Source organism: Myotis myotis, unplaced genomic scaffold, assembly GCF_014108235.1.
Source record: "Myotis myotis isolate mMyoMyo1 unplaced genomic scaffold, mMyoMyo1.p scaffold_m19_p_7, whole genome shotgun sequence".
Classification (NCBI taxonomy): Eukaryota; Metazoa; Chordata; class Mammalia; order Chiroptera; family Vespertilionidae; genus Myotis; species Myotis myotis.
Window position 1 is genome coordinate 90898924 of NW_023416379.1, and position 121896 is coordinate 91020819.

General features: G+C 48.5%; 2 protein-coding genes, 1 long non-coding RNA gene and 1 pseudogene across 4 annotated transcripts; 3 read left to right on the forward strand and 1 right to left on the reverse strand.

Annotated features, from left to right (window-relative positions):
- The first annotated feature begins 34630 nt into the window (after positions 1 to 34630).
- Positions 34631 to 54068, forward strand: CCDC167 (coiled-coil domain containing 167). The gene is made up of 4 exons (XM_036318279.1): positions 34631 to 34712; positions 52110 to 52204; positions 52372 to 52424; positions 53743 to 54068. The coding sequence occupies exons 1-4, from the start codon at positions 34671 to 34673 to the stop codon at positions 53844 to 53846; spliced, it is 294 nt and encodes a 97-aa protein (XP_036174172.1). The 5' UTR covers positions 34631 to 34670; the 3' UTR covers positions 53847 to 54068.
- A 1544-nt stretch (positions 54069 to 55612) lies between these two features.
- CMTR1 (cap methyltransferase 1) lies at positions 55613 to 120179 on the reverse strand. Of its 2 annotated transcripts, XM_036316610.1 has the most exons (24): positions 120021 to 120179; positions 117671 to 117808; positions 99807 to 99949; positions 88810 to 88968; positions 85957 to 86049; positions 83650 to 83721; positions 82212 to 82306; positions 82031 to 82103; positions 75553 to 75751; positions 74437 to 74555; positions 72379 to 72475; positions 71931 to 72063; positions 71078 to 71257; positions 66033 to 66089; positions 65243 to 65300; positions 64691 to 64759; positions 63630 to 63761; positions 62389 to 62511; positions 61667 to 61758; positions 60801 to 60869; positions 59369 to 59416; positions 58378 to 58490; positions 57700 to 57808; positions 55613 to 56989 (listed from the first exon to the last, which is right to left on the reverse strand). In XM_036316610.1, exons 2-24 carry the CDS (start codon positions 117801 to 117803, stop codon positions 56857 to 56859), a joined length of 2499 nt encoding a protein of 832 aa, XP_036172503.1. In that variant the 5' UTR covers positions 117804 to 117808; positions 120021 to 120179; the 3' UTR covers positions 55613 to 56856. The 2 variants fall into 2 exon arrangements, with proteins under 2 accessions (XP_036172503.1, XP_036172504.1); XM_036316611.1 differs by lacking the exon at positions 71078 to 71257.
- Positions 96805 to 96949, forward strand: LOC118660893 (annotated as a pseudogene).
- LOC118659924 lies at positions 119391 to 121067 on the forward strand. The gene is made up of 2 exons (XR_004968750.1): positions 119391 to 119782; positions 120463 to 121067. It is a non-coding gene; the product is annotated as an uncharacterized LOC118659924 (long non-coding RNA).
- The last annotated feature ends 829 nt before the right edge of the window (positions 121068 to 121896 follow it).

Consider the following 121896-nt stretch of genomic DNA (forward strand, 5'->3'; position numbering starts at 1 on the left):
GGCTGCCACAGAGGCCGGGCTGCCCTGGACTGACACCCCGCTGGTACTCCCCAACCCCTTCCCACCTCTGGTTGTTTCTCTGTAGCGGGGCAGCGAGCCTGAGAGCCAGCCGAGGTGCATTCTTACAGCAGAACATGCCAGCGCGGCAAGAACGAGGGAGGTTGATATGTGTGTGGAAAGATGTCTGGGGTACATTGTTCAACAGAAAAGCAAGTTGCAGCATAGCATGTAGAGAAGGGTCTCATTGTGTTGCATTTTAAATAAAGGCTATATATACTCACATGCTTCCATATGCATAGAAAATGTCTGGGAAGATTAAAATGACTGTTAACAGTGGCTGTCCCACGGGATAAGGAGAAAGGGACTTTAACCTCTCACGCTTACATGTTTGTACTGTTAAATTTTTCCAACAAACAATTGCATTATTTTCATAATTTAGACATAAATCTTTCCCCCCTCCAAAAAAAAAAGGAAAGGAAAACAAACCTTCCACTCCAATCCCTTCCTTTGAAACTGGGCCCAGAGAGGGAAAGGGACTCCCCGAGGTTGCACAGTGATCACAGCCTGTCCCTGGGCCCTGTCCCCATACCAGGCTCCTTCCCAGGCACACAGCTCTGCCAGCCAGGCAGCCAGGCCCCACAGGCCCACAAGGGCATCATGGGACCCCTTCTCATAGCACAAAGGGCTCCTGACAGGAGCGTGACCTGACTTGAGGGAGCAATCAGATGAAGGCAGGGGAATCAAAAACAAGAGGCGGAGACAAATTTGGACACCTGGCTGGGTGGCCTGCACTTGCCCATGACGCTGCCCTCACCCAGCGGACAGGCCCGGTCTCCTGATACAGCTGGCTTCTCTGGGTCCAGCCTCAGCAGGGGTGAGGATGAAGGGTCACGCCCAGGGTGACCAGCCATCTCGATTTGTCCAGAATGAGAAGGCTCCAAGGACGCGGGGCTTTCAGAGCTAACATTGGGACAGTCTTGGGCACAGTGGGACATGGCCGCTCCTGCCGCGCCGGCCACGCCTGCAGCAACCCACCGAGAGTCTGGCAAGGACATCCCTTGGCAACTCAAGGGTAAAAGCTCCAGAAGCTTGTCTCTGGGCAAAGACAGCCGGCCGCTGCTCTGGCTTTTCTGAGAAGTAAGAAGCTGCAAGAGTTAATTTATGTCTTGTCAGTTGTGATTTCCTCTGGATCCAAGCAGGAGCGCGCGCACACACACACACACACACACCCCTCCTTACCTCTGTCTAGATTGAGGCACGTCAGCGAGGGCCCAGATATACCACCCAGAGCTCCCTGTGCCCCTTTGAGCAACGTGATCCTCAAAAACTCCAAGCGTCTTTAATTACACATGGGGCACATCACCGTTCCTCATCTCTCCCTCCCCACCTCAGGAGACAAAAAGGAAATTTCACACCCTGGTGAGCCCAGCTCCTCTTTTCCTCTTTGATGCCAGCCTGGGGTTAAAAAGCAGGGACAGGCAGCACCCGCCTCCTTCGCCTCCTTCGCCTCCTTCGCCTCCTTCGAGTCCTGATTCCTTTGCTGATTTTGAGATTCAAAGCATGCATCTTAAAGATCATAATCTGATTTTGCCGAGCCCGCCTTCCCAGGCGATTAATGGCCCCCTGGCTTCCGCACTGCAGCACCCAGTGCTCTGCAGAAGGCCACGTCCCAACCCCCCACCCCCCCAACACAACACCTGCTCCGGCCCCACCTGAGGCTCGTAACCCAGAGAAGAAAAGCCTAAAATTAAGCCAGGTGGGAGGTGCATTGGGGGGTGGGGGTGAGGGTGTCAGAGATGGAATGGGCAATCCAAGTTCAAATTCTGGTTCTGTCGCTAGCTAGCTGTGTGACTTGGGACAAATTGCTTCCTCTCTCTGGACTTCAGTTTTCTCATCCACGAGTTGAAGGGATAGACCTCGTTCCCTTTAAACCCAATAAACTAGACTTCCTCAGCTTAAATCCTGGCTCCCCCTTCTAGCTGGGCGAACTTGGACAGGTTACTTAACCTTTCTGTGCCCCGGCGTCTTTATCTACCTCATTGGGCTGTAGTAAGGATTAAGTGAGTTAATATTTGTAAAGTGCTTAAATAGTGCCAAGCACACGCTAAAGCAGTTACAACAGAGATATTGGTGGCCCTGCCATATGCCCTCGGCACAAACTAGTCGCACGTGTGGCTCTTGGACTTCCTCTAGCTCCGAGCACCTGTGCTTCTCTGCCTGACAGTCTGTTGTTGTCTTTTAAATATATTTTTATTGATTTCAAAGAGGAAGGGAGAGGAAGAGAGAGATAGAAACATTCATGATGAGAGAGAATCATTGATTTAGCTGCCTGCTGCATGCCCCACACTGGGGATTGAGCCTGCAACCCAGGCATGTGCCCTGCCCAGGAGTCAAACTGTGACCTCCTGGTTCATAGGTCAAAGTTCAACTACTGAGCCACACCCAAAGGGCCGGACAGTCTGTTTGATGCCCCTGCCCCACCCCAGCCTGCTTGTCCTGAGCCCCAGACAGGCTGGAAGTACAGAGTTTAAGTGTCCAGAACAGCCCTTGACCAATGAGGGTTGGGAGTTGGCATATAAATACCCCAGCCCCCTTCACTGAGATAAATCCGAGGCTTGTTCAGAGGCTCCCAGAGGTCCATCCAGCAAGACTGAGCCCAGACCCAGGGTGGCTCCTGCTCTTCAACATGCCCTTTCCTGGCTCCCCTCTTTCCCTGTCCCCCTTGCCCGGTGCTTCCCACGGTCCCCTCCAAACAAAGGCCTGGCACTCAGGTCCTTGCCTCAGGTACCACCTGTGCCCATGCACTTTAAAGACATCACCTTCACTTGTTGCAACAGCCTTGTGACGGGAGTGTGGCTGTTCCATGTTACAGGTGCGGGAACAGCCCACCGAGCCCGGGGCCTTGCGCGAGGTCGCACCGGAGTAAGTGGCCCAGCTGGGATTTGAACCCCCGTGTGTCTGACTCCACAGGCTCTGTCTCTCCATCTGCCTCCCTCGTCTCCCTGCCTCGGGGACAGACACCTCATTCCTTCAGAGGCACAGCGGCAGCTCCTTGCTCCAGGCAGGGAAGAGGGGCGCAGGGCCAGGGCCATCTGTGAGACTTCCTGTCTGGCAGCCACTGACAGCCCCCCACAAGGATTCCTTTTCCAATCACACAGACACCCACAGAGCCCTCGGGTGGCGTAGTCCTGCAGAGCTATCAGGCTCTTGGTAGCACAGCCCCTGTTTAAGAGCTAACATATGGGGCCCCTTGTGGGAAAGTGGCCTCCCAAGGTGCCGGGCTGCTGCCTGCCCAAGGGGACACGGTGCTTTCTGCCCCCCAGCTGAGCACCCCCTCGGCCTCTGGAAGTGTGCGCTGACATCAAGAGCAGGGGCTGCTGCCTGAGGCTGAGGAGCCTCCCAGCCGCCTCCCGGAGAGGACCTCGCTTCACACTTGGGCTCATTACCGTTCCTGAAGTTTTGCCAGGCATTTAGTAATCAATAGCTTTTATACGCATGTGGTTGCAATTTCACAAAGCCTCCCTCCCTCCCTGTACCCACTTCCCCCACTGAACACAGCAGCCGCTGGTGCTGCTTTACTGTGAATCCTTCCAAGAGATCTTCTCCAGCGGAAAAGCCACAGATGGAGGCATTACAGCACACCCTTTCTTTCCACACACCCCCTCTTCCAGAACAACGGATCTTGCAGATCTTTCTATCTATATATATAAAAGCCTAATATGCAAAGTGTCCCCTTGGGAGTTTGACCGACCAGGAGTTTGATCGCTCGCTATGACATGTGCTGACCACCAGGGGGTGGTGTAGAACAAAGGGAGGCCCCGGCTGGTGCACAAATTTCGTGCACTGGGCCTCTAGTATGTCATAAAGAACTTTCTTGTCCTTTGTATGGCTGTCTAGTATTCCAGTGCATTTTTGTCCTGTAATTGGTTTAACCAATCCCCATTGGCTGGATATTTGAGTGATTTCCAAACTTTCCATAATACTAACCTTGTACAGTGTGATTTTTGTGCCTTGGAAGTGTATCTATGGAAAAAAATGGCTGGAGATGGAATTGCTGGGGCAAGAGGTATGTGCATCTGTAATTCGAAAGATGCTGCCAAACTGACCTTCGAAGATGGAGAATCATTTACACTGTCACCAGGCGTGTTCCCTGCTGACTTGGATCTCACAGCAGCTCTAGGAGGGTGGCATATTATTATCCTTGTTTGATGAGAACGTTGAGAGATTTAGCGTTGCCCAAGACAGCCCGATACACAAACCTTTTATTGAGCATTTAACTATAAGCCAGGCTCTGTGCTAAGTGCTTTACATTCATTATCTTATTGAACCCTCCCAAGCAATACTATGAGGCCAGCACACTTACCATCAGCATTCATTTTACAGATGAACCAGGTGTTGGAGCTCAGAGAGGTTAAGACGCTTTCCCAGCATCACACAGCTGGTAACTGCAGAGCCAGATTCAAAACTTCTCAGCGTGGCTCCTGGTCTGTAGCTTCGGCCAGGGGCTCTCACTGACTTTGTGCTTACTGTCTTATTGTGCACCCCCAAGTCCTCTAGTCTCTGTGGGGGGTACACAGGCAGACTCCCTTCAAGGCTTTTGACATATAATCGAGGAGCCAGAGACTGAGAGGAGGTCAGAGCTGGAAAGAACCACAGAAATGTTTTTTTTAAAGGGGTCTCTGTCTAAAGCAGGGAGGGAGGGGATGGAAATATGAGGGGATGGTTCTGGCTGCTTCCATGCCTTCATGCCTCGGGGCTCACTGGGGTGCTAAGCTGCCCCACCCAGCATGGGAGGGTCTCACAAAGAGCTATTCCCTGAAAATGCCCATAGCACCCCTACTGAGAATCTCTGGGATCTTTTGTTCTGCAGAGGAGGACATACAGGGAGGATCCTCCTGGGGCAGGGACAGGAATACAGCCGGTCCACTAGGAGGCAAAGCCAGGACTAGCAACTGCTCTGCTGACCCCCAGGCCAGGGCCCAGTGCTCTGAACGCTGCCTGCTGTTGCCTCCTGCACACACTTAAACCAAGAGAACCTGACCAAGCAGCTTAGTGTGTTTGGGCGGGGGGGGGGGGGGGGCGGCAGGGGGGTAATTACTCAGCACCTGCTGCACACACATAATCATTTGAGTTCCATGATAACTTTGTAATTTCACAGTCCCCGGCTGGAGAAGAAGGGTTCTGAGAGTTTGAGAGCATGGTGGTATCTAAGTGGAGAAGATTTGGGGAGAAGCCTGAAACCCAAGCAGAGGGCTTTACCTCGACTATGACTTGGACCCCGCTGAGCTAACAAGGTGATTGTAGGTTCTTGAGCCAGGACATGACTCGGTCAGATCTGTGTTTTAGGACACAAACACCGGTGGCAGTGCCTTGCACATGCCCTCCCTGCCTGGAACGCCTTCCCAGCCTGTGCCCCTGGAGAACTCCAGCTGAAAGCTCTCTGTGAAGCACTCCTTGACCCTCGGAATTTGACCTGGTGCATCCACACCTCGTTGTTAGGTGGGAAACCCCTGAAGGAAGTATCTGGGTCTTACCTTTGCACCCCCAGTGTCAGGTAAGCAATGGAAGCTCCATAAATGCTAATGGAATGAATGAATGAATGGATTGATTGAATGAATGAATGAAGGCCTGACTGAGATAGTGGCAGTAGGAAGAAAAAAGGAAACGTGAAGCCAAGTTGAAGGAAGATGGACAGGGCCTCTAGACTGGTTAGCTATAATAATAACAACAGTGTGCACTTATATAGCACTCACTGTATACCAGACCCCATAGGGAGGTACTATTATCGTTCCCACTTGACAGATGAGGAAACAAAGGCTCAGAGAAGTTACACACGTTACGCAATGAAGTCACACAGCTGGTAAGTGATAGAGCTGAGATCTGAACCAAGACATTCTGGCCCTGTTGTCTGTCATACAACTTACAGGGGCTGAAACTGGGATGATGATGCTCAGAGACTTAGGTCTTCCGACCTCTGATGTATTGCATTATTCTTGCCGTCGCCCCTCCTTCCCACTCATCACCTCCTTGAACCTTCTTACAGGACCCCAGCTCCGGTCCCTACAAAAGGCACAGCCTGGACAGAAGGGCAGAGCCTCTCCTTCTTGAGGCCCAGCGTGGTGGCTGGGGAGCCCCGAGAGTACTGACAGGAGTCAGAGCCCCACCGAGCGGCTTAGGGCCTGCCCCAGCGGGCTCTGGGCGGACAGCCAGTCCAGCGACGCTCTGTCTCTGCTGCACCTCCTCCCTCACCCAAGTCACACTCCACACGCTCAGGTTCCTTTGTGGTGGGTGTTTTGATTAATTTTATTCTAATTAATTCAGCAATCTCAAGCTGTTTGCAAAATCTGCACCGAGCGCGGCTCCGTGATGGATCTGCAGAAAGGGGCTGCAGACAAACACACGACTCGCTTCTCTGCTGGTGCTATATATATCTTACGGCTGGGAGCGGGTGGGCTGGGGAGGGGAGCCGAACGCTGCCTGCCTGCTGCCTCTCAATGTCATTTCCCAAATGCCCTCTGCTTGCCAAGGCCGGGCTTGCTGACTGTGGTTGGAGGACAGGCATCCCCAAGGCTTTCTTGCAGGCAGGGGGGCAGGCTCGGGGACAGGGATGTGAGTCCCACTTCTGCCTCTTCTTTTCTGTGGGGCCTCTGGTGGTTTGCTGAACCTCACCAACATCAGCACCCTCACCTAGGAAATGGAGATGAAGCGCCTGCCTGGCCACGTCATGGGCACTCAGAACCAGCTCGGGCCCTGGTCGGCAAACTGTGGCTCGTGAGCCACATGCGGCTCTTTGGCCCCTTGAGTGTGGCTCTTCCTAAGCCTGAGGAGCACCCTAATTAAGTTAATAACAATGTACCTACCTCTATAGTTTAAGTTTAAAAAATTTGGCTCTCAAAAGAAATTGCAATCGTTGTACTGTTGATATTTGGCTCTGTTGACTAATGAGTTTGCCGACCACTGACTAGGGAATGGGGCAGACTTGGGAAAATGCACCGAAGCTTAAAGTACTGCTGACGTCGTTATTGGAGAGAGTGGAATGAGATGGTTGGGATTCAGACTGGATGTCCTCCCTTAACCTCTTACTATCTGGGCACCTTGGAGAGGTTACTTCAAGTCTCTATACCTGTTTCCACATCTGTAAAATGGGGGTGAAAATAGCAACCACCTCATGGGGTTCTTGTAAGAATTCAATGAATATGAGCTTTTAGAACAGTGCTTGGCAAGGGGTCAAGCACTAAACAGAAAAGCTTTTATTGTGGTTTACCTTAGTCATCTTTGTCTCTAAAATCTTCCCAGGCAACACAAATTCCCAGCTATGCAGGGAGCCTTCCTTCCCTGGTGATCTGTAATGACACTTGCGCCTCTTTCCTCCAGCGCCTGTCCTTCCCTTGCTTCTCTGAATGTGTTGAAGTCTTCCTCCAGAATCTCTGTGTCCTCCTGGGTGGTCCATTTTTCTTCTTGCAAAATGAGACACCCCCGATTGCAAATCCTCTTGCCCTAAGCCTGTAGCTCCCACCACTGTAGGATTAAAGGGGCTCGGTTTATGGTTGTTCCGGAAGATCCATCCAAAGGGGCTGGAAGGCAGCAAAGTGATGACTCTAAGGGAACTCATCTTGAATCTGGGTTTGCTAAGCACACACAATGATTTTACTTAAAATCTAAATAAATATAAGAGAGATTTTTTAATTGAGACAATGTCAATTGTCTATATGAATGATGATTTTCTTTTATATGGGGCAACTTTGGGAGGAATATATGGAAGTGGTGGAGGAGAATCCCTTCCAATACACCTTTGGAATCTGTAAAGTGCCACGAGAAGGAAAACAAGCCAACCAGTCAACCAAGAAGGTAATGGGATGGGGAGGGAGGCCACGCTTTAGATGGGCACTCAGGGAAGGCCTCTCTGAGGGGGTGCTGTGTGAGTCAAGCCCTGAGAAGTGAGAGGAAGCCCATTATGTGGCCATCTGGGCAAGGAGCAGCCCAGAGAGAGGGCACAGTCATGCAAAGGCCTTAAGATGAGAATAAACTCAGGTGTTTGAAGACTGGCTGAGGAAGACAGCAGGGCTGTGAGGGCACCGGGTCCAGACCAAAGGGCCTTGTAAGGATCTGGGTTTCATCCTAAATGCTCTGGGAGCCTTTGGAGGATTTAAAGCAGGGGCTTATCTATGACGTTAAAGGTCATTTTAGCTGCCTCTCTAGAATTCATCCATGCCTCCTTCAATCCGTTCATAACAAGATTTACTGCAGACCTACACTTTCTGCCAGCTGTTGCAGGAACGGGGAGTTCAGAGTGGAGCAGGACATTACCCACCCCTCATGGAGCTTAGCACTGATGAGGAAAGAAACATAGAGACGCTTTGAAGGCAGGTGGCAGTGCCATGGTGGAGCTGTGCACAGGGTGTGACTGTGGCGGGAAAGACGGGAGCCCGGGTTGGGAACAGGGAGAGCTGTTGGTTAGAGCAGTGGTTCTTCAAACTGAGTGGCTTCAGAATCCCCTGGAGGCTTGTTAAAAACAAATTGCTGCTGCACATACTCTACGAACCTCCCCCCATTCTGACTCATTAAATCTGGGGCGGGGCCTGGGAATGTGCGTTTCCAACCAGTTTCCAGGCAGTGCTGATGCTACTGGTCCAGAGACTGCACTTTTGAGAACCCCTGGGTAGGAGATTGCCAGCTTCTATGGGCCAAGAAGAGCTATTTCCAGGACACCGTTTCAGCACTCCGGGCCCTGGACAGCTCCCAGCATCCCCCTTCAATGTTCATCTCCCAACCGAGAGCCCTCTGAGGACAGCCATTTCCCCACCATCGCCCCCCATCTGCTGCCCCTTGGATTCCACTCTCAATCCCTCCTTCCCCTCTCCTTCCCTGGGAGGCACATCTTCAAACTCTGTCCTGCAATCGAAGGAGCCATTTCACTCTCAGCCGCCTTCATTGATTCCTTTAGGATGCAGAAGACCTCAGTTACCCTGAACCTGGCTCCCAGCCAGCCAGCTGAGAGCCCTCATCCTCCCCTCCCCTTCTCAAAACTGTGACCTGGGCTAGAGCTTCCAAGTCCCTCACTCTTCACCTGCATGCTGCGGGTTTTAGTCATTTCACACCCCAGTGGTCAGCCATCTCCCCACACCTTCCTCTCTTCCTGTCCCCCCTTTCTCTGTGACCTGAATGTCCCCTGTTCTCCCCGTTATAGTTCCCCAGCCCCCTCCCATACTCACCCCTTTGTCCATTTCCTTTCTGCTAAATTGGGCAAGCTTTTTCATAAAAACCTGATTTACCCAGGGTCCCTCAATGAGACAGAGCGAAGATTTCCAACATCAACCAGAGCCCAAAATTTAACATTTATAATAAGTTCTCCAAGTTGGGGATTTCCTAACTACGCTTCAAGTGCAGAACTCTCCAAGGATTTTCAGTAGGCAGCTGATCCTGCTCCCCTAGCCTCCACCAGATCGTAAACTCACGGAGAGCAAGGACCTCGGCTACTCAACTCTGAGAATATGTGCTCAGCACAGCACCCAGCACCCGGTAAGTGCGAAGGAAGAGGCCCATATTGGTTACGATTATCAGGACTGCACTGTTGTTATTGATGATACTCCTCTCCTTATGCCTTGCCCAACGCTTGGCACAGAGGGTCCCGACACAGTCTTCAGGGAAACACACAACAGGGCGCAGAGTTGTGGCTCACACCTTCCTGGTCTCCCCGCTCATTGCCTCATTCGCCTGGAACTGCTTCTGTCTCATTTGCCTTTTTCTTTCTTTCTTAACTACGGCCGCGTTCTGAGCCGGTGCGTTCGAGCGATTTTTGTGCAATAACTCCCCACCCTGAACGCCCAGATTTTGGAGGCCTGGGAGATTAGTGTCAGGAGATTTGGTGGGTAATGGGTTCCGGGCAATAGAAAACGGCCCCTTTACAGAGACACAATTATGCAGGTTACACTTGCCTGGCTTCAGACACAGCCACAGACCTCAGGGAAGCTGCCGCCAGCACGGAGGGTGCACAGGGCCACATTATATAGAATATTCTCCACTTGCTGTAAAGCTGTTGACAAATATATAAGAAACGAGATGATTTTCTTTTCCTTCTTTCTTTCCCTTTAGCCAAACACTGCAGGCCCTCGTGAGTCACAAAAGTTTTGAGATATTACTCAGAAATATAGGAGGAAAACTCCATATTTCCCCCTGTCAAAGGTTTGGTTTTCTTATTTATTTACTAGCGTGCCACTGGGTAAATTGAACCCTGAACAACATTAAAGGGAAATAAACATATCTCTCAGCCGCTCACGAATCCAGGGCGCTCATGGGCCCAGCGCCTGCCAGGAGCTGCATTTCCAACCCGCCTCCCCAGCTGGGGACAGAGTTGCAGCCTGGGCGCGGGGGGCGGGGGGGGGGGGATCCAAGGGCTGCAAAGCAGGGAACCTTCAGCTCCCCACTCCAGAGCATCGGCGTTCCCTCCCCATCCGCCAGCCCCCAAGACCCACAACAGACACACCCCTGCCCTCGGTGTGCACAGCAACTCTGGGCAGATGCAGTAATTTCCTTTTTATCCCCACCTTTCACACACACACACACACACACACACACACACACACACACACACACACGCCAGCAATGACAAACAGACCGGAGCCACAGGAGGAATGCCGCCTCAGTCCTATCTGCATGGCCGCAATCAGAGGGTGGGATGCCTGAGAGCATCCTTATGGCCTGTTTACAGTCACAGAGAATCAATACTTACTTTTGAGAAAGAAAACACGCACTCGCCCAGAGACACACACACATATCTGTGGTGGATGGATGGACCTCTCTCACGCTGAAAACCATGACAGATGAGTTTTGTTCAGACCTTATGCATTTTAAAGGTGCATTTCAACTCACTAAATTAGAATCTGGGTCTGTGGTGGCACCCACCCAACCCTGACCTGGCCTCCTCTGTCCCTCGGCAGGGGGGGCAGCCAACCAGGGCCTCATTCAGGATTCAATCTCACCTAAACTGTGTGGCTGACTCTCTCTCTCTGCTCAGTTCCGGACGAGAAAAGCTGGGCCCTGTGCCCAGAGGGGCAGGCCTGGACGAGGTGGGTTTATAGGGTGAAGATAGATGCTCCTTTGCCCTGTGGTGTTCAGGTCTCAAGCCCACCATGGTTGTGACTCAAAGCTGATTGGGTTGATGGCAAGGAGTCACACAGGCTCCAGGAATACAAAACCCATTCAGAAACTCTCCTGCTCAAGAACCTGTGGTGGCTCCCACTTACCCACAGGAACTAAGTTTCCTCTCAGTTGCAAGTGCTGGCAGGAGCTTGGATTGAACAGGACTCTAGCCCGGCCAGTGTGGCTCAGTGGTTGAGCATTGACCTGTGAACCTGGAGGTCACAGTTCAATTCCTGGTCAGGGCACATGCCCGGGTTGTGGGCGAGATCCCCAGTAGGGGGATCATTGATGTTTCTATCTTTCTAGCCCTCTCCCTTCCTCTCTCTGAAATAAATAAAAACATATTTAAAAAGGAAAGGAAAGGAAAAGAAAAGAAAAGAAAAGAAAAGAAAAGAAAAGAAAAGAAAAGAAAAGAAAAGAAAAGGAAGGACTCTGAGGCTCCACGTGGCTCTGCGGGGAGAATGTAGTGGTTGATTAGTGGTGTCTCCCATGAAATAGGGGGACTGGAGGCACTGGTGCTGAAGAGCTGCCTTCCTTGGATTTCAGAATTAAGTTTAAATACGTCGGCTGTTCTTCCAAACCTCCCCAATGTCTGGCCCCTCTCCAGTGTCATTGCCTACTGTTCTCCAACAAGGCGGTCCCACCCACAGACTTGGCACGTGGCGCTTCGGAACAGCCCCTGTGCCTTTACTCAAGCTGGCACCCCTTACCCTCCTGCCATCTCTCCACCTTGGTGTATGAGTTTAATCCCTACTTCTTCTTAAAGCCCAGCTCAAATCCTGCTCTCCCATGAGGCTTTCTCCACTGCTGCAGCCCATACTGGCTCTCGGGGTGCTCAGGGGCCTCACCACGTGTGGAAATCATTAAGTTAGATGAGTGTCGTATTTCTAAGAGCTCATCTCCACAACCCAGTTGGCCCCCCTCCCCCACCATCACCTCCAAATGACAATCACATCTTAGTTTCTTTTGCACCCCCACAGCACTTCACCCAGTTCTTGCCAGACTCAGCCTGGCCACAGGCACTTGCTGATTACCAGGCCTTCCACGGGTTTAACCAGGGGCTTTGAGGTTTCTGGGGTCTTAGAAACCAAACCTATGGGGCCAAAGGTGGAGTCAGATGAGCCTGTTCAGGACCAGGAGACCGAAAGACCCAAATTCTATCCCTGACTCCCTGTGAAACCTGTGGCCTGGTCACAGCTTAACTAAATTTCTGGGCCTTGATGTGTCTGTCTGCAAAATGGGCACCTACTTTCTGCCCCCTTCTTCCCACCACGCAAGAGCCAGAGCTTCAATCTCTAGCCAGAAACACAGGGCCAGAGAGCAGACCTCCTTGAATCCCAGTGTCCTCACAATAAAATGTGGCATTCTTGCCCTAACAGAGGTGCTCAACCTGTGGGTCGCGACCCCTTTGGCAGTCGAACGACCCTTTCACAGGGGTCGCGTAAGACCATCCTGCATATCAGATATTTTTTTTTTTTAAATATATTTTATTGATTTTTTACAGATTTTTTACAGAGAGGAAGGGAGAGATATAGAGAGTTAGAAACATCGATGAGAGAGAAACATCGATCAGCTGCCTCCTGCACATCTCCTACTGGGGATGTGCCCGCAACCCAGGTACATGCCCTTGACCGGAATCGAACCTGGGACCTTTCAGTCCGCAAGCCGACGCTCTATCCACTGAGCCAAACCGGTTTCGGCCTGCATATCAGATATTTACATTACAATTCATAACAGTAGCAACATTACAGTTATGAAGTAGCAACGAAAATGATTTTATGATTGGGTCACAACATGAGGAACTGTATTTAAAGGGCCAGAGGGTTGAGAGCCACTGCCTAGCCCATTTGGCTCAGAAGGGTCGGGGGTTTGATTCCACTCAAGGGCACATACCTTGGTTGCAGGCTCAATCCCTGAAGCCCATCAGAGAGCTGGTTGGGGTGCATGGGGGAGGCAACCAACCGATGTGTCTCTTTCACGTGGATGTTTCTCTCTCTCTGTCTCTCCCCCTCCCTTCCACTCTCTCTAAAAACCAATGGAAAAAATATCCTCAGCTGAGGATTAACAACAACAAAAGTGTAGCATTCTCACGGGGAACAAGTGCTTGGGAAGGTTCCCTCCGTTCTCTTTGGTCCCACACCCTGAAGCACAGAAGGACAACTTGGGGAGAGGTGAAGTGGGGAGGTAGAGAGATGTGCGCCCCAGCATCGTATCTTTGGTACCACTTGCCTTCCTCCAGAGCCCTCTTACACCCCCCTCCCCCCGGGCCAGGAAAGGGTTTGAGAAGACAGATGTGCTCTGAGGAATAGAAAGCCAAGGTGACCCACGTCAGCAGGCCTCTCCCTGTCGGATGCGGATGCGCACGGGTCCTTCTTGACCCAAATTCTATCCCTGACTCATTGTGAAACCTGTGGCCTGGTTACAGCTTAACCCACACAGGGACCACCCCGTGCACAGGTAATAGACAGGCTAGGGACCACCCCGTGCATACCCCGTGCTGCTCCACCCGCCCACCCCGTGTGGCCACTACAAATGGTGGTTACAAACGTCACAAGAAAGTGTCTGTGGCACAGTTGTGTGCAGAAGGCCGGACACAGCACAGTCTGTGCAGTGAGGGTAGCAGTGTTGAAATGGTGAGAAGTGACATCCGGTAGAGGCTACGAGGACAGGCTCTGGAGCCAGACCACGTGGCCTAAATGCCAGCTCTCTCCTCACCGGAGTGACCTTGGCAAGTCACTTGCTCTTCCTGTGCTCAGCTTCCTCATCTGTAAAGCAGACATGACTACCATGGGCAAGTGACTCTTCAGAGAGAACTGAGCGCAGTGCTTCCTATCACTGTAGAAGCCACTGGGATGTGGGCTCAGAAGGGGGCAGACTTTGTCTATTTCAGCCACTGCTTTATCCGTGCACCTACAGTAACATTTGCATCCATAAATATTCTGAAATGAGTGAATGGGGGACACACAGACCCCTCAGAGGCTGCCACACACCTGTTCTGTCGGCGAGGCAAACACATACCTCGTGACGGTCTTCATGAGTCTGTCTGTGCGTCCAGAGATGTGCTAGGGCGGGTCGGGACACAGCACAGGGATGAAGGCACCAGGGCCCTAAGGCAGAGGTTGCTAGCTGTCTCCATTCCATTCTCCTGTTCGTCCCTAGTCCTGGAACTTCTGGAATTGCCGAGCCTCCCTTGCAGCTGGACATAGCCATGTGACTGAATTCTAACCAATAAAGGGTAAAGGGAAGTGTCAAACGATAGCTTCTGGAACTCTCCTTAAGAGATAGCTGGCACTCTTCCCCCAGCTGACAGGAAGACGGAGGTAATGGCTGGAACTGGAGCAGCTATGTTGGCCTGTGAGGGACCCTAGTCAGGAAGTCACCCACCACAGAGTGACATGAGTAGAAGCCTCGGTAGACTCCAGACTATCACGATAGAAAGAAATAAAATGACTAAAGGTACAAACTAACATTTGGGGGTTTGCTATGACCTGCAGCCCATTTCAATCCTAGCTGGGACTGACCACATCACTGGAAATCACAGTCAGCTGGAGGAGGCACACAGGAAAACCGACCAACTCTGCTGAGGGTGGTGGTAATAGACAGGCACAGGTAATAGACAGGTACAGGTAATAGACAGGTACAGGAAATAGACAGACACAGGTAATAGACAGGCACAGGTAATAGACAGGCACAGTTAATAGACAGGTACAGGTAATACACAGGCACAGGTAATAGACAGGCACAGGTAATAGACAGGCACCAGTAATAGACAGGCACCAGTAATAGACAGGCACAGGCAATAGACAGACACAGGTAATAGATAGGCACAGGCAATAGACAGGCGCAGGTAATAGATGTGCACAGGTAATAGACAGGCACAGGTAATAGACAGACACAGGTAATAGGCACAGGTAATAGACAGGCACAGGTAATAGACAGGCACAGGCAATAGACAGACACAGGTAATAGACAGGCGCAGGTAATAGATGTGCGCAGGTAATAGATGTGCACAGGCAATAGACAGACACCGGTAATAGACAGGCGCAGGTAATAGATGTGCACAGGTAATAGACAGACACAGGTAATAGACAGGCACAGGTAATAGACAGACACAGGTAATAGGCACAGGTAATAGACAGGCACAGGTAATAGACAGGCACAGGTAATAGACAGACACAGGTAATAGACAGGCGCAGGTAATAGATGTGCACAGGTAATAGACAGGCACAGGCAATAGACAGACACAGGTAATAGACAGGCACAGGTAATAGATGTGCACAGGTAATAGACAGGCACAGGCAATAGACAGACACAGGTAATAGACAGGCGCAGGTAATAGATGTGCGCAGGTAATAGATGTGCGCAGGTAATAGACAGGCACAGGTAATAGACAGGCACCGGTAATAGACAGGCACAGGCAATAGACAGACACAGGTAATAGACAGGCACAGGTAATAGACAGACACAGGTAATAGGCACAGGTAATAGACAGGCACAGGTAATAGACAGGCACAGGTAATAGACAGGCACAGGTAATAGACAGACACAGGTAATAGGCACAGGTAATAGACAGGCACCGGTAATAGACAGGCACAGGCAATAAACAGACACAGGTAATAGACAGGCACAGGTAATAAATGTGCAAGGAAAAGCAGAGAGGAGAAGAAACCAAAACCCAGTGGGGGCTGCAGGTGGGAGTTGGGGAGAGGGATCCAAGAAGGCTTCCCAGAGGGAGTGACACCCACACCTACATGAATCCCAAAGAATTGGGAGGAGTTTTCAGGATTGTGGGAGTAGAGAGCGGTGAATGTACTAAAACTGAGACATGTGAGAGTTTGGGGAACTCTGGAGAGAGAGAGAGAGAGAGAGAGAGAGAGAGAGAGAGAGAGAGATTTATTTTGTCCCGAGGAACCAAGAACTGATTAGCAGAATGGAGGAGGCAGCCTCTGATGAGAAGGGCTTTCACAGGCCAAGGTTGGGAGGAAGGGCATTCCTGGCTGAGGAACAGCAAGTGCAAAAGCACAGAGGCCGTGGCTGAGGGCAGGGTCTGAGCGCAGTGCGCCCTGGAATGTGGCAGGAATAACGAAGAGGAGCTGAGTGTGTAAAACCCATGCGGAGTAAGACCAGGATGGGGAGCAGGTGCCTCGTGGTTTAGGTGTGTAACGTGTATAAACTCGCTTAACTTCACAACAGCCCTCTGAGGCCAGCACTCACCCTCTCCTTCCGCAGATGCAGGAACCCGGCCCAGGGAGGTTAAACCCGGGGTCAGGCTGCACGGCAGGGAAAGGCGGGCTGGGGTTGGAGGCTGGGCAGGGGACTCCTCAGCCAGCGTGCTCCCCTGAGCCCGCCACTCTCACAGAGCCGTGGGCTTCTCGAAGGGCATGCTCAGCCCTTTCCTATGCCCACCGTGGACGCCCCTCCCCCCGCCTCCCCACTATACACACCTGGCAGCCTCTGAGGGCACAGGTGAGTGCAGGGATGACCTACAGGAAAGCCAGGAGATTTTTATGTTGGTCCCAAGGGGAAGGGAAGAGAAAGGGCTCCAGGGAGGCTCAGAGAAGCCCAGAGCAGCCAGAGAAAGGCACGTCTGAAAAGGGGGGCGCGGGGTGTATTCAGACAGGGTCTTCCTTCCATCTTAGGGGTGAGACTTCCGTCAGGAAACATCACGTCTCTAACCTTGTGTATGTGATAGGGAGGGAGCCACCACCTACATATTAGTGCACGTCTTACATTATCCCATTTACACCCTCACTTTCATTCTATGAGGCTGACATCTCACCCTCCTCTGAGAGCTGAGATGAGGCACAGAGGTGGTAAGTAACTTGCCTGAGGTTGCCCACCTCCTAAATGATGGAGCCAGGACCCGTCCAAACTTAGAGTTGCCTCCCTCTTACCAGGTCTCTGTCTGAGATCTTATATCCATGGCAGAATTCTGTTCAGAGGCGCTGCCTCCTTCTCACAGCCCTGCTGTCCCCTCCCCCTCCCATCCTGCTCCCACAATCTGTAGGCAACATATGCCTCCAAAAGGCAACAAGCCACAGACGTCCTCAGAGGTTTTTCAAAGCGTAGTGTCGTTATGCAAGAGCTGAGGAAATCATTGCTAGAAACACCCTCTGCCTTACTCAGTCCTGGCACGTTCGGCAGAGCCGTCCTACGCCATGAATCTGAGCACCTTCGGGCACCAAAGACCTTGGCCGTTCTCCATCCCCTGCCTCTGGGAGGGAGGCCCCTTCAGTGCGCTGAGCGGGAGAAGGATTCCTGGGGTGGAGATGAGCACGTCTGTCTCTCTCTCCGGCCACGGGTCTGTAATATCCTCTCCGCAGGGAGGGGCCCACTGGGAGTGCCACACCGCACAACAGACGGTGTGCCCTGGTCCCTGCAGCCCTGCTGCCGGCCACTTCCTCGCCCGCCTGGCCCCAGGCCTTCCGTGCCCCGCCGCCCTGCCCAGCTGCCCTTCTGGGGCTTTGCCCTGGCTCGAGGCCTGCCCACTCGAGGCCGTGTGGCATCTGAGGCCCAAACGAGTCTGACTGTTGGCTGGACGTTGGGCAAGCGGGCTGCACGACTGGAGTTCTTCCCAGGAGAGGCCCCAAGTCCAGCCCAGTAAATCAATAAACAAATTAATAAGCAAATGCTGCTGTCTGCCGAGCCGAACTGGGACTCCCGGGCAAACATTTCAAATCAACAACAGCCGCCACAGAGCATGCTGGGAGCCAGTGCACCTCTCTGGGTGGAATTTTCAAAGTCCCCGTCTCTCCCAGGACTAGAGACAAGGCTGGGCGGGCCCCACAGAGAGCAGCAGGGGGACCGGCTGCTGCAGAGGAAAAGGCCTTTGCACAGAGCGGCATCTGCCATCCTCCTGGCTCAGTCCTCTGGCTCCTGCTGAGAGCAGCTCGGTGCGCAGCGGAGGAGCTTTGATCTGGTCCTACCCGTGCGGATGTGGGTGACAAAGCAGCCTCAGTCACACGAGGCCCCAATTAAGGGAGCTGACTCTTTACTGCCGACTCGCAGTTACACAGCACTTCTCCGCGGGGCCTGCAAAGAGGGAGGCCAGGAGGATGCAAGGGACTGCGGCAGGGGACCGACCGCTGCGGAGGCCACCGCCATCACCCCATTTGTGAGAGAATGGGCCAGTGGGGAGCCTGGGCCAGGGAAGACCGTAACTCCAGCTCTGGGCTGCCACCCCCAAGTCTTTCAGGCAGGGGGGCCCTGGCAGAGACCTCCGCGCCAGCTCCCTCCCTCCAGGCCAGCAGGCGCCCACCCCTCGGTGCCCAGCAGCCAGGGGGGCAGATGCAAACAGAAATGCCTGGGCGGCTGAAATAGACTCACGCAGACCTCGGGAGACCAGCCGGGAGGCCTGCAGCGCCCTTTCTGAGAGCCTCCTGAATGCACGCATCTTCTCTTTTGTGCTCACAAATGCCACCCAATCGCAGAGGCCGCTGGGGCTGAATTATAAGCAGAGAGTGTCTGCCTGGGGCGCTGGCCTCTGGGCTGTCTGCCAGGGCTGTCAGGCCGCCCAGACTTCAATACCAACAGAGCGAAGGAACAAGAGAACAGCTCCAGGACCGGCTTGGAAGCTGGGGAGGGAAGTGACCTGTCTTGTGAGGCGGAGGAGCGCAGTCTGCCCGGGGCATTCTGACACGAGGCTGTCTGCAGGCCCGGGCGCGCTCTCCCGGGTGGGCACCGACGGTGCCCGCAGTCAGAGAAGCCGGCCTTGTAAGCGCTGCCCTGTCTGGCTGCCCGCGGCTCGTGCTGCTAATGAGCCTGGGCCCACGCTTCCTCCGCGGCCGTTGGAAGGGGTCTCGTCACTTCGCCACAGCTCCCAGCAAACTCTTCAGAAGGGAGGGGAGACGTCAGCCACACACCCCAGACACTTGGCATGTTCTGGTCATGAAATGCACATGTGAAAACCCTCTGGTGGCTCGCTGTTAGCCCACAGAACAAGGTCAAAGCTCATGAGCAGACCGGCATCTGAGGGGAGGCCCATGTCCACTTCCTAAGCCCGGGGAAGCTGCATGCGGTGGGTCAGAGCGCAGGCCTGGCCGGATCCTAGCTCCCCTCGCTAGCTGTGTGGCCTTGGGTGCCTCAGTTTCCCCATCTGTAAAAGGAAGGCAAAGAGTACCCGTGTTCACAGAGTTGTTGGGGATTAAATGCGTTAACGCACATTAAGTGCCCAGAACGACTCCCAGCAGGTAGTAAGAGAACATTATTATTATTCTGAGAGAACAAGGTGGCGGGCCTCCTGGGAGGGAGGTGTCCTGGCCCGCAGTCAGCAGTGTGGGGACAGCGGAACAGAGCGAGAGGGGGACAGGGAGAAGAGTAGCCCTGAAACAACAGGCAGCTCCGGCTGCCTGGGGGGACGATGGAAGAAAAATGGGAACCCGCTGGGCCCACACGTGAGGTTTACACACAGTCAAATGTGCTGATCCGAAGTGTGCGGCTTCATCGGTTTTTACGTGTGTGTACACTCTCCTAATCGGCACGCAGTTCGAGATGTTTCCCTCACCCCAGAATGTCCCCCCAGGGACATTGGCCTTTTACACTGTCCCCATCAGAGCAGGGAGCCCACACCTGAAGGGGCATGAAATAACCTATTGGGGTTATTTCCACTTTTATCTCATCCTTTCCATTTCTCTTCTTGTATGCACTATATAATATACATAATATATTAGCACATCTGTGCCTGTTTAGGATTTGTTAATAGACAAACATTCGCTGGAGATAAGCGCTGAATCTCTCCTGCTCATCCCCTGGACCCCACCCGCCCGCCCCCCGCCCTGTGGGTTCAGGTAGGATTTGGCTAATGGAAGGGCCTGTGAGGAGGAGGCGGTGCAATCAGGAAATTTATGCCGAGGGCTCCCTCCCTGCAGGGCCAGCTCAGGTGGCTGGGTGCCCTGCTGGGAAGCTCCCCACAGATTGGCCCTCTCCCTCCAGATGTAACCACTCCGATGCTGCCCTGTGGACTGAGGGCTGGTCACAGCCCCGCTTACTGCACTGCCCTTTGGCTCCTCCATACCCACCTGTATAAAGAGTCCTTTGTCAATAAGCGTCCTTAGTTTACCGCCCAGAGGGAACTAAAGAAATAAATTCCCTGTCCTCACTCCTCTCCCTTCCCCCAAACCCACCCGGAGCCCTGGAGAGGGCAGCCATCTAGGCCAGGGAGCGGGTGTTGGAAGCGGGGTGCGGATCTGGACGGGCAGAGGGAAGGTCCCCGGCACAGCACCGGAAACCACCGCTGCTCTGGGAAGGCCTTGCCTCTCCACGGGCCTCCCTGCCCCCAGGCCCTCAGTCCAGCTTCACACCCGGGGAAGTGGTGAGAAGTTGTGGCCCTGGAGGAGGGAGCTGCGGGGATCCAGGCACGTGAAATGTCAGAGGAAGAAGTCTGAGCTTCCCCCAGGCAGCAGGGTAGGCAGCTAAGCAATGCTCGGCTAACTCCAGGGGAATCCAGGAAGGAGGTGGGAAGGGGCGTGCTGGCTGTCTGATCCCTTCCAACCTCAAAGAGACGGGAGGGAGACTGGAGGCCACAGATAAAAACGCTGGTGCCTCCAGCAAGCCTGGTAGGAAGAGCTCCCGCGCCTTTGTTCGCTGCAAAATACACAGATCAGGTTCTGGCTTCCTCTCCAGAGCCGGGGGTTCTGGTGTTTATGATGCGCGGAGAGCGGGGAGGCTGGCGGAGAAGAGGGAAGGGAGTGCTCTCCCCCTCCTCCCTGGGAAAGCGCAGGCCCCCTCCCCCGCAGGCCCATCTCTGCATCTGTGTAACTGCGGCTCCAGGCAGCTTCCGGCATTTCTCTGGCCACAGTGTTCTCATCTGGAAAGTGGCAGTAATGGCACCCACTCAGCGGGTTCTTGGAAGAGTAAATGTGACAACGTGTGACAGTGTATGCTCCTCCCCAGAGAAACCACGGTGGCGGGCAAGTGCCATTTTATGGAATCCCTGAAAGGAAGACTTGTCTCTAAACCTGTCTCCTTGGAATAACAGGACCTTTCCCTATGGGGTTTCTGTGTTCCCCTGGCCCAGCCTTGTTTGGGGGCTGCCCCTGAGCCTGGGAGGGGATTGAGGCTGGCAGTTGGGTTGGAGATCAAACAAACAGGCAACAAGTGAAAACTCTGGAAGGGAAGCAGTTTCCGTGTATAGGCATTCTGAGAAGGGGACATTGGGCCCCAGGAGACAGGGTGCACGGCTGAGCAGCAAGGGTGAGTCAGAATTCCAGGTAGAAGGCAGAGTCTGGAACAGGAACATCACCCACCAGGCAGGCAGGGCAGAGCGCTCTCTGTGTGGGGGGACAGGCTGGCAGGAAGGGCCAGATCCAGGCCCTGCCCCCCATGCTCCACACAGAGTATCCTCATAACCACAGAAGCCCTTCCCAGCCCTTGTCTATCCCCTGCCCCCTAAGTCAGTCCAGCAGTTTGCTTTTATTCTTTAGGCTGCTGAGATCAGCAGGAGAAAAATGATGCCTTCCTGCCAGTCCTGGAGTCCCTACAAATTCATCATTCATTTATTCATTCATTCATTCATCCAACAAATATTTATTTATTTATTTATTTATATTTTTTTAATCCTCATCTGAGGATATTTTTACCATTGATTTTTAGGGAGAGTGGAAGGGAGAGGGAGAGACAGAAACACCAATGTGAGAGAGACACATCAATTGGTTGCCTCCCGTATGTCCCCAACTAGGGCCAGGAACCTGCAACCAAGGTACCTGCCCTTAACTGGAATTGAACAGGGGACCCTTCAGTCCGCAGGCCAACACTCTATCCACTAAGCCAAACCAGCTAGGGCCATCCAACAAATACATATTGAACATCTACCATTTATATTCACTACTCTAGGTCTTAGGGGATACATCAATGAATAAAATGGAGCTACATTCTGGTGAAGAGAGACAATAAACAAAATATACAGTAAAGGCTATGCAGGAAAATAAGGAGACTTGGGAGGGGGTTCAATCTGAAGAGAATAGCCAGAGAGGATCTCATCAAAAAGGTGACTTCGGAGTGAAGACCTGAAGGAGTGAGAGAGGACACACGTAGGCATCTGGAGGAGCACGTTCCAGGTACAAAGCCCCTGAGGTGGGCATGTGCCTGGCATGTTTGACCAACTGCCAAAGGCCGTGCAGCTGGGGTAGAGTGAGCAAGTGAGAGTAGTAAGAGGTGACAGCAGAGAATTAGTGGGGGATCCAGTGGGGGGACCGTGGAGGCCACTATAACATCCTCAGCCTCAACTGGGACCTCTACACTGTGCTCAGTTTCCCTCTTTTAGACACACCTTCATTTTTTCCCAAATCAAATCCCCTGTACCAATCAGGGTGCATGTGGTTGCAAGTAACAGGAAAAACAACTGGCAGTGGCTCGAATCATAAAGACATCCTATATAATAAAAGCCTAATATGCTAAGTGTCCGGTCATCCGGTCATCCATTCAACCAATCAAAGCGTAATATGCTAATGATATGCTAAGGCTGCTCAACTGCTCACTATGACATGCACTGACCACCAGGGGGAAGACACTCCAACCGGTAGGTTAGCTTGCTGCTGGGGTCGGGCCAATTGGGACTGAGCGAGCCAGACACACCCTGGAGCCCTCCTGCGGTCCCTCCTTGGCTGGCCAACCTCCCGAGTCCCTCCCTGGCCCGAATCATGCACCTGTGGGGTCCCTTGGCCTGGCCTGCACCCTCTCTCAGGACACCTCAGGGGATGTTGGAGAGACGGTTTCAGCCTGATCCTGCAGGCCAGGCCAAGGGACCCCACTGGTGCACGAATTCATGCACCAGGCCTCGTATATTTATTTTATTTTTATAAATATATTTTATTGATGTTTTACAGAGAGGAAGGGAGAGGGATAGAGAGTTAGAAACATCGATGAGAGAGAACATCGATCAGCCTCCTCCTGCACATCTCCCACTGGGGATGTGCCTGCAACCAAGGTACATGCCCTCAACCGGAATCAAACCTGGGACCTTTCAGTCCTCAGGCCAACACTCTATCCACTGAGCCAAACTGGCCAGGGCAGGGCCTCGTATATTTATACTGGACAAGTGCCTGAAGGGAGTAGGTGGAAAAGCTAGTTTAACAGCTCACAGGTGTCATCAAGGACCAAGGCTCTTCCTGTTCTTTCATTCTGCCGTCCTCAATGTGTCCTCATGGTGACTAGATAGCTGCTGCAGCTCCAGCATCACACCCTTCCCCACAGCTCCCCAGATAGAAATAAGGAGCAGGCAGAGAGGTCAAATAGAAATAAAGGGGTCACTGTGTGTGCAGTGAGAGGACAGGAAGCCGTTCTCCTCCCAAATGTCTCTCATCATGGAGGAAAACAGTTCCCCACAGACCCAGCAGGCTCTCCCTGTCTCATTGGCTATTGGGGTCACATGTCTTCTCCTGTGCCAATCAGTGGCAGAGGGGTGTAGACGGTCATAACTGATCTGTACCAATTATGACTTATCTCAGGCTGAGCACATTGACTCCTGGAGGAGACGAGTTAGTCCATCAAGGAAGGAGGAATCCTGTGGGGTATATGATGGGCAGTGTCTGCCGTGCCCACCCCAATCCCACTGCACCCCTTTTGTAGCACAAAGGAAACAAAGACCTTCAGGCTCCCTCAACCACCTACCTGCCGTCCCACCCCATCCATAACCCCTCCGGGGCTACCACTCCACTGAACTCACCATTGTTCTTCCCAAATCAGCCACTCTGCCTGGCTTTCCTGTCCCAGCCAATGGCAACACCATCCAATGGCCAAGGCAGAAAGGTGGGTGGCTTCCTGGACTCTCCCCCTCACCTACTCTCCACATTCTTTTTAAAATCATCTTCTTCATAGCTCTCCAAAATGTCCCCTCCTTTCCATCCTCACTGTGCCTGCTTTGGCTCAGCCCTGGACCATCCCGCAGCCTCTTACCCTGGTCCCTTTCAGACCAGGGCTGGGAGTAGAGTGAGGGGAGCGAGGCCCTTGAGGGGCAGAACTTAAGATGGTGCTCAGCCACAGGGTCGTGTTACAGCTCTGCTCCTTGCCATCTGCAGCCAGCCTGATGCTTCTAAATCGCAAATCTGATCAGCGTGCCATTGGACCTCAGAACTGCCCAATTACTCCTCTCTGCCTTGGTCAGAAACCAAACTTTTTAGAATAAGCTAGAGACTCCACCTGCCTCCCAGCCGCCTCTCCTTGTTTCCTCCTTTTCCATGCCTTTCATGCTTCAGTCATTCTAGTCTTCCTCACGCTGTCATCTTTGCCTCCTGGGTCCTGGGCCTAGAACACTCTTCACCCATCTTCTGTGCTCCCCTAACTCATTTTTTTTCTATTATGAAATATGTAGGACCTACTGAAAGCTGTAAGTAATCATGCAATTAATACCCTTGGACTGCCACCATCACTTAAGAGATAAAATATTACCAAACAGTGGAAGGCCCCTGGCACCTGTCCCCAGTCACATCCATCTTCCCAACTATTGGGATGATCATCATCCTGCTTTTGGTGTTTGCTGTTTACACAGCATAAGTTTGAATAGTTAAGCAATATATTGTATTGTTCTGAATATTTTGAATGTTTTTAAACATCAGGGTAGCTCAGTTGGTTAGAGCATCATCCCGATACACCAAGGTTGTGGGTTCAATCCCTGGTCAGGCACATATAAGAACCAACCAATGAATGCATAAATAAGTGGAACAACAAATTAATGTTTTTCTCTCTCTTTCTCTCTTCCTTCCTCTCTCTATTTTTTTTCCCCCACTGATTTTTAGGGAGAATGGAAGAAAGGGAAAGACAGAGAGAAACATCGATGTGAGAGAGACACATGGGTTGATTGTCTCCTGTGTGCGCCCCGACCAGGGCCAGGGTCAGAGAAGAGCCTGCAACCAAGGTATGTGCCCTTGACCGGAATTGAACCCGGGACCCTTTGGTCCACAGGCCAACCCTCTATCCACTGAGCCAAACTGGTTAGGGTGTTTCTTCCTCTCTCTAAAAATCAATAAATAAAATGTTTTTAAAAAGTAAAATAAACTTTAGGGAAATAGTTCATATGGTTTACATTCCTCTGCAATGTGTTTCTTCATACAACATTATGTTTGCGAGATTTATTCATGTTGATGTTTGTAGCTCTAGATCAGAGGTCAGCAAACTTTTCTGAAAGGGACAGATAATAAATATTTTAAATTTTGTGGGCACAAGAGTCTGTTGCAACTACTCAACTCTGCCATTATGGTGTGAAAGCAGGCACAGATAATATGCAAATGAGTAAACGTGACCGTGTTCCAATACAACTTTAATTACAAAAACAGGCAGCAAGCTGGAGAACATATCCCTGCCCCATTAACTTTGGGTTTGGCCTAACAGAATTTAACCCACAGAATGCTAGAGAATGTGATGCACACAAACAGAGGAATTGGTGTTTTTTGGGGTTTTTAAAAATGTATTTTTGCCGAAACCGGTTTGGCTCAGTGGATAGAGCGTCGGCTTGCGGACTGAAAGGTCCCAGGTTCGATTCCGGTCAAGGGCATGTACCTGGGTTGCGGGCACATCCCCCAGTGGGAGATGTGCAGGAGGCAGCTGATCGATGTTCCTCTCTCATCGATGTTTCTAACTCTCTATCTCTCTCCCTTCCTCTCTGTGAAAAATCAATAAAATATATTTTTAAAAAAAAAATAAAATAAAAATGTATTTTTATTGATTTCAGAGAGGAAGGGAGATGGAGAGAGAAATAGAAACATCAATGATGAGAGAGAATCATTGATTGGTTGCCTCCTGCACTCTCCCTACTGGGGATCGAGCCCACAACCCAGGCATGTGCCCTTGACCTTAATCGAACCCGGAACCCTTCAGTCTGCAGGGCGATGCTCTATCCACTGAGCAAAACCAGCCAGGGCTCAAACAGAGGTTTTGAACATACCTGTGTAACTTGGCCTGTTGCAGTCCTGCCATTTGCCCTGTGAAGAGCATGCCCCCAGCAAGCTGTTGTCTCTGGCCCAAGTCCCTAAGAGAGAGACACACGGAGCAGAGTGAACCTGAGCACAATCACCCCGGATGTCCTGAAATCCAGTAACAAGAAGTAAGTGTTATTATTCCATAAGTCACTGAGAGTTTTTTAAGGATTATTTGTTACACAGAACTATTGCCATAGTAGCTAATACAGTGGACATTTGAATTGTTTCCAATCTTTGGTATTGCAACAAAGCACATACTTGTAATATGTCAGCTGGTGCACCAATGCCTCTTCAACTCTTCTAGTTAATGCTGATTTGTTTTCCAAAGCTTTGTAGTAATCTACACTCCACCAGCAGTGCCTCAGAGTTTCCATGGCTCCATATCTTTGTCAACACTTGGTTTTGTCAGATGTCTGCTGATCTGATGGGTGTGAAATTGCATTGCTGTCTAACTCTTGTTCATTTTTCCTTTTCTCAGAACCTCCTTTCCTAACTCCCCAGTCTGAACTAGATTCACATTCTCAGCGCATCCATAGCTCCTTATGTCTGCCTCTCTGACAGTGCTGGTAACATGGCATTGTATTTATCTTTTAGTCTGTTGCCAAACACAGAGCCTCTGTACTCCAGCCACAGTATAGAGCTCAGCACATAGCAGGCGCTTAGTAAATAATTGTTGCATAAAGGTTTGATGAGAAACCTTAATCAAACTGGTCAGCTCCTGCCCCAGGGGAATGTACAAGCTGAGACAACTAACTCAGGTCCAAGACACACACCAAGGTGGCTGAAAGGTCAGAGGCTGATTGCTTTTCATGCGGGCATCTGATTTGGGCTTGAATGCTACTTGTTTTTATGCTAAGATGTAAGCACACCCAGGTGGGTCTCAGGAGATTAGCAGTAGCTGGAGAAGCGAGCAAAAACTAAACCCTAAGGGTCTGCGAATGTTTTGTGGGCAAATAAAATATAAACAAGCAGGCAACAGCAGTTGGCTAGCATTTGTTGCACACTGTTCTAAACACTTTGCACATAGCTAGAGCCTTCCAACAACCTATGGGGGTAAATAGCAGAGGAGGAAATGAAGAAAAGCAACGTGCCCAAGGAACACAGCTGGTGAGTAGAGGACCTGGACTGGCTTGAACTCGGGCAGTTTGGCTCTGCTGCTACTCACACCTCGAGGAACTTGGCACCTCCCAGAGATTTACTTTCCAAAGCGCTGAGAACCTCTTTGGATGGCATGGTTTTGTTTGGTATACCCAAGGTCACAGCCAAAGGTCAGAGCTCTGAGAGATCCTTGAGAAGGGCCTCTCTGCTGCCAGCCAGCATGATAGAAAGAAAACAGGTCTGGAGCCAAGAGACTTTGGTTTTAATCCAAGCTCAGCCACAGACTTAGTTTAGGTTATTTTTTGTTGCAAGAAAAAAAAAAACACACATTAATAACTTCAAATTTGCTCAAATGAAGAGAAAGGGATGGATGGTGCTGGTGGGACACCCAAGGATCAGACCAAGAATTGGACCATGGATAGTATTTGCATTCATTCTGTGACTTTTTCTCGGGGCTAAGACCAACATCTCATTCCAGGTTCAAATTCCTGGGAGATGAAACCTGATTGGCCCAGCTTCAGACCGCTGTTTTCCTCCAGTCCAATCGGCTGTGAAGAGGAAGGTGAGAGCACATAAACCTCAGGAAAAGGGGGCCATTGTGAACGAGGCGGTATCCCTAGAAAGTGTCCAGCAACATTACTAATTCTCTGCAGACCTCAGAGAAGCCATCTTCCTTCCTGGGATTCAGGTTTCTCCTTTGTGAAATGAGAGATCTGATCTGTGTCTTGTTCACCATTATGTCTACTATATGCCTGGCATATTAGATGCTTAACAAATGTTTGTTGAATTAATGAATGGACTAGAGCAGTGGTTCTCAACCTTGGCTGCACATTAGAATCACCTGGGAATCTTTTTAAAATCCTGATTTCTGGGCCTCGTCCTCCGGAAATTCTGTTTCTTTGTTACTCATCTTGTGACCCCACCCCATAACAAAGAAACAGAATTTCCGGAGGATGAGGCCCAGAAATCAGGATTTTAAAAAGATTCCCAAGTGATTCTAATGTGCAGCCAAGGTTGAGAACCACTGGACTAGAGCTGTCTCTATATTACATTCTGATTCTGATAGTCTGTCTTCTAGAGTTATTATATGTGAGAAGTGTGGGTGCTGGGAGCTGCCAGGGAGGGAGGGGAGGGTGCACAGACACTGGCTGCAGGTGCCCAGGAAGCCAATTTAAGCAGCTTTTCTCTGGGCATCTTTCTATGCCCATCCCCTGTCCTCACCACACATCCTTCTGGATGGGCTTCTCTAATGGACTCTGTCCCTAGAGAGACAGTGACCTTTGCAAGCTGTCTGGCTGGTTTGCTGACAATAGCCAGCACGGTGCCCTATGTAAACGTGGTCCAGAGGAGAGGACCCTGGATTTGAATCCAATGTCTAGAATCCAGACTCTTGCACTTACTATGTGACCTGGGTGGGCCCCTTAACCTCCCCTGAACACCAGAGTCTTCACTGGCCAAACAGACATGAGCATATTTGTTCTGCCTTTCATAGCAGTGCTTGAGGAAGACTGATGGTTAAATAAATTAAACTACAGTTATGGTATGCTAACTAAGGTTTTTATTTTGTACTAGAGGCCCAGTGCACAAAATTCATGTACTCGGTGGGGGGAGTGGGGTGGGATCCCTCAGCCTGGATTGCCAGAGGGCACAGGCCAGGCTGAGGGACCCCACTGGTGCATGATCAGGGCCAGGGAGGGAGGCGGAAGGTTGGCCAGCCAGGGAGGGACCGCGGGAGGGCTCCAAGGCATGTCCACCTGTCTCGCTCAGTCCCAATTGGCCGGACCCAGCAGCAAGCTAACCTACCAGTCAGAGCATCTGCCCCATGGTGGTCAGTGCATGTCATAGTGACTGGGCAACCAGTCGACTGTCTGCCCCCTGGTGGTCAGTGAATGTCATAGCGAGCGGTTGAGCAGCCTTAGCACATCATTAGCATATTTCACTTTGATTGGTCGAATGGATGACTGGACAACTGGACACTTAGCATATTAGGCTTTTATTATATAGGATAATCCACACAAGAGTTTTTTGAGGTACCTACTATTATTATCCCCATTTTACAGGTGGTGAAACTGAGACTTGGAGGTTAAGTACTGGCCTGAGATCACACAGTTGATGAGCAACGGAGTCAGGGCCACATTCTAAACCACTAGCTCCACTGCCTTTGTTTATGCCCCAGCTATAAAGAGATGCATGAAGATGGGGTGGTAGTTATTATTGTTGCTTCACAGGACATAGGCCCCCTGGGATAAGCTAAACATTGAGGTTCAAGATCCATGGCCTTATGAGACCCAAACTTAGATTCCGGGGAAGCAGAATTTTGGGGTTTATTCCTTTTGGGTGAAAAATCAGTCTAAAAACCACATGAATTAAGACATCTTTGAGCTCTCAGTGAAAGAAACCCAACTCAATCTAGCTTACTCAAAACAGGGGATTTTTTGGCCTTCCTCCTGGGAGAGGCAAGAGTTGGGCTCCTGCAACCTGAGCTCCAAACATCAGTAGGACACCCCCTCTCATCTCCCAGCTGCTGCCCATGAGTGTCGCCTGCCTCTCTCACGACCCACGGGAGCACCTCCCTCAGGGAAGGCAGCACGGCTGCCGGCTGCTCCAGGATCACATCCCAACAGCCCTGCGACCAGAGCTCCATTTCCCAGCTAGAGATTAAAAATCTCAGTGAAGAACTCCTATTGGCCCAGCTCACGCCCTGGCCTCTGAGTGTGGCTCTGCGATTGGCTGCCCAGCTTGGATCACATGCCACCCACCCATGTGACCAGTGAGAGGGGTTAGAAAAGACGGATGGCAGGCAGAGATGGCAACTCAGATATGGATTCTGAAGGAATCTCTGAAGCCAGTGGTCACCCCAATTTACGTCCTCTCTAACTGGTGACCCCAACCTTGGCTTCCTCCTTGTCAGTCTACCTCTACTAATAAAAAGACACCTAATGGGCTGTTAGTTTCATGTTCCTGTCTCCTTCTTCAGAGGGGTTCAGGCAGTCTTCTATGCAGATGGAGGAGTGGGTCTCTCCTCCTCTGTAAGCCACTTCATGCTCGGAGGTACCTCAGCTTCCTTGTCTGTAAAATGGGGGTGATTGGGTCTGCCTGACTCCCCTTGCAGAGCTGTGTGAGGACCCACAGCGCTAGTGGATGCGAAGATCGCTCTGGAAAGAACAAAGGGCCATATTTACAAACACAGGATGTACTTATTGATTTATTATGCTCCCGTGTGTTCCAAAAAAAGGATTTGAGGTCGTTCACCAAAATGCACACAATACAGTGAGATAAAAATAAAGCGATAGAGCAAAGGGAAAACAAGGGTAGAAAAACAAAATAAAGCCAGGGACAATGCTAGCACATGGAAGCCTACGCCCAAAATTCCAGAAGTTCCGATCTGAGCTTCCTCATGAATAAAGAAGTGGGAGGCGTGATCAGTTACAAAAGGCACTGTAGCCATAAGGTAAAAACGTACCAGCAGAGCTTGTCTAGTTGAGTAAATGTTTAATAAAACTAATGTTTAATAAAAATCTCTTCTCATCAAAGAAGACAGTATGGATACCAAGATATTATGAATATTCCTATTCAACACTCTTTAGAATCCTGTCCTTTTGTTTTCATGATGTCATCTGACATGTACTCCAGGGTCGCATGTGGTTTCATCATCTATTTATGATTTGATTTAATTTAGCTAAAAACTGGATACCAATTAAGTGTCAAGCAAGAACATCCCTGTCATCTCTTCTGCTTTCTTTTCTTTTCATGGAAACAGGAGCTGGAGTTCCAGGAGTGGCACCCGAGTTCCCCACTGAGGCATGGGACAAAAAGCTCCAGCACCTTGGCGACGCTGAAACATAAAAATCACCGAGACATAAAACTGATCCAAGCCAGCCGTGAAGACACTGCCTTTGCCTCAGAACTTGCACTATAATCTGCTGCCCTGGAACAAAATTCAGACATAAATCAGCCTCCACTATATTTTAACCACCTACGAAGTTCTTCACTTCTTGCACGAAATGCTTCTGGCAGTGAATGATCCCACTCTCCCCCACTCCTGCTCTGAGAAGGAGCCCTCAGGGTGGCCGTGGGGGTCAAGGTCTGGATCCCACCGGTCAGGCAGGCCCAGGATGGCCAAGGGATGGAATAACTGACCCAAGGGTCTTCATGACGGGTACGCCAGGGCTGCGGCTAGCCTGCACGGTGCTGTAGTTGAAAAGGGAGACTCCTGTAGGCATGGGAAACCCTCTGGGTTCCCACCTGGGATGCTCTCCCCCCCCCCGTCTGCACCTGATCCAATCTCGATTATCCTTCAGGCCTCAACAAAACCCGCAGCATTCTCTTTTTCCTGAGCTCCTAATTCATCCACAGTAAGTACAGACAGCTGGCATTTAATTATATGATGTCTGGTATTCACTATTTCATGTTGTCAGTCTGTCTCTCTAACTAGATTGAAGATATCTTGAGAGTAATGATTGTTCTTATTTTATATGTTTACCTTATAGCCAACAAGGGTGCTTTATGTCTGGGCACTTCAAAAATAACAAAGTCATCAAAAACAGAATTTGAGGGTGTCGAAGCCGACGAGTTCTGCCCCCATGCGTCCATTTCACAGACAAGGAAATGGAGAGCCAAAGAGACTTGACCTGCCCAAGGTCATACAGTGAGAACCTGGCCCACCCAGGAATAAACCCAGTTCTGTCTGCTAATGTAGTGTTGGCTCTACTTCCCATAAACACTTCACCCTAAAACTCCTAAATAGAAAGTTCAGAACCACAGCTCACTAAAGAACAAAGACAGACAGACAAACAGACAGCTGGGCCACAGTAATCCATCTGTGCGTGGGCAGAATTTCCAGCACAAAGCCAGGCCGAGCTGCAGCAGGCTCAGCAAACAGTCCCCGTGGAAATCAAAGCGGTCACTGTATGTACTGGGATGAAAGGACCTCTGCAGGTTACCTGGGCTTTCAGCTTCCCCCGGCACCACAGGGGTCAGCACCGTCCGCCACGTCTGGGCACAGGAAACCCATGATTGATGGTCTCAGCAGGAGGGACCAGTAGAGGTGGAAAGGGCATCTCCTTTCTAGGGAGAGACACTGTGTATGTTGGGGGCTGCCTTTTGCCGTGAACTAAGAGCCCTTGATAGCAGGAAACAACCCAAGCATTTGTCCCTAACTCCTAACAACAGCTACTGTACCGTAGTGTCAAAGCCGATAGAAACCAATATCAAAACAATAATCAAAATAAGAATGACGACAATTGCCAAGCGAAACCCTATCATGAAAAACTGGCAACGGGCCCATCAGTCCTGCTGAATCTCCCCTGGTGACTCACAAGCCACAGCACTGGCCGTTTAGTGGTTCTCACAGCAGCCCACAAGCCTGGCCCCTCAGCTTTGCTCTACAGACCTGGGAGCTGAGGCTCAGCCAACTTAAGCACCTGGCCCCCAATCCACCACTGCAAGTGGTAGAGCTGGGGTTGGAATCCAGGTCAGACTCATTCCACAGCCCCCCCCCCGCCCCCCCCCCTTTCACACAACCCACTAGGGCTCTCATTCCAGTCCCATTTCAAGTATTGGTCCCATTATGAGAACCAGGGAACGAGTCTGATTTGGAAAACTGAGGCTCTTGAGGGAGAAGGATGACAGCTCACCCGCTATTTCACGGGGAACGGGGGAGAAAGACAAAGCACTGACAGGAAGCTCACCACACCGCCGTGGCTTTTTTGTGGTGCCAAACACATGCGGAAGGAACCACTTCTAAAAGAACACAGTGTTTTCCCTCCTCTTCTCGCCTCCCCTGGGCCCGAGCCTGTGATAATTGGGAAGCACAGAGTCTGGTTTTTCTGGGGTTGGAACCAATGCTGTGAAGAGTGTTCCGACAATAAATGCTGTTGATTGACAGTTGATAGACAACGATCTTGAGGAAGTTTCTCCTGTGCTGGATGTTAAGCTAAGCTCTGCACTAAACAACTGCTCAGCAGCCTGCTGACTGTTCAGAGAGAATTTACTATGATTTTCCTCTGTGGGCCTCAGGCAGGCGGCCAGCGGAGATGAGATCTCAGGTCGCCTCCAGCACCATCACTCAACAACTATATCATGAGAACGCAGAACTGGACGCATTCACACACCGAACCCACAGGCTCACCCAGAAAGATAACTGGTCAGAAAATAAGGAGCTTCGATTCCGGCCTCATATTCTTTGACCCAATAATTCCACTTCTACACATTTATCTTAAAAATTTCAGAAAGACAGAGCTATGTGTGCAAAGATGCTTCCTTAGCATTATTGGGAGGTGATGTCCAACGCAAGAATGGCGGCATTCTCTTGGTGGCATTTGCCACCCTCACAAATAGTGATTTCGAGGACAGAGGGAAATGACAGTGTTTTACAAACTGCAGCTCAATATCCATTAATGGGTCATGAAATAAACTTAATAGGTCTCCTGCCACCAACTTTAAAAAAAATATATATATATATATATATATATATATATATATATATATATATATATATATAAAATAGGCTAGAATAGAACATGTGAGCGTGCATTGCGGGTGGTAAAGGTGTTTGTTTATTGCAGCGGTTCTCAACCTGTGGGTTGCGACCCCTTTGGGGGTTGAAGGACCCTTTCACAGGGGTCGCCTAAGACCATCGGAAAACACATATATAATTACATATTGTTTTTGTGATTCATCACTATGCTTTAATTATGTTCAATTTGTAACAATGAAATTGGGGGTCACCACAACATGAGGAACTGTATTAAAGGGTCGGCATTAGGAAGGTTGAGAACCACTGGCTTATCGGGAACGTTGGTGGCAGTTTCAGGGGTAGCTGGGCCGAGGGACAGAAGCGCATTTGTACCAGGGGGCAGTCAGAACATTGCAAAGCGCTGGGTCTGCAGTGTCTGTGCAAGAAGGTGACAACAGAATAGAACACCCGGCCGACAGGAAGCCTGGGGGGATGCACAGAAACGTGGTGTTAGGAGGGGCAGGACGAAGATTTTCCGTGATGTGTGTGAGCAAAATAACACCAGACAAAAAGGAGGAATAACAACAGGAGGTCGTGATCAGATCCCAAGAGCCAAGGAACTCAAGAGAGGGCTTCTGGAGCAGCGGTGCCTCAGGATGGGCTGTGAAGGTTGCACAGGATTTAAATGGGGGGTGGGGGGGGGTGCAGGCTGGCCTCAAAGTGTGCAGGGTGGTCACTAAGGGGATGACGAGCAGGAAGAAGAGGTGGGAAAAGCCTCTCGGTGCCCTAAAGGGGCTTTGAATGTGGAAGGCCAGGGGCAGCTCTGCCTGCGGCAATTGCCCCCACGCCATCTACCCGCCCCCCGGCCCCAGGCTAAGGCCAAACTAGAGGTTGCCCCGCACAAACATGGCGGCGGCGCGCTGGCCACGCCCCTCAACAAGATGGCTCCCGCCCGGAGCCCCACCTCCCGCCGCCTTGGTGGCCAATGAGGGGGGAGCACGAGTGCTTGCGCATGCGTGGTGCTGCGACTGGGCGCGTCCAATGACTGGGGGATCCCGGCGAGCAACATGACTAAAAAGAAGCGGGAGAACCTGGGTGTCGCTCTGGAGGTGAGGGGAGGACGCTGGTTGAAGCGGGGTGGGCCACGTCCTTCGTTGTCTCTCCCCGCGGCGGGTGGTGGGTCGGCCCGGTGCAGGTTGGAGGAGGGGCTTAGGGAGGCGTGAGGGTAAGGGCGCCGCGAGCTTGGGAGACGCAAGGGTCTTGGGAGGCCCCTGTGGGTACCGGGCGCTGAGGGGCCTGAGGAAGGAACCGGGTGCTGGAGAGCCGGGTAGGGGGTGGGGGGCAGCAGAGATGGGAGCCGGGGGAGGGGATTCCGGAGGGAAGAGACGCGGAGGGAACCGGGGCCCCGAAGGGGGCGGGACAGGGAATGAGGTCCTGCAGGGAGACCTTCATTGAGGACCCAGAGGGGCGGGCACAGAGGGGGCGCACAGAGGGGTCGACGCCTGCAGGTGAGGAACCCCTGCAGGTTAGGGAGCCCACACGGTCTCGTGTGTCAGGAGTGGCTTAACTTTGCTGCGATGGGACATTTTCCCTCTGGGGCCTGAAGCCTGTAATGAAACTTGCCTTGGAAACCTGCGGGAACTTGTAGAGGATCGTGGAGTGGCAGTGTCCCCAAATGGCTTACAAATAACTTGCTGCGCCCTGGCGGGTCGTTCAGTTGCCGGGAGAGCCCTCTCCTACAACAGAAGGTGTGGGTTCTGTCAGGGCGTGTCATGGGAGGCGCTCTCTCTTTCTCTCTCTCTCTGTCTCTCTCTCTCTCATTCTCAAATAAGTTTTTAAAATCCTCAGGTGAGGATTTAAAAAATAAAAATAGATGCATATGGATATAGCAGCAGCTTCGTTTGCATCCTCAGTTCATCCTCAGGACAAGCCTGTGAGATTTTTAAAGACGAGGAAACTGAGGGTTTGAGGAGAGCCTAGTTGAAGCGTTGGAGGAGCTGAGAATCAGGTGATTTCTCTTCTAGTGCATCTTGTTGCTGATGCGTTACAGTCCCTAAGGTCACCTCCCAGAGGCTACAGTCCCTCAGGTCACCTCCCAGAGGCTACAGTCCCTCAGGTCACCTCCCAGAGGCTACAGTCCCGCAGGTCACCTCCCACAGGCTACAGTCCCACAGGTCACCTCCCAGAGGCTACAGTCCCTCAGGTCACCTCCCAGAGGCTACAGTCCCTCAGGTCACCTCCCAGAGGCTACAGTCCCGCAGGTCACCTCCCAGCGGTTACAGTCCCTCAGGTCACCTCCCAGCGGTTACAGTCCCCTCAGGTCACCTCCCAGAGGCTACAGTCCCTCAGGTCACCTCCCACAGGCTACAGTCCCTCAGGTCACCTCCCAGAGGCTACAGTCCCTCAGGTCACCTCCCAGAGGCTACAGTCCCTCAGGTCACCTCCCAGAGGCTACAGTCCCGCAGGTCACCTCCCAGAGGCTACAGTCCCGCAGGTCACCTCCCAGCGGTTACAGTCCCTCAGGTCACCTCCCAGCGGTTACAGTCCCCTCAGGTCACCTCCCAGAGGCTACAGTCCCGCAGGTCACCTCCCAGAGGCTACAGTCCCGCAGGTCACCTCCCAGAGGCTACAGTCCCGCAGGTCACCTCCCACAGGCTACAGTCCCTCAGGTCACCTCCCAGAGGCTACAGTCCCGCAGGTCACCTCCCACAGGCTACAGTCCCTCAGGTCACCTCCCAGCGGTTACAGTCCCCTCAGGTCACCTCCCACAGGCTACAGTCCCTCAGGTCACCTCCCAGTGGTTACAGTCCCTCAGGTCACCTCCCAGCGGTTACAGTCCCTCAGGTCACCTCCCAGCGGTTACAGTCCCTCAGGTCACCTCCCACAGGCTACAGTCCCTCAGGTCACCTCCCACAGGCTACAGTCCCGCAGGTCACCTCCCACAGGCTACAGTCCCTCAGGTCACCTCCCAGAGGTTACAGTCCCTCAGGTCACCTCCCAGCGGTTACAGTCCCCTCAGGTCACCTCCCACAGGCTACAGTCCCTCAGGTCACCTCCCAGTGGTTACAGTCCCTCAGGTCACCTCCCAGAGGTTACAGTCCCTCAGGTCACCTCCCAGCGGTTACAGTCCCTCAGGTCACCTCCCACAGGCTACAGTCCCTCAGGTCACCTCCCAGAGGCTACAGTCCCGCAGGTCACCTCCCACAGGCTACAGTCCCTCAGGTCACCTCCCAGTGGTTACAGTCCCTCAGGTCACCTCCCAGCGGTTACAGTCCCTCAGGTCACCTCCCAGCGGTTACAGTCCCTCAGGTCACCTCCCAGAGGCTACAGTCCCCTCTGGTCACCTCCCACAGGTTACAGTCCCTCAGGTCACCTCCCAGAGGCTAGAGTCCCTCAGGTCACCTCCCAGCGGTTCCATCCTTGATTGGGCACCTTGGGAAGCAACCAGTCGATGTTCCTGTCTCACAGCTTTCTCTCTCTCTCTCTCTCTCTCTCTCTCTCTCTCTCTCTCTCTCTCTCTTTCTCTTTCTCTTCTCTTCTCTTCTTTCTCTCTCTCTCTCTCTCTCTCTCTCTCTCTCTCTCTCTCTCTCTCTCTCTCTCTCTCTCTCGTCTCTCAGAATCAATTAAGAAAACATGTTCTCCAGTTAGGATTAAAAAACAGAGAGGGTAATAGTGTTCTTGAGCTTCCTATCAGTTCAGTGCTTCTCACAGTTAAGGCTGCATTAAGAATCATTTGTAGAGCTTTTTACGATGGAGGGTTGAATTCTCCCCTGCCTGGAGTAATTCAGTAGGACGTGTGTGTATGTGTGTATGTGTGTGTGTTTTGGGGGGTTGGGGAGTGGTATTTTTAACAAACAATTTGATTTTTTCTATTGATTGAGAGAGAGAGAAACATTGATTTGTTGTTCCACTTATTTATACAATCATTGGTCGATTGTTGTGTGTACCCGGACTGGGGGAACACACAACCTTGGAATATTGGGACGATGCTCTAACTAAATGAGCTACCCAGCCAGGGCCAAGTCAGATGCTTTCAACAAGCTACACGCACCATGCTGAAGCAGGAGGTTTTAGTACCACCTCTTGAGAAACATCAGCCTACTTGGTAGGAAAAAAAAGGTTGATGGAAATAGGTATCTCCTTCTGAAAGAGAGTAATAGATGGTCAAATGAGAAGGCACTGTGTAGTGGGACGAGAATAGACTTTATAGTCTGTGTTAGGACATGGTAAGCTGCTATAACAGGAACCCCCAAAATCAGTGGTTTTAAGAACAAGAAAAGTTTTTTTTCTAACATGCTAGAGCAGGGATGGGCAGACATTGTTTCTAAGGTTCAGATAGTAAATATTTTAGGCTTTGTGGGCCATATGGTCTCTGTTGCAACTACAGTTGATCCTCATTATTCATGGAGTCTGTATTTGTGAATTTGCCTACTTGTTAAAAAGTATTTGTAACCCCCAAATCAATACTTAGAGTGCTTTTGCAGTAAGTCACAGACAAACAAAGCAGTAAAAAAAGTTGAGCACTGGCTGGTGGTGTTCAGTGGTTACAGCATCCATCCATGCACCAAAGGGTCACGGGTTCATTTTCTGGTCAAGGGCATACACCAGCCCCAGTCAGGTCACGTGCTGAAAGCAACCAATCAATGTGTCTCTCACATCGATGTTTCTCTTCCTCCCTTCCACTCTCCCATGCTGTTCCTCCCACTCTCTCTAAAAACAGTGGAAAAAGTATCCTCAGGTGAGGATTAACAATAAAAAATTGTGGTCACTGGAGGCCTACAGATCCCACTAAGTTTGAACAAAGTAGTATTCTGCCTTCTTATTTTTAGTTATTTTTTTTTTTAATTAAATCTTTATTGTTCAGATTATTACATTTGTTCCTCTTTTTTTCCCCCCATAACTCCCCTCTTCCCAGTTCCCGCCCCACCCTCCGCCCTCACTCCCCACCCACTGTCCTCATCCATAGGTGCACGATTTTTGTCCAGTCTCTTCCCGCATCTCCCACACCCCTTTCCCCCCCAGGAATAGTCAGTCCATTCCCTTTCTATGTCCCTGATTCTATTATAATCAACAGTTCATTCTGTTCATCAGATTATTTATTCACTTGATTCTTAGATTCACTTGTTGATAGATGCATGTTTGTTGTTCATAATTTGTATCTTTACCTTTTTCTTCCTCTTCCTCTTCTTAAAGGATACCTTTCAGCATTTCATATAATCCTGGTTTGGTGGTGATGAACTCCTTTAGCTTTTCCTTATCTGTGAAGCTCTTTATCTGACCTTCAATTCTGAATGATAGCTTTGCTGGATAAAGTAATCTTGGTTGTAGGTTCTTGGTATTCATCACTTTGAATATTTCTTGCCACTCCCTTCTGGCCTGCAAAGTTTCTGTTGAGAAATCAGCTGACAGTCGTATGGGTATTCCCTTGTAGGTAACTGAGTTTCTTTCTCTTGCTGTTTTTAAGATTCTCTCTTTATCTTTTGCTCTTGGCATTTTAATTATGATGTGTCTTGGTGTGGTCCTCTTTGGATTCCTTTTGTTTGAGGTTCTCCACGCTTCTTGGACCTGTAAGTCCATTTCTTTCACCAGGTGGGGGAAGTTTTCTGTCATTATTTCTTCAAATAGGTTTTCAATATCTTGCTCTCTCTCATCTTCTGGCACCCCTATAATTCTGATGTTGGTACGCTTGAAGCTGTCCCAGAGGCTCCTTACACTATCCTCGCATTTTTGGATTCTTTTTTCATTTTGCTTTTCCGGTTGGGTGTTTTTTGCTTCCTCGCATTTCAAATCATTGACTTGATTCTTGCGCTCCTCTGGTCTGCTGTCGGGAGTCTGTATAATATTCGTTATTTCAGTCCGTGTATGCTTAATTTCTAGTTGGTTCCCCAATATAAGATCGAGGGTCTCATTAGTTTTCTTGTAGATCTCATTAAGTTTATCGGCGGCTTCTAAACAGTTCTTGAGAGACCTTAAAAGTGTGGTTCTGAACTCTATATCTTCCATTGACAATTTTGTCCTGTTTCTTTGTCTCCGCATTTTGTTATGCTTCCTTGGTGCACCCCCTAGTGGTCTTTGTTCGCAGTCTTATAGTTAAATCTTGATTGTTGTAGCTAATTCCAGGGAGGGTTTGACCTCCAGGCCAAGTGGCTATGAGAATCAGCTGTGTCAGCAGTGAGAGAACTTCTGTCCTCTAGGGAGGTGCTAATCTAGCCTTTGCCTGAGGCTATCCGGCAAATGCCTGTGTGCAGGGCTTGGGCGGGGCGGGTCGCACAGGATCAACAGGGTGGGCCGGAGAGAGCAGTTATGGCGGCTCTCAGTCCTGTCCCCAGGGGCTCTGCCTCTCTGAGTCCCAGCACCCGCTGCAAAGCTCAGAGAGAAAGCTGCACTCGCTCTGACCGAAGCCAGACAGACCCGCTTCTCCCGTTTGAGTCTGGGTCCCTAAAGACTCGCCCGGATCTGGAGCTCAGATTCTGCGACTCCCTCCCGATTGAAAACGCCGATTGAAAACGCCAACCGCGCCCTCCGCCACCAGCCCGCTCGCGCACTCCGCACCTCAGAATTTGACTTCAGCACTGCGCCTCCTCTGAGTGTCCGTATGCGTTTCTCTTTCCTCCTAGTTGTAGGACTTCCACTCAGCCAGCGTTCCTGTGGTTCTGGGTGATGTCCCTTCCGTTTTTTGGTTTCACTTTTGAAGTAGTTGTTCAAAGCAGCAAACTCCGGCATTAACCTATGCCGCCATCTTGGTTCTCCCCTATTTTTCTTTTTAAAAAATATTTTTTTATTGATTTCAGAGAGGAAGGGAGAGAGAGATAGAAACATCACTGATGAGAGAGATCCCACACTGGGAATTAAGCCCACAGCCCAGGCATGTGCCTTGATTGGGAATCAAACCATGACCTCCTGGTTCATAGGTCGATGCTCAACCTCTGAACAACACCAGCCAGGCCTTATTTCAGTTCTTATATAGTAAACAAGTGTCCTTTTTTTGGTCTATTTAGTGCCACATTTTTTATAATTTTGTGCTTCTTGCTGGTGATTTTGCTGTTTAAAATGCCCTCAAGTGTAGTGCTGTCTAGTTTTCCAATGTGCAAGAAGGCTTCATGTGCCTTACAGATAACATGTGTGTGTTATTTTGTTCAGGTCTGAGTTACAGTATTATTGACTGTGTGTTCAATGTTAATGAATCAAGAATATATATGACAGTAGGCCTTTTTAAACAGAAATACACACAAAACAAGGTTTTTTATTGATCCATTGATAATAATGATGTGACCAGAGGCTCACAGGGACCTAACCTGGTTCAGTATTTGCTTATTCATTTTTGGTAGCAGCTTTATAGAACGTAACTACCACAAATAACATGCATCAACTACACTCAGATAGGCTGTCTTAGCACAAAACCAGCCATAGACAGTATATAAATTAATGGGTGTGACTATGTTCCAATAAAACTTTATTTACAGAACAGGTCCACAGGCTATAGTTGGCCAACCCCCGGTACAGAGTTCTAGGACAGTAGTGGTTCCGCTGTATTCCTTCCATCTTGTGGCTCTGCCTTCCCCTAGGTCCTTGTTGTAACCTCATGAATGAAACCAGGCCACACCCACTGTCTGGGAAAGAGAGAATGGAGAAGCACACCCGCTATCTTAAGAGTCCTGGGCCTAAAGTGCCCATTTTCCATTGGCCAAAATGCAAGCTAAGAAGCGAGGCCTCACCTAACTGCAGGGGCAGGCTGGGAAATACATTCATCAGTTAGGAGGCCACATGCCCAACTACAGCCTGATTGCAATGGAAGAAGGAGCTAGTGTGTTTTAGTGCAGCGGTCACTAACCTTTCGGACCTCACGGACCACCAGTGGTCCACGGACCACCAGTTGGCGACCACTGTTTTAGTGGACATTCCACAGTCTACACCAGGGGTGGGCAAACTTTTTGACTCGAGGGCCACAATGGGTTCTTAAACTGGACCGGAGGGCTGGAACAAAAGCATGGATGGAGTGTTTGTATGAACTAATATAAATTCAAAGTAAACATCATTACATAAAAGGGTACGGTCTTTTTTTTTTTTAGTTTTATTCATTTCAAATGGGCCGGATCTGGCCTGCGGGCCGTAGTTTGCCCATGGCTGGTCTACACAGATTGCAACTTACCTCACAGTGTGGTTTTGTGGATTAAATGAGGAAATCTATTTAAAGTGCCTAATAGATGCCTGGCAGTGTTATCCTATATAATAAAAGGCTAATATGCAAATCAACTGAACAGTGGAACAACCGGTTGCTATGATGCGAACTGACCAACAGGTGGCAGACTCTCAATGCAGGAGCTGCCCCCTGGTGGTCAGTGTGCTCCCACAGTGGGGAGCACTACTCAGCCAGAAGCCGGGCTCACAGCTGGCAAGCGCAGCAGCGATGATGGGAGCCTCTTCCGCCTTCGTGGCAGTTGGACATCCCCTGAGGGCTCCCGGACTGCGAGAGGGCACAGGCAGGGCTGAGGTCCGCCCCCCCCCCCCCGCCCCCCAGTGCATGAATTTCGTGCACCAGGCCTCTAGTTATCAATAAGCAGTGTTCTGTATTAGCAGCCTTTGTGGTTCTTGTGGGTGTTTTTTATCATGACTAAGTCAACCCCCTTGTTTGGACTTTAGTTTTCTCATCTGTAACTTCACCAGGGTTTACAGCCTCACTATGGTCAAATACAGATGACAGATGTCTTTTGTTTGGCTGACATGGTTTTAAAAATGCTTTGAATTTGGGGTGGGTGGGGGGAGATCTAATACCACCTTATACCAGTCACATTTGCCAATATTTTTTTTTTTACCTGTCAATACCAATATACTAGTAGATATTTACATTTGCCACCTTGATCTCTAAGGTTACTTTTTGCTTGGATATTCTAACATTTGAGATCTGTAACTGTGCACCTTAGATAAAGCTTGGCATCTGACTGTCTCCTCACCTCATTCGTCCATTGCCCGCAGCGGGTCTGAGTATTGAATGTGCACTGATGCTCAGTAGCAGTAGATATTGTCCTCATTAAAAGTTGTGTGCTTAGAGCCAATGAAGTGGTGATTTAATCAGAAATGTTTGTTAATCTGACCAGGGCAATAAAAGCCCCACAAGTGAGTGATCTCAGCACCTGCAAACAGTCACCACTTGTTGTAATGAAGCAATTACTGAGGGGGCAGCACTCACCCCGAGGGCTGGCTCGGGCCAACTGTATGGGGCAGTCACCTTGCAGGACAACCAAGGCACCTCCTAGCCTCCCCCACTCATGGCTACTCATGAGACCCTTTTATCCAACTCATTTGCCACCTTGTGAGATTTCAGAGTTGGAAAAAACTGGCTATGTGTTTTAACTTCTGAGAGTTCATTGTGAAGAGCAAGAAAGAATTACAGTTCAGATGAGAAATCACCATTCTCTGGTACTGATTTTAATGCTGTGTGGGAGGAGGGGGGACTTGTATTTCAGTCAAAACTGATAGGCGGGTTCTGGCTGAGGGAAAGGTTGCATTTCAGTATAAAGTGATAGGACTTTGGCTGGTGTCAAACCTGTTTGTTTTTAAACCTCTGGTAGAGATGAGCTGTTACTTGGTCCTTGTGCTTTTCTTTCAAAACTGGACCCTTCAACTTAATGTCTGTAGATGTTTTAGCAGGCAGCTGTCTTAACAGATGTGCAGTGTCTTAGTTGACATCTTAAAGGAGATACTTGGTTGGATCTGTTCCCTAATACAAAAACATATCAGTTTGTAAAGCTTTTGGCTACAGGTTACAGAAAACTGACCTCAAGTGACCAAACCAGGACGGGAATGTCCGACCTGAGGGCGGGATGAGGCCCATGAAATCATTTGGTCTGGTCCGGCCAAGGCATTAGGGGTGAGTTAATTAAATGTTTGACCAAATAAAGCAGGCTAATTTTTAAGTTGATAATTTTGAATGACCCACAAATGATGTTTATATATCCAGTGACCCTTGGCCTAAACAAATAGGAGTATACTTCTCCCCCCACCCCCCCAAAACAGAAAATTTGGAGAGTGGTGGCATTGCTTCTAAAGCGCAGCTATGTCAGGGCTGGTATTTCTGCTTTCTCTTAGCTGTTTCTTCGTAGTCACAAGATAGCTGCCCAAATTCCATTCATCATATCCAGCTTCAAATAAGGAAGAAGGAGAAAGGAACTACAACACTCTTTGTGCCTTTTATAAGCAAAGCGTAAGCCCTCCCCAGAGTCTCTTAGCAGACTCTGGAACATCTTATTGGCCAGAACTGGGTCAGGACCACTCCTAGCTGCAGTGAGGCTGGTAAACATCTGTTGATCTTTTCTCACTTCTGTAATGGAGTCAGACAAAGAAGGGGGTTGGTAATCGATGCTGTGTTGGCCAACTAATAGTATCTGCTGTAGGGAATAAAAGTTAATGGTAGTCGTTTAGAATTTACTGGAATCCTTATCAGAAAAAGAGGCCCAGATCAGTGACAATTAAGCTGAGGTGGTAGGTTGAGAGGAGAAAATGGCCTAGACAGGATGAGCGCCAGCGGAAAGGAGCCTTGACACTTACAATTATCTGTTTCATGTCAGTCCCGCTGTAAGCTCCCTGAGGGGAGGAGGGGCGGAAGCACTGAGAGTGGATGAAGGCAGCCTCGGCTCTGGAGCTGACGGAGCCAACCAGTTTTCTGAGACAAGGGCTACAAGCAATAAATATCTACCCAATTGGCTTGAGTGGCTGGAGGAGGCACTTGAACCCTTGTCTCTGATACCTGGGCCTATCTGAGTGGTTTGCTGGTCAGAGGTTAGGAGGCCACAGTGCAGCAGGCAGTTGGGTACTGCCCAGCCAGGGGCTGAAAGGCTGGCAACATGTGGAGACTGTTCAAGGGCCGCTGCCCATTAAATGAGCCTCACCTGCTGCCAGGCACAAGCGACAGGTCAGCAGCGAGCAGGTGATTTCTCTCGGCAGCCTGTGTCTGGCTCCGCTCCACTTGACGGGGGTCAGGAGACTAAAACCTCATTACCTAACACGGCTGGATGTCAGCATGTGTGGAGTGGCTGTTTGCCAGCATCTTAATTAATGAATTCATAAGGCGCGGGGTAGATGCCAGTTCTTGAAAAATGCTTTCAGCCTTTCAGCGATGAAGAAGCTTTTGCTAATTTATCAAAAAATATATTTTGGGAAAGAAGAGAAAACAAACTCCAAACAACGTTCTGGCCAGGGACAGATGAAGGCTGCAGGCAGAGAGTGGCATCTCTCCTGGCAACTGCTCGGCACACGAAGGTCTCGGGGTGTCTCGGGGCTGCGTGGGCTTCAGCAGGGACCCTCGCGTTCCTGACCCAGGGCCAGGGTGACTCTCGAGAGAAACAAGCCCCTGGGCACTCTGCTTCTCCTGAAAATTGTTCATTGATTAAAATTTGGAAAGGTTACCTGTCTTCATTGACTCAGCCCCGGAGAGGAGCTTCTCACAGGGCCTGATCTTTGGGGAGCCATGGGTGGAGGATTTTCTGCCCCCACAGAGCCCTAGGAGCCTCCTCCACAGAAAAACACCCCTTAAGTAATGCCAGAGTAATCAGCCCTTTGAGGGTTGAAGCCATTCACCGGAAAAACTAAGGCCTGTGTCCCCCATGTGGCTTGGCTGTGTGGCCTGAGGCCCCAGATGGAAAGCCCAGGGCTCTTGCCAGAGACCATCTGGGCAGGTGGTGCGGCTCCTTTGCCGGATATAATAAACACCCGGGGCCTCCGGACTGAAATGGGTGGATCTCCAGAACCCAGTTCCCAGGCTGCGGGGCTGGAGCTGGGACAGCTCACACCACTCAGCTGTGAATTAACTCGTGAAAAGAAAGACTTGGATGCCTATGGGGAAGGAAGGGCACATCAGGCCCACTAGCCCACCTTTTCCTTCTCCAAACGGGGTCTGTTTTTTTTGTTTTTAAGTTGAATTTATTGGGGTGACATTGGTTAAGAAAACCATACAGGTTTCAAGTGTACAACTCGGTAAAACATCATCTGCACACTGGACGGGGTGGGAGAGGTGGAAGTGGGCACACTGGGTCTGTTTTTGTGGATTTGGGAAGGCGCTTGGGCAGTTTACACAGTTTCGGGGAGGGTGCCTGGGGTGCTGCAGCCGGCGGGTGGAGGGTAATTGCCTTCATGAGGGCAGATGCTCGGCTCCCATCTCAGTGTCTCCCAGCAAATGGATCTCAGTCAGGTTCTTCCCTCATGGAACGTAGCTGTTATGTGGATAGAGATCAGCAAAGCCCTGGACACGTTTACTCAGAGAATCTGTGGAGGCCAGATCGCAAGCTTGGGTGGACTTGGACCAGGACCTGGAATGGTTTCCACAGAGCCCTTCTTTGTCATGAATGTTTTCACGAGGGGTTTTAAAGGAACATGAGTTCTGGAGCAGGAAAACTCAGATTCCTGACCCCAATTCTGCCACTTCCCAATCACATATCCTTGGGCTGGTTGCTTAAAATCTCTGTGCCGGGTATTAGCTTCTCTCTAAAATGGGGGCAGTCCCTTCCTTGTAGAGTTGATGTTGACCTTGGGTAGCATATATGAAGCGCCCTCAAACTGTCTGGCCCAGGGTGTAAGGAGTGGAGGCTGCACCCAGGAGCTAAGAGTGGCTCAGGGCTGGTGGCTCAGGGCTTTCTTGATGTAGGCTGGTAGCTAGCAGCCCAGACTCAGACTGCCTGGCTCTCCGTGGACTGGCTGTGTGAGCCTGGCAGATTCCTTCATCTCCATGGCCTGAGTTTCCTCAGCTGCAAATGTGGATACAAATAACACTGCTCATTCAGGGTTATTGCGAGCATCCCACAAGGGGATCGAGAGGCGCGCAGAAGTGCCTGCACATGGCGCCTGCTGCAGTGGTGCCTCTCCGGGGCTGTGTGGTTTAGTTTGTGCGTACCGTTGGCCTCCATGAGGCAGCTTTGACTCCTTCTGTGCCGTCTAGACACACAGACACACCCCAAGTTGGTGATTTGAGTTGGGCTCAGATACCCCAGCACCGTGCTTTTTAGTAGATCTTGGTGCCCAGCAAGGACCTGGCCAGGCAGGTGCAGGATGTGCCCTGTAACCACTGCCTGGCTCCTGGGGTGAGCTCATTCCCAGCCACTTTTCTCGCTCACCGGTTGGGAGCTCCCAAGAGCAAGGCCAGCAAGACCGGAAATGACTTCCTGAACTAGAAAGCAGTGGCCAGTGCCAAGCCCTGAGGGTGCCTCTGCCCTTTCCCAGAAGAAAGCTGGGCCCTAAACAGTGGCAACTTAGGGAGCGGGCAGGGAGCCCCTCCCAGAGTGTCAAGATGATCAGGGGAGCACCAGTTAGCCACCTTCAAGAGGGGAAGCTTCCATAATGGTGCCACAGCCTCTGGCTCATTCTTGTCAGCAGAATAAAAGCTGCATGCCAGGCCCTGGTGGCAGCCAGGCCTGGAGCTGGCCCCGTGGGGCCTGACCCGACCAGTGTGCTGGGCAGTTTGTGTGTGAGCTGGCACTCATGTTTCTTGCCCCCAAAAAGGTCTCATTGAGGACTTTAATTCCAGGAGGCTCCATACTCCTGAAAAGATGCCTCACGGGGATTTGAGACGAATTTTACAGTTTCTCTTAACACAGTGGTTTTATGGCATATAGGACCCCAGGGAGACTTCCCTAAAGCTCTGAGAATAAGGTGTTATTCCCCAAGTCAGGTGGCAGAGGGGATTTTGCTTAGCTGCTGGGGGTTACTAAGCTGTCATCAGAGCGCCTTGGAGCTGCATCTGAAGGAGGGGCCTCGAAGGCCACCTGGAGCGTCCCTGCCCCTGAGGACTGAAAATGAACAGCCCTTTCTTTCCTTGGCATCTGCCAGCAGGAGCAATGGCCGCACTTGCCTGGGGTCATGGCCCATGGTGACCTTGACTGCTGGACTGACTTCAGATCTTAACATTCTTCTGCAGGAAGCATCCCTGCGTCTGTGGAGGATCCTTGACCTCATACTTCTCGCTGAGCCTGCCCCTCTGCTCACTCTCAAAGCCACCCATCAGGCACCCAGTCCTCAGTCTGTGCTTGGATAGGAAGGCAGTGGTTCTGTGGCAGAATTACTCGTGGGCCTTCCCCATACAGTACAGACTTCCTGGATCCTGGCTCCAGGCCTCCTCTAGATGGTCAGCTCCCTCCTCCTTGAGGAATGCTCCTTCCCACTTCCTACCTTATAGACCTCGTTTTCCCTCAAATTACAGACTTACCCACCAGGACACCCTGCATACTCACCACTGACTGCTTGGTCCTTTAACTGCTTGCATATGAGTTTCCACAACACCTACCGGGCACAGTTTGCGAACTTATAGGGAGCTCACACCACTGCCTCTTTTACTTCCTTGGGTTCCTTTGCAGCCATGCTGCACCTGCTGTCATCTTAGTGACTTAAAGTGTTCATTTTCCTGTATAAAAACGGGCACTTGGTCTTCTGAATATAAACGTAATGTATGGACACTTCTTAATGTTATTGTACATTGGGGGCCCCCCGTGCTGTCTGAATGAGTTCCCTGTCTCAGTTCCTTCCTTGGCTGTAACCACTTTGCCTGTGACAGTCATAGCCAGCATTGCTACCCACCTACAGCGCCAGGAAAATCCCAGCACTGGAGCCAGTCTTGGGCCGCCACACTCCTCCTGCTAATTATCCTGCTATCCAGCATGTGTCCTGGGAGTCTCCATGGCCTCCAGAGTGTAACTCTCCCCACTAGTGTTGGTTGGATCTCTTATGATGGGGCCTCTTTCTGCCTTAGTCCTGGGGCTTCGCATTCCTGCTCCCAGCTTAGCTGGGTGCCAGGACCCATAGAGCCATGGTGTGGGTGAACCGAGGCTCCCCAGAGTGCCCAGACCATATGAGTCTGTTTTGCCCTTAGCACTGCTGTAGGCCTGTCATCCTTGGGTTCCACCAGGCCCAGCCTCTACAACCTGGTGCTGGCTCCAGGGCCCCAGCCCACTTCTCCCCAGGCCAGTCACGAAGTTCTGAGTATGCATGTCCTGAGCCAGCTGGATGGGCTGGCCTGTGGAGGCCTTGCTGTCCTGATGGCCTACCCTGCAGTCTCCACCCTGACTCAGAGGATGGCCATATCCAGCCAGAGGGGTTCCTCTTCCCACTGCTACTGGCCAGTGGCCAGGGCAGATTTGTCCATCAGCCCCACACACATCCAGCTCCTTCTCTTACTCTTGCCACAAATTAACTTTTCTTTTTATTCCCCAAAGATCCAGTGAAAACTTCTCTGATGATAATGGTAGCAAATACTTCCTGAACTATGTGCGTTGAGTACTGTTCAAGCACCTTACATGTATTGCCTCACATCGTCCTCACATCCTTGGGAATATGAAACATGATCTTTGTTCTACAAAGATAGGATTAAAGAATATGGCATGTGAGTGACAAGCTGAGGCACCTGGGTGACCACACTTTTCAGGAGCCACAATTTCAGGTTTCTAGGCACTTGGGCTTCCAACTGCTTGCCCAGCTTTGACTCTTATGTTTCTAGAATCTTCTTGCCATTTGTCTCCTTATTCTGGTTCTAACCCCTGTGTCTTCTCTCCTGAGCCTTGCTATCTTCTCTGTTGCCTTCAGCCTGCCGGCAGATTGAAAGCTAAGGACTGCAGATTTGCAGGGACTCTGCAAAGAGCATAATCCAGGTGCATGTCATTGAGAGTTGACTGAAAATCTAACTAGGGTCTTCTTTAAGGCCCACTTTCTGAGTCTTCTCCCCCATTTCTGGGCCCATCTTGTCAGCTCTACTCTGTAGCCACCATTCCTGACCCCAGTCACAACTAAATTATGCATCCTGACCCTCCCTCCCAGCCTTCTCTGCAGCCAGAGGTCATGTGGAATCTCTGCACCCATTATTACAGCTGCTCGAGAGCCAGCTTCTGCTTCAGCAAGTGCTGCAGGGGTTTGCCAGCAGAGTCACCTTCTGCGGATGGGTTAGCGGCCTTCTAAGAGCCAGCCAGCTGCCTGACAGCCTCAGCCTCCCCCACTCAGCCCACATCCAGCAGCTGGGTTACAAAGAAGGGGAACTTGCTATTTAGAAGGGAGTCAGAAAGAGCTGTCAGCAGGACATAAATATTCATAGAGGGAGGTTAGAACTTGAGTCCCTAAAACCTTGATTTGTGTTAGTCTGTTTAAGCCTCATTAAAAAGTAGTAAATGAAAGTGGGGATATTCAGTGGAACTGCAGAGAAATTGGGCTTTTTCAGATAAAGGCCTCCAACTGCCAGCTCCACGGGCCCTGCCCGGAGCACAGCGGCAGATTGGCTTGGCCACTTGCAGCTTGCCAACCTCAATTTAAAGATTTTGCTTAGCATGAGTTCCTGGCCTTGCCCCGGGCCAGTTAGTGCTTGTTTGGATACCTGATAGCCTTCTAGAAGTGTTTAGGGATGGAAATCCCCAAACTTTTCCTTCCCAGAATGACATGCAAACCACGGCCTGGCCCAAGGGGTGGCAGGGAGAAATCTAACCAAGGACTAATACTGCACCAGGTGATCCACAAAGGCCATATCTGTGTGCATGACAGTTGCTTCTCCTAACTTCTCCCAGCTTCTTTGGGCACAAGTGGAGGCTTTCAGTGACCATTGCTACATGAGGCCTAAATCCATCCCAGCTCCTGGGCCCCAGCCATGCCCAACCCTACTCCATGGCTACAAAGACTGCAGTGGGCCAGGCCTGTGGTCACAAAGGAGACAAATGGCCAACATGCTTCTAGGGCAGGAGCTACAAAGTCAGCCCTAGGGGCCAAGCAGGCACATATATGAGTGCAATGGGTCCATCTGGGCCAGACTTGAACCCCAAACTCCAAGTTTACACCCTCTGCCCTCGGGGGTCCCAGCATTTGGGAAGATGAGGTTTGTACACATGAAGTTGGAATGACAGTACATGCTCAGCCTCATGAGAGGACTATTTGCTGGGGGCAGGAGGCAGTACCCCTCCAGCAGAGGCCTCATGGAAGAGGTAGAGCTTCAGGAATTAAGCTTTGTGTAGGACCCCAGCATGGAACTTGGTGTTCTGATTGAGGTTTCTACACCATGGAATGAAAACAGCAAATCTCAGGGTCCTGAGGGGCTGGGCTCTGTGTGTTGGGGGTGCTGCTATCAAGACCAGGCCTCCAGCTCTGGTTCCACTGACCATCGGCACCAGCCGTGGCTGTTCCTGGAGCCTGGCTCCCCAGAGCTCATCTCCCTACAGCGCCTATTCTAGGATGGCCTTTGGCCTTCCCAGGCACAGGCCCTGTCTCCTGGTTGGGGCTGTTTCCCAGGACAACCGTCCCTTTGGTGCCCATTAGCAGAGAAATGACACAATTAACCAGGCAATTAACTCAACCCGATGCAGTCGCTCCCTCCCACAGGACCCTGTTTCCGGAGGCAGAGTTGGCAGCAGGCTGGGCTGAAGGAAAGGGGATAGATGGTGCATCGTCTGTGCCAGGCACTGGGATGAGGGAAATGGCTGACCCAGGATGGGTGCTGGCCAGGGAGAGGGGCAGAAGGCCTAGGGACTTAAGTGCAACTCTGACACTGGCCTGACCACGGGCCTGGGACTTGGATTCGTACTTGTGATCATTGGTCCCGCCTCTTCAGGGGCCACTCTAAAAGGGACTGGAGCAGGGAATTGACTAAGACCGCTAAGAGGGGAGGAGTGTTTCGCTCTGGCTCCTCAGAGAATTCTGTTTGGGGGCCCTTTCTCCCATTTGTGAAATAGAGGTCATAGTTGCTATCCTTCCCAGGGATGTGGTGAGAATGAGTTAAGTCAGATGGAAAAGTGAGCATTCCCGGGCCCTCTGAACCTTCCCATCTAGGCTCCTGTCAGCAGGGCATTGGTTCACGACGAGCAAGCAGGTCCCAGGCCCAGAGAGGTGGCCATTTAGACAGACATCTGGGGACAGATGGACACGGATGAGCTTTCAAGGCCAAATGCATACCAGGACCCAGGGTTTATTTTATCAAGTGTACATCTCTGAAATTATAACCAAAACAAATAGGAAAACTGATAACTTTGGCAACCAACCTTTCAGAAGCAATTTTGCCCCACAGGTTACAGCTACCTTGATGATGGGCAATACTTTGCCTCAAGAACCCAATCAGAAAGAAATAGAAGTTTTTGAGCTGCATTTTTTTACACTCACTACTTTGTGTTGGTTCTCATGGTAAAATATATATTCTTACAACTTAGACTAGCTGAACATCAGTGGGAAAATACCTCTGGTTCTGCCCCTCGGTTTCTACCACCCACCCCTCACGTGCGTGGGGTGCTTTGGAGAGGCCGAGCCTTCCCAGAGCATCTCGTTTCATTCCAGGATACCCTTGCGTGGCTGGCATCTGCCATGTTCAGGGCGGCTGTGAGGCCCTGAGCAACACCCCCAGCCATTTCCAGTGGGGCTCAGGCTGTACCACACGGAGGCCGAGGACAGCATAATAGAAATGTTAGGGATGACAGGGCTTCCTCCTCCCCATCCCAGAACCCTGCCTATTTTGGAAGTTGGAAGGCTCTGCTGCCCTCTCCAGCGGCTGGTGTGCTGTGTTTCAGATTGATGGGCTGGAGGAGAAGCTGTTGCAATGTCGGAGGGACCTGGAGGCGGTGAACTCCAGGCTCTATGGGGCGGAGCTGAGCCCAGAGGCCAGGTAATGCTCCTGCCCCACCTCCCGCCCTTCTTCAGCCCCTCATATCTAACCTGGGCCCCGCCACCTGCCACAGAGACCTTGGCCCTTGTCCAACTTGCCCAGGAATGCCAGCTGCCCCTAGGGTGGGAAGGAAAAGGCTTGAGCCACAAAACTCCTTCTCCTCACAGGAAGTCTCTGGAGAAGGAGAAAAACAGCCTGATGAACAAAGCCTCCAACTATGGTAAGAAAGTCCCCTTTCGTTACCAGCCCCACCCTCCAGTCCCAGGGTCAGGAGGGACAGACAGCCCAGGGAGCCCATGAGGTGACAGGGATCCAGGGGGCTCTTCAGGGGGGGTCAGCCCCCAGGAGGCTATAGGAACCCACTATCAGCCCAGCAGCCTGGGAGAAGAGCAGGTCTGTTCCTATGTTCCAAGGGAGATATAGAGGCCTGTGGGTCTGTTCTTCCTGGGACGAAGGGGTATGACAGTAGCCAGGCCCAGAAAACATTCTCACATCCACCCAGACTTGGGAGGGCTGTTTTCTCTGTCCCCCAGCCCCCACCCCCACCCCCTTACCTCCCCCCCCCGCCCCCCCCAGGAAAACCCTGTGATGGGAGTCAGGGCCTTGGGGACCTTGAAGGAGGATGAACTTGGGTGCCCTGAAGGGCTACTGGAGTGGAGCAATGCTGCCACCTTCTGGGTGCTGGGGGCACAGCTGGGTAGAACCCTGGCAGGGCACTGAGCTAGAGGGAGGGCAGCTGCTGGGCCCACCACCACCCCTTCCGCCCTCCTGCCCCTGCCTGCTGATCCGCAGAGGCTCATCCAACTTATCTGTTCTGTTCTCCCTGAGGGGCCAAACCTGGCCTAGAACCAGCTCAGAACAGGACACATGGCAGGGACCTTCCAAAGGGACCGATTTTGAAGAAACAGTGTGCGCAGTGCATGTGCACACACCCCTGCCTGAGCCTGGGCTCAGTCTGGCCTGCCCAGAGCTGGTCTGCAGGATCTCCCTGCTCCCTCTCACAGGCAGAGGCGGGACATCAGTGCCCCCCACCCTAGCAATTTTCACACAAAATCACAGCATCCCCACTGAGACGGTGTGGCTGCAGAGGACTGGCTTCTGCCAGAAGTGAGCCCGACTACCTCACGGCACAAACTGCCTCCTCTTAGTGTCCCTCGTTTGTTGGCTGGGCGCCCAGCAGAGGGCACAGAGCCCACCCAGTGACAAGTGGAGGGACTCACCTGGTGACGCCATGCCACCACATAGCTTGGCTTTCACATGTGGCCTTTTGGTGACCCCTCACACATTCCATCCTCAACTTCAACTGCATGTGAAGAGAAATGGTTGAGGAGCATTGTGTTGGGGCTTTTGGAGGCTGGGTGGGATCTGTAGCCAAACGATGGGAGGATCAAGGACAGAGTCCTTTCCATGGATAAGGAAGTGGCTGGCAGGGAACAGCTCGGCCGTCAGCAGTGTGTGTACCCACTTGTGGGAGAGGCAGAGGCAGCTGAGAATAGCAGATGGGCCTAAACGACCTGTCCAACACCGTTTCCTCCCAGAGAAGGAGCTCAAGTTGCTTCGGCAGGAGAACCGGAAGAACATGCTGCTCTCCTTGGCCATCTTCATCCTCCTGAGCCTCATCTACGCCTACTGGCCTATGTGAGCCTGCGGTTTCTCCAGTCAACAGCCCAGTCACAGCCAAGCAGGCCCTTTAGGACTCAAGAGGACCAAGGTACAAGGGGCATTTCTACCCCACCAGACACTGAGCAGGGCTTCCTGCTGGCTCAGCCCCTCCTGCTTCCGCTCCTGGTCTCCAGGACTGTGCAGGCTCCTCCCTTAGCCCAAGGGAGAGGCAATAAAGAACACCCAGGCGGCTGTGTGCTGAGCAAATGTCACGTCTGACTGCGGCTGGGGGGGCGGGGGAGGGGGCGGCGGCACTCAGGAACCAAGGAAGAAGAGATGTTCAAGGCAAAGCTCTTGGCTTAGAACTCAGAAGGGGGGTTGTGAATGTGAGCCCTCAACTTAAGTAGGGAATAAAGACAGCGGGAAGCACTCCCCAAGCCTGAACTACACTGAGAGCCATTTCCAGGGCTTGGGCATCGTGCCACGTGCCCACCACCCCCACCAAACACGTTGTCATGCCCTGCCTGCACTTATGGCAGGAAAAAGGTAGCCTGTGCAGCGAAGGGCAACTGGGGACTTGAAGTGGTCGCTTGGCAGTCCTACGGATGCAAGGAGTTAATCCGTCTTGAAGAGGCAGCCAGGCTGGCGAGGTCTGGCGGAGTGAGTGGGCTACAAGAGCCATGGTAATGACCAGACTGACTTATGGTGACAGTGGGCAGTAAATCAGGCGGGGTCTGCTGGGAGAAGCGGTAGAGGTGGGGCCGACAGGATGGGGAGGCAGGAGCCGCCAACACAGACATCACACGCTGCCTCTGAGCTCATCCCCCAACCCTAGTCCCAGCACAGGGCCCAGGATGCCGTGCGGGAGGCTGGAGCAAGGTAGACAGAACAGGGCAACCAAAAGGGTGAAGGGCTTAGGAGCTGAGATTGCCCCAATTAGGTAAGTAAAACATGGAAAGGAGCTGCCCTGGGAGCTCAGGAAAGGACCATGAGGCTAGGGAGAAGGAGCCAGGTAAAGTGCAGGCAGGCTCTAGAGCAGCTGTTCTCAACCTGTAGGTCGCAACCCCTTTGGCGGTCGAACGACCCTTTCACAGGGGTCGCCTAAGACCATCCTGCATATCAGATATTTACATTACGATTCATAACAGTAGCAACATTACAGTTATGAAGTAGCAACAAAAATTATAGTTGGGTCACAACATGAGGAACTGTATTTAAAGAGCCAGAAGGTTGAGAACCACTGGTCTAGAGGAAACCAGCAGTGATGGGACTGGGGAAGGAACTAGCCTGGACCGGAGTGGGAGGAGCCCTCAGCACCTGCGTGTCTCCCACCCCAAGTACAGCCCCCAGTGCAGGCACATGAAGGAGGGATGCTGGCTGGGGGTTGGCACAATCATCTCTCCCTCCCTCCTTCCTCTGGTCTAGTGGTACTAATTGGTCTGACACCTCTGTTATTTCAGTCACAGACTGATCCTGGATTGTCACAGTATCACTAGAGTGAGCTGTGTGATTTATGTAAGGGGGAAAGTGCCTCCCTACCCTGCTGGGCTGTAGGTTCATTCATCCTCCCATCCTGGCTTCTAACAGAAGCTGCATAATTTGCTGACTTCCTTGGGCCCCTCTCTGGCAGCAAGTAGCAGCTCTGAGAGCCCTGAGCTTGGACAAGGCTCTGATTAAACAAACCCTCTCTTCTTCCAGCACAACTTCCTCCCCTTCACCTTCAGCCCAAGCTGTTTTATCTAAGCCAGTCCCAGACCAAACACGGAGGACAACCAGCAGCAGCCCCAGCACAGAGCCACACAGGCATTAAAAATATGTTTATCTTTAATGATCCAAGATTTTGCAAGACACACATATACCCACAACTGGGTGGAAATACAACATTTTAGCAGTGCTGCTGCCAACCTGGGGGTCGGGGAAGGGGGGGGAAGCACGAGAGCTGGGTACTGGCTGGAGACACACCCTCACCGCAGGGTGGAGCCAATTCCAACCTGACAGGGAGCCTCAGTGCCCTATCTCCATGGAAACCAGTCTAGCACTGGGAGGGGGCCCTCGGGAGCCTGTATGAACGTCTCTGGCGGGTATTTCCCATTAAAAACCACCACCAGTGCCATCCCTACCCAAAGCTACTGCCCAGCTTCCCCCCTTCCCCCTCAGCCAACACCACAGAATGGCAAAAGTGACTGTACCCCCTATGGGTAAGAAGGGAAGGGTAGCAAGGTGGCTGAGGCAAATGAAGTACCCTCTGTTGCAGTGGGGCCACTGCTGCTGGGGCACAGAAAAAGGCAGGGCTTCGAGGGTGCTTCCTCCCCTTCTAGAGCTGCCCAAGATTTGGGTCAAAAGGGGATGGGGCCCAGGAAGGCTCTACCACCCCAGGAGGCAGTCACATCCACTACCAGACAGTGCGACCTGCATCCTGGTGTGGTGTCCCGGCCTGCGGGACTGTCAGAGGTCTAGGCTGAGAGCTCCAGGGAAGACCAAGACAGTGGGGGGACAAGACAAGAAAATCTTCTCCAACTTGGCATCAAAACAGAGCAAGTTCAGAGAAACACAACCTTGATTTGTACAGCAGGTGCTCCTGGCCAGCCCCCGACAGTGGCCTCACCCACTAAGGGTTGGCCCAGTAAAAAGTTGGGCAAAGCTGGGGCAGGGCCACCCTCAGGGCAGTCACAGAACTCAGAAAAGTGAGTCTACAGGACACAGGAGAGAACAGAGCCAAAGCCCTGCTGCTCTGACACGTCCTCCGCAGCCCCACGTGCCCTGGGCCCTGACCGCACACCACGTAGGAGCAGCGTCTTTCAGGCCGAGTCCTCGCAGGGGAGACAGTTCCCAGGCAGGTCTCCGGGGAGGAAAGTCTGAAAGGTGTCCCAGAAGGAACATGTGAGTGTCCTCTGATGGCCCCCGACTGAGCTCTTCAGGGGAGATGGAGAGGAGACCATCCACCCCTCATGGCCAGGCTGTGCTCTCCTGTCCCTTTCGAGAGGGGCCCAGGTAGAGCACCCTAACTCTGAACAGCAGGGCGGTCAGTAGGAGTGGGCGTCCCCGGGTCCTCAGGCGCTGTGCGTCTGGATGAAGGAGAGGACATCCTCCTTGGATAGCTTGTCCGGGTCCTGGGGCTTCTGGGAGTCATGTACACGGATGCCATCCCCCCACTCCCAGAAGAGCCGGCCATAGTAGCAGATGCTGGGAAGGAAGGAAATCAGAGGGCTGTAGCCAGAGAGCAGGACCAAGAGATTACCACCCACCCCTGGCAACTGGTTTAGGGGATGAACTTAAGTGGGGAGGCCCCCACCCAGGACCCCAACCATCACAGCAGGTCCTGGCATCACTATTAACGATGCCACTTGAGGGTCTTCCTTCTGGCAGCCAAAACCCCAGAAAGCTCCCGCTCCTCCTCACTTCCTAGGAAACCACATTTTCCCAATAAACAACTGCTGCTGCTGTTAGCATCCATCGGAATGGCTGATTAAACCTACAATCAACAACCTGGCAAATGGACACTGGGTCCCGACAAGGACAGTTGGGACCCGGAGTTACGAGAGGCAGGGCTGTGGGCACTCAGCGTGTTCGCACCACCAGGACAGTGTCAGCAAGTCAGGGAAGCAGTAGCTGCTCCATGGGGCAGGTGCCCTAAGTGGGATCCTTCCCGGAACCCAGGACCCCCAACCATCCAGCAGGTCCTGGCATCCCTCTCCTCTCTCTGAGCTTACTGCCCAAGCCCAGCCACGCCCTGGAGAGGCCGCCCTCCACACCCCTGTAGAGAGGAGTCTGGTCCTTGCTCAGAGGAGCCCCTGCATTGGCAGCAGTTGGTCCTAGTACCTGGGCTGTGCCCCAAAGGACTGGCTGGCATCCTGGCAGCAGTGCGGGGGACTGCTGAGGGGCAGGCTACTCACTGAAATGGGGCAATGGCGTCTGCAGGGAGCTCAAAGGTAGAGCTCTTGGTTTTCTTGTTGTAGAAGAACTTCCTCTTAAAGCTTTTGCTGAATGCCATTGTCCACGGCTCTGAGGAGGAGAAGAGCCCAGGAAGGACACAGTAACCAAGGGGACAGGGCGGCCAATGCAGGGTGTGCCCTCCTTCACTCTGTTCTTCCTTCCCTCCCCAAAGTGCAGGCAGAGACCAGCCTGTGAGGACGCAGCCCTCGTCTCCAGCCTAACGGGGCTCCAGAGGACGACTAAGAGGCTTAACCGGCCCACCCAGGCCTGCTAACCTGCACCAGGGCAACATCTGTGGGACCCCAGCAGAGGGCCCTGAAGACGGGGGTTCTACAGGGCATGCAAATGGCCAAGCCGGACTTTCTGGATCTGCCAGAACACCCCCTTTCTGCCATGAGGACACCACATGCATATACAAGTTGGGCTCCTCTCTTCCCAGCCCAAACCTAACCCCAGGACCCACCACAGAACAGAAGAGGCTCAGGGCACACAATCCCCCGCCCGTCCCCATGTACCTCAAAGAAATGCCAGGCTGGCTGCTACCCACATTCATAGGGAACCCCTAGCTCTGGCATAGGCAGGACCTGGCCAATCACCCTGAGGGAGGCGGGGACAGAAAACAGTCACTCATCACCCACCGTTCACTGTCCTGACGATGTAGAGACCAGTGGGCACGAAGTGCCTGTCGTCCCGCCCTGTGTAGCTGAGCTTTGGGGTGCCGCTGGAGCCCTTGATGATCTTCATCTCCAACCTGGTTCCCAAGCAGGCATGCGGGCAGGAAATGGAGTGTGTGCATGAGAGAGAGGAAGCCCTAGCCATAGTTTCTTGCTATCGTCAAAATCACACCAACCACAATAGTTTATCTTAGTTCAACTAGGAAACTGAGGCAGAGACATGAGTGAATTGCTCCAAGCCACACAAGTGAGTCCAGTGCTGGGTTCGGAGCTCAGGCTTAGGCGCTGAACTCCCAACTAAGCAAAGGCAGGTGGGAAGGGACAGATGCCCCCGACAGATTGCTGTTGCTGGAGTTTCAGGGTGACACCACTAAGGACAAGATCTGACACCACGGTTGCCACTGGTCTACTGACTACCACCCATAACATCACTGAGGCCAGTACAGAGTTAACGCGAGAGCACTGAGAGCTGAGGCTAGAGCAGGTGCACATCCAGGATGTGGCCCACAGGTCTGAGCTATCCTTCCCACCTCCCCCCGCCACCCCCTCCCCACCTTCCACAACTAAAAATCCAAGGAAGCAGTTATGCCTCCCTCCCCTCCAGGCTCAATCTCTCTGTCAGCACCAGGAGCTGGGATTTATGGTGTTTCAAGCAGCTTGCTGCTCTGCCCTCACAGGGACAATCGTAACTATTACAGCAGCAATGAGCCCGTATTTCTGCCTGACACACACCCACCTGCTCCCCTCCTGACAGGGTGCTGAATCAGCTCTCAGCCGGGCTCCTGGCTGCAGTGCAGCCACGCTGCCCAGAGGCAAGGCAGGCAGGGGTAAAGGCAGGCTGCCAGGGCCAACTCACCACCCACCCCGATCTCCACAAAAGACAGCAAATCCTGGCCACTGCCATGCGCCCACCTCAACTCCCCAAATCCTCAGCTACCCTGCTGGAGTCACTCACCGGACAAAAATCTTCTCCATTTCCTCCAGCCTGTACACCTCCTTCACCCTGAGGGTAGAGGGATGGAGAGAGGACAAAGGTTTCCAAGGGGGTCATTCTTGTCCAGCAGCAGCTGATAGGCAGGAGGCTGTGCCTGTCCTTGCCCTCTGCCTCAGGCCCTGCACCACCAACCCTTCAAAAACATGCCCCCCCCACCCCCCCAGCGTGGCACACTGCTATCCTACACAGACAAACACTAGCTTTCAGAGCTGCCCAGCATCCTCTCGGGCCCACCCCAGGGCAACTGGGGAGTGCAACTATGGTTATGGAAGGCGGGAGAGAGTGGAAGGGGCTGGCAGGACAAAAGGTCTCTGCCCGCATCCCACCCCAGTTCGTCATTACCATTACAGAGGCTAGACACCAAGGTGCCGGCGCTAGCCCACATCTGACCACATGGGATTTAGGCCTTCCTGGAGCAGTTACTCCCCAATAGTCCTCACAGGCCCGTTACACAGGGGGCAGGGGGGCTCCTACCCAGGGTGCACGACTCCTGTTTGATGCCCAGCTCTCCACCTCTGGGGACCCTTGAACGCACCCTGGGAACTGCCCCTGGGGAAGGTCCCCAGAGACCCAGCAGCCAGGCCGCAAGCAGCAGAGGCAGGGTCCCTGGGAGCTGCCCCTCAGGACCAGGCAGATAGGACAGGGCGAGCACAGGAAGAAACCGCTTTTAGACTTTCTGAGGACATCTATAAAGTGCATTCTCAGTCCTGGATTTAATTTTAAGTGAATTCATATTAAAAATAATGATTTTGATAAAGTATAAACAGACATCTCAGTCTCTAATCAGATGAAGTCCCAGAGGAAACAACTTCAGACCCTGGCCCAGCAATGGAAAGCTGGTCTCCATCGTCTGCTCCCTCAGGACCCTGGGGCTCTCACACGGCCTAACAAGGCAGCGCACCCTGGCCTTGTTCCCAAGCAGTAAGGGTCCCACTCCTTCAAACCATCCTTCTCTTTTTCACGTTCAAAACTCCCATTCTTTCTGGGCCCTTTTCTCACTGGAAAAGAATGAAAAGGCCAGGTGATATGCTAATGCTACCCGTGTGAATGAAAGCGTGGCTCTCAGAGGTGTGAGCTCGCAGAAGCACGAGTGTCGAGTGTCGACATACATGAGGACAGAGCATCATCGTAAATGAGGACATCTCAGCCCTCGGCCGGAATCTTGTGGAGGTTCACTCACTGTGACCGGCAGGATGGGGAGTTACTCTCGAGTGAAGGAGCCACCTATCTAGCACCCCCAAACAAAGCATTCATCAAGGGCAGTCTGATCGCTAACACCAACCTCGTCTGGTCCCGACACTGGGCCCACCCATCCCCTTCAGGACAGGGAAGGAGGCAATGGCCAGAAAGAAGCAGTAAGGAAAGGGTTTGGGGAGGAGGGAGATATGCTTACCTGATGGGATTCATGTCAGGCCGACTAGGCTTGGAAACAGCTTTCACAAACTTCTCAGCAAGCTGAATTCTACAATCCAAACACTCACTCAGACCCAAGCCCGGTGCCTCCAGCCGGACCCCACCCCAGGGCACTTTCAAGGCTCCAGGCTCCAATGGACAACACTCCTGAATCTGCAGCAAACTGCTCCAAGAGGCAGCTCTCATGTCCCCTGGGAACTCACCCTGCCCCTGTCCACTGACGTCTGTCTGCACGCCCTCTCCCTCTCTCTGGATTCTGATCTCTAATCTCACTACATCTTGGTTGGTTCCCTGAAGTGTGTCTTCAGCTGCGCCCAGGCACTGCCTCCAGAACTTCTATGTCATCTGTACTGGACATGTCCGTTCTATCACCCCAACCACAGGTGCCAGATGAACCAACTCAGAGTGACATCAGCATCCTGGTGCAAGACGTCGCTGCTTTTTGTCCCTCCTTTCAACAAAAGTGCTTCTGGAGTGGTGGGCTCCAGATGAACTGGCTTCAGTGGGACCACCACACATAAGACATGTTCTTAGAGAAGATCCTTCTCCCCATAAGGTTACCCTCTTATTCAACCTGAACACAAATCTCTCCTGTGATCTGAACAGCTGTAGCAAAACAGGAGTGTGCGTATCTACGAGCAGCAAGGCCCAAGCCCTAGCAAACTCTGAAGTGCCAGCACCAATTCTCACCCTGCCCTTGGAACCAGCCCATGGGTGGAGGAAGGGAACTCTAAGGATGCCCTTAAGCAGAGAAGGCCTGGTGAAGGGCCAAGGCCTGGAGACTGCTGCCACAGAGGACCCCTGGCCCACCCCTCCTCCTCCCCTCCCCCAGGGCCCAGGTCAGACCGCTGGTTAAAGTGCTGCTCCCGCACGTCACTGCCATTCAGCACGAGGACATCGAGGATGTGGATGGCACTGATCTTCCGTTGGGCCTTCCCCTAGAAGGACAAGTACACTGCCCACCTTGCCAGGCATCGGCCAAGGGGCCCACTCCGCCCACCACTGTACCTACAGCCGGGGAAGGATAGGGCTCTAAACACAGGGTATTTCTTTTGCCTCCCTCCCAGCTGATTCTCAGCCCGGACTGGTGAGGCTCCTGAGCACAGAGAGCTGAGGCTCTGGGTGATGACGCCCATGCATCTCAAACCGGTGAGGCTGCCACCATGGTGCTCCAGCCAAGGGCCTGCCTTCCCACCCTTGTCAACTGTTCCCACGGACTGTTCTGGAAGTCACTCATCTGCTGTAACATCCAAAGCTCGTGGGAAAGTTGCTTCTTTCCCAAGGATTCCCTGGTTAAAAACTAAATCAGCAGCTAAAAAATACCCAGCAGGCCCACCAGGCCTCGATGCAGAGATGACCAAGGTTTCCTCCTTCGCACACGGAGACTGTGGTCCTTCCTACCTGAACATACCATGCCAACTGCTTCAGGGGAAGGAGTAATCAGCAGGCCTTCCCCGGCCCTGGGTGGGACAGTCAAGCACAACATACACTATAACCCCGCTAACTTGGGAGAAAGGCCAGGCTCAGCTGTGCCAGGGCCAGGACACATGAGCAGAACCACCTCTGACCTCCCCTTTCAGCTCATGGACAATCTCCACAGAGAGCAGGGTGTCCCGGGGCAGCTCTGTCTTCAGGTCCAGCTTGACCCAGCGGTCTGACTGGCGGCCGTCCCACGTGTAGATCTGTGACTTCTACGGGTAGAGAGAAAGGGCTGGGTCAGGCAACCATGGAGATTGAAGGATGAGAGGATCGGTTCTAAAAGGGCTTTTAGTTGGTGGCTACAGCTGATGTCAGAAGAAAATGTCTAGATCAGTGGGTTGTACTTCAGTGATAAGACACTGTGTCATCCTCCACAGCCTCAGTACTGGTGTAGGGAACAGACCCAGGGCACCATTCAAAAGGCCTAAGTCCATGATTAGTGACCCTCAAGAAAGATCTGGCTTAGTGTATATGTCTGAGGTGGGTTTGGTAAAGGATCCAGACAGCAGAGGGGAGAAAAGAAAGTAACAGAAAAAAAGGTAAAGTGTGAGAGGACATAGAGAAAGTAAGTGAGGAAGGAGAGAGAAAATTATATAGAAAGGTAAGTCGGAGTGGAAAGAAAGCAAGGATGACTTGACCCATCAAGTAACATACAGAACTGCCAAAGATTTCCCTCAGCTCACCATAGATTTCCCTGCTCACACCTGAGGGAAATCCAAGGCCCCAGGTAAGTCCAGGTAGTGTCTTTGCAAGAAGAGATGACATGGGGTGGTGGTGGTGTTGCAAAGAAACGACTACATAGCCCTGGCCAGTTTGGCTCAATGGATAGAGCATCGGCCCGTGGACTGAAGGGTCCTGGGTACGATTCCGGTCAAGGGCACATACCCTGGTCAGGGTTTGTAGAAGGCAAACAATTGATGTGTCTCTCTCATGGATGTTTCTGTCTTTCCTCCTCCCTCCCACTCTCTCTAAAAATCAATGGAAAAATATCCTCAGGTGAAGATAAACACAAAAAAAGTAAGAATTACATAGGCTCAAGCCAGATGGGCTGCTGACCATCCCACTAGCTCAGGAAGCTCCATATGACAAGGCAAGAGGCAGTGTTCCCATTAGCAGTGCAGAGATGAATAAGCAAACACATACATAAATGAAAGAATGAACGAAAACAGCTAACTCAGGAAAAAGGAAGTGAAGTTTCATGAACTAGCTTCCCTGGGTTAAAGCCCAAGTTCCTTGGTACCAAGAGAACATGCACTGAGTGGCAGGCAGCTGTCCAGATTCCCAGAGGCAAGTCCCTGCCCTCGCTGGGCAGGAAGCCCGCTGCACTTACCCCCAGGCCCAGGAGGAACTTCTGCTCACTGCCAGACACCATGCAGCGGTAGTCGAGCACTGGGCGGATCTTCTCCAAGGTTTTGGAGGTGAGCAGCGTGGGCTTATAGCTGAAGATGTCGATCTCAGTGCCCTGCAGCCCCGGGTCAGAGAAAACACGGCTGGGTTGGGGGAAGGGACAGGCGCTCAGTACGGGTGTGGGTGCCTGTACAGGAGTGGGGCAGGCTGGGAAGGTGAGGGGCAGGAAGCACATGCTCTCTGAAACATCCCTTCCACCCCAGCTCTCCCTAACCAAGCACTAACTGCGATTCCATCTGCCTGGAGTGTTCCTTTAGGACCGGTTAGGGGAGGCTGGGAAAGGAAACCACACCAAGTCTCCAAGTACAGATGGGTTTACCTGAGCTATAAGGAAACGTCACCAGAATATAAGTCACCCTTTCAATAAAGCTGAAGGCAAGGACTTGCCAGCATTCAATTTGAGAGCAAATAAGTGATCTCTCTGGCCCATTCAGAAAAACGGACACATGCTATTCTTTTGAGGCCATCTTCAACCTCATTCTCGAAACCAGCGCAATGGCCCATGACCTGGGCCAGATTCAGATGAAACCCAGGGAAGAGCCGGAAGGCAGGTGGTAGAAAAAAAGGCAGAATTCCAAGGACCAGGTCATCAGAAACAGAACAGGGAGCCTAGGGCTAGGCCAGACCCATTACAGAGCTCTCCTGGCAGCCCCTCAGCCCTCTGCCCAGCTCCCCTGCCCCAGTTCAACCCATAATTCATTTCTCCTCTACAGGCAAATCTCACGGGACCCTATATTTGCCAACACCATCGCCTGGTCGGCAGGAATGCTGAGCACAACATATCTCAGGACAAGAATCTTCAAGGAGCCTGATGGGTTTTCGGGGACTCAACACACTACACCCCAGGTTCCCACTCATCCCAGCCCCCGGAGCCAGTGGTGCCTGCACAGCCCTCTGGAAGCCAGGCATCTGGGGTCTCAGTGAGATCTCCCACATCTAGAGTCAGGCCTCTCTGACTTTATTTTCATCAGACACCAAACTTACCTGGATCAGCTCAAAGAACTTAGACTTCGGGTCCGAGGAGGAAGGAGCCACACGAGCCTGGTCCGGGATCTGAAAACAGGCAGCAGAGAGCCTTGGTTTTCAAATGGACTTTTGACCAAGCCTGTGTTAGTCTACGTGAGTGAGGGGGTAGGTCAGACTGGGGAAGAGCAGACGGCATGTAGCACAGGAGGCTAGAAAGAAGGGGCGGAGGTGGGTAATGCAGTCACCGCTCCCTTTCAGGCCCTGTGGTAGCACACCCCATGTGCCACTTCCCTTTCTCTGGGACTATGGTCACGGTTGCTACACAGAGCCACCAGTGGCAAAATGAGGCCTGTTCACAAACCACCTTTGTCCTTTATGACCCAGCTGTAGGGCCCAACTGGCAGTGAAAGGCCCAAGGAGGTAACACCCAGCAATGCTGAGACTGCCAGCTCTGGAATGCTGTGCGGGTAGGCAGACATTTTCATGGGGCGATTGGGAATCAAACCTATTCTTCTTTATAGCTTCCCTGTCCTGGAGCACCCCCCTGGGGACTGGGGTCAAGATGCTCACCCCCCAAAGACGGAGGCACTGTTTCCGGATCTCTGCCTGCCGAGGCTCACTCAGGGTCCTGGGAAAATGAAGCCAGCAAGTGATTGGAACTGCGTGAGGTACAGGTGTGCCTCCTGTGCGCCCATCAGAAGCCCAGAGAGGAGCCCATGAACGAACGTGTGCACACGCACGGAGGCCACGCTGCCGTCAGCCCAGATGCCTGTCACACTCACGTGGCTCTGCCTCTTGCAGATGGGAGCTCAGATGTACAACATGGACGACCTCCCCTTAACACCACGAAGGGAAAGGAGGAGGCCACCCTCCTGACCTCTGGCTGCCAGGGTCCCTCACACCCTTCCTCCAGTGACCAGCGCTCCATTCTGGCTCCTCCTCTGCTCACACAGGCCAGTGAGTCCATCCCAGTGGACATCACTAGGCCTCAGAAAGCTGAATCAGCTTATGCTTGCCCCTGCCAGAGGTCTTCCCTAACCAGCCCACCTTTCCTCTCTGACCACTCTTTATTCTGGGTCTCCTGAGTTATGTATTCTACATCCGCTGATACACTGTTAACTTCTGCATCCTTTTCCTAGGACACTCCCACCTTCCCAAAGACGTCAAAAAGTCTCTGAGGACAAGTTCATGCCAGATGCTTCTCTAGCATCCTCCACAGGCCACAGCCGAGTAGGAGATAAAAGAGCACATATTTTTAAACTTTTGTTGAAATGAAATAAACAAAGAGCTCAGGGGGAGGAGCAAAACCGAGAGCGCTTCCCTTGGAGTAGATGAATCCTGTAAAGGGGGCAGGACTCACGTGTCTTGAACAAAGGCATGGATTTTGGCCAGAGCTTTGATCTGCAGACTACAGTGGCTAGAAGAAAAAAAAAATCTTGATCTCAGAGGATTACCAAGAGATAGCCAAAAGACATCAGGACAGAGACGTTTAGCAGGAACATTAACCATCTATATTTGGGGGAGAGGCTAGAGAGTTAAAGAGAAACCCCTCAACCGCACGCCAAAATACAGTTACATGGGAGAAATGAGTTCAACCCTTCATACAATCAAACCCCAAGTCCTGCTAAAAGCAAGGTTTTGATCCCATCCTTACCAACGTGAAAGTGGTGAACTGATTCTAAATAAGCAACAACAAAGCCCAGGCCCAGTTCACAGACTGACTGACTCAACCCACCTACACTAACAGCTGCCCTTTCTACTCTAGTCTCCACTGTTCTTTTACATACACTTTCTGACATTTAAAAAAAAAGTACGAGACGTGATAAAGCCAGAAAGTCTGACCCATTGGCAAGAGGGAAAACAGTTCAATAGAACAAGACCCAGAGATGGTTCAGATGTTGAAATTACCAGACAGGGCCTTTAAAATAACTGAAAACCATGTCAAAAAGATCTACTGGGAAAGGTATATAACATTAATAAGAAGATGGAGAATATCAGCAGAAATATAGAAACTATATTTTTAAAAAGGAAATAAGGACTGGCCAGGTCTTTCAGTTGGCTGAAGCGTTGTCCCGTACATCAAAAGGTTGCGGGTTTAATTCCAGGTCAGGGCACATTCAATCCCTCAGTTGTGGAGCATACAGGAGGCAACTAATTGATGTTTCTCTCTCTTTTTCTTTCTCTCTCTCTCTCTTTCCCCCTTCCTCTCTCTAAATCAATAAACATATCCTTGAGTGAGGATATAAAGAAAAGCAAAAAAAAAATAATAATAACAGACATGAAATATATATTAGAGATAAAGAATGATTTTGATGGGCTCATCAGCAGACTGAACACTGTAGAGGAAAGAATCAGTGAACATGAGGGAAGACAGAAACTCAAACTGAAACATAAAAAGATAGAAAAGTGAAAACTATAATAGCTCTGTGGACAATAACAAGCAGTTTAACATAAATATTAACTGAAATCTCAGAGGAGAGGAAAGAATAGGACAAAAATATTAAGTTAATAGCTAAGAATTTCTCCAAATTGATAAATGAAATCAATCTATAGACCCAAGGTAAAAACCCTAAGCAGAATCCATACAAAAAACACACAACACATATAATCACATCATGGTCAACATGCTGGAAACAAAGTTCATCCTGAATGCGATCAGAAGACAACGGACACTGACATACAGGCAAACAATGGTAAGAAAAATGGCTGACTTCTCATCAGAAGACAAGGAAAGCAGAGAACAGTATCTTTAAAGCGCTGGGGGGGAAACATTGCCAACTTTGAAATCTGTATCTAATGAAAATATCCTCAAAAAGTGAAAGGGAAATCAAACATCAAAAGACAAAAGCTGAAGGAATTAGTCTCCAGCAGACCCATTCTACAAAAACAGACTAAAAGGCTCCTCTCCAGCCCGGCCTGGGACCTGGTCGGGGCGCATGCAGGAGACAACCAATCGATGTGTTTCTCTCACACTGATGTTTCTCTCTGTCTTTCTCTCTCTCTTCCACTCTCTAAAAAATAAATGGAAAAATATCTGCGGGTGAGGATTAATAACAACAATACAAAAAAAAAAAATAGACTGAAAGAACTTCTTTAGGGTGAAAAAAAAAACGATTCCAAATAGAAACCTGGTTCTGCAGGAAGGAATGAAGAACACCAGAATGGGTAAATATGTTAGTAAATATCAAGGAACCTTTAAAAATAATTAGATGTATAAATATAAGAGCCGTGTTATCTTTAAATCTCTTTAAAAGATTATATACTGTTTAAAAAAATAATGGCAATGTAAAATATGGTTTTCTACAAAACCAAAGCACAAAGGAAGGAAAACTGTAAATGCATGTTTACTGTGGTATGGTTCTTACATTGTTCATGAAGCAGAATACTTTTTGAAGATAAACTATGATAAATTAAAGATGCACACTATGATCTCTAGAGTTAACAACTAAAACATTACACACAAAAGGCATAAAAAGAAAAAATCCAAGGAGATAAAAAGAATTACTACAAAAAAAATACTGAATTCACTCCCCCAAAAAGGAAGGAAGGAACAGAGAAACAAGTAAAAGGCAGGATAAACCGGAATCAAACAACCAAGACAGAGGGTTTAAACCCAAACAAAGCAACGACTACTGTCCCTGAAATGTACTAAACACCCTTTAAAAGGTAGAAACTGTCACAATGGACAAAAAAGTAAGACTCAACCATATGTTATTTACAAACACAAAGACAAGCTGAAAATAAAAGAACATAAAAAGATGAACCATGTAAATACTGAGCAAAAGAAAGCTGATGTGGCTCTACTGATATCACAAAGTAGACTTCAAAACAAAGAGTATACTACAAATAAAGAAGGACATTTCATAACGACAAGAGGTTAATTTATTAAGACAGAATAATCTTAAGTGTGCATGTGCCTACTAATAACAAAGATCCCAAATATATGAAGCAAAAACTAGCAAAACTAAAGAAATAGACAAATCAGCCCTAACCGGTTTGGCTCAGTGGATAGAGCGTCGGCCTGCGGACTGAAGGGTGCCCAGGTTCGATTCCAGTCAAGGGCATGTACCTTGGTTGCAGGCACATCCCCAATAGGGAGTGTGCAAGAGGCAGCCAAAACGATGTTTCTCTCTTATCGATGTTTCTAACTCTCTATTCCTCTCCCTATCCCTTCCTCTCTGTAAAAAATCAATAAAATATATATTTAAAAAAAAAAGAAATAGACAAATCATAATTGAACAATCATAACTGAAGACTTTAACAGCCCTCTTTAAGCTACTGACAGAATAAGAAGTGAAATATCAGTTTAAGATGTAGAAGATTTGAAAATCACTATGAACCAACTTGACCAAATTAACATTCAAAAAACACTATACTCAACAACAGCAGATGGAATATTCACCAAGACAGATAATATGATAGGCCATAAAAAAAGCCTCAATAAATTTCAAAGGATGAAAACCATATTGAGTATATTCTGAGTACAATGGGACAAAATCTAATAGGTATCTTGGAAATCCCAAAATATCTATAGATATTAAATTTCACGTATCTCATAATCCATATATCAAATAACAAATAAGGGAAATTTTAAAAATATTTTGAACTATACAATGATGAAAAAAGATAACATACCAAAATGTGGGAGCTAAGCAGTCCTTAAAAGAAATTTTAATATGGTTACATTTAAATGCTATACATAAGTGATTAATTAAATAGAATAAATAAAAGAAAATTATTAATTCCTTTATTCTTCTTACTTTTGGGGCTTAATTTGCTCTTCTTTTTCTAGCTACTTTGATTTTAGACTCTTTTTCTTTTACTATATTTATGTATTAATATATATATAAATATACATTTATACTATTAATAATAGTAGTAAAGAGAAATTTATTTCATTTAAATATACATATATATTTAAACCACTTAAGAACGTCAAAAGAATACAGATTTAGAGACTGATATCCTTTATAAACATAGACACAAAAATCATTAATAAAAAAATTAGTAAATCAAATGTAGCATTATATGACCAACTCGAGTTTATGCAAAAATGCAAGAATTGGTGCGGCCAGCGTGGCTCAGTGGTTGAGCGTCAACCTATGAAGCAGGAAGTCATGGTTCGATTCCCAGTCAGGCCATTTGCTCGGGTTGCGGGCTCGATCCCCAGTGTGGGGCGTGCAGGAGGCAGCTGATCAATGATTCTCTCTCATCATTGATGCTTCCATCTCTCTCCCCCTCTCCTTTCCTCTCTGAAATTAATAAGAATATGTTTTAAAAATAAAATAAAATAAATGCAACATTTGTTTGCCATCTGAAAATCACCAATGTAATTCACTGTAAATGAAAGAAAAAATAATTTCTATAAATACATAAAAAATATCTGACAAACATCTATTCATGATAAAAACTTCAACAGACAAAGAATAGAAGAAAACTTGGACAATCTGATCAAAGGCAACTACAAAAAACCTAAGCTAACATCATACTTAATGGTTAAACATTTTACACTTAAAATCAAGAACAAGGGTAGGATATCTGTTCTCATCACTTCATCATCATACTGGAGGAGCCAGTAAGTGCAATGAGGCAAGAAAAGAACAGAATTACCATTAAGATCCAGCAATTCCACTTTTGGTATTTCTCCAAAAGAATTGAAACCAGGATACTGAAAAGGTATCAGCACCCCATGTTCACCATAGCACTATTCACAACAGCCAAGATGTGGAAACAATCTAAATGTCCATTAACAGATAAATGGATAAAATTACCCTATTTGCCCTCCCCCCAAGAAACTCCTACTGACTCATTGCTGCTATATAACTCTCCAAGCTACTTCAAAAAACTTTTTTCTAATGCTTGCCACCTAGAAAACTGAGCCAACTGTCACAACTTTACAGTATTACCACTAATGAGATGGAGGAAAATAATTAAACAAGGTTAAAAACAAAAAACACCAGCATTCAGATCACCCATCTGGGGAACTCATGAACTGGCAAAAACTTTGGTACCAGAACCTCCAAAGCATGTTGTATCTTACGTTCCAGCCTCCTCCTGCCTCCAACAAGGCAGTAACCATGATGGCCTTTTACAATCAGAAGCAATTAAAGGGAAATGACTGCTGCCTCAGGGACACAGAGCTGTTAGATTTCACTACCATACCATCAGGCTCCCATGGGCATGGCTATGGCAGCCAGGCTCCCACCAGCCACCCTTCTGACAGGGCACGGGAGCAGGATGAGGGTCCCCAAGGTATTCTTAAGTCCTAGGGAGCCCTAGAACAAGCAGACCAATCCCAGTTATCCATTTTTCAGGGTTGACACATGATACCAAGAGCCAATCATTTTAGTCCTTCATTCTCTGATCTTCCTGGTGGTACCAGCAAAAAACACCTGGTTTGCTTACCTTTCATTGGACCGTATCATGTAGTCGGTAAATTCATGGTCTCCCTTGATCACCTCCAAGGGAACCACAAGGTTGACATCGGAATCGGTGTTCCGCAGCTGGTTGAGTTTAATATTGACTGAGAAGAGGTACTCGCGCACGTCATCTATGCCCACCTTCAGGCCCTTGCACACCACATACCTGGCAGGAGAAACCCTGTCACTCCACAGAGCAAGCGCCTCCCTGCCAATCTTCCTCCTCTCCAAGCCCCTTGCTGAGTCATGAAGCTCAACAGCCTTAAGTCTATTGCACAAAGAACAGCACAGACTCTGTGCTGCACAAGTTCACCTCAAGTTCTTCCTTTTTCTGTTGGGCTGTATTTCCTACTCTTTACGACACTGGTTCCCAACTGCCCTCTGCCAGGCTGGAGGGGTCGAACTTAACAGACTCATCCATTAGACTCTAATTGATGTTTAACAAGCCACCAACAATTCAGATTGGCCACATCTCTCATATTGTGCATGGGCACTGTGTCCCACCTGGGATGCCAACAGTGCTCCTGGCTGGTGACCCCCCTGCCCTGACCCAACCCATGTCTCTCCAGGTTTCCTTCTACTGACCACCTTCTCCCTCCTGGGCAAGCCAAGGATCCCCCACATAAGGTTGGTGAACAGGCTGTGGAGAAGGAGGCAGAGGCTGACTGGCATATCACAGGGCCGGTAAGATCCAAATCCTGACCGCCCTTGACTCTAATCACTTCTTTAAAGCCAAGGCTTTTAATGTAGCTTGAGTGGCCATGCCAGAGAGATGTACCAGGTCTTGTGTTCTGACATTTAGCCAACTAGTCTGATGAAAATGGAGAGGAAAACCTCACCTCTCTGAGTTGGCAGGACGGCTGGTAATCGGCTTAAAGAGACATACTCGTTCAAAGCAGCAGTACAGCAGGTAGATAAGCCCCACGCTGAATGGTGTGAACAGGTCGAAGGTTTTACAGATGAAGTGACCTCCTGGATTACAGAGGAAACAAGAGCAGTCAGTGGTTCTAGTCCAGGAGGTGGGTGAGGTAATCTCAGGGAGTAAATATGACCAAGTCAGGGACTTGGAACCTGGGTCCATTAAAAGTCAGAGGCAACTTAAGGGTGAGACTGAGCTTTAGAGGGGACTTGGAGGATTCTATAGCACTTTCTTCCCTAAATTCCTCATTCAGCTACCTGTCACCTGACATAGACTTTTTTTAACTTCCAAGCCAACTCTTATGCATGCTCTTATCCAGCAGGGCCTCTAGTGGGTCCCGGGGTGGGGAGACAGCAGAGGAGTGTCACCTGTCCGGACAACAGAAAGCGCCATGAGGAACTGGCAGAGCAGCAGCTGCTTGCTGAGGATCTCCTGCAGGTTCTCCTGGCCCTCCACGGAGAAGCCCTGAAATGGAGCACAAGGATCGGGGTGGGAACCAGAGTGATGAAGACTGAAAGGCATCCCTACCTCATCTTCATGATTTCTTCAAGTGTTTCATTGCTCTCCACCACCTGACTGATAGAGACACAGCTCGGCATTTGAATTACTTTGGCCCGGTCACATGGCTCATTACAAATAGGACCCAGGCCTGATGACTGGACCAGTGCCATTTCCAGGGGGTGGAACCAACTCTACTTTTCCAAGAAGATGGGCCAAAAAATTATAAAACTCGTTTAAGAATCCAAGGGAAGAGTAAGAGAGAACAAAGGCAAAACACTGGCTAGTCACAGGCCAACTGCAGGACAGGAAACAGAAAGCTCGGTGAGTCTGACGAGGCCTGGGAAGCACATACGGCATGAATGCTCTGCCTGGGCTCACTCAGCCTCTGTACTGACCGCTGGACAGGCCCATTGGTGACAGGAGAAAAGTCAGCAAAACTCTGACAGACAGTGAGCTCTCTTTCTCTGCTGATGAAGGATTTTCTTACAAAACCCATTCTCCTGTCCCAAGACCATGAAGCCTCTACTTCTAGCTGGCAGGATCTCTGGCCAGGGTGTTTGTTTAAAGAATGCAAGTACTTTGCTATTCCTGGAGTGGTTTCCCTCCCTGTGAGAGCCCAGCAGGGAGCAGAGAGCCAAGCTCAGAGCAAGGAAAGGAGGCCAGGGGCTGGGGGCCTGGGATAGGGCAGATCTTTAAATGGGCACAGTTTCAATTCTGCAAAATGAAAACACTCTGAAGATCTGTTTCAGGACAATGTTAATTTATTTAACCCTACTGAACTGTACACTTAAGAATGGCTGAGCTGTTCAATTTAAGTTAGGTGTTTTTTACAATAATAATAATAATAATAAGTAAATGAGGCTGTCATCTGTTAAGTTGGCCCCAGCAAGGCCAGGTCTCCCTGACTCAGTCCTAGGAAGGTAATAGCTAAGTGACCCAAAATAAAAAATGTTGAGCAATCTATTCCAAATTTATAGATGCTCCTCAAAATGCATGCCTGTTTATGGGGTAAATAAAAAAAAGAAAACAAACAAAAACCCAGCCCAGGTCACCAGCCTACAGTGCCAAAGCAGAAAGACAATCCCTGAGTTGCCCCTCTAGCTGCCAGAGAGCAACGGCTGCCTCCCACGCACTATCAGACCCCTGCAGCTGCTCACCCGGAGCGGCCCCCCCGCCCCCGCCCCCGCCCCCGCCCCGCCTGTCTATGTCGTTCCCTGCTGTGCACAGTGCTCTCAGGCCCTACGCTGACCCCCTGCACACTCCTTCACCTTCCCACAGCCAATACTTGAAAGGCCACCCAACTTGCTCCAGAGCTTTCTCTCAACTCTAGCCTTGTGACCTGGAGCAACTGCCACATTCTCTGTCCTTCCTCTAGGCCAAGCGGCGGCTCACTCAGGAAAGACTATCTGCCACGTCACCCACTAGGTGGGAACGCTGCAGTGGGCTCCCCTCAGTGCCTCCAGCAGCTGCCCAAGGAACAAGGCTCCTTGAATATTCACTTTAGCACAGCCACTGGCAGCCTCCGGTGGGTCCCCCGAGCTGCTGCCTTTGTTAATGTGTTCATCTATCGCCCATCCCCAGGCCTCTGCCAGGAGCAGCGCCCAGGTGACAAATGATGGAAATGTGCTTCCCAGTTAGTTCTGCGTAGTTCGTCTCCTTTGCTGTGTCTCACAGCCGACCGAGACCCTTTGAAGAAATGAGCTGAGAAGGGCCACCTCCTCCACGTAAACATCCCGCCTTGGCAAAGTCGTCATTGAAAATATGTACAAAAAAATAAAACTTACATCATAAATCCCCTACTACCTGAACAGTGAGCTAGCACCTCCGAGGGCAGCTAAAAGGCGAATAAAACAAAACAAATGCAATTCTCAAGCCTCTAAGGAGACAAACCCCTAAAGCACAGCCTTTGGAAAACGGTCACCTACCCCATCGGCCATCAGGAAGTGGACACCCTTTCGATCTGTGTTATCCAGGACAAAATTCCGAAAAGCAGTGATGTTCTCTGGGCGGGTGATGTCTCCATCTCCATCGATCCCACCCTCGCCTGCAGGACACAAGATCCAATTAACCTCATCGGGCCTGTGCCTCCCAAGAGCAGGGACTTGAGCTCTCTGCGGCTTTGAAAAAGGTACCAAGTGGGCCTTGAGTTCCAGGAGAAAAGCCCCTGTGAGGAGCAGCTCCCCGCAGGACCCCCCTGCAAAGCTGCCTTACAGTGATGGACAGGAGGCAGACACGGGGCCCTGCTGCATGGAATAAAGCAGAGATGACAAGGAGTTAACCAGCCAAAAGTCATCAACTGAACAGAGAGCCTTCCTCCTCAAGCCCAAAGTTGTGTTTAAAGCACCTACATTTCAGAAACAATTTTGACTTTTTTTTGGCTAATCCTCACCTGAAGGTATCTTTTCCCATTGATTTTCAGAGAGTGGGAAGGAGTGGGGGAGAGAAACATGGTCAAGAGAGACACACATTCAATTGGCTGCCTCCTGTATGCGCCCCAACCAGGGCCGGTGATTGAACCTGCAACCCAGGTACGTCCCCTTGACTGGGAATCGAACCCAAGACCCTTTGGTCCGCAGGTCGACGCTCTAACCATTTAGCTACACAGGCCAGGGCCCAATATTGTCCTTTTACTAAGGACTGTTAAAAAAGGACTTGGGATCTGGTGCCAATCACAACAATCAAGCCAGGGTGGGAGAGGGACTGCTGAAGGGCAGCTGAGCTGTCTGTTATCAGTACTTTTCACACCCCCACACAAGGCTGGTATGTCAATGACCCTGACAGTTCTGGGCCAGAGATCAGGCAATTTCATTATCTCCTGTCATCAGAGAAGAAAGGAGGAATGCATATGGCCTGGATGCAAGTGTAACCTGTACCCCACAGGCCTAGGCACAAAGGGACAGACTAGGGGGAACCAAGACCTTCATGACATGGACTGGGAGACCTGGGAAAGAAAACATGGCAAGTGGATAATAGCTGCTTCTGACCTACGTCTCCACAGAGGGCTGTCCCATAGCCCCGAGTGCCCTCCTCTGTGTCCCTACCGTAATAAGGTTCAAAGAGTTCACTGGAGGCCGAGTAGAAGTCCTCCAGCTTAAAGTCATTCGGGCCCTTCAGAGTCATGCCAAAGCCCTTCGCGTGCCACTTCTTCCTCCACAGCACATACTCCGAGAAGCCACCAGGGCCTGCACAGACGTCAGCAAAGTACAGAAGCTCCGCTTCCCGGTCCTTCACCAGTGGTCTCTGCAAAGGCCAGGGGAGGACAGGAGAAGGGGAAAAAGATGGCTCAATGGCAGGAAGGAGAAGGCGGGGAGTGAAATCAGCCTTTCCCCAAGCACAACGCAGAGTCCCCGCCAGGCCACACACCCAGCAAGTGTGTCTGGGACCATCACCCCACCCCAAAATACCCGGATGCCTTGCACACCACCAGGCCTAGCTCAGACTCGTAATGAAAACATCTTAATGGGCACCTGGGTGTGCACTTTTTGTTTCTCATCATCTTCACCATATCCTGCCTTACACGAATCCTTGAGCAGAATAGACGCTACATCCCCCCATTACAGACAGGGGGAAAAGTCACAAAGCGTGCTGCTCCCAGCCATCTGCAACAAAGCTAATCAGAGTCCAGTCAGCCTGACTGCTAGACTCAGGTCTTCCTGTCCAACCCAGCGTGGGGAGCCCTGCCGCCCCCCATCTCAGCCACAGCGCCCATCTCTCCAGACCACTGTGTCCACTTCCCTGCTCCCTCCCCATCCTCCTCGGCACTCCCTTTTTTTCAATTAACTTTTTATTTTGGAATATTTTTAGATTTACAGAAAAGTTGCAAAGACAGAATTCTCATATACCCTTCACCCAGTTTCCAGTTTTACTAATACCTTACATTGTCAAAACTAAGAAGCCAACACGTACACTGCTATTCACTAAGCTCCAGGCAGGATTCCGATTTCACTAGAGTCCTTGTTCTGTTCCAGGATCCAATGCAAAATACCACAGTGCATTTAGTCTACACCCCTTTCTCCTTCTCTACATCCCTTTCTTCTCCTGCCTTTGCTCCTCTGCTAGCCAGAGGCCTGGGACAATGCACAGCTGGGAGTTGACAAAAGAGAGAAAAGGAGACACCAGAGTGCAGCTTCCAGGCAGCCCTCGGAGCACCCACCCACCTCAGGAATAACTGTATTACAATAATCATTTGAATTTGTATTGGATTATAATTTTGGCCACCTGAGTAGCTTTAACTCTTATTAATATAAAATTCATCCTGAGCCCTAGCTGGTTTCAGTGAGTGGATAGAGCATTGGCCTGCGGACCGAAGGGTCCCAGGTTGTGGGCTCTATCCCCAGTTGGGGGCATGGAGGAGGCAGCCAATCAATGATTCTCTCTCAGCATTGATGTTTCTATCTCTCTCTCCCTCTCCCTTACTCCCTGAAATCAATAAAAATATAGTAAGAAAATTAATAAATAAAATTCATGCTGAACGAAGCATGGACATGTATTGTGTGTTTACACTTCCTTTTAGACACCTGGGCCCTAGATGGTGAATTCTACTTGCCCAGACCCTCCACAGCAGAGAGGAGGTACCATCTACACCAGTGACAAGAGGCTGAGCTCTAGAGTGGGTGGCAGGAGGACACTGATGGCCATCAGCAGGGAGGGGCTCAGGCAGCTCAGCCTTTGCTCTCTACAAGCTGCCATAGCTGGGTGCTTGTCCAGAGCTCTGCAACTGCTAGATCCAGACCAGAAAGCTTTAGGGGAAAGTTATAAGAGAGAAATGGAAAACTAATGTGCACAACCCAGTCCATTTCTAGGTGACCAGGGCCTTCCCTCTGAGGATGGCTATCTAGCTTTATCAAAACAGTGAAAAAAAGTTTTTGGAAAAAATAGCTTGAGCTAAAAATAAACATTGTCACAAGCCCAGGCAGGCATGCTGGGATGCATCAATTCTTTCTCTCCTCCCCCACCACTCTACCCCAGCATTCTTTGTTCCTGAGCTATCAATTGTTTATATATTTGGATTTTATTTATTTACACACAAAAAAAGGCCAAATGGCATTTGCCAAGAACATTATTTTAGCACTTTCCTGACAGCGAGGTAGTAATGAGGCAGGGGTCACAAGTTGAAGGCCTGCACGGATGGAAAATGGGAAACTAAGGTTCCTCACTGCGGGGTGTTGCCCTAGCCCCCAGCCCAGGCTCCAGCCTCTCCAATGAGCCACTGGCCCAAAGGAAAACTAGGGGAAGGAAGAGGAATGAATCAATAAAAGCATCTCACCTTTAACGAGGACATAAATATGATCTCATTTTGTGATTTCAAGACATGTGGCCCTCACAGGCCACAGCCAGATCTTTCCATAGAAAGGACAGCTGGGGTTCTCACCTCTTCCACCTACTGGCTGTGCAGTCAATGGCAAGCACACAATTTATGTCTTTAAGCTCAAGCTTCCTCAACTATAAACTGGAACTAATATAGGTTATTTCTCCCTTTTTTTTTTTTTAATCCTCATCCAAGGATGTTTTTATTGATTTGAGAAAGAGAGCGAGAGAGAGAGAAACACAGATGAAAGAAACACTGATCGGCTGCCTACTGTACATGTCCTAATTGGAGATTGAACCCGCAACGTAGGTATGTGCCCTGACTAGGAATCAAATCCGCAACCTTTTGGTGTATGGGACGATGCTCCAACTAACTGAGCCACCAGGCCAGGGCTGTAGGTTATTTCCTAAGAGCGTTGCAGGGTTAAATAAATTACCACCCATCAAAAACCTTATAAACTGTAAAATACTAAACAAACCTAAGTTATCAATTCAGCTAGATCAACTATCATGGAGTCAGAACTTTGTCCTTTTCCATCTTTTTCTCTTCCCAACGCCTCAGTGGGCACTCTGTACATGCTAATTTCCTCTAAGACAGCACAGAAACTTAAGGATCTACATTCAGTTTTTGTCTCTTGTTACACTTCAAAACATGTTTTCTTACTTCAACAATATCCCCAGGCACACAAATTCCTAACATAAAGATAGATATATATATAAGAGCCAGGGGCCGCCACATCCGAAACAACCAAATGGAGGACCGAACAGGCCGAGTGGGGTGACCAGGCTGGCAGAGGGGTTAGTGAGGGACAACCAAACGACTGAACAGCAGACTGCATGGGGTGACCACGACGGCAGGGGGGTTAGTGAGAGACGCCCAAACGACTGAACAAGTAGGCTGTGTGGGGCGACTAGGCCAGCAGGGAGGTTAGTAAGGGATGACCAAATGACTAAACAGCAGGCAGTGTGGGGCGACCAGGCCGGCAGGGGGGACAGTAAGGGGCAACCAGGCTGGCGGGGTAGCAGTTAGGGGTAACCAGGCTGGCGGGGGGGGGGGGGTGGCCAGTAAGGGAGGACCATGCTGGCGGGGGGAGGGGGAGCAATTAGGAGCAACCAGGCCAAAGGGGGGGGGGCAGTTAGGGGCGATCAGGTTGGCAGGCAGAGGTGGTTAGGGGTGATCAGGCTGGCAGGGGGGCCAGTAAGGGGCAACCAGGCAGGCAGGCGAGCAGTTAGGAGCCAGCTGTCCTGGATTGTGAGAGGGATGTCCAACTGCCGGTTTAGGCCCGATCCCCAGGATCGATCGGGCCTAAACCAGCAGTCAGACATCCCACAAGAGGTCCTGGATTGGAGAGGGTGCAGGCTGGGCTGAGGGACGCCCTGCCCCCGCCGTGCACAAATTTCGTGCACCAGGCCTCTAGTCCTATATAATAAAAGGCTAATATGCAAATTGACCAAAAGGTGGAATGACCAGTCGCTATGATACGCACTGACCACCAGGGGACAGATGCTCAGCCTGAAGCCAGGCTTACAGCTGGGGAGCACAGCAGCGGTGGCGGGAACCTCTCCCGCCTCCGCGGCAGTCGGACATCCCGTGAGGGCTCCCGGACTGGGAGAGGACGCAGGCTGGGCTTAGATATTCCCCACCCCCCGCCCCAGGGCACGAATTTCATGCACCAGACCTCTAATGGTTTATAATAAGACTTCCAGATACCCAAAGAATCTAAATTCCCTTCTTTCCCTAGTCTCTTCCAATTCTTGCTTACAATTTCTTGATTTCCCTACCCTAGTCTCTTTTCAACTTTTACCATGACCTGAAGAACCAGAAGCACATGGGAAAACCTGAGTCGTGTTCCCCTCCCACTTTCCACCTCTAACCTCTCCACCCCACCCCAAGCTTCAAGTTCTGCATCCACGCTCGTATTCTACAGCCAGCCGGATCCAAGAGCCAGAGACCCTAGCAAACCTGGTGTGTGCCCAGGGCTTCAGCCACTCCCATCTCTCCTGGGAGCTGCTCTAGCACATTTCTGCTCACCTGAAAAACATGCTAAGCCTGCTGGCCCTGGCTGTCACTTTGGTCCTCAGGGGAAAACAGAGAGCAAAAGAGAGAAAACTCTAGAGGCTAGAGAGAAATCACCTTTTATAGTGGAATGCAGAGAAACATCTCAGAAAGGGGAATTCTCCATGGCCACTAACAATCAATTCAGGTCAAGAAGCTGCCTCAAGCGTTACAGACTCGGCTGCCTTTTCCTATGTAACTAACATCTCCACCCTCCACCTGAATGGTACAACCTGGTGCCTTCTTCATTTGCCTGACAGCAAAAGACAACAACCAGACACTAGCTGCTGGAGGCGTTTTCATTCAAAAGCCCCAAATGATGCTGTGACTTCCCATCAACTTGACAGAGCTCTTCTGCTAGGCAGGGGTTTAAAATCATTTGGAGCTCAGAAAATTAAATCAACATTATATCAACCTAATTTTCTCAAGATACTAATTCCAAGAGCCCCTTTGTGCTGCCTGCTGGTACTAGGAAATGGGGAGGGAGACAGGGGAGAGAGAAATGACTAAAGGCTGGAGGGGTCTAAATGCCAGTTTGCCAGCAGAGAGAGCAGTGATGTAGGTGGAGCTGAAACATTAAGAACTTGGAAAGGAAGTTTTTTCGGTGACTGGATAGTCAGAAGGCCTAATGGAAGGAGGGTGAGTGAAGCAGAAACAGGCAAAGAGAATTAACTTTCTAGAACTGAGTAAAAATGCTTTGAAACCCTGACAGTAACGCTAAAATGAAATTTCCTTTATTTTTTCTCTGTCATCATGGAGGGTCTGTGTTCAGAGAAATGAGATGCAGCAGAGTAGAAAATCATCTTGCTTTACCATTTCTTGAGAAGGGCCAAAGCCTGATAAGTATGATCCCACACAAAGCTTGTTCCAAGAGGCAGGAAGGGAAAGTGGCCACATCAGAACTCACAAATCTGAGAGCTGGAACAACTCTTTTTTAAAAAATATGTATTTTACTGATTTTTTTACAGAGAGAAAGGGAGAGGGATAGAGAGTTAGAAACATCAATGAGAGAGAAACACCGATCAGCTGCCTCCTGTACACCCCCCTACTGGGGATGTGCCTGCAACCAAGGTACATGCCCTTGACCGGAATCGAACCTGGGACCCCTTAGTCCGCAGACCGATGCTCTACCCACTGAGCCAAACCGGGTAGGGCTGGCACAACTCTTAAGAGCCATTTGGTCCTACCCTGGCCCTCTTGCAGGTTAGCAGGGCTAATTTCAGAGATGAGGCAGCTGAGACCCAAAGAAGGCGTGTATTTAAGTGACAACTCCTGCAATGGAAGTGGTACACTCCCTGCCGGCCTCACTGAACAACACAGCCATGACATGCTGATTTTAAATGGACCAGTGGAAGGATAGGATGCCCACATGTCATTCAACTCTCAAATATTTCCCAGAGTACTCTCCTCTCATACCAGAAACACCACCCAAATCAGATGATGTCACAATTCCAAATTGGGAAATAAACTCACTGTTCTGTACACTCACCCTTCTACTCTACCTCATCCATGGTAAAAAGGCAGGCTAAAGCCCCTGGTGGCAACTGGTCTCCACACGTCAATGAGCACAGAAAGGCTTTATAAAATCCCAGCCCTACACCCCTACCAGCTCTCAACTCCACCAGAATGTCCAGAACCTAAAAGCGCCATGGGGAAAGGGATCACATCTATCTCATTCAAAATTATATTCCTAGTGCCTAGCACTGTGCCTGGCACAAATAGGGGCTGGATAAATACATGCTTACCGAAAGCAGTAGGGGCCCATGCTCTAACTCATGGCCTCATCTCCCTGTTCTCCAGGCCTTTAGATGCGACAGCTGCTGATTTGGCCCAGGAATGTCCCTTCTCCACTGCTTCCAGCCCTGCCCACCTTCTCTGGGAGTGCACAACAGGACCTGCAGCATCGGGGGCTGGGCCTTTGGGCCTGCAGCCCTAGAGACAATGCTTTTTGGGACACTCTTAGGACCACAGGGACACACTGTGGGGCCCTTTCTCAGGGGCTCAAAGCAAAATATCTAACATAAGATGCATCTCTAACATAAATGCAACTCTAACACATAGCAGCTATAATTACATTGCACAAATGGCAATTTCTGAGCCACTGAAGCTTAAGCCCATTTAACACTATGAATTCAGAAGCAGAAACTTGTTCTCACCCCATAAGAGTCCCGTGGATTTGTAAAAATGCGATCAAACACAAAATCCATATTGGCCATCTTCATTGCCGCCCTGCAACAAAGACAGACAGAGCTCAACTCAGTACCAGACACGGAAAGCTGAAGTTCAAAGAAAAGGCAGAGGGTCATGTCAGGGGAGGGGAGGGAAAAGTCAGCAAACCTGTTCAGGAAGAAGACTCCTCGGATCATCTCGTAGGGATTGGCGCGGGTCCGAGCTCGCCGCATCTCCTCCCCATCCAGGACATCAAACACACTCTGCCCAGAGAGAATCAGAGCCTCGAGGTGAGCATCATCCGCTGGCAAGGGGCAGGGCTCTTCAGAGCCTGAGGAGCCCAACAAACAGCGTCCAAAGAGAAGGCTCCTGCTGTATCCCAGCTCTAAAATGACCGGCTGTGTGACCCTAGACAAGTTGCTCAATCACTCTGACCCTCAACTATATCACCTGTAAAATGGTACACAATAAATGTAAGCACGTCCCTGACACATGGTCAGTGGTTAATAAATGACCGCCATGGTTAAGCACAGGGCCACCTCCTGGCATTGCTAATCCTCATAGCAAATCTCTTTGTCCACTCCAGCAGCGACTTCCCAAGGGACTGGAGTCTGATACCAAGGCTCTCTCGACAGGGGCTCATTGAGAGAGGGCAAACAAGCCAAGACCAGGCCTCCTGATGGCAGCTACCACATAGTAGGGATCCCTGCTCCCTTCTCCAAATTCCTCTCTGATTTAAAAAAACAAACAGCCTCACTTCACAAGAGCACCAGTCACTATAAAGATATTCCCAACCCTCTGCCTGTCAAAAAGGTAAGCTCTGAGGCCAGGTGGCTCAGTTGGTTGGAGAGTCATCCGTACACCATAAGGTTGCGGGTTTAATTCCCGGTCAGAGCACATGCAGGAAGCGGCCAATCAATGTTCCTCTCCATATCGCTGTGTCTCTCTCTCTCTCTCTCTCTGTCTCTCTCAAATCAATTTTTAAAAATCAATAAAAATAAGTAAGCTCTGAGGCCTTGCTGCTTCTCCAACCCATGTCTTCCTCAGTTTCCTTGGCTCTTTCTGTCCCGAGCAATACACTTCCTGGCCCAAAACTCAGGCCTCAAGGTATCAAGGGAAGGCTACTCATCCAGCACGTTAGGAGCCTCCCCCCAGCATTTCATTTAATTCTCACAGCAACCCTACAAAGTATTTTCTCCCTATCTTATAGATGAGGACACTCAACTCAGCGAACCTAAAGCAACAGGCCCAAGGTCACACAGCAAAAAAAGTTGCAAAACTAGGATTTGAATTCAGGTCTATCTAATGCTAAAGAATGATTTCAAACCTTTCATTATATCAGCCAACCCCCCAGGATTATAATGAACCAACCCACTGAGGTTAAGTGGATCCTTTCCTGGCTACTGACCACAGGGACACCACAACACTACAAAGCAGAGCAGTCACCAGGAAAAAGGACACCTTGGGGAAATGTACAAGCTGCACATCGGACCACCAGGAAAATAACAGCTAAACTTCAGCCCCCACAAGTGACTCACAGAACTGGAAAAGCCCAGACAGCCCTTTACACACAGTTTTCAACTCCAGCTCTAGCCACAGGCCTTACCTTACAGTGCAGCACGCTGTGAAGCAGGTCTTCCCCACAAAACTCTGTTTCATCTTCAATAATCATCTTCCTCTACAGGGAGAAGAAAATAGTCAGTAATGACCATGTGTGACTGCACTTGGGGGGATGAATGGAGAAACTAGGGTTCCAAATGAGTAGCGAAGGGGCTTGAGTTCCTGCCAAAAAACACCAATCTCTGAGGAGCAGGAACTTGTGAGAAAATCCTAAATCCTCTGGCGAAACCCCAGGTGGCTATGAGACGAAGCAGCCCCTTGGGTACTCTGACTAGAGCACCATATGGATACAAGACTCGTGAATGCCGAGGCTGAGAAAAGCAAACAGGAGGAGACATTCAAGCTCTGTCCCTAGGGCATGGAGGCAGAAGGATGGGGACTACCCCAAGTGACAGAAGCCTGTCCTTCAACGGGTAAGCCTCTTGCTCTGTGATGAGTATGAATGCACGACACTAGGCACTGACCTGGCAGCGCCACAGAAAACAAGGGCTCAAGAGAGCCTCCCAGCAATCCTGTGATGGTGGCTGTCAAGTCCAACATCATGTCTGAGTGAGGCCACTTCTACACCATCGGTGCTCAAGCTTAGTGTTCTCAGGTTTTACACTTTTCAAAACCACTGAGGACCTCAAAGAGCTTTTATTTATGTGGGAGACATATAGATATATACATCGAGGTTTATTATTAAAACTAAAAAAATTTAAAAATATTAATTGAATATAAAAAAACAATGTTAATAAAAATAACGCATTTTTATGAAAAATAACTATATTTCCAAAAATAATTTAGTGAGAAAAATGGCACTGTTTTCCAGTTTTGCAAATTTCCTAATATTTGGCCAAGCCTGTGTAGCTCAGTGGTTGAGCATTGACAAGGAGGTCACAGTTCAATTCCTGGTCGGGGCATATACCTGGGTTATGGGTTCAATCTCCAATGGGGGGTGTGGGGGGTTTGCATCATTGATGTTTTTATCTCTCTGAAATCAATAAATATATATATTTTTAAAAACTTTCTAAATAGCTGGCTTAAAGAGACTACACCAAGATTCTCCTTTATATTCAATTGGTTGTGAAATTATCTCATAGGCTCTGGAAAACTCTACTGGGCACTTTGTGGAAGAATGAGAGTGAAAAAACTTTCAGTATCATTACAAAAATAACTAACTTTGTAGACCCCCTGGAAGTGTCTTGGAGATCCCTGGGAGCCCCTATACTTTGAGAACTACTCTCTAGATCAGTGGTCGCCAACCGGTGGTCCGCGACCACTGGTGGTCTGTGAGGTCCAAAAGGTTGGTGACTGCTACTCTAGACCACACTGATTTAGTAGCTATCTACTTTATTCTTACAATTTTCCAGGGGATATTAGACAAATTCCCTCTGTAACAACTCCCTCATTACTTTCTGAGGACAGGTACAGTGTCTTTTCATCTACCTGGAACAATGCCCAGCTGTAACCAGTGAGGAAGATAAAAGTTGTGCATTTTGTGTTGTCTTGCAAGCTAAATGACTAGGGGAAAAAAACCTCTCTGCCATATGTCCCAGGGGCATATCTATAAAGCCATTAACACACAGTTTTATTCCTGCCAGAATGGTCAGATTCACATTTTTCACATCTATACTAATAAAAGAGTAATATGCTAATTAGACCGGATAGACCGGACATCCTTCCAGATAAAGCCGCAGGGCTGCGAGGGCCGAGGGCCAACAGCGCAGGAGAGGCAGCGGCCGCAGCTCCTTTCGCAGAGGTGTCTACATGGTTCCGGTCCCAGTGCTGCCCCTTCCACAGAGGCAGCCACAGAGATAGCAGCGCAGGCCTGGTCCCGGTGCCACGCCTCCGCAGAGGCTGGACGGGGTGCAACCTGTTGTGCCTCAACCTCCCACAGACCCTCCCCCAGCTGGCCTGGCCCCAGATCGCCCCCCACCCACCAGTGGGCAGGGGGCGGGGCCAGTGCTAAGAAGCAAGGACCAAGGGCCAGCACTGCGGCAGCCAGCAGTGGCAGCAGCAGCAGGGTAATCAGGGAGGCGCCTTCCCCTGATCGGCCCAGTCGCCTCCCACAGAAGGAGGCCAGACTTTGGCTTAGGCCTGCTCCCCAGGGGGCTTAAGCTGTCAATAGGACATCCCCTGAGGGCTCCCGAACTGTGAGAGGGGGCAGGCCAGGCTGAGAGACCACCCCCAGTGCAGGAATTTTCATGAACCAGGCCTCTAGTGTATAAACACATACATACCAACTCGAAGAAGAGGAAAAGTCAGGAGATAAGTGCCAACAATTTTAGGGTACATTTTCCTGAAATCCTACCTTTCCCACAACCATCCAATCGCTCATTTCCTCAGTGTCGGGAATTTCAGTGGTACATTCTGGGAACCATGACACCTGCTCACAGGCACTAGGCTACAAACAAAAGAGAGGCAATTAAGTCAGGTAAGACAGGCCCTCAGAGCTATGCCCCATCTCACCAGGGCTTCCCCAAAACAATAAGAAGGACTCAGACAGAGTGGAAAGAGTCCGGGAAGCTGAGGCCAAAGGCAGCTGTTAGACATGAAAATTGAGAGCTGGAATTCTCAAGTTTAACTTCTGAAGGCCAGGTCCAATTCTGGTTTCAGTCCCTAGAAACTTCCCAAACCTTCATTTGTTTCAATATTTTTTATGAATACCATTATGGACACTGAGTTAAAAAAGACATAGTCCTTGTCCCAAGAGGCAGTGGGGATACAGAGCAGTGGGGATAAGAGATGTGTCTCTGATAGGTAATCACATCAGGAAGACACTAAGCAATGAATCTCACCTCCTGATGCCTTTCAAAGTGTTACAAAATAAATAGGATTTCCCACCCATTCATTCAAGATAGGGCAGAAACTAGCACCTCTAATGAACTACTTCCTCATAATTTCCTTATCAAGCCCAAACAGTGGTTTTCACCCTGCTATCCATTAGGGTCATCTGCAGTCCTTTTAAAAAGTTCTGGTGCCTGGGGCCTACCCACAGAATATATGATTCTGTTGATCTGAGGTGGGAACTGGGTATAATTGCATTGTTAGAAGTCCCCAAATGATTCTAATGTGCAGCCAGGGCTACGTTCACTGGGCTAGAGAGACATGGATTATGAAACTTTAACAGGTGGCTAACCTGCATGGCAGCTTTACACATTCCCTCCTGAGCAAGTGTGGAGAAGAGACTCACCATTGCAAATTGAAGCAATGTGGTTAAAGGTAATATTACATGCTCTGAAAGGCATAAAATGGTATCACAATGCAAGGTCTGAAGGGCAAGCCAACCACCATCAACAGAGAAAAGATTAAAAGAAAAATTACTGAAGCCTTTTGTCAATGAATCAGGCAGTGAATCATGACTTCTCTCCTTGGTCAAATCCATCACCTTTAAGCATACTTGGTTGTGATTTATATTAAAACTCTTTTTTAAAAAAAGCAACTTATGCCCAGCCAGTGTGGCTCAATAGTTGAGCGTTGATCTAGGAACCAGGTGGTCACGGTTTGATTCCTGGTCAGGGCACATGCCCAGGTTGTGGGCTCAATCCCCAGTAGGGGATGTGCAGGAGGCAGCCAGTCAATGATTCTTATCATTGATGTTTCCATCTCTCTCTCCCTCTCCCTTCCTCTCTGAAATCAATAAAAATATATATTTTTTAAAAAAGCAACTCATATATACTTTGGATACTCCTATAGAGATAAAAAGAATATTCAATCTCCCCATGGAAGTCTAAATATAATAAGGCTACCTGCAAAGTGGACTTTGTCTGAAGCTTCCAACTTTGCACTCTCCCTCCATCCTGGCTACAGAAGTCACTAAGCACCTTCCTGTAGTGACTCTAGGAACGGGAGTCACCTCAGGCCACCCAGACTCATCTGCCTTAAAGAGGTGACCACCATCTAACAGTTAAGCCACATTCTTAACCAAAAGATACGGCATCTTTTGTAAGAGAAAAACTGAATTATGGTAGATGATAATTAGAACACCCTTGTCTCAAAAAGGAATTTCAATGGCCTGTCTCCATTAAAAGCAGAAATTTTATGGGCAAATTTCGTATCTCAAGTTTAGCAGTTAGTTCTAATTCTGTTTCACTGAGAGAATTGGGGCTTTTTACTTGTTTTCACACAAATGAGGACACAGAAAGCACCAAGAATTTCTGAGGTAAAAACCTACATCTAGCACCCAATTACAAATATTTACCCTATTCTGCACTGTCTCATCTGCTATTCTGCTGGTCTCGTCTCCTTCCAACTACAAGGCAACACAGCAGGACCACATCAGAACCCATTAGCTCTTGGCTTGTCAGCTTCTTATGCTGAAGCCTTATTAGGCTTTTATCATGCACAGGTTGATGGGAGATTTTCCTGAACTGAAGCATCAGAGAGACAAATAAAATATCAATTTTCCAGAGCTCAGAACCACATCTGAAGCTAAATTACAGCAACTATGTAGAAGATTAGACATTTGTTTTCTATTTCCTCTAGTTTCAACTCCATAATGGTAATATTACATCATTATTTTTAGGGGCTTTTATTATACCTACTTCAAATCCTTTGTGGAATAAGGTAGGACATAAATAAATGAATAAAAATAAAATCACAACATTATCTGTACCATGAAAAGGAATGAGTCTCTTTGGGTATTCAGGGTAAAACAAACAGGTACCCAAGTAGGTAAGCAAACTAAATCCACAATGAAAAAGCCATGGCATAAACAAACACCTGCTTAGAGGTTCAAGGACCTTACATGGCACCTAATCCAATCACTCATACAATGGGAAAGTGGGTCCTCAATTGGCCACTTGAACCGTTTCAGCAGAGGAGGCTCACTACCTTGTGGGGTATCTTAGTCACTAGTGAAAAGCTGTATTAAGGTTCTTTGTGGAGGCAAACCGTGCCTTCCAGTATCTTCCACCCATTGGTCTTAGATAGTCCTATACGAAGCAACAGGAAACAAATCCACATCCTATCATTCCCCCTCCCCCAGACTTGTTTTCCATTTTGGACATCCCCAGAACCTTCCATGTAAGAAACTAGTTCAACCCTCACTAACCACCCTGATCAAACTGCCTCTGGAGACTTCTAGTGTGTCAATATGACAACTTATAGGCATGCACCCAAAAACTCAAGTGGCTTTCTGCCTTCTCCTCCCCACACCAGTTACCTCGGGCTCATCTCGCCAGTCCACATTCAACTCCTGTTCAAAGCCTTGCAACGTCAGACCCAAGCCTCTTCGACCTTTCTGATTAGAGGCCTCAACGATGTCCTTCCGACCCTGGCTGTATTTACCCAATCCTTCACCTTCCCTGAAGCCCATCTTGGCCTGAAAGAGAGAAATGATGGTGCATTTATATAAACAAATAGATAAAATGGAGCATTTTATACAGACATTTATGTAGCCCTTATCATGTGCCAGACATTCTGCTAGACCCTAAGAAATATAAAAAAGTAAGGCCTCGCCCAGCTAGTAAGGCTCAGTGGTAGAGTGTCAACCCATGAACCAGGAGATCAATGGTTCAAATCCTGGTCAAGGCACATGCCCAGGTTGTGGGCTCAATCCCCAGTAGGGGACATAAAGGAGGCAGCCAACCCATGATTCTCTCTCACCACTGATGTTTCTATCTCTCTCTTCCTCTCAATTCCTCTTTCTAAAGTCAATTAAAAAAAAAAAAGATTTTTAAAAGTAAGGCCTAAAGTTTTCCTTCTAGCCTAATAAAGAAAAGAAGCATAAATAAAAAACAAACTGCAGTTTAACTGTGGGTCCAATGGCTATCTTTTGGAGGTGAAAGTCTAGGGCAGCCAGAAGTTGGATAAATAAGAAGGGACCTCACAGCTGTACTTAAAAGTACCAAGGGTACCTAATGAATGTCATTGGACATTTGTACAACTTACCCTTCCAGCTAATGTGTCTGATTAAGTGAGATCTACAGTAGAGTTGATAAAAGAGAACATAATTTAAAATGAAACTTCTTCAGATTCTTGCTAAAAGATATAGCTGTTTAGAAGTTTTTGGTTTGGTCTTGTTTTGACTTGTTTTGTTCTGTCAGCACCTGTGTAACAATTGGCATGATGTGGTCAGGGTTGAGCCTCACAGTCAGCAAGCCTGAGGACTGAGCCCTCCCATGAAAAGGTCACCAGTAATCAAGACCCAAATATAACAAAAGAACCCACACAACACACACAAGGGACATTCCTGAAGCAACCTGCTCAGAAGATGAAGGAAACTACACAACTGGGTTCCACATGATGCCAACTACAAAAAGGACACCTCACCAAGACTGGGAGTCATAGCAGTCCCATCCAATACACAAAACAAACACACACAAAAAACAGCAAAAATGGGGAAACCAAGAAACAATAAAAATAGGGAAACAAGAAACAGGCCCCAAATGAAAGAACAGGAACAATTTGCAGAAAAAAGAGCTAAATGAAATGGAGGCAAGAAATACATCAGAAACAGAGTTCAAAGTAATGGTTTTAAGACTGCTCAACAGCCCTGGCTGGTGTGGCTCAGTTGGAGTATCATCCTGTACACTGAAAGGCTGTGGGTTTGATTCCTGGTCAGGGCATATACCCAGGTTGTGGGTCAATCAACGTTTCTCCCTCACTCTCTCCCTCTCCCTTCCTCTCTCTCTAAAATCAATATAAACATACCTTCAGGTGAGGATTTAAGAGAGAGAGAGAGAGAGAGAATGCTCAATAGCAGGACATAGAAACCCTGAAAAACAACCAGTCAAAAATGAAGGATGGCATATCCCTAACTGATTTGGCTCAGTGGGTAGAGCATCGGACCACAGACTGAAGGGTCATGAGTTCAATTTTGGTCAAAGGCACGTACCTCGGTTGCAGGCTCAATCCACAGCCCTGGTCAAGGCACATGTGGTAGGCAACCAATCAATGTGTCTCTCTCACATCGATGTTTCTCTCTCCCTGTCTCTCCCCCTACCTTCCACTCTCTCTAAAAATCAATAGAAAAGAAATGTCCTCCGATGAGACTAAAACAATAATAAAAAGACATAGCTGAAATAAAGAACATACTGGAAGGAATAAACAGTACATTAGAGGAAGTGGAGGATCTAATCAGTAAATTAGAAGACAAGGTAGAAAAAAAATTACTCAATCAGAGCAGCAAAAGCAAAAAATTTAAGCAAAAAAAAGAATTTAAAAGCACGAGGATATATCCGGGACTGGCCTCCGCGGTGGCAGCGCGTGGCCTGGGCTTGCGCTTGCCTCCGCGCGCCCCCCACCCTCCTCTATGAGGCAGATGCCCCAGCCTGGCTCAGCTCTGGCCCCGGCCTTTGGCTGGACTCCTACACAATTTATTTGATGTTTTATTTTGGTTTCCTCCACCCCCTCAATCTGTTGGGGAGCCCCTGCCCTTTACCCTGCTCCCTTGGCCAGCAGTGAGTGAGCCATAGCCTTGGTGAAGCTGCCTTCCTCTTCTCCCCTCACACTACAGCCCTTGTGGGGGAGATGGGGTGGGTGCTGCCTGTGGTTTAGGTTTTTGTTTTTGTTTTTTTTAAATTCTGGAATCAGCCGTGGATTCTGGCAAATGGTCCGTGTGCCCTCCCCCTGACTCATCCCTGGTCTGGTCCCTGTTCCTATAGCCCTTTATCCCAAACACCACCCCCACAGACTGGGGACCAGCTCCTTCCCCATGCCTATGTCTCTCCCCAAATCCCTTTAGCAGGAGAGGGAAGAGGAGGAGAGGAAAGGGGACCTGCCCACCCCCTCAGGCATCTGGGAGGGCCCTGCCACCATGGACTTCACCCTTTCCTGTGGGCTCTCACCCTGAGACATTTGTTAAAATCAAACCTGAATAAAAAAATGGAAAAAAAAATAAAAGCACGAGGATAGTTTAAGGGAACTTTGGGACAACATGAAATGTAACAACATTCATATCACCGGGGAACCAGAGGGAGAAGAAAGTGAGCAAGGGATAGAGAACCTGTTTGAAGAAATAATGACAGAAAAATTCCCTAATCTGGTAAAGGAAAAAGTCACACAGTTTCAGGAAGCACAAAGAGCCCCAATCAAGATGAACACAAAGAGACCCACACTAAGACAACATCATAATTAAAATGGCAAACATTAAAGATAAAGAGATAAAACAACAATGAGTTATCAACTCACACCTGTCAAAATGGCTACCAACAAAAAATGACAAGTGCTGGTGAGGATGTGGAGAAAAGGAACCTTAGAATACTGCTGGTGGAAACTCAGACTGGTGCAGCCATTGTGGAAAACAGTATGAAGTTTCCTCAAAAAATTAAATGTGGCCCTGGCTGGTTTGGCTCAGTGGATAGAGCGTCAGCCTGGGGATTGAAGGATTCTGTGGGGAGCCGCTATAGGGTTAAACCTTGGACTGACCTGTTGGCAAAGTCACAAACAAGTCCCAGCTTAGAGGGCACAGTCCTCTTAAGCATAATTAGGCTTGACTGTATGAGCTCCCTAGATCTTATCTGGGAAGCTAATGGGCTGAGGGAAGTGCAGCAAGAACAAGAACAAAAACAAGTGAAACTCACAAGAACAGTGTAAACAAGTGAAACTCACAAGAACAGTGTAACTTTCCTAACCACTGCCTTGTTTACCTCTGACTATAAAATAAAGGCTCAGCTTGCCTCAGGATCTTTCTCTGTGGCCTCAGCCAGGCACAGGAAGATCCACGGAGACTAAAGAGAGCTAGAGAGTTCTGAATGCTGTCTCCGTGTAAAACATTCTTTGCCGACTCCGTCCACACCTTTGGGAACCCTGGACCCCCGGGGCTGGACCCCGGCATGATTCCAGGTTCGATTCCGGTCAAGGGCACATGCCTGGGTTGTGGGCTCGATCCCCAGTCGGGGGCATGCAGGAGGCAGCCAATCAATGATTCTCATCATTGATGTTTCTCTCTCTCTCCCTCTCCCTTCCTCTCTGAAAACAATTAAAAAAAATACATTAAAAAATTAAATATGGAACTTCCATTTGACCTAGTGATCCCACTTCTAAGAATATATCCTAAGAAATTCAAAACACCAATCATAAAGAACGTATGCACCCCTATATTCATAGCAGCACAATTTACAATAGCTAAAATCTGGAAACAGCCCAAGTGCCCATCCATAGATGAGTGTATAAAAAAGTTGTGGTATATTTACACCAATGAATACTATGCAGCAGTAAAAAAGAAGGATCTCTTACCCTTGGAGACAGCATGGAGGGACCTGAAGTGTATTATGCTAAGTGAAATAAGCCAGTCAGAGAAAGACAAGTATCACATGATCTCACTCATATGTGGAATCTAATGAAAAAAATAAACTGATGATAGAACCAGAGACACAGAAACATGGAACAGACTATCGAATCTCAGAGGGAACTTGGAGGGTAGGTGGGCGGGAAGAGATCATCCAAAGATATTGTATGCATATATGCATAACCCATGGACACAGACAATAGGGTGCTGAAGACCTAGGGTAGGGAATGGGGCAGGCTGGAAGTGGTCAAAGGGGGGATATATATGTAATACTTTCAACAATAAAGATTTAATTTAAAAAAATAAATAAAGACAGAGATAATCTTATGGCAGCAAGAGAGAGACAGTCAGTTATCTACAAGGGAGCTCCCATAAGGCTGTCAGAAGATTTCTCAACAGAATCACAACAGGCCAGAAGGGAACAGCATGAAGTACTCAAAGTAATGAAAAGCAAGGATCTGAAACCAAGACTACTCTATTCAGCAAGGCTATCATTCAAAACTGAAAATGAGCCCAGCCAGTATGGCTATGTGGTTGAGCGTCAACACATGAACCAGGAGATTACAGTTCAACTCCCTGTCAGGGCACATGCCCGGATTGCAGGCGCAATCCCCAGTAGGAGTGTGCAGAAGGCAGCAGATTCTCTCTCATCATTGATGCTTCTCTCTCTCTCACTCTCCCTTCCGCTCTCTGAAATCAATAAAAACATATACGAAATGTATTTTTAAAGAAATGAAGAAATTGAAGGTGAAATAAAGAACTTCCCCAAAAATAAAAAGGCAAAAGGATTTTATTACCACCAAACCAGAACTGTAAGAAATGTTAAAAAGAGTGCTGTAAGAAGAAGAAATAGAGAGATAGAGGAGTAAAGAATAAAAATAGTAATAAATAAGTACCTATTAATAACAACATTACATGCAAATGGATTAAATGCTCCAATCAAAAGACATAGGTAGCTCAAAGAGTAAGAAAACATGACCCATACATGTGCTGTCTACAAATAACCCACCTCACAACAAAAGACTCACACAGGATAAAAGTGAAGGGACAGAGCCGAAACCGGTTTGGCTCAGTGGATAGAGCGTCGGCTTGCGGACTGAAAGGTCCCAGGTTCGATTCCGGTCAAGGGCATGTACCTGGGCTGCGGGCACATCCCCAGTAGGGGATGTGCAGGAGGCAGCTGATCGATGTTTCTCTCTCATCGATGTTTCTAACTCTCTATCTCTCTCCCTTCCTCTCTGTAAAAAATCAATAAAAAATAAAAAAAAAAAAAAGTGAAGGGACAGAAAAGAAATTTCCAAGAGACAAAGAAGGTCACTACATAATACTAAAGGGATCTAACCAATAAGAGAATATAACCCTGGTAAATACATATGTACCTAATAAAGGAGCACCTAAATATATATAAAAAAATAAACTACTGGAAGACTTTAAGGGAGAGATTGACAGCAATACAGCCATAGTAGGGGATTTTAACACCCACTATTATCACTGGATAGATCTTTCAGACAAAAAAAAAAAATCACAAGGAAACAGCGACCTTAAACAACACATTAGACAAAATGGATTTAATTGATATTTACAGAACATTTCACCCCAAAGCAGCAGAATATACATTCTTTTTAATATGCATGGAACATTCTCAAAGATAGACAACATGTCAGGACACAAAATAAGTCTTACAAGTTCAAGAAAACTGAAACTGTATCAAGCATCTTCTAGATCACAGTAGCATGAAACTAGAAATTAAATACAATAAAAGCACTCAAAAGCATTCAAACACATGGAGGCTAAATGTCTGTTATTAAATAATGAATGAGTTACCAATGAGATCAATGAAGAAATAAAAAGACTTCCTGGAAATAAATGATAATGAACACCCAAAATCTATGGGACATAGCAAAAGCAGTCCTAAGAGGAAAAGTTCATAGTATTACAGGCCTACCTAAAAAGAAACAAGAAACAATCTCAAATAAACAATCTAACCCTATAACTAAAATAATTAGAAAAAGAACAATAAGAAAAGCCCAGAGTGCCTGGCCATCGTGGCTCAGTTGGTTGAGCATCATCCCATGCACCAAGAGACTGTCAGTTTGATTCCTGGCTAGGGCACATGCCTGCATTGTGGGCTTGATACCCAGTAGGGGGCATGCAGGAGGCAGCCAACAAATCATTCTCTCTCATCAATGTTTCTCTCTCTCATTCTCCCTTCCTCTCTCTATAAAATCAATAAAAACTTACCTTTTTTTAAAAAAAGCCCAGACCTAAAAGAAGGAAGGATAATAATAATAATAATAATAATAATAAAGATTAGAGTGGAAATAAATGACAGAAACAAAGAAACAATACAACCAACCAATGAAACCAAAAGCTGATTCTTTGAAAATATAAACAAGGTTGATTAACCTTTAGCCAGACTCATTAAGAAACAAAGACAAAGAACCCAAATAAATAAAATCAGAAATGAAGGAGGCAAAGTAAAAACTAACATCACATAAATACAAAGGACTGTAAGAACATACTATGAACAACTATATGTCAACAAATTGGACAACCTGGGTGAAATGGACAAATTCCTACAAACATACAATCTCCCAAAACTCAATCAGGAATAACCAAAAAACCTGAATAGACCAATAACAACTACTGAAATTAAAGCAGTAATAAAAAAAACTTCAGTGGTTAGAGTGTCGTCCTGGCTGGGCACTGAAGGGTCTCAGGTTCGATTCCAGGGTAAAAGCACGTACCTGGTTGCAGGTTCCATCCCCATCCCCAGTTAGGGTAGGTGCAGGAGGCAACCAATCAATGTGTTTCTCTTCTAGATTGATGTCTGTCTCTGTCTGTCTCTCTCTCTCTCTCTACACACACACACACACACACACACACACACTGTCCCTCCCTAAAAATCTATGGAAAATATATCCTCAGGTGAGGATTTAAAAAAAAAAAGAAAAACTCCCAGCAAACAAATGCCCTGAACTGGATAGTTTTACAGGAGAATTTTACCAAACACTCAAAGAACTAACACCTATCCTCCTCAAACTATTCCAAAAAATTCAAGAGGAAGAAAGACTTCCAAGCTCTTTTTACAAGGCCAGCATTATCCTAATTCCAAAACCAGATGAAGACACTCCAAAGAAAGAAAATTACAGGCCAATATCCCTGACGAACATAGATACTAAAATCCTCAACAAAATATTAGCAAATAGGATCCAGCAGTACATTAAAAGATCATACACCACGACCAAGTGGGGTTTATTCCAGGGATACAAGGCTGATATAAACATTCACAAATCAATAAATGTGATACATCACATAAACAAAATGAAGGATAAAAATCGTGTGATCATATCAATAGACACAGAAAAGGCAAATGACAAAATCCAGCACCCATTTATGATAAAAACTCTCAGCAAAGAGGGAATAAAGGGATCATACCTCAACATAATAAAGGCCATATATGAAAAACCTGCAGCCAACGTCATACTCAATGGGCAAAAACTAAAAGCATTTCCTTTAAGATCAGGAACAAGACAAGGATGTCCGCTTTCATGACTCTTATTCAACACAGTACTGGAAGTCCTAGCCACAGAGAAAAGACAAGAAGAAAAAGTAAAAGGCTTCCAAATAGGAAAGGAGGAAGTAAAACCATCATTCTTCACAGATGATGTGATACTGGACATAAAAAACCCTAAAGACTCCACCAAAAAACTACTAGATTTAATAAATGAATTTGGCAACATAGAAAGATACAACATTAACATCCAGAAATTAATGGTACTCTTACACATCAATAATAAACTCTCAGAAAGAGAAACTAAAAACAACACCCCTATTTATCACTGCAACAACGATAACAAAATAAGATACCTAGGAATAAACTTGACCAAGGAGGTAAAAGACCTTTACTCATAAAACTGTAGGATAACCCACTGGCAATGGGCAAGGAGACATCTGATGGGTGGTGTTGCTCTTATATCAATCAGGGGCAAATCAGATATGCAGTCCTTAGTTAATCCTAGCTTGATGCCTGTCTTGCTGGCCAGAGCTGTTTCATGCCTGAGGCACATTAAGAAAAACAAAAAACAAAAAACAAAAAGAACAAACAAACCCTGTAGGACACTGGTAAAACAAATACAGGAAGATACAAAGTAGTGGAAGCCTATACTGTGTTCATGGATAGGAAGAATTAACATCATTAAAATGTCATACTACCCAAAGCAATCTATAGATTCAACACAATCCCTATTAAAATACCTACGGCAGACCCCGAATAGCTGCAGCGATCCTGAGAAAAAAGAACAAAGTAGGTGGGATCTCAATACCAGATATCAAGCTGTATTACAAAGCCACTCTTCTCAAAACTGCCAGGTACTGGCACAAGAACAGACATATAGACCAATGGAATAGAATAGAGAACCCAGATATCGACCCAAACCACTATGCTCAATTAATATTCGACAAAGGAGGCATGAACATACAATGGAATCAAGACAGCCTCTTCAATAAATAGTGTTGGGGCCGAAACCGGTTTGGCTCAGTGAATAGAGCGTCAGCCTGTGGACCAAAAGGTCCCAGGTTCGATTCCGGTCAAGGGCATGTACCTGGGTTGCGGCATGTCCCCAGCAGGAGATGTGCAGGAGGCAGCTGATCGATGTTTCTCTCTCATCGATGTTTCTAACTCTCTATCTCTCTCCCTTCCTCTCTGTAAAGAATCAATAAAATATATTTAAAAAAATAAATAAATAAATAAATAAATAGTGTTGGGAAATTTATATTTGGACAGATACATGCAAAAAAATTAAACTAGACCACCAACTTATACCATACACAAAAATAAACTAAAAATGGATAAAGGACTTAAACATAAGACAGGAAACCATAAAAATACCAGAGGAATCCATAGGCAGCAAAATCTCAGACATATGCCGAAGCAATTTTTTCACTGATACTGCTCCTAGGGCAATGGAAACTAAAGAGAAAATAAACAAATGGGACTACATCAAAATAAAAAGCTTTTGCGAGCAAAGGAAACGATCAACAAAACAACAAGAAAGCCCACTGCATGGGAGAACATATTTGCCAATGTTTTCACTGATAAGAGTTTAATCTCCAACATTTACAGGGAACTCATACAACTTGACAAATGGAAGATAAACAACCCAATCAAAAAATGGGCAATGGACCTAAATAGATACTTTTCGAAAGAAGACAGAAGAAAGGCCAAAAGACATATGAAAACATGTTCAAAGTCACTAATCATCTGAGAGATGCAAATCAAAATGACAATGAGATACCATCTCACACCTGTCAGAATGGCTATCATCAACAAATCAACAAACGACAAGTGCTGGGGAGAATGTGGAGAAAAATGAACCCTCGTGCACTGCTGGTGGGATTGCAGACTGGTGCAGCCACTGTGGAGAACAGTATGGTGTTTCCTCAAAAAACTAAAAATGTAACTCCCATTTGACCCAGTGATCCCTCTTCTAGCAATATATCCCAATAAACTAGAAACACCAATTAGAAAGGATATATGCACCCCTATGTTCATAGCAGCACAATTCACCATAGCTAAGATTTGGAAACAGCCTAAGTGCCCATCAGCAGATGAGTGGATTAAAAAACTGTGGTACATCTACACCAGGGGTCCTCAAACTACGGCCCACAGGCCACAAGCAAATACAAATATTGTATTTGTTCCCATTTTGTTTTTTTACTTCAAAATAAGATATGTGCAGTGTGCATAGGAATTTGTTCATAGTTTTTTTTTAAAACTATAGTCCGGCCCTCCAACGGTCTGAGGGACAGTGAATTGGTCCCCTGTTTAAAAAGTTTGAGGACCCCTGATCTACACAATGGAATACTATGCTGCGGTAAAAAGGGAGTTCTTACCATTTGCAACAGCATGTATGAACTGGAGAGCATTATGCTAAGTGAAATAAGCCAGTCAGAGAAAGACAAATACCACATGATCTCACTCATTTGTGGAATATAATGAACAACATAAACTGATGAACAAAAACAGAGCCAGAGACAGAGAAGCATCAATCAGACCGTCAAACCTCAGAGGGAAGGCAGGGGAGGGTGGGGGTAAGGAGGAGAGATCAACTAAAGGACTTACATGCAAGCATATAGGCCTAACCAATGGGCACAGACAACAGGGGGGTGAGGGCATGAGTGGGGGGATAGGGGGTAACGTGGGGATAAGGACACTTATGTAATAACTTAATCAATTAAAAAAAAAAAAAAAAAAAGCTGTACTACCCAAAGCAATCTATAGATTCAACACAATCCCTATTAAAATACTCATGGCATATCTCACAGATCTAGGACAACTATTCCAAAAATTTATATGGAACTCAAAAAGACCATGAATAGGCAAGGACAATGAGGGCCTGCAGAAGCCCAAATCAAAAGATCAACTGAAAAATTGCTTCATGCAAAACAGGTCTTGGAGGTACTATAAGCTCCTGAACAGAATCATTTTTTTAAATGTCACAAGTATCAGCTCATACTGACCTCTAGAGTTACTGGGCTCAATTATGTACCCCCAAAATCAAAGACCTAAATCTCAAACCCAAAGATCCTTATCCAATAAAAGAACTCAATCCTAAGAAGATTTGTGTCTATTTCCCCTGGAGGGCGATTAACAGCAGCAGGCCTGAGCAACCACTTCATATGGATGAACTCCAAGGCACTGGTTGGCAACCGGTGGTCCGTGAGGTCCGAAAGGTTGGCGTACACTGCTCCAATGTGAACAATACCTCTACTGAAAAGAGAGCCATACTCTACTAAATTTCAGTAGCTAAAAAGCAAAGGAAAAACTCACTCCCTAGCATTTCTTCTTTTCATACCAATCAATACAAATTCCCTCTCTCTCACAATTCTGGTGCAGCTTTAGAAACCCAACACAAGTGCCAACATACCATAAGCTTCTGGGAGACGCTATTGTACATGGAATAGCGGGAAGAAGTTCCCTCCACAAGAGAGTCTGCTTTGAATGCATCATCAGAGCTGCGTTGCTTCCCCTCAGTCTCACTGTCAGAACCACTGAGGCTTGTGGTAGATACTAGAAAAGAAAGAAGGAAAATATTTAGGTGAATTTATGGCACAAAATTACCTCAAGAAGTCTAACTTCATTTATCTAACTAGTGTTTAATATATGCATTACATTATACATATAAAGTTCATAAAATCACTCAGGGTCAAATGCATTCTCTACCTCTTAATAACTGTGTAATCTTGGGCAAGTACCAAAAATTCCTAATGGTACTTGACATACAATGGTGACTCGAAAATATGTTTTCCTTTCCCATCTTTTCAATCTCTTTCCCTACCAACTAAGATGGTAATAACTTCCTCACAAGTAATTGGAAGCCGAAATAATGTATTTAAAGGACGTTGCTAAATGTAAACTATATTTATTGAAGATATAATTGTCAGGCTAAGAGTTTCTGATTGTTTAATCTCCTAGTTTCCTTTGTTTTCAGTCCTTCAAACTTATAGGTAAGAGGAAGATTCCTATACCACAATCTTCTTGCAAAAGGTCTCCAAGTAAGATACACCTCAGCAGCTGTCAGAGTGGTGGGTTATGTGACTCCTGGCCAAAAGCAGGAGGATCAACAGTCTATTCACTGTGACTGGCTCTTTCCCTCTCTTTTACAGAAATACTAGAGGCCCGGTGCACAAAAATCGTGCACTGGGGGGAAGGGGGGTCCCCTCAGCCAGACCTGTGCCCTCTAGCACTCTGGGAGCCCTTGGGGGATGTCTGACCGACAGCTTAGGCCTGCTCCCCATGGGACATCCTTAGCGCTGCTGAGGAGGCAGGAAAGGCTCCTGCCACTGCCACTGTGCTTGCCAGCCGTGCTTGCCAGCCGTGAGCCTGGCTTCTAGATGAGCAGCGCTCCCCCTGTGGCAGCACACTGACCTCCTGCATTGAGCATCTGCCCCCTGGTGGCCAGTGCGCATCACAGCAATAGGTCGTTCCACCATTCGGTCGCATATTAGCCTTTTATTATATAGGATGGGTAGCAGAGTTTCAGTTTGAGAAGAAGAAAAGTTCTGATGGTTGCATGACAATGTGAATGCACTTAATACCACTGAACTGTACATTTAGAAATGGTTAAAATGGTAAATTATATGTTATGTATGTTTTACCACAAAAAGTACAAGAACTAAATTAAAAATTCATTAGAGGGACTTAACAGGAGATTCTAAATGATAGAAAAAGAATCGGTGAACTTGAATATAAATAAGTAGAAATTACACAGTCTGAAGATTAAAGAAAAATACACAGTGCTCAGAGGTCTGTGGGACAGCATCAACATACTAACATATACCTAATGGCTGTATCCAAAGGAGAGGAGAGAAAAAGAAAATGACACACATTAAAAAAGAAATAATGGTCAAAAACTGATGAATCTATATAACCAAGAATGCAACAAACCTCAAGTAACATGAATACAAAGAGATCTGCACCTAGACACATCATTGTCTAAGTGCTGAAAGACAGAAAAATCTGAAAGCAGCAAGAGAAAAATGCATTACAGTTGGCTGACTTCTCATTTGAAACAATGGAGGCCAGAAGACAGTGGAATGACATACTCAATGTGCTGAATAAAAAATTCTAAACCAGCAAAACTGTCCTACAATAATGAAAGTAAAATACATTTCTAGATAAAGACAGATTTGTTGATATCAGGAAGTCATTTAGACTGAAAGGAAATAACATCAGAAAATGACTCAAATCCATGGGGAAAAAAGGAGGAGCACTAGAAATGGCAAATATGTGAGTTAATATGAAAGAATGTATAAACGTATTTTTTGCTCATTTCTTAACTATCTTAAACATATTTTTTGCTCATTTCTTAACTATCTTAAAAATGTAAGATTATTATTTTACGGCAATTATTATAACATTGCATTACTGTGTGATATTACACACACACATACACAGACACATATGTGTGGTAAAAACTTTGTGAAAAACTGTCAATGATATAAAAAACAGGAACCATTATTTCTAGGAAAGTATAGAAAGCCATTCAGTGTCATGTGCAACAATAGCCAGATACTTGGAAGGTTCAATTCTTGAGCAACTGCTGCTATAATCCGTATGTCTATCTGAGGACTAAAAGTCATTAAAGCCAGATAAAGTATGATTGTCTTGTTTTATAGTACACACTAGAGGCCCACTGCAAGAAATTCAGGCACGGTTACGGTTCCTAGGGACTGCCAGCCGCTGCCTCCCTTCCACTGGCTGGCTGCCTGCCACCGCCCCCTGGTGGTCAACGCATGTCTAACCCCAGGTTAGTCAAACTCTCACCTGTGGGGACAATTTGAATATTAGCCTTTTATTATATAGAATATTTCTTAAATATTTTATTTAGCATACAAATTATTTTTCTGTAGGTTCATAAAAACAATTAAAAACCACTAAAAAGCAAGTTTCAAAAGTCACTTTGAGCATTAAAATAAATAACATTAGTGAGGTATAATGACCTAATGCTGCTATAACCATATACATACATACATACATACATTAGGGAAAAGTTTTCCTTCTTACTTACAATTGAATGTCAACCACTAATGCAGAAGAAATGATGACATTAGAAATCCACCATTTAGTAGATATCATTAATAAAAATTGGTTCAAGCAAGAGCCATTGGATGCTAAAACTAGTTGGTAAAAGTTTGATGAGGCGCAAAACATTTACATAGTTTCAAACTATTTGTTAATTGCAAAGGGAAAAATAGAAACTTTACAGCCTTGGCCAGGTGACTCAGTTGGTTGGAGCATCAGTTGGTTTGGTTCTCCATTAGGGCACATACCTGGGCTATGGACTGATGGATTCAATTCCCAGTCCGGGCGCCTACAGGAGGCAACAGATCAATCTCTCAATCTCTCTCTCTCTCTCTCTCTCCCTCCCTCCCTCCCTCCCTCCCTCTCTTCCTTCCTCTCTAAAAATCAATAAAGAAAAAACATATCCCTGGGAGAGGATTTAAAAAAAAAAAAAAACAGTTACTTCACAGCTGAGAAACTTGACAGACACACCCATAACAGAAATCAAAGTTACCATCACTACTGAGAGTACAAACTGACTTATGCTCCCACCTAATAAGAGGGACACAGTATCATGTCTATGTAACCTTGACAAAAGTACATAACTTCAATTTAATTAGGAGGAAACGATAGACAAATGCTGAGGAGCATTCTACAAAATAACTCTTTTAAAGTGTCAAAGTTATGAATGGCAAAGATTTAGGAAGTATTCCAGATTAAAGAAGACTAAAGAGATGTTACAAAATTTGATTATGATACTGGACTGGTCCCTGGATGGACCAGACACTTTTTCCAGTTTTGATGAGGTGTAATTAACAAAAAACTGTAAGATATTTAAGGTATATAACATGATGAATTGGTATGTGTACATTGTGAAGGGATTCCCCCTCATGAGCTAATTAACACATCTATCAACTCATGTATTTAGCTGTTTTGTGTGGGAGAACATCTAAATTCTACTCTCAGCAAATTACAATTATACAATACTAGTGGCCTGGTGCACGAAATCCGTGCACATTAAAAGGGAATTAATTAGAGGAAATATTTTGATATTGCTATTTGCCCTTTCTCTATAATAGAATTGTCAGAGATGAAAGGAAATTAGTAAAATGTGTATGAAAATCTTCCTTCTGTCAGAGTCTTGGGCACGCTCCGGGACCCAGAGTCAAGTCCCTGCCCACCTGCGTGCACCTCAAAATCATGTGAGACCCAGACCTGGCCTGCCCCACCCCCATCAAGACCTGCCGGGACGGGGGACACGGCTTGAGGTCCCCCATCAAGCCCCACCGGGTGGGGGGCGCAGCCTCAGGTCCCTGCTGATTGCTCATTATGGGTTGTTATGGGAACCCTGCCTCCCTGTGGGCGCAGCCATCTTGTGATGGTGTGATGGAGTGAGGATCAATTTGCATATTACCTCTTATTATCTAGAATAGAGTTGTTACCATGCTATAATTAGATCCTCAGACCTTATTCATTTTATAACTGACAGTTTGTACCGTTTTACTAATTAACCTCTCCCTATATCTCCCACCCCCCAGCCCCTGGCAATCACTTCTCTACTTTTTCTATGAGTTCAACTGTTTCTTTTTTCTTTTTCAGATTCCACATGAAGTATTTGCCTTTCTCTGTCTGCCTTATTTCTCGTAGCATAATGCCCTTTATATTTATCCATGTTGTTGCAAATCACAGGATTTCCTTCTTCTTTTAAGACTAAATAATAGTCATCTAAATACACACACACACTAGAGGCCCAGTGCACGAATTCACACATGGGTGGGGCCTGGCCAGCCCAGCCTTGATCGGGGCAGGGCCTGTCGGGAAGAGATGGTGGAAGGTTGGCCGGCCAGCCTGCCCCAATTGGGGCCCAATCCAGGATGGGCCCGCTAAGGGGGAGGGGCCATAGGCAATTGGCCAGCGGGCCCCACCTCCAATTGGTGTTGAGGAAGTTGATCAGGGGCGGGGCCAGCCAGGGGGAGGGGCCATGGGCGGTAGCCGCTGGCCTTACTCCTGATCGGAGTTGGGGGGCCAATCAGTAGCAGAGCTGGCCTGGGGGAAGGGATGCGGGCCCATGGGGTGGTGGGGGCTGATTAGGGTGGGGCCAGCCAGGGGGAGTGGCTGTGGGCAGTGGGCCAGTCAGCTCCGCCCCCAACTGGTATTGGGGGCCCAATCAGGGGCAGGACCAGGCGTGGGGAGGGGCTGCGGGTAGTTGACTGGCCAGTCCCACCCCTGATTAGGAGGTGGGGCCAGCTGGGGGGAGGAGCTGCGGGCCGTTGGCCTGCCAGCCCTGCCCGATTGGACTGTGGGGGGCCGGCTGGGGGGTTTGGCTGGGAGCCAATGGGGTGTGGGGGCCTATCGGGGGTGTGGCCAGCAATCGAGAGGGGCCACAGGTGGTTGGCTAGTTGGCCCCGCCCCTAATTGGGGTGGGAGGCCGATCTGGGTTGGGGCCAGGCAGGAGGAGGGGCTGTGGGGGGGTTGGCTGGCTGCCTCGCCCTTGATCAGCGTGGCAGAGGCCAATTGGGAGTGGGGCCAGCGGGGGGGGGGGGGGGGCCCCGCAGGAGGTTGCCAGCTTGCCCCACCCCCCGATTGGGCCAGTTCACTGGCCGCAGTGGGCGTAATAGCGACCGGTCGTTCTAGTCGTTACAGTATTCCGGTCACTGGCTTTTTATATACAGTAGGTCCTCAGGTTACGTCGAAGATCCATTCCTACAGCGCGACGTAATGTGATTTTCGCCGTAAGTCGGAACCCACCTACATAAGCACCTACGTCACTCACATGGAGCAAATACATAGCAGTAATGAAGTGAAACAGTAAAAAAAAATTTAAAAGAAAGATAACAATTCCTGACCTTTACTTGTGGTAAATACATAATAAAAAACATAAAGCACGTATGTACATACATCGAAATGATGGAACATTTTTTTGTTATAAATAAATGGGAGATGGCAACGTAACCACGAAACGACGTATGTCAAGTCCGATGAAACCAGAGGACTGTCTGTATATAGATGAATTTCTTAACTTGAAAGCTATTTCAACCCAAAGTAATTTTACCCAGATAAGGTCTTAGGCAAACCCACCCCAATTTGGAAATAGACTGTATCTCAAAAGATTTTATTAAATGTATGCATATTCTTCCCAGCTGGCGTGGCTCAGTAGTTGAGTGTCAACCTATGAACCAGAGGTCACAGTTCAATTCCCGGTCAAGGCACATGCCTGGGTTTTGGGCTCAATCCCCAGTATGGGGTATGGAGGAGGAGGCCAATCAATGATTCTCATCACTGATGTTTCTCTCTTTCTTTCTCTCTTCCCCCGACCCATCCTTCCTCTCTGAAATCAATAAAAAGATTTTTTTTTAAATTTTTAAAAATGTATGTATATTTCCATTAAAAATGGTATTAGGAAAAACCAAGATGGCGGCATAGGTAAACACCGGAGTTTGCTGCCTCGAACAACCACTTCAAAAATACAACTAAAAGACGGAACGGACATCATCCAGAACCACAGGAAGGCTGGCTGAGTGGAAGTTCTACAACTAGGAGGAAAGAGAAAAGCATACCGAGACTCAGAGGAGGCGCATTGCTGAAGTAAAATACTAAGGTGCAAAGTGCATGCGGAGAGGGCTGGCAGCTGAGGGCGTGGTTGTTGTTTTCAATTGGGAGGGAGACTCAGGCTCTGAGCTCCAGTTCCGGCCGAGTCTCTAGGGACCCAGACTCATACACGAGAAGCGGGACTGTCTGACATCGCTCAGAACCCTAGGGCAGCTTTCTCTCCGTGGGGCTTGCAGCGATTACTGGGACACTGAGAAGCAGAGCCTCTGAGGGCAAGACTGAGAGCAGCCATAATTGCTAACCCCGCCCTGTTGATCCTGTGGGACCCGCCCCGCCCAAGCCCTGCAGGGAGACTTTTGCTGGATAGCCTCAGGCAAAGGCTAGATTAGCACCTCCCTAGAGATCCAGGAGCCAGGAAGCCCAGAGGTCAGAGTGGGACCATCCAGTTTGCAGCTCCGTGGAACCATAAAAGACACACTCAGGGGGCAGACTCAGTGAGCACCAAAGCCCCATCGAAGCAAGTCTAGCCCCAGAGGGGTGTCTCCAGCACAGAAGTTCTCCCACTGCAGACACAGCTGATTCTCACAGCCAATTGGCCTGGAGGTCAATTCCTCACAGTGATAACTATAACAATCAAGGCTTAATTACAACAAGACTGTGCACAAAGCCCACAAGGGGGTGCACCAAGAGTGTCTACCTCAGGTAATTGGGACACTTAGCACAGAAAAGCACTCTATCGACACAGCGAAGCATAAAAAATGCCGAGACAAAGAAACAGGACACAAACGACAGAATGGGAGGAAAGCAAACTGCTGGATATAGAGTTCAAAACCACATTTTTAAGGTCTTTAAAGAACTGTCTAGAAGCCGCCGATATATTTAATAAGGCCCTCAAAAAGACTGGTGAGACCGCCGATAAATGTAGTGAGATGCTCAAGAAATCTAATGAGACACTCGATGTTGTGATAAAGGACCAATTAGAAATTAAGCATACACTGATTGAAATAAAGAATCTTATACAGACTCCCAACAGCAGACCAGAGGAGCGCAAGAATCAAGTCAATGATTTGAAATGCGAAGAAGCAAAAAACACCCAACCGGAAAAGCAAAATGAAAAAAGAATCTAAAAATACGAAGGTAGTGTAAGGAGCCTCTGGGACAGCTTCAAGCGTACCAACATCCGAATTATAGGGGTGCCAGAAGAAGAGAGAGAGCAAGATATTGAAGAAATAATGACAGAAAGCTTTCCCTACCTGGTGAAAGAAATAGACTTCCAAGTCCAGGAAGCGCAGAGAACCCCAAACAAAAGGAATCCAAAGAGGACCACACCAAGACACATCATAATTAAAATGCCAAGAGCAAAAGACAAAGAGAGAATCCTAAAAGCAGCAAGAGAAAGACAGTCAATTACCTACAAGGGAATACCCATACGACTGTCAGCTGATTTCTCAACAGAAACTTTGCAGGCCAGAAGGGAGTGGCAAGAAATATTCAAAGTGATGAATACCAAGAACCTACAACCAAGACTACTTTATCCAGCAAAGCTATCATTCAGAAGTGAAGGTCAGATAAAGAGCTTCACAGATAAGAAAAAGCTAAAGGAGTTCATCACCACCAAACCAGTATTATATGAAATGCTGAAAGGTATCCTTTAAGAAGAGGAAGAAGAAGAAAAAGGTAAAGATATAAATTATGAACAACAAATACACATCTATCAAGAAGTGAATCTAAAAATCAAGTGAATTGCCAGCACCGGTTTGGCTCAGTGGATAGAGCGTCGGCCTGCGGACTGAAGGGTCCCGGGTTCGATTCCGGTCAGGGGCATGTACCTTGGTTGCGGGCACATCCCCAGTGGGGAGTGTGCAGGAGGCAGCTAGTCGATGTTTCTCTCTCATCGATGTTTCTAACTCTCTATCCCTCTCCCTTCCTCTCTGTAAAAAATCAATAAAATATATTTAAAAAAATAAAAATAAAAATAAAAAAAATAAAAAATAAAAATAAAAATCAAGTGAATAAATAATCTGATGAACAGTATGAACTGGTGATTGCAATAGAATCAGGGACATAGAAAGGGAATGGACTATTCTGGGGGGGGGGGGCGAGGGTGTGGGGTGAGGGAAGAGATTGTACAATAATCGTGCACCTATGGATGAGGACAGTGGGTGGGGAGTGAGGGCAGAGGGTGGGGTGGGAACCGGGTGGAGGGGAGTTATGGTGGGGAAAAAGAGTAACTAATGTAATAATCTGAATAAAGATTTAATTAAAAAAATAAATAAATAAAATGAAAATAAAGAAATAAAAATGGTATTAATTGCAAACAAGGAAAACTACAGAACAGCAAACAGGTTATAGAATCTGAACCCAAGGCTTGAGAAGTTATGTAATGCTCAACAGTATACACATCTCATTAATAAGTTACTATCCTTGAGAGAAGGTGAGGGGGAAGAAATTAACCAAAGAACTTAAATGCATACTAGAGGCGCAGTGCACGAATTCGTGCATGGGTGCTGTCCAGCCGGCCCGGCCTCAATCAGGATGGATCAGGGCTCGGCCTGTCAGGAGGAGGAGATGGCGGGAGGTTGGCCGGCCGGCCCGCCCCGTTATGTGTGGGTGTGGGGTGCCGATCAGGGGCCAGTGGCCTGGGGGAAGGGCCATGGGTGGTTGGCCAGCCGGCTTTTTATATACAGTAGGTCCTCTGTATCGGGGTGAGGGGGCCAATCTAGGGTAGGGCCAGCTGTGGGGGAGGAACTGCGGGCCGATCAGGGTGGTGGGGACCCACTGGGGGCGTGGCTAGCCAGGGGGAGGGGCTTCAGGAGGTTGGCCACCAGCCCCGCCCCCTATTGGGGTAGGGGGTGTGATCAGGGGCGGGCCGGCTAGGGCGAGGGGCTGCAGGCCTATCATGGTGGGACGGGCTGATCAGGGGCTCGGTTGGTGAGGGGGGGGTGCGGGACAGAGGGGGCATTTTGGCCGGCAGGCCCCACTCTTGATTGGAGTGGGAGAGTCCGATCAGGGGCAGGCCAGCAGAGGGGAGGGGCCACAAGGTTGGTCACTGGCCCCACCCCCTTATGGGGCCGTTTCGCTGGCCAAAGTGGGCGTCATAGCGACCGGTTGTTAGGTCATTATAGTCATTACAGTAGCTGCCTTTTTATATATATAGATATGCATAACCCATGGACATAGACAATAGTGTGATGAAGGCAAGGGGGTGGGGGGACTCAATGGAGATAAAAAAGGGGGATATTTGTAAAACTTTCAACAATAGAGATAAATTTTTTAAAAAGAGAACATAAATTTTTAAAAGGAATAAATTATTTTTCAGGTTATGTGTATTATTCTTTCAAACACCCATTAGTTAGAAGGATATAAATGCTTATTATTTAAACCTAAATTTTTAATAAACTGAAATGTTAGGTATTTCTTTTGGTGTAGGAGTAAGGTGAAAAAAGTTAGTGTGGTACTAAGGGTCGAAGACCCAAGAAAATTTGAGAAGCTCTGCTCTATGTATTGGAATAGATAGATCACCCAGACATTGTCAAATGAATAATAGAAAAGCGAGACTATATACATGGAATCCTACCTTCTGTGAACTGATCCATCCACTTCCCTATGAGAATATAAACTTGCTGAGGGTTGACATCTGAGAGGAGGGAAGCCTTCCCCAACACCCAGGCCTGATTCTCCCTTCCACCCACTGGGCTCCAGCAGCACCAGTATCACATCATCAGCACAGCACTCATCACATTGCCTGAGAGCCACTTATTTGGACAGGGTCGCTGCTAAAGATCGGGAGCTGCGTCACAGTCAACTTTCTATCTCCCACACCTGGACTGAGGCTTTCAACTTAACAAAAATTAATTAAGTGCTCACTGTAGTGAATTTAAGTGACTCTCATCTTGTTGCCACCTTTGCTAAGCACCTACTGAGTGTACAGCTCTTTAAGATATTTCCTCTGGCCCTGGCCTAGTAGCTCAGTTGGTTAGACTATCATCCCCATATGTCAAGGTTGTGGGGTTTGATCCCTGGTCAGGACACATACAAAAATCAACCAGTGAATGCATAAATAAGCAGAACAACAAATCTCTCTCTTCCTTCCTCTCTCTAAAAATCAATCAATAAATAAAAATTTTAAAGTAAGTTATTTCCTTTTACACGACCTCGTACAAGTAGTCCAAGTACAAGTAATAAGAGTTCAGCCCTCAGAAGCATCATTACATTTGTTCAAACCCTAGAGTAAACAACACCAAGAGGGAACCCTAATATAAACTATGGGCTCTGAGTGAATGATGTGCCATTTGGTCGACCGCTCAACCAATCGCTATGACATGCACTGACCACCAGGGGGCAGATGCTTCTTGCTGCTGGGGTCCAGCCTATCGGGACTAGATGAGAAGGCCAGACATACCCTGGAGACCTCCCATGGTCCCTCCCCAGCCGACCAGCCCCCATCAACCCCGATCAGGACTAGGCGAGATGGCCCAATTAGCCCTGATCACCCGCCAGACTGAGGGACCCCACCCATGCACGAATTCGTGCACCGGGCCTCTAGTCAATTATAACAGATGTCCATTCTGGTGAGGTATGTTGATAATGGGGAAGGCTATGCATGTGTAGAGATACCATTGTACTTTCCTCTCAATTTTGCTGTGAACCTTAAACTGCTCTTAAAAAAAAAAAGAAGTCTTTAAAAAAAAATTTTTTTTAAGATAAAACACTAACAAAAAGTTTGAGCATGAGAATAGAATACCTATATCCTAAAAGAGAACTGGCTCCTACTGGACCAGGGGTGGGCAAACTTTTTGACTCGGGGGCCACAATGGGTTCTTAAACTGGCCCGGAGGGCCGGAACAAAAGCATGGATGGAGTGTTTGTGTGAACTAACATAAATTCAAAGTAAACATCATTACATAAAAGGGTACGGTCTTTTTTTTTTTTTTAGTTTTATTCATTTCAAACGGGCCGGATCCGGCCCGCAGGCCATAGTTTGCCCACGGCTGTACTAGATCATAATATTTAGTAGCCTCCCCATCACCACCACCCCAGTAGGCTGACATATGGAATCTGTCAGAGTCCAAAATATCGATATCCTTTAACAGATCAGACAACAAATTTGGTTCAGGACCTATTATACAAAAGGTCCATGCTACATACAACCAGGTACTATCCAAAAGTAACAATCCTACCCTAAGAGAGCCTAAAAATCTAATAGCTAAGATAAACATACATTTTTTAATGATTTAACATTTTGCAAAAGAAAGAAAAAGCAGGTGAACATGTTTTTAAAAATCAGAATAAACTTAAAACCAAAATCCTGGCTCCTAAGCAGTTAGCAAAGAGGAGTTTTGGTTGAGAATGTCTGTGTATGAGAGGCACCAAATCTGCCCTTTCCCCTTAAGGTGGCTATCCAACTCCCTTAACAAGGAGCCAATTTGGTGTTGTTTTCGTGTGTGTTTGTTTCATTGATTTTAAAGAGGGGGGGGGGGGAAGGGGGGGAAAAAGGGAGGGATAGAGGGAGGGAGAAATAGAGGGAGGGAGGGAGGGAGGGAAGGAGAAGGAGAAAGGGAGGGAAACATTGATTGGTTGCCTCTTGTATGTGCCCTGACTGGGGATTGAACCCACAACCTGGGTATGTGCCCTTACTGGGATGATGCTCCAACCAATGGAGCCAAACAGCCAGAGCAAGAGCCAACTTGTTTACATGGAACAATGCAGCACCACATCACAGAGTGCCAAAGTGCCACACTCAAAGAAAGACCCAGAACATTAACAGTGAGTAACCATGGAAACTGAGAAGTGAAATTTATTTTGTCTTGCACTTTTCTGCCTTTCTATGGGAGAAATAATACATTCGTTTGAAAACTAGGGTTATGCCTGGCTGGTATGGCTCAGGGGTTGAGCATCAACCCATGAACCAGGAGGTCACAGTTCAATTCCCGGTCAGAGAACATGCCCGGGTTGCTGACTCCATCCCCAGTGGGGCGCATGTAGGAGGCAGCCAATCCATGATTCTCTCTCATCATTGATGTTTCTCTCTCTCTATCCCTCTCCCTTCCTCTCTGAAATCAATAAAAAAAAATTTAAATAAAGAAAATTAGGGTTAAAAAAAATAAAACTATTGAGAAATAAAGTACCATTCCAAGCCTTGGAAAGAGTTTGGTTCCTTTCCAGAGAAATCTTCAGAGGACATCAGACCTGAGGGAAAAGACCTCCTGAATGACTGGAGACTGAGTGTGGGCCTTCCATCTATTCTTCGCCTCTCTTCTGTAAGAGAGTGCCCACATGCTACAGAACCACCCGTCCAAAGGTGCAGCTTCTCTTCACACAGCTGCTTCCCTGCCTTCCACCTGTACTACTTAGTGCAGAAAAAGGTGGGGCCACGAATGCGAGCAGCTCCCCACTCGGGCCCTATATTTTCCTTTGGGGCAGCCCAGGAATCCAGGGTCCTGACTCAACAGAAGCTATAACGTTAAATCAGTTATTATTCCTTTCACCGGTTGTCTAGGGATGCATAGGTCTATCTATGCGAAGGTTAGGAACACCTGGCAGCCTCAAAGGAGAGTGTGCACTTGGTCCAGCTCTAGGGAGCTGCCAGGATGTCAGGTTTGCTTGTCCCATTAATGGGCATCCACCATCTAATGATAAATATCATTCCTGAGCATGCAGGGTTCCTGCCACTCTCAGATCTCAGAGAGAGCTCTTTTGTTTTCTTTGTCTTCATCACATTTTTGGACCAAATTGGCAGAAAGACCCTAATTTGGGTGGAGGTTCATCAGGCAAATCAGTGATGAGTCTGGTACAAAGATCTTTCCACTCCATTTCTCTTCCCTAGGTATCACCTAACATACAGCTGCCCTGTTCAGATTCTGAAAGCGGGGCTGATGGGAGCTAAAATACCATCCTACTAGATAGACATTTCTTTGTGAGGTCAAGAAGTATGATGGATGAACAGATAACCCTTATTTCTCTTTTATTTCATGTGGTATGTGAAGCCAATTCTTAGCCTGACAGGATTTAAGACAGAGTTCCCCAGATTAGTCCCAATGTCCACAGACTATTACAGCTACTACTCATTTTTACCCTGGGCCTTTGGAGCCACTCTTTTTAGATGAAAAAGAGACAATTGCCATGGCTGCAGCAGAAACTAAAGAGGAGGTTTAGCCTCCCAAGACTGCTAAAAATTTAGCAAACACTGAACAGACACTCTTGTAATGAGGGTATAAATTAACGGGACTAATAAGTCAGTCTATTAAAATCATTAGTTTCATTAAGAATGTGCCAAAGCTGGGTGGCATCCCCATTTACCTCCCAGGAGCCCCTCTTCTAAAATCTATCGGAGAGCCCAAAACATTACTTAGAGTTTTCATTTACGATTTCTCTCTACCTGATAAAGGGCATTACTCTTAAGTCATTTTAAAGGAAGAGGCTTCCCAGCTACTGGGCAAATCTTTGATAAGGCAACAGAACAGTAGAGCAAACATGCCAAGATTAGAAATGACAGTGACAACACACAAGGAGGGGCAGATCCAAACACCAGTGGCCACGGTGAGCAGCACAAAGATACAGAAGAATAAATTATGGATTTTAATAAACATCCCATCCCGCCTAACACTGCTGTGGAATACACTCATTCCTGTTTAAAGACTCAATTTCTTCTTCATACCAGACAAATGGTAACTCGTTAGAGCAATTTAAACAGGTACCGATAAAGGAAGTTTTTGATTAAGGTCATGAATCTGGACTGACAGGAAAGCAATGGTGTCTCAGGGAAAATAGCCTATTTAGGGAAGACTTAAGTCTGGTAGAGGGGAGGCACTGTTAGTGCCGTGCTGGGGAAGGACCCTGGCAGCTTCCAAGGCACATGCTGTGGGAGGGCCAGATGCACACACCTAAGGACCAGTTTCCCTGTGAGAAACAACCAAAAAGGCCCTGGCCGGTTTGCTCAGTGGATAGAGCATCGGCCTGTGGATGAAGGGTCCCAGGTTTGATTCTGGTCAAGGGCACATGCCTCGGCTGCAGGCTCCTCCCCAGCCCAGGCCCTGGTCGGGGCTTGTGCAGGAGACAACCAATAGATGTATTTCTCTCATATCTATATTTGTCTCTGTCTTTCCCTCTTTCTAAAAAAACAAACATCAATGGAAAAATATCCTCAGATGATGATTAAAAAAAATAACCGAAATGAACAAAATGACCTCCACCTGTCTCTCACTTCAAAAGGCTGTTATTTAATAGCAAATTTCCAAGAGTTTATTTAGGCTTCAAAGTACCTTTAAACTTCTCTTAAAATGTTCAAAATAATCACATGATGCCACAGTGGCCATGACAACATCGCTTTCTTCTTTACCCTGGTCAGATGATGTCAGTCTCGGACCTGGCAATACAGCTACCTTGTCAATAATGTAAAATAAACTGATTAAATTAAAAAGACCTATTAATGAGTCATCACACTGATCTAGCAGAAGCCACACAACTCGACTGGTGTGGCTCAGTGGTTGAGCATTGACCTATGAACCTGGAGGTCACAATTTGATTCCCAGTGAGGACTCATGCCCAGGCTGCAGGCTGGATCCCCAATGTGGAGCATGCAGGAGGCAGCCGGTTAATGATTCTCTCTCATCACTGATGTTTCTATCTCTCTCCCTCTCTAAAATAAAAAATATGTATTATTAAAAAAAAGAAGAAACAGCAGAACAAACAAGGCCCAGCAGACAGAAATAGTAACTACTGTTTTTTTTGTTTTTCTAATTATACTCCCTAAAGAGCATTTTTCAATCACCCATTTGAACAGTATATGCAGGTTGAAATGGTTGGAACAAAAAGAAACACACCTGCTTTAATGCTATGACTTAATGGATATGTAGTTTCTGGTGAGACAGTAACTACCAGGGCACACTGTCCAGGGGATGGATGCCTTAGAGGAGCCAATGCAGAACAGAAATGATATAAATGCTCATAAGTACTTAATGAAATGATCTTTTGTAGACTGGAAAGCAGGCAAAATGAAAGAGGCGAAGCATTTTAAGCTTCTTGGAAAAGATACTACTGTTGCCTTCTATCAATTTTATTCAGTAAATATTTACTGAGCATTTACTCCATGCCAAGCACGGGGGGGGGGGGGGGGGGGGGGGAGTCAAAGGAGCAATCTTGCTGAAGGCACTAGACTCTAGTCCTCAGAGTTTTTGTGTCGATGTGGAGCTGCCCCATCCTAAAATAAGTTGACCCAGGGAAATCTGGCATGTTTGCTTGCCTCTACCTCCTGCCTCATTTTCTGCAAATCAAAGGGACCAAATGGCCTATTGCCAGAAGCATACACAGTACTGGCCACCTCTAGACTTCCATTCTGCATACATGGCAGCAGCAGTCAATCCTGAGTCATACGGTGCTACTTGCAGAAAGGTTAAAGCTATTTGGTACAATTCAAGGGAGCCTGTGAGGGGGAGAGAGCTAATCTCAATTCACAGTCACATTTTTAAAAGCTTAAAATTTAAATCAGACTGGTTCCCTTGAAAGATCCTTAACCATATACACTTACCTTCCTCTACCTGGACATTGTGCTCTCCTTACTTCAGAGAGATGTTACTTGAGAGCAAATGTTCCCCAAGAGCCCCTTGGAACTAGATACTGCCACCACCTAAGTGTCATTTATTCCTCCAGGCATGCTCTCCCTTCTTCCCTTGTAGGCCTCTCTCTCCTCATACCCCAGAGCCCTACCCAAGGAGACCCTCTACCTTCACCAAGCTGCTTAAAAATTGCAGGTGAGAACCAAAATTCCCTTTCCTCAATAGTCCCTAGAGCAAATGCACCAAGGTTTTTTACCTTCCTACTTAGTAACCTGTTACATATAGCCTTTCTCACCTATCCTGGAACTCAACATGACAACTTTAAAGGCACACATATCTCCACACACAAGTTTATGAGTCTCTTATCCAGCCAGGACCACAGCCACACCAAATGCTTCATTAGCTGTGCCCACCTGCCAAGCTTCTCCTCTCTGGACCAGCTTCTCAGTACAGCTGATGAGTAACTGCCCTTCAATTAGCCTACCACTTACTAGTATGAATAAACTGAATTTTCTACCACCCTCAAAGGATGCTTCACACCCTTACAGTTACCAATCTGTTACCAAATTTCATTTCAGTTTACCAGTGACCCAGCAGATGATCCAAAAGGCCAAACAGCTGGTTAAGTAGTGCCTCCCAAAAGGTTACGTCACCTAGTCTGGAACGGGACATTTGGAAATGGGATATTTGTAGATGTAATCAAGTTAAATGAGGTCATACTATATTAGGGTGGGCCCTGATGTCCTTAAAAGAAGAGGGAAATTTGAACACAGAGACAGAGGCAGAGACTGGAATTATGCTCCTATAAGCCAAGGAACAGCAAGGACAGCCAGCAACCACCAGAAGATAGAAGAGGCAGAAAAGCATTCCCCCCAAGAGCCTTAGGAGGGAATATGGCCTTGCTGACACCTTGATTTCGGACTTCTGGCCCGTGAAGAATAAATTCCTGTTGATATAAGCCACCCGGTTTGTAATTTGTTACAGTAGTCATGGGAAATTAATACAGCTAGTAATTCTGGGTAAATGCAAATACAGCTACTTCTAATTGCTTGGTATTTGAGGCAAGCTCATAGATAAGCAGTTCTCAACCTGTGGGTCTCGACCCCTTCGGGGGTTGAACGACCCTTTCACAGGGGTCGCCTAAGACCATCGGAAAACACATATATAATTACATATTGTTTTTGTGATTAATCACTATGCTTTAATTATGTTCAATTTATAACAATGAAAATACATCCTGCATATCAGATATTTACATTACAATTCGTAACAGTAGCAAAATTACAGTTATGAAGTAGCAACAAAAATAATTTTATGAAAAAAAAAATAAAATAATGTTATGGTTGGGGGTCACCACCACATGAGGAACCCTATTAAAGGATCGCGGCATTAGGAAGGTTGAGAACCACCGTCCTAGACACTTTACAATTTCTCACAGAAAGCATCTGTGTAAACTGTGAATGTCCATAATCCTAAGAAACAGGCAAAGCAAAATGTTACTTTCAGCTAAATGAGTGAAATCCTTTGAGCTTAATGTAAACAGTGAATACTGGCACGTTCCAATTCATCTGGGTATTTTGTTCACAACTGCTGAGGGAACTGAGAAAACAATGCAAAACCCGAAGGGGAATTAGGCCACAGTACTGCAGCAAGAGCCTCAGGATCATTAACAACTGTTAAAAGCACAAGATGAGCAAAGCACACCTGGTTTTACTGCCCTTTGCTTCACTGTGCTTCACAGATGTTGCGTTTTTGTTTTTTACAAATTGAAGGCAAGACGCTCTGTTTACGACTCACTATTGCGGTGATCTGAAACCAAACTCGCAGTATGTTCAAGGTATGCCTGTACTTACACCTGGTTTATGGCAGCAAAAGAGTGCCACCTGCTGAAGGACCAGCAACAAAACTACTGCACTTTGTAAAAATTCCAATTTTCTATTTAAAACAAAGTTCCCCACTCCTATTAGAAGAACGGCAGAAAGGAAGCGAGTCTACAGCCAACCTATCTCTGCAGAATTTGCCTAATTTTCCGCAAGGAGCACTGGACTGTAGTCTGCCCAATTTAGGCTCCGGGGACTCACATAACCAGATGACCAGTGGCCTCAGACCACACAGGCAAGCATACCTTTGGCTGCATGATTGATAGACGAGGGAGGGTCATCATCAGATGTAGAGCTGAGGCTCAGGGCAAGCTCTGCAACTCTTTTCTTCTGTTTCTTGATAGGGGCAGTGCACTCTGGATCATTTCTCCTCTTCATTGTTACTGCAACCATAAATCCAGACAAGACAGTCAGCTGCTCATGTCAGAGTCTCTAGGATCAGAGCAGGGATTCTAGAGTATAAATTATAAATGGGATGGGATTTGGCAACTCCAAACCACTTCCAGTGCCAGCACTTGAACAGCCTCTTCCTCAAAGAGGTCCAGTATGGATGCTAGCCAAGCTCGGGCTTTCAAAAATAGTCCTTAGTTTCACTGTAAAATGTGGTACTCACAGACTCAGAGGCCTCTGGGCCATTGATGTCAGATACCAAAAAGTCATGGGCCAACTCCACACACCACAGGGGGAAAAGCCTTGGGAAACTGTTATTCTATACTTTGATGCAACACTGGCCATGTGTAACAACAATGTACCCTGGAAATGTATTATGAAACTATTAACCAGTGACTATTAACCAATAATTTCCAAGGTGAACAGATCATCCGAGAATGACTGTTCTACCACTGTTATTATTTTACCCATATGATACACTGTTTCTTGTGTTGTTTTTGTTTTTTTACTTCAGGATGTTTAAAAACATGAACAAAACTGGGAAAGGAATAGAAGCACTGGTTGCCTTAGGACTGAGGAAATATGAGGGAGAAAGTTATTGGAACTGGATGTAGCCATAGCATAAGACTCATGTACAAAAGTAGTAATTTTAAGAACAGAAACCCACCTCCACAAAAAAAGAAAAGAAAGAAAACAGGCAGGCACCATGCCACCATCATCCATGCCCATGAGTAGGTACATCAGGTAAGCATGAGAAAAAATAATAATAATAATAATAAGCCTTAGCCGGTTTGGCTCAGTGGATAGAGCCTCCCCCTGAGGACAGAAGGGTCCTGGGTTAGAGTCAGGTCAGGGGCAGGTACCACCACCTTGCAGGCTCCTCCCCCGCCCGGCCCTCCTGAGGCGCCAGCAGGAGGCAACCAATTCTCTCCCATTGATATCTCTCTCTGTCTTTCCCTCTCTCTTCCACTCTCTCTAAAAAATCAATGGAAAAATATCCTCGGGTGAGGACTTTTTTTAAAAAAAATGTGATGGAAGAGATTAAGAAGATCCTGACATCTTAAGAAATGAAGGAGTTAAAGAGCAACCAATTCTAGTGAATACAGTGTGGTTTATACACAGCTGATTGGCCGTAACAGGACTCAGAAAAAGGACTCAAAACAGAAGCCAACAGGGCTGCAATCCTTGGGGAAGAGGAGGTGCAGGGGCAAAAGAACAGACTTACAATAAAACCAAAAAAGATAACCAGTGATCCCGTCGACCTCACAAAAACCCGAAATCACATGTGTCCCTTATTTCCAGCTCAGAGATGAGCCCGTCAACCGAATGCATAACCTGACCCTTCCCAGGGAGGCAGCCTGCCTCTCTCTCCCCAGGCGCAGGCAGGGGCCCTCCTGGGGTCGTAGGAAGAACAGACGACACTGAACAAACAGCAGGCAGGGCCAGGCTGAGCCACATTTCCCTTTAAACCTATCTTATATGCCCCCCTCCCGCCCCCCAAAAAAAAATCCATAAAAGCAAAAAATAAAAGGCCCCCACTGGTCCTTAGTGCCTCTGGGGACGGAGCAGGGGAACTCCATGTGGACAGCGCTGGGGTGGTGCAGGAACAGGCGAGCAAACAGCTGTGTGACGGGGGGTGCTGACGCTCTTTCCAATCCACCTTAGGCTGGCGCCTTCCGCACCATCTCCTCCGCCCTCTCGCTGCTCCGCTGGAGAAGACGGCGGCCCTCGACGGGAGGCCGCACAGCTTCCCGGTGCCCCGCTCCCGGGACCTACGCAGGCCCGAGGGCGCGCCGGCGGGGAACTTCCGAGGGGAAGGCCTGGCTCTACCCGCTGCCGCCCCCGGCGAGGGTTCCCAATCCCCGCTCCAGGCTGCTCCCCCTGGGCCTCGGGTTCGCTCGGCCGCCCCCGCTCACGGAGGGAAGAGACGCGCTCCCCTCTCCCCGGACCCGTGTCTCCACTGGAAGGTAACGTGAATGTGTGCGTGTGCGCGCGGAGACCAAGTCAGCGGCGGCTCCGCTCCGGGAGCTGGACGAGCGATGTGGGGGTGGGGGGGCGGGAGGAGGGACGAGAGAAGGGGCGAGAAGGCGGCGGGGGTAGCCCGCGCGCGGGTGCGGGTGCGGGGCCGAGGCGGCGGTGGAGGGGAGGATGCTGAGCCCGCGCGCCCGCCCGCCCGCTGCCCCCGGGCCGCGCGCCGGCACTCACACGGAGGGGAGAGGGCGAGCTGCCAGGGAGCGGAGAGGGGGGTCAGGCCACCGCTGCCGCCGCCGCTACCGGGCCCGGCCCTGCTGCCGCCAGGACCGCCAGCTCCTCCCTCACTTTCGTTTCCCCGGCCAGTCCCGGAGCGCCGCCCCGCCGTCGCGCTCGGGTCCCGCCCTGCGGGCCGCGCCGCTTGATGACGTCACGCGGCCGCTCCCTCGCCCGGCCGGGTCCCGGCCCGGGGAAGACCTCGAGGGTTCCGGCCGCCCCGCCCCCGCCCGGCGGCCCAGGGAGCATGCGCGGGAGCCCGGCCAGGAGAGGATACGAAAGCAAAATAACCGAGCATTTTCTCTTCCGGCTCCGCCGCCGGAAAACAGATAAAAACTAAAAGGGCCGGGTGTCGTCACATCACCGCATCTCACTTCACCTTATTACATTCATTTTACAGATTAAGGAAAGTTTAACGAGGTGGCCGGTACACTGGTTGAGGGCAGAAACCCAGGCTTCCTGTTGACGATGCATCCCCAGCATCCAGCGCACAGAACATCCTCAGCAGACGTTGAGCAGAGGTCGGGAAGATGGAGGGAATACCGTCTTAGGGAATTTACCACGTGGACGCAGATGGCTTCCCCTTCCAAACCCATCCTTCAATTTCCAGGCCCAAATGACTAAAAGTCTGCAGAACATCCCCAGTCACTTCACACCCAAAATGCAAATCCGACCTTATGTTTTCGCATAAGCCTACTCTGTTCCCAGGGAATAGCACCACCATTCATGCTGTTGGTCCAAACAGAAATCGGAGGAGGCCCCGTCTCATTTTTCAGTCTCCGATGTCTCCTTCATGGAGTTCACCTAATTACTTCTCAAATCTATCCATTCTTCTCCCACTCCGTTGCCACTACCCTCTCTCACTAGGATTTCTCCAATCATCTCCAACTCATTGTGCCTGTCTCCAGTCGGAATCTCTCTGGTGCATAAAACCAACGTGATTTTTAAAACATTTTTATTCTGATCTTGTTACAACTTGTCAATGATTAAAACCCATCAATAGCTGCCATTTCTCTGAGGATGAGGCTACTGGCGTTAAGATGGCTGCAAGCCCCTCTGATCCGACCCCTTCTGCAGCAGTGCCCTGTGCTCCTACTGGTCCCTTCCCTCTCCCTAGTCTGGTTTTCGCTCAGTTTCTCCACCATGCCATGTCTATTGAGGGCTCGTTCCTCTGCCTGGATCACTCCTCCCCCTTCTTTGCTTGACTAATGTCTACTTATTAGTTTAATGTCCTCATATCTGGAAATCTTTCCTGACCCCACAAGTCTGGGCTGGGAGCTATGGAAGCACCTACCACAGTGTTGCTGCCTCATCTGCCTCAACCTCTCAGTTGTAAACTGGGTGCAGGAAAGGTTATATCTGTGTGTCTGTATTAAATCTTGAATACAGTGACTGATAGTAGGTGGGAAATAGACAATTACTGAATCTGTGGAAGTATGGAATATGAGTGAAGGTTAAGTGACATGCTCAAGGTCACAGCGAGAAAATAGCAAATGGACATTTAAACCCAGGTCTCTGGTTCTAAAGCTGAGTGTTTCTCCCCTCTCACCAGGGCTCTGCACATGTGTTGTGCCTTGAACACCTTTGGGAATCTTATAAAGTTTATGTGTCCATTCTCCACATAATAAGTTGAAGGGCACAAAAGGAAATCAATTATATTGAAACTAGAGGCCTGTTGCATGAAAAGATTCGTGCAATAGGCCTTCCCTTCCCCTGGCTGCCTGCACTGGTTTTCCTTCGGCACCGGGGAACAAGACCTTCGCTCAGGCCAGAGCAGCTTTCAAAGCCTTCGCTGCTCCGGCTGGAGCCACCTTATGTCTTCGCTCTACAGCTT

Bases quoted from the DNA above. Each gene is read 5' to 3' on its own strand.
- CCDC167 (XM_036318279.1), top strand. From the start codon at position 34,671: ATGACTAAAAAGAAGCGGGAGAACCTGGGTGTCGCTCTGGAG. The intron at 52,205-52,371 runs GTAATGCTCCTG...TTCTCCTCACAG, and splicing joins GAGCTGAGCCCAGAGGCCAG to GAAGTCTCTGGAGAAGGAGA. The intron at 52,425-53,742 runs GTAAGAAAGTCC...GTTTCCTCCCAG, and splicing joins GAACAAAGCCTCCAACTATG to AGAAGGAGCTCAAGTTGCTT.
- CMTR1 (XM_036316610.1), bottom strand. From the start codon at position 117,803: ATGAAGAGGAGAAATGATCCAGAGTGCACTGCCCCTATCAAGAAACAG. The intron at 82,307-83,649 runs GTAAGGCCTGTG...CTCTCTGGGCAG, and splicing joins ACAGCGTGCTGCACTGTAAG to AGTGTGTTTGATGTCCTGGA. The intron at 75,752-82,030 runs GTGAGAACAAGT...TGGCCTTTGCAG, and splicing joins ATCCACGGGACTCTTATGGG to AGACCACTGGTGAAGGACCG.